At 31.7% G+C, this 112,078-nt stretch overlaps 12 protein-coding genes and 3 pseudogenes across 28 annotated transcripts in view; 9 read left to right on the forward strand and 6 right to left on the reverse strand.

The window, feature by feature from the left end:
- LOC111283113 (very-long-chain 3-oxoacyl-CoA reductase 1-like) overlaps positions 1 to 1,402 on the forward strand; it is a 3,148-nt gene extending 1,746 nt beyond the window's left edge. Inside the window, exons 2-3 of the mRNA XM_022871527.2 lie at positions 634 to 703; positions 898 to 1,402. Coding sequence (XP_022727262.2) covers positions 634 to 703; positions 898 to 1,203 — 376 coding nt within the window. The 3' untranslated portion in view covers positions 1,204 to 1,402. The remainder of the gene's footprint in view (positions 1 to 633; positions 704 to 897) is intronic.
- Positions 1,403 to 3,182: 1,780 nt separating this feature from the next.
- Positions 3,183 to 6,491, forward strand: LOC111282817 (very-long-chain 3-oxoacyl-CoA reductase 1-like). The gene is made up of 3 exons (XM_022871074.2): positions 3,183 to 4,331; positions 4,419 to 4,488; positions 6,008 to 6,491. Exons 1-3 carry the CDS (start codon positions 3,694 to 3,696, stop codon positions 6,260 to 6,262), a joined length of 963 nt encoding a protein of 320 aa, XP_022726809.2. The 5' UTR covers positions 3,183 to 3,693; the 3' UTR covers positions 6,263 to 6,491.
- A 494-nt stretch (positions 6,492 to 6,985) lies between these two features.
- On the forward strand, positions 6,986 to 13,079 carry LOC111282656 (uncharacterized; annotated as a pseudogene). Its single transcript, XR_016342129.1, has 6 exons — positions 6,986 to 7,263; positions 7,940 to 8,007; positions 8,097 to 9,456; positions 9,589 to 11,267; positions 11,772 to 11,822; positions 12,682 to 13,079. The product of XR_016342129.1 is annotated as an uncharacterized LOC111282656 (transcript).
- A 1,516-nt stretch (positions 13,080 to 14,595) lies between these two features.
- On the reverse strand, positions 14,596 to 15,736 carry LOC111282356 (uncharacterized). Its single transcript, XM_022870402.2, has one exon. It carries the CDS (start codon positions 15,544 to 15,546, stop codon positions 14,788 to 14,790), a length of 759 nt encoding a protein of 252 aa, XP_022726137.1. The 5' UTR covers positions 15,547 to 15,736; the 3' UTR covers positions 14,596 to 14,787.
- Positions 15,737 to 21,590: 5,854 nt separating this feature from the next.
- On the reverse strand, positions 21,591 to 22,401 carry LOC111282754 (photosystem II reaction center proteins PsbY, chloroplastic-like). The gene has a single exon (XM_022870990.2). The coding sequence runs from the start codon at positions 22,276 to 22,278 to the stop codon at positions 21,673 to 21,675; it is 606 nt and encodes a 201-aa protein (XP_022726725.2). The 5' UTR covers positions 22,279 to 22,401; the 3' UTR covers positions 21,591 to 21,672.
- A 2,206-nt stretch (positions 22,402 to 24,607) lies between these two features.
- Positions 24,608 to 30,543, forward strand: LOC111281519 (uncharacterized; annotated as a pseudogene).
- Positions 30,544 to 34,751: 4,208 nt separating this feature from the next.
- LOC111282715 (ultraviolet-B receptor UVR8-like) lies at positions 34,752 to 39,605 on the forward strand. 3 transcript variants are annotated; one of them, XM_022870937.2, is made up of 7 exons: positions 34,752 to 34,889; positions 36,386 to 36,425; positions 36,552 to 36,832; positions 36,932 to 37,281; positions 37,366 to 37,767; positions 38,186 to 38,570; positions 39,102 to 39,605. In XM_022870937.2, exons 3-7 carry the CDS (start codon positions 36,608 to 36,610, stop codon positions 39,342 to 39,344), a joined length of 1,605 nt encoding a protein of 534 aa, XP_022726672.2. In that variant the 5' UTR covers positions 34,752 to 34,889; positions 36,386 to 36,425; positions 36,552 to 36,607; the 3' UTR covers positions 39,345 to 39,605. The 3 variants fall into 3 exon arrangements, with proteins under 3 accessions (XP_022726672.2, XP_022726668.2, XP_022726665.2); XM_022870933.2 differs by lacking the exon at positions 34,752 to 34,889 and adding an exon at positions 34,957 to 35,549; XM_022870930.2 differs by lacking the exon at positions 34,752 to 34,889 and adding an exon at positions 35,954 to 36,275.
- Positions 39,606 to 40,759: 1,154 nt separating this feature from the next.
- LOC111282866 (T-complex protein 1 subunit epsilon-like) lies at positions 40,760 to 45,554 on the reverse strand. 2 transcript variants are annotated; one of them, XM_022871146.2, is made up of 9 exons: positions 45,229 to 45,554; positions 44,562 to 44,880; positions 43,270 to 43,618; positions 42,960 to 43,092; positions 42,798 to 42,850; positions 42,400 to 42,502; positions 41,560 to 41,726; positions 41,358 to 41,471; positions 40,760 to 41,258 (listed from the first exon to the last, which is right to left on the reverse strand). In XM_022871146.2, the coding sequence occupies exons 1-9, from the start codon at positions 45,425 to 45,427 to the stop codon at positions 41,088 to 41,090; spliced, it is 1,608 nt and encodes a 535-aa protein (XP_022726881.2). In that variant the 5' UTR covers positions 45,428 to 45,554; the 3' UTR covers positions 40,760 to 41,087. The 2 variants fall into 2 exon arrangements, with proteins under 2 accessions (XP_022726881.2, XP_022726882.1); XM_022871147.2 differs by lacking the exon at positions 45,229 to 45,554 and adding an exon at positions 45,014 to 45,031.
- Positions 45,555 to 46,397: 843 nt separating this feature from the next.
- Positions 46,398 to 47,227, forward strand: LOC111283120 (uncharacterized). Its single transcript, XM_022871534.2, has one exon. The coding sequence runs from the start codon at positions 46,519 to 46,521 to the stop codon at positions 46,861 to 46,863; it is 345 nt and encodes a 114-aa protein (XP_022727269.1). The 5' UTR covers positions 46,398 to 46,518; the 3' UTR covers positions 46,864 to 47,227.
- A 2,779-nt stretch (positions 47,228 to 50,006) lies between these two features.
- LOC111282089 (uncharacterized) lies at positions 50,007 to 53,351 on the reverse strand. Of its 4 annotated transcripts, none has more exons than XM_022870032.2 (2): positions 53,260 to 53,351; positions 50,007 to 52,448 (listed from the first exon to the last, which is right to left on the reverse strand). In XM_022870032.2, exon 2 carries the CDS (start codon positions 52,441 to 52,443, stop codon positions 50,482 to 50,484), a length of 1,962 nt encoding a protein of 653 aa, XP_022725767.2. In that variant the 5' UTR covers positions 52,444 to 52,448; positions 53,260 to 53,351; the 3' UTR covers positions 50,007 to 50,481. The 4 variants fall into 4 exon arrangements, with proteins under 4 accessions (XP_022725767.2, XP_022725765.2, XP_022725766.2 ...); XM_022870030.2 differs by having other exon boundaries at positions 50,007 to 52,452; XM_022870031.2 differs by lacking the exon at positions 53,260 to 53,351 and adding an exon at positions 53,092 to 53,228 and having other exon boundaries at positions 50,007 to 52,452.
- A 1,326-nt stretch (positions 53,352 to 54,677) lies between these two features.
- On the reverse strand, positions 54,678 to 60,116 carry LOC111282565 (actin-related protein 3-like). Its single transcript, XM_022870697.2, has 9 exons — positions 59,627 to 60,116; positions 59,024 to 59,483; positions 58,051 to 58,197; positions 57,784 to 57,876; positions 57,510 to 57,629; positions 56,602 to 56,712; positions 55,900 to 56,025; positions 55,710 to 55,808; positions 54,678 to 55,492 (listed from the first exon to the last, which is right to left on the reverse strand). The coding sequence occupies exons 1-9, from the start codon at positions 59,671 to 59,673 to the stop codon at positions 55,412 to 55,414; spliced, it is 1,284 nt and encodes a 427-aa protein (XP_022726432.1). The 5' UTR covers positions 59,674 to 60,116; the 3' UTR covers positions 54,678 to 55,411.
- A 6,971-nt stretch (positions 60,117 to 67,087) lies between these two features.
- Positions 67,088 to 75,338, forward strand: LOC111282898 (oxysterol-binding protein-related protein 1D-like). Of its 3 annotated transcripts, none has more exons than XR_016342130.1 (9): positions 67,088 to 67,533; positions 67,942 to 68,461; positions 69,409 to 69,765; positions 70,348 to 70,432; positions 70,724 to 71,190; positions 73,080 to 73,235; positions 73,425 to 74,111; positions 74,185 to 74,529; positions 74,868 to 75,338. XR_016342130.1 is itself a non-coding variant. In XM_089760730.1 (9 exons), exons 1-9 carry the CDS (start codon positions 67,466 to 67,468, stop codon positions 75,042 to 75,044), a joined length of 2,484 nt encoding a protein of 827 aa, XP_089616856.1. In that variant the 5' UTR covers positions 67,104 to 67,465; the 3' UTR covers positions 75,045 to 75,338. The 3 variants fall into 3 exon arrangements, 2 of the variants coding, with proteins under 2 accessions (XP_089616856.1, XP_089616857.1); XM_089760730.1 differs by having other exon boundaries at positions 67,104 to 67,533; positions 73,425 to 73,733; XM_089760731.1 differs by lacking the exon at positions 67,088 to 67,533 and adding an exon at positions 67,588 to 67,702 and having other exon boundaries at positions 73,425 to 73,733.
- A 93-nt stretch (positions 75,339 to 75,431) lies between these two features.
- LOC111281520 (uncharacterized) lies at positions 75,432 to 80,174 on the reverse strand (annotated as a pseudogene). The gene is made up of 19 exons (XR_016341991.1): positions 80,076 to 80,174; positions 79,774 to 79,950; positions 79,543 to 79,666; positions 79,321 to 79,458; positions 78,864 to 79,013; positions 78,728 to 78,781; positions 78,360 to 78,455; positions 78,219 to 78,296; positions 78,029 to 78,103; positions 77,898 to 77,952; positions 77,527 to 77,625; positions 76,860 to 77,413; positions 76,565 to 76,663; positions 76,394 to 76,500; positions 76,283 to 76,289; positions 76,197 to 76,199; positions 75,815 to 75,925; positions 75,617 to 75,668; positions 75,432 to 75,529 (listed from the first exon to the last, which is right to left on the reverse strand). The product of XR_016341991.1 is annotated as an uncharacterized LOC111281520 (transcript).
- A 268-nt stretch (positions 80,175 to 80,442) lies between these two features.
- LOC111282800 (D-cysteine desulfhydrase 2, mitochondrial-like) lies at positions 80,443 to 85,512 on the forward strand. Of its 7 annotated transcripts, none has more exons than XM_089760735.1 (8): positions 80,443 to 80,583; positions 81,488 to 81,811; positions 82,441 to 82,483; positions 82,600 to 82,947; positions 83,499 to 83,628; positions 83,767 to 83,943; positions 84,277 to 84,359; positions 84,670 to 84,806. In XM_089760735.1, exons 1-7 carry the CDS (start codon positions 80,512 to 80,514, stop codon positions 84,338 to 84,340), a joined length of 1,158 nt encoding a protein of 385 aa, XP_089616861.1. In that variant the 5' UTR covers positions 80,443 to 80,511; the 3' UTR covers positions 84,341 to 84,359; positions 84,670 to 84,806. The 7 variants fall into 7 exon arrangements, with proteins under 7 accessions (XP_089616861.1, XP_022726790.2, XP_022726792.2 ...); XM_089760736.1 differs by having other exon boundaries at positions 80,448 to 80,583; positions 81,439 to 81,811; positions 84,670 to 85,512; XM_022871055.2 differs by lacking the exon at positions 84,277 to 84,359 and having other exon boundaries at positions 84,670 to 85,512.
- Positions 85,513 to 94,236: 8,724 nt separating this feature from the next.
- On the forward strand, positions 94,237 to 97,641 carry LOC111282409 (protein terminal ear1 homolog). Its single transcript, XM_022870479.2, has 5 exons — positions 94,237 to 95,464; positions 95,719 to 96,418; positions 96,518 to 96,637; positions 96,778 to 96,919; positions 97,030 to 97,641. Exons 1-5 carry the CDS (start codon positions 94,747 to 94,749, stop codon positions 97,414 to 97,416), a joined length of 2,067 nt encoding a protein of 688 aa, XP_022726214.1. The 5' UTR covers positions 94,237 to 94,746; the 3' UTR covers positions 97,417 to 97,641.
- The last annotated feature ends 14,437 nt before the right edge of the window (positions 97,642 to 112,078 follow it).

Here is a 112,078-nt window from a genome sequence, read left to right on the forward strand (position 1 = left end):
AGAGAGAATAATTTTATACTTGAGAGATTGAATGTAAAAGTGTTTTGAAATGAACGATTATAGAAGTATTTATAAGCTTTAAAAGATGTTTGAAACACCTCTTCATGAACATATATGACTTGAATAAAGAATCATCACTTTTGGAATAAAACATATCCCACAGACATATTCTTTGAATTCCAGATAGGGAAGCATTATTCTTCGACACTAATGCATACTACATGAATTCTAAACTTTGAAATCTTATAAAAACACTTAAAACACTTCAGAAAAGATACTTTATTTGGTAATATGTACAATAGTCATGACTCAAGAGAAAGCTTAGCTAAACTCTAAAATAGTAACATCCCCTCAAAACAGGCCTCTATTTAAGCTTGCACATCTTTTGGGAACAACAATGAAATTTGTAGGATTACTATGTTATTATGTAAGAAGAACAATAAAAGGAGCCGTTGATTTGCAAAATTTGTCAATTCAAGGTAATATGACATCTGTGTGCAGGAAAAAATTTAGTCTTTTTTAATACTAACTCTCTTTATGGCATGTCAAAATCACCAGAGGACCTGGTTTCATCCCTTTGCTCAGTACTTTGATATGAAATTTCCCTACAATAACTAATTCAACATATCACAGATACCTTGCAATGTGGTCAAGAAGCATCAACTTGGAATACAAGAAAAACGGAATCGATATTCAGTGTCAGGTAATTTGATGAGGTTTCGAAATAGACCTGCATTGCTTCTACAAGGAATTATGCAATCTATTTTTCCAGTGATATTGGTTCAGTCTTATATTGTTGTTGATGCCACTGCAGATTTTGCAGTCAAGATTGTATTCCCCTTTACTATTTTTTCTTTGATCATTATTATTTTGTATGTTGGCTTTTGAGCAAGTCAGATTCCATTGTTTGTGGCCACAAAGATGTCAAGGTTAAAGAGAGCTTCCTTATTCATCCCATCACCAGAAATGTATAGCAAAGCAAGCTTACGATGGATTGGTTATGAGCATCTGTGTGTACCTTATTGGCCACATTCTGTGCAGTGTTCCATAATGAATACATTACCAGATGCCTTGAAGGATCAATGGCTTTTCAATTACTTTCTTGGGATGCGGAAGAGAGCGCTGTTAAAAGACTCAGAAATTCAGAGCAAACATGATCCAGAATACCACAAATCCTTGAGTTGGCTCTCTGACTGCATGTAGGTGTATCATGTCAAAAAAAGAAATTCCCTGTATTTGCAAGTAGGGTTAAAAGAAATTGATAATAAGCACTTAGATGGTCAAATCTTGCTGCAATAACTTAAAAATAGGAACTGCGTGTTCAAAATTCAGTTGTAATGTTTTTCGTTTTTTGGTTTAGTTGCCGAGGAGATTTTATGAGGATATAGGGGCATTGATTTTGAATTAGGATCTCCTCTCCTTTGAATTCAAAAAAAAAATCGATTTTAATCAAAATAATCAATCAAATGATTTAATTTGATTAATTGATCAATTATTGAATTAATATCAATTGATTATAAAAAATAATTTTAAACAAAATTTTGTTTTTGGTTAATTTAGTTCAAAAATCGAATTAATCAAATTTTAATTGAAATGTAATAAAACTTATATATTAAACTAAAGGTATATAAAATTGCTCAATTTCAGTTATTAAAATTTTTAATTTAATATTATGGTATTTGAATTTTTTTAATAATTTTATTTAATTTGTTTTAAAAGTAAAATATTAAGAATTTAAAATATAATTTAATTTAATATATTTTATTATTTAATTAATTAAAAAAATTAATCTAATTAATTTCGATTAATTAATTTTTAAAATTAAAAAAATTTATTTAATTAATAAAAATAATATAATATAATTTGATTAATTTAATTTTAAATAATTTAATTTAAAATTAATTAAACAAATCAAATAAACACCTCCACCTGAATCTTTATTGAATGTAAAATAACTAGGCTGGTGCTCGACAATTCAATAATGGAAATTGCTTATTTCCCTTTACCAAAATTCCATTTGATCTGGTTTTGGAGCTTTGATTTTTTTTTTTTGTATTTAAAGTATTTAAAATTTGATTTTTCATTATTAAAATTAAAAAATCGAACGATCGGCAGGTAAGCCTACAATTATAAGCAATAGCATTGGCAGTCTCATTAGTCCTTTTGGCGACGAACATTGAATGCTACATTGAATGCTCCGATACCTCGACGTACGTCAACTACAGTTGGGTGGCTGGCTGTTAAACTAACTATTGTCCTTTTCAACCTAAAGGCGTCATCAATTCTATTGATGATTTTCCTTCCACGATACATATTTTAGATTTTATTTTTATGATCTTTTTAATGAATAAAAAAGACAATTCGAATCCAAGATAAGATAAAATTTTTATATATTTTATTAAAATTTACTAAAATTATAAAATTTTATTTGTATTATATTAAAATAAAAATTAAATTATTAATATTTATTATTAGTATCATATAATATTAATAAAACTATTACTTTAATTGCGTGATGATTTATGATGGTTGTGGATTGTGCAGTGCTGGGCATTGAAAGGATGGTTCGAGGTGGGGTTGTGGAGAGTGGCCGTACCGGTGGTTCGACTATGGCCCCTCCATCCCTCGTCCTCATGATTTTTGCTCAACTTAATATATATATATATATATATTTATTTATTGGGATCCACGGGGATATTTGACAGCAAGTGATGATAGAAGAGAAGAGGAGGATGCAGGGTATAGGGTGGTTCAGCAGGAGTAAGGTGGCTGTAGGAGGTTGGCAGTGTGTAGAGTGGCTACTGATATATATTTATTATTGAATCAACTTAAATATTATATATAATCTTTTTTAATTTTAAAAAAAAGAGTTTAAATACGTCATTAAAGGTGAAATATGTAGACTATCATTTGATAAAATAAATTTAATTTTATCAACAAATAATTTATTTAATTAATAAAAATATTATTTTTAACGTAAAAATTTTTGATGATTACTTATTAAAATTATTTTAAATACATAATTTTTAATCACTTATTTTAAATTTTTATATCTGTAATATATTTTATCTTAATTTAATAAATTAAATAATTTATGTCTCTTGATTTTTTTAAGAAAACAAATCCAATTCCACAACAATTAATTGAGTATATTTTAATACTAGAGAATGTTATAATAAAACAAAAAAAAAAGGCTAAACAAATAGTAACAAGGTTTAAGAAATGAATAGGAAAACAGAAGAAATAAAATAGAAGTAAAGGAAAGAACAGCCAAAACCGGACAGAGTAAGATCTCCCACGTTTCAGTTATGTCTGTCATCATCAGTAGTTAATGAAGGCTGTTTTCAGCTTAACAACAATCTTCCTTTTTCCTTCTCAAAAATCAATCCTTACCTTTCTTTTCTAATTTCCTTTATTTAATTCCAGTGCCCCCCCCCCCCCCCCCCCCAACCTGGGTCTGTTTCTGCCCACCTTTTTTTTTTTTTTTTTTTTTTCTGTAGTCCTTAGCTTCTTTAATTTCCACATCTGTTTCTTGATTTTCACAGTCAAAGCCATACGGCCCATACCCAACTACGAACAGGTTTGCTAAAGATTTTCCTTTTTGATCACTCTATTTATATCCCCTTAGGTCTCTTTCTTTTTTGTCATATTCACCTTTCACAAAAGTTTCAAACTTTTTCCTCTGCATAATCCATGGCAACCTGTTTCTTCGATACTCTCAAGACTCAACAGCCCTGGATTCTTTTTCTTTTCACGTTGGGTTCTTTGTCACTCTTGAGATCTTCATTGGTTTTTCTTAAATGGGTCTGGGTCAATTTCCTTAGACCTGGTAAGAATCTCAAGAAATATGGCTCCTGGGGTCTTGTAACAGGACCAACTGACGGTATCGGTAAAGGTTTTGCCGTTCAGTTAGCTAGGAAAGGGCTTAATCTTGTCTTGGTTGGTCGTAATCCTGATAAACTCAAAGATGTTGCTGATTCAATCTTGGCTAAGCATGGGAAGATTCAGATCAAGACAGTTGTTGTGGACTTCACTGGTGATCTTGATGAAGGTATGAAGAAGATAAAAGAAGCTATTGAAGGATTGGATGTGGGGGTTTTGATTAATAATGTTGGGATTTCATATCCTTATGCAAGGTTTTTCCACGAGGTTGATGATGAGCTGTTGAGGAACTTGATTAAGGTTAACATTGAAGGTACAACTAAGGTTACTCAGGCTGTTTTGCCTGGGATGGTGAAAAGAAAGAAAGGTGCAATTGTGAATATTGGCTCTGGTGCTGCTATTGTAATCCCCTCTGATCCACTTTATGCTGTTTATGCTGCTACTAAGGCGTAAGTGTTTGCCTTTTGCTAAGTTAATTGGAGTTTGATTTATTGTTTTAGCAACTAAAGGTGATCTTTTTGGGGATTTTTTTTCAGGTATATTGATCAATTCTCAAGGTGCCTTTATGTTGAATACAAGAATAGTGGAATTGATGTCCAGTGTCAGGTACTGTTTGCTATACTTTAGTGTTTGATTCATGTGGTTATAACTTGGAAGTCTCGGAGTTATAAATCTAGAGTTTAAGGCTTTCTGCATGAGACTTGAATGTTTTAAGCGCTTCACCTCAGCTTTAGTCGATAGTGAAGGTAAATGGTGAGACTCTAGATAAGTATTTTTATTATTTCAAATTGTGATTACTTGAGGGATATCTTCCTCATTTTGTCATTTGTTAGAAACATCTGGCCATTAGTAATCTATGATTCAATATTGAATATCTTTGGCTCTTTCATCTCAAATTACCACCGTATAAAAATTACAGGTAGATCTTTACTCAAACAACTTGATTTGCTAATATATAGTCTTAGGACTCTTGTTCTGTGACAGATTTTTATAATGAATGTAAGCCATGCAATCTTTTTGTCTTGATTAGAACAGATATGTATCTCGTATTCTTCTTGCAAAAGGCATTTTATTTTATCTAGTTGACCAAAAACGTCCACAAGTTTGATTTGCTTCTTGAACTTACTATTGCCAATATATGATGTTATTTAGGAAACCGGGGATATTATATTGTTCATATTAGCTAATTTCTTCGGGGAGTAGAAAACGTTTACTGTTTTGGACCCTATAATTATTTCGATCACTTTTACTCTCTTTTGTATTGTGTGTTAGTTTTATGCAATTGTGCTTGCACTACAAGATGGTTCCATATGTGAGACAATTATATAGTTTTTGAAAATTCTATTATTTGCTTTTGTGTTATGAGTTTAATCAGTGTTATCGACACCAAGCAAATTGCTAAGTCTCTATATATTGAATAAGATGGCTGATATGGCAATGTTTTTATGTTTTTTTTTTTTTTTTGTATGGTGAAAGCACTCAAACATGCATGCAATGTTGTCATCAATAGATCATCAATTCTCACATCAGATTTTAAGATACTTTTTCACCCCCCAACTCATTATACCTTTCAGAGCTTACTACTTCTTTTTGATATTAAATTCTTTTGATCAGTGGTTCTTAATCTCCCTTTCCTTTTATCTACCCAAATTTCTTTGATTTCCTCCTCTCCCCCTCATACTTTTAGATGAGTCAAATGATTTCTATGGTAATATGGATGTGCTGAGGATGAAAAGCAAGAGTAGGACCTGCCACCAAAACTGAATGCATTTGTGATGATGGTGATTTTGTTATCATATGAACCAGCTGAGCAAATATTAACAAAATTACTTTCAGTGTTGACATCTAAGGTTACTTTGTGTTCCATTGGAAAAATAAAGGGGACGGTCAATGTTCAATATTGGTACAATTAATAGAGAAAAGTTGAACTTTTAGGAATTTAAGTATTTTGGAAGGTTGACAAAAGCTGTAGCTCAAAAAATTTTGTATCTTTATCACCAATACTCTTGGGTGACTTAATTTTCTCAAACATCAAGAGCTGCTAGACTTTGAGTTGACGACCCTTTTTTTTTTTCCTTTTTGGGTGATGACATTCTCTGATCAGTCAAGGGGTTTCTTGATGCAGGTTCCATTATACGTAGCAACAAAAATGGCATCAATCAAAAGATCCTCTTTCTTTGTTCCTTCAACAGATGGTTATGCTCGAGCAGCAATGCGGTGGATAGGCTATGAACCTCGTTGCACACCCTACTGGCCCCATTCCATCCTCTGGGGCTTGGCTTATTCACTGCCGGAGAGTGCGGTTGATGCATGGCGTTTTGGCTTTTGTCTTGGCATCCGAAGGAGGGGGCAACTCAAAGATTCTAGGAAGAAGGAATAGGAAAACACTATGTTGAGTCTGTTCTAGTTTCTGTTCTTGGAATTGAGAGTTGTCTAGGATGAGTATTTGGCAGGCGCTTTTTCTGTTTTTTCCCATGTCTATTTTTAAAATTTAATTATTACTCACTTGATAAATTTGTTTTTAAGCATGGCATTGTGACCATTCCATTATGTGTGGATGCTTTGGAAGGATAAATATGAAAGTGGAGACATCTGAACCACTTCTTGCATTTTGCTTTCCTTCATATAATTCCCTTGCAAAAAAATTTTGGCCCTGATTTCCTCTACGTCTTTATCTTTAGTTTCAACCCATTACCCACGTTGTAAGATCTCAATGTCAGCATCACAAGTGGAAAATCTCTTGGCTATCTATCTATATATATATATATGTGTGTGTGTGTGTGTAAATTATGATATGAGCAAAATAAATATCTGAGTAGTTATCTAATAACTCCATCTATGTGATATCACACTGTCAGTCCCAAGCTGGGAAGCTGGTTTATCTTGATAGTCAACATAGAACATAATCAAACCATGAGGAGTAGGTGTGCCAATACGATGGAAGAGTCATAGAAGTTAGAACAAGAAATTGGAATCCTAACCCAATTTCCAATTTAAATGGGTCGGATTTAAGAAGCCCAAATTCAAATGGAAAACAGGCCTATTGCCACCGTCGCTTTCATTCATCTGGTATATAATGACGTGAACTTCTATTTAAGACGACAAGACAGGCTTCACCATTCTCCTATTCTCGTATGCCGTCATAAAAGCAAAAGAGGATTGTTCCTCTTCTACACAAACAGAACGACTACTTCGTCTTCTTGTTAAACTCGAAACCCTTTTTGAGTTCTGGGTCGCTGCCTTAAACGGAAATGGAAAAACCGAATTCTACCTCCGGTTCCGGTGTTTCCAATGTCTACAATACTGTTTTCATTGATACCAGCCTCGAGACCCACCTGGCCATGATCGTCTCGGACTCCGACACTGTTTCTGATCTGAAAAGTCAGTTACTTTCTCCTTTTTTCCCTCTCAATTTTGATATATTGTCTTTTGGTTACCAACTGTCTAAGGAAATTTTATTGCTTTGCTTTTTGAAGCTAATAATGTATTTCCTTTAAATTTTCAAAGGTTTTTTTTTTTTTGTATGAATGTTATACGAAATCAGTTGCATGCTGAGCAACATTATGCGTGTGACTTTGTGGGCTTTTTATCAATGATTTATTCAATGCCAATTCAGAGGTTTCTATTTTTTAGTCCACACACTATTTTCATCCATTTGAGACCTCAAAGATCACAACTTGACTAACAAATTATGGAAAATTCCCCTGGAATGGACCTAAAATTGGGTTACAAAAATAGCTAGAGTTGTTTAAATGGATGAAAAATTGCGTTGGTGTCACCAGGAGGTCCCTTGAATGTTTGAACGGGAAGTAAAGTATCAATGTTATGATATGTCAAATGGATGGGTGTTACAGATGATTTTGCTTTGTCCTTTTTTTTTTTTCACCAACACAAGGTGTTATTGTGGATGGAGGATCTTTTCCGACACAAATCCTCGAACCAAAGTTCTTTCTCTCAAACTTTTAGTGACTGATATATCAACTTCAGTTTTAAGATCAACTGGTTGTATTTAAAGTTCTGTTTTAGCTAGTGATAACTTTGTGCTGCTGATGTGCAGAAAAGATACTTTATGAACACCCATTGTGCTTTCCTAACATTGGGGAGATAAATATTAATGCCTTAAAGGTATGATGCTGTACTTGCACTTCTTGGTTGCTAGGATGTTTACTGTTGATTAAAATATTACATTGAAATGGCTATGTAAACTTGAACAGGTAAAGCGCAAAGGATATCTTTATCACCTTTCAGATTCCATGTTTGTAAAAAGTGCTTTTGTTGGAGTGAGCAAAAGTTGGTTTCTATCTGTTGATGCCTCAAGTGCAGAAGAGCACAGAGAAAATCATAATTCCCACAAACCTGATACTGGCAACGATGTAGCCTGTTTCGGTATCACAACTAATAATTCTTCAGCTGATGTGGTTGATCTTCTACCTGGTGGTACATCCAAAAGATTGTCCAACATCAATGATGCATCATTGCCTCAAGATGGAGGCAACCGACATGCAAAACAAAATTCTGCATCTCAACAGCTTGGTTTTTGTAATTCCGGCAAAGAAAATTCAGAAGATTTGCATATGGAAGTTGACCATAAGGCTGATAGTAATTCTAAGGTTTTGTTCCCTGCTACCAATGAGGAGCGAAGGCCAAAGGTACAGTTGAAAGATGTTGGAGATGACAAAATATGGGAAGATCTACCAGCTGCTATAGCTGCATCTGTTTTAAAGGAAAAGCACAAAACTAAGAATAGAAACAAAGATGCCATCCGTGATCATGATGTGAAAGAAAATGGTGCTTTAGTTGCTGAATCTGGTAACAATGCATTGAATTCAGGCAATGTACTGAAAGAAAATTCATTTCGGAATGGACTAAGTGTGGTTTTGAATGATATGAATTTGGGAAACCAAATTCATGTTGATGAAACCTGCAGTAGTTTGTCTTCTGATAGAAATAAGAGATCAGCTACTAGAGAAAGGATGGTTGATGAGGGAACAAAAATTCCAGGAGAACATTCTGAATGTGAAACTAATAAACATAAAGATGTTTCTCTCAGGGAGAAGGAATATAAGTCAACAGAAAATTCCCCGCAATCTGGGCCTCTATCAAAGAAAAAGCGCAAAGCTGAGAAGAAAGATGGTAATGAAAATTCTTTAATAGAAAATGGTGTTTTGATTTCTGACTTCCTTAAACAACGCTCTGGACCCGATACTACAACCTCTAAGTCCACTTCAGGTACAAAACTGGAAGGTGCAAGGGCTATCTTAGACCATTTAAATACTGAATCTGTAAAACAAAACCATGTGTTGACTGCCAATGCAAGTGGTGGGAGGAAGAAAAGGAAAAGGCAAAAATCAAATTCTAGTCAAGTAGGTAGTGAAATCTCTTCTGCAAAAGATGTTTGTGTGGACACTTTTCAGGCCATAGAAGCAATTAATCACAAAGATTTGGGCAGTGTAGCTGATCCAGAATTTGTTCTTGGAAAAATTTCTATGGGTGGAGCAATTTCTGAACCTTGTCCAACCTCTTCAACGGAAATGCAAGAAGTTAGCAAAACAAATAGAATGCCCCTCAGAAGGGGTAAGTTTCCATTTTTATGCAGTTATTTACATTTTTTCCCTTTCACTTCAACCTTAGTTTTTGTCTCCTCCATGATTAGTAGAATTGAGGCGAGAAGTTAACTTTTTCTAATATTTATACTGACTTTTGTAGGTGATGATGATATGGCTGATGCTAATGATGGAAACATGGAAAGCCAAAATGAAGCACCTGAAACAGATGTTGTATCATTAGTAAAGAAAATAGATTCAATTGATCAGAATGCCAGCAATGTGGACAGCCATCCTAGACTTGTGTCCCAAGGGGGAATTAATCTCCAGAATGGCATTGGAGTTTCAGGCCATGAAAATCAGAGTGGTACATTGGAAGATAAAATTGTGGAATTTAAGAAGTCTTCCAAGAAAATAAAGAAGTCTAAAAAGACGAAGGATCCGGTTGGAAGGACAGAAGCAGTGGAAGCAGTTGATGATAGAGGTCCTGCAAGTGATATATCTCCTGCAGAGTGTCCTACCTCTGTGAATGGTGACCATTTGAGTGATAATGCTGAGCAAAATGGCACAACTGATGGAAAAGAGGAATCAAAAATGAAAAATTCGAACTGTTTGCCTTCGGTTAGAGTTATGACAGCTGATGATGTGATTCGAGATGTGCTGGAGCCCTTGCAGCAAAGCAACAATGGTCCTGAAAATGCAGAAAATATGGACAAGAAATCAAGGAAGAAAACTAAGAAGAAAAGTTCTACTGTGGTGGGACCCCCGGAATTGCAAGGAAGAGATGATGTTGGTCACCGGGATCCAACAGTCCTGGCTGATGATGTGAGTGAGGTGAGTGCATCATCTAAATCTGCAAAGAAGACTGTGAAGGTGAATGCAAGTTCAGCAGTGTAACTGAATGAATCAGATTTGGGATATAAGGATAATACAGGGGTTGGAATTAGCCCTGTCCACGCACAGCTTGCCTCATCCCAAAATACACTTAAATCCAATCATGATGGAAAGCCAATTCAAGATGTCATCGATGTAGATCACCCTAAAAGCGTCTGTGTAAATAATGCTAATTACAGCTTAGAAGTTCCTGGTGAAAGTGAAAGTGTCAAAAGCCAACAACAGCATGAAGTTGTTGATTCTGGTGAGACACTCATTGATAAGGTGACTGAGAAAAAAGCAGTGGAAACCGAGGTGAAAGGAAAAAAGAAGAAGCCTGAAGTACAGTCAGGTGGATCCAGACCTGATTTACCATCTTCAGAGATGTTAAATGGGAATCAACATAAGCAAGCAAAACCTCAAGCTGCCAAATCTAGCTCCATTCAACCTCAAAGATCATCATCGAAGATTGAATCACTTAACTCCAATGTTCAATCAAGTAGACCAATTTCGACCATTTCTGAAAGTGTGGCAAGAGAACCTCTGCAATCTAATAAATCTGACAAAATCAATTCCATTCCTAAAGATGCTCAAAGGCCCATTGGCATCAATTCTTCAAGGGCGCATATCAATTTAGAGAAAAACATTGCTCGTTCTGTATCAAGCTCTGCCTTGGAAAGATAAAAAAACACCATTAATCTAAATAAAGTTAATCAGCATCGATCTCATCTGGATATTGCAAAAGCTACTGGAAGTAATCGTGGGAAAGTTGTGAACAGCTTGGCAAATAAGAAGAGTTTACTGGCTACAGCAGGTACAATATTTAAGCACAGTGATAAGGAGAGCTCTGATGATGAAGATGGAGCAGACAACTCAGATGCCAACACCAAAAACTCCATCAGATAGTTTATCATCATCTGACTATTCAGACGATGGTCAGGTGAACAATAGTTCATCACCAAATGGTAATTCATTTTTTTTATCACTGATTTATTAGATCTGAACAAAGTCGATTATATCATGACTGTTAGTTTGCAGAATGCATTTTATTTCATTGTGCCTTGACAATTTTTCAATAAAATGAACAAGTGTGTCAAATTTTATCTTTTTCTTTCAGAATTCTACTATCTCTTGCTTTTCATTTTTGTTGTATTCATGCCCTTTATGAGTAGTCACCTACTTCCAATCCTTCCCCATCCACCAAACCCCTCTCAATGCCCCTGATTCTTTGAATCATTTTATTCATGTTAATTTGTTTTTTCTTTTTCTAAATATTTGTGTAACCAGCATTGTTTGTATGCATTATATACAGGTTATTTTTCCTCTTTCCACATGTAGTTTTCATATATAACCAAAATTTAAGATACAACATAATTAGCATTATTCTTGTACTTTTGTTGCATCATTTTTATTAATTTCAAATCATGATCCAGGTTACATAGATTATAGTTTCTTATGTTTATTTTGAATTTTTTATAACTTAGAACGGGAAGAAGCTGGTGGAAGAAACAGACAAAAACCCAGGTAAGTTGGATGAACAATGATAAACACTTTCCTTTGTTTTAAGATATAGATCTTGCATATTTGTATTTTACTGCTATTGTTAGTAAATTATATGTATGGTTTACAAACTCCTTGCTAGGTTTGAAGCTATATATGATACACTTTGATGTTAATCAATTTACAGATCAATAGTTTTTCTCATGCAACTTAAACTTGCTAAGTGAAGTTTGGCCTTATGGTGAAAGCTAGTTTGTTATATCATCCTTTTCTCCTCAAAATTGAGCTTGATAATGAAAATTATTGATGCGTGCTTGTTCTCTTTGCATTTTACATTGGTTTCGAATTCTTGTGGTAGCTAGGGCAAAGATCTTCTGCAATGCATATCCACATATGAAAATGCAGGAAAGAATTCTTCAAATTTGTTTTGGCAGCATTTCAGTTCTTTGTTCATGTGATGACACTGACAAAAATTGAAGTTAAGAAAATTCCTTTTTGATCCAATAATTTCCCTATGTAATGTCATTCATGCCTTTTTTTCACCTAAAGTCTTCCAAATGCCATGGTTGAGCCTAGAATTTATTCGAAGTTCTTATTTCAACCTCAAAAACAGTCTAGCACTTTATCATAGTAGAAGAATGGAAAAAGGGAATATGGTAGTCCCACATTTAGAAAAGCTTTAGGCCCAGTGGTGGATGCAAATGCAGTCCATTCTTAAATGAATTTTCCTTGAGCAATAAGTGGACACCCCCAGATTAAAGTAAAAAAAAAAAAAAACCTTGGATCCATCACTCTCTAGGCCTAGGTTTTATTTCAAACTTCACCATGCATTCTGAATCCGATATTCTTTTCTCATCTTTAATCGCTTCTTTTACTTGAACAGATCTTCTAGCCCAAAGAGCATGTCCTTGCATGCAATCCTTCGGAATTCAAGCAGTTACAAGAAGGCCAAACTAACAGCTTCTCAAGACCTTGATAGCCAGCCTGATGAATTTGTTCCAGATAGTCAGGCAACATAGTCAAATGTTTTTTCTCCTTGTTTATATTTTTCATCAGTTATGGGGGGATTTTTGTTCTCACTTCACCACGAAGTAGGGGTCATTCTTGATCTCTTTCCGATATCATTATCAAGTACTGTTGCCATTCCCCATCAACATGTTTTGTAGTTTTATATTACCATACATTATTGGCATGCAAAGTTTCTTTTTTGTACGACAGTAGAAGCTTCCTGTTTCATTTGAACTAAAGTGTGTTGATGAATTTACTACTTTCCTTCCTGTCTACCCCTACCTATCCTTGTTCCTGTTAAAGGCATTTAGGCAGTAACTACTGAGGTTCATTCTCTACTGGTTGAAATACAAAGGACAGAATTTTTAGTTTGAAGTTGGAACTGCAACAGTTGAAAGGACAAAGTTGGCGAGCCTAGGCTATGAATATTTTGATTAAATTTGATCACAAAATTAATATAAATGTAAAACAAATAAAATTAGATTAAAAATCTCAATCCCATTGAAATTATTTTAATTGTAGTTTAGTTCAAAACATTTTGTTATCAATTTATGAGTTGATTCTTTCTTTCCACAAATACAACAAAAATCATGGGACCAAAATTAACACTTGATTCTCTCTTGTTCGGTCTCTCTTGTTCGGAGAACAAAGTGAGCCGCACATAGCATCTCCTCCTTCAATTAATAAAAGAATAATCATGAATAGTACAGTAGGGAATGATAAAATAAAATGAAAATAATTGTAGTGTTTTTCTTTTGTCTGCTAAAGTCGTAGCCACTTTCATTCTAATTCTACCTCTCTGTCTGGCTTCTTTTTTTATTATTATTTTTATTTTTTTGAGATAGACGTTGAGGTATTCCTTGATTCGCTTGCTTTGCGTTAATTTTACTTAATAATAATAAAAATTATAAAGATTTTTATGAGTTGGTAATATCATTCTTAAGGACCCCACTGGGATATGCATCCCAGTCACAGGCCAGCTGCTAATTGTTCCTTTTTTTTTTTCTTTTTCTTCTCCTCCATCAGTGGTAAATCTTCCCACATTTTAATTGACCAAATTCAAGTGTTATTTGGAGTCTATCGCACCAAGTCTTTTGTTTCTGAGAGGTTTTTTCCTTAATTGCATCATGGGATGCATGTGAGTAGAACACTAATGATTTTGGGGGCAAAAATCTCGTTACTCCTTCAATTTTTAATTGAGAGAAAAATGATTCGATGGATGACTTTTGGAGTTTGACTCTTTTAATTTGAAATTGAAAATGGAAAACATTTTTCCAATTACAACAATGACACATAATAAATTTTACCATTATCCTTTATATTTGCATCAAAATATATATATTATTATTATCATTAAATTTAATTCAATTATTATATATTTTATTTTATTATTATAATAATTAATTTCTTCGATACTATTATTTTTAATTTAATCAAAATCAATTTCGCTATCTAAGTCGGCCCTCAATGAGCAAAAATGACAATTTGGATTTGCTTTTTACAATAGTGGTCGGCGGTCTTTGATGGATGCATCTAACCAATATTCATACTCTTGCCTTCTCGTGCTTCACAGTCGTAGATACCCTTCACGACTTTTAATAATCGAACTTCTGCTTTTACTACATATGGGAAGTGCAAGAACGGTGTGAGTTATCTTAATTTAGAAAATTTTTTTTTAAAAATTAATTAATAGTTTAAAAATAAAATAAAAATATTATATATATATATATATAGGTTTAAAACTAAAATAATTTAATATATTAAATTGCAAAGATTTAATCAAAATAAATAAAAGAAGAAGATGAATTAATCTCATTGGATGAACTTCGGCTATCAAAAAATTTTTCAAAGAAACCAATTACATGCAGAGCCCACTTGACATGATCGATGGACGGCTGCCAATAATAATAATCCAAAAATTAAGCAGCAAATTTATGTATTATAAACGTGATAAACGTCAATGATAGGGAGAACAAAAAAATTAGGACCGTTGGATCATATTCTTCTTGCGAAAAACAACTTCGGTGTCCAATCCGAACCCGTCAACTTTGCGGACACGAACCAGCTGGGATCTCTGGAACAACTTAACCAACGGTTTAACGCTGTACAAATCGTTGGCCGAGTACTTGTCAGTCCGTTTCGAAAACGCCAAGTGTAAAACGCAGACCCCGTCGGGCTTCAGGGTTCGCTCGATTTCGGCAACGAATTTCTCCGGATAGAGCGCGTGGTCGAACACGTTGGAGAACTCGAAATCGAAAGTCTCGTTATCGAATGGTTGGTTATGGAAGTCACCTTTTAAGACGAGAGGTGGGCAAGGAACGAGGTCGATGCCGATGGAGTCGGACACGCCGACGCGTTTGAGAGCCTCCACCTCTTGGCCGACGCGGGCACCGATGCAGAGAGATTTTGAGGAGTTGGTGAGCAGGTTTTGAAGCTTCAGTTCCTGAAAAAATCTGGAGAAGACTTGGATTTTACGGTCCCAGTCACGGGTAGTCCATATTTTCCTTAGTTTTGGGTTGAGGGTTTTGTTGAGTTGGCGTTGGATGTAGGAGTCGTAGGAGGTGTAGCCAGGTCGGATTTTGAGATCTTCGGAGGAAGAAGAAGGATGGTTGGTGGTGGTGAGAAGGGTTGCGAAGCGGCGAGGCTGGAGAGAAAAGAAGAGGAATAGGAGGAGGAGAGAGAGGGAGAGAGAGAAGAGAAAGTGTTTTATTATAGGAGGTTTAGTTTTAGCGGTTTTCATGGCTGCATGAACCCCCCCAAAAAAAAGGTTTACACAAATTTGACATTCGTTATAAAAACTTCAAAAAAAAAGAGGCCTGTACTTTGTTTTCGGTGATGCCAGCCTCAATCTTGAGAGAGAAAGACAGGGGATGGACCAATGAAGGCAAAATGGATTAAAAGGAAGGATGAAGGAGAAAAACTAAAACAAGGGCAAATTTTGGAGAAAGAAATGATTTCCCTGGTGGACAATGAGGAGACGACACGTGACTGGCAGTAGGCATACACAGTCAAAGTGGCGGCCTTTTTACGGGATATAACCTATAATTATTCTAATATAATTATTTTATCATAATTTAAAATAATAAAATATTTATTAAAATTTTATATGAAATTTATATTTATAAATTATGGACATTTATATATTTTCATTATAATTAAATAATTATAAGATTATAATAAAAAGAAATTTTTATTTTTGTAACATTGTTTTTCTTTTATATAAGCAAATTTTTTATTTTATTTTTAGAATGCTTCCAAAAAAGATGGATGCTTCCAAAATTTTAATTATAATGATTTATTACTAAAATTAATTAAACTTAAAAAAGTTTGACTAAAAAAAAAAAAAACTCGAATACTAATTATGAGACACAAAGATTACTATATAAAATAATTGGGGCAGGAATTTTTTTTCTAAAAAGTAATATGGCTAATATTTATTTATTTTTTTAATAATATGATCATAATATTTTTTTGAATTTTGTGTAATCTAATCTTTTATTTGAACAATCTAACGTAATTTTTTTTACATCAATTTGATGTATTCAAAATCAAAAATATTTTTTTATTTTACTGTTTGGGTTTAAATTTATTAAGAGAATGTTAAAATGTAATTTTTTATAAATTTGTTAGACCTAATATTTTAAATTGATTTGAAAAAGAAATATATTAAATAAATTAAAAAACCTTATGATTCTAAATCAAAAATTAAAAAATAATATCAACGTCTAAGTGATAAAAAATTTAATTTTTTATATAAAATTTTAATTTTAAATCTTATAAATAAAAAAATAAATATAAAAAAATTTATCTTTTTATGGGATTCAAATCAATTTAATTTCAAAATAATTGGAACTTAAATAATTATTATATATTAAAAAATCTAAAAAAAAAAAGGAATTAAATTAAGCAGTCTTGAGAAATAGTCAAAAGCTGCTTCTATATTTTATTATTTTACATGAAAAAAAGTGGCTTGTTGGGGACCGTAGGGAAGATCGGGTTCATGTAGCATAAGCTGGATAAAACGTGCCCCAGACTGGCGGGGTTCACAATTCATTATTCCTGTTTCCACGCATATATTCTCATCCTTTTCTTTACACCCAAGCAATACAACTTGATGCAATTTGGACTATTACGGCTACGGGACCCATTTATGCAATTTGACATTGATTATCCGCTGAAATTGCACGCCAATATTTAAATCAATAATTAGTATGTGCATCGTTTTTATTTTTATTTGATAAGTTAAGAGCCACCAAACAAGTTAATTTCTAATTTTACTATTCATTAATGTTTCTTTTATATTTATATATAATATATGTTATTCTAATTAAAAGAACAATTATTTGCTGCTAATTTGGTAATTATTTTCCTTCTTTATAAGTTAGTTATAACTTGAAAATCAATGTCAACCTCTCATTCCATTCTCAAGATTTGAATTTAAACCTTCAAATAATTAAAATCTCATTAAAAACATAAAGGATATATATTATGTTTAATTAATGAATTTTAAAATATTATTCATCACTAGATTATAACTCTTACGATGCATGAAATAATTTTATTTATTTAATATGAATATATATAAATTAGTTCATTTTCAAAATTATATTTAATTTTTTAAAACTCATAATGTATACAAAATTTATATATATTGACTTGTCATTAAAAAATAATTTTTTTGAAAACAACAAAAAAATTATGTTTTTTCTTTGGATATTTTTGTTTACAATAATATTTATACATTTGTAAAATTATATCAAATATAAATAAATTATCTTTTTTTTTTAAATAAAAATATGTATTATTGAATGATAAATTAAATAATAAAAAAAATATTAACACACTTTCACTTTAGTAATCTTAACTAAATTATTATACAAAATATGAAAAATGTTAGAAAATATGTGAAAAAAGAAAATATAAATTGAAAAAATTATTTTTCATAAGAATAAAATTGTAATAATAATAAAATATATATTTAAAAATTTTATAAACAAAAAAAATTGCAATAGTAATAAAATATACATTAAAAAAGTTACTAAAAAAATTGATATATAACATGTTATATTTGTAGTTTTAAATTTGTAGAAGAATTTTTTAGTGGTAATTAGAATTAAATAGATAATTTTTAAAATTTAAAATGGATATCATAACGTATAGATCCATAGACGTGTCGTTAGACATGGATTAGAGAAGTCACTACCAATTTTTTTTGTTTAAGTGTGATTGGTCACCTAATTGAATCTATCATATTTAAAGAGAAGTCTCAAGATCGATTTAGGTATCTTTAAATAATTCTAATATACGAAATCAGAATTTAGATTCGAGAGTACGGTTATGTGTAAGAAAGATTATAGCATCCCCACAATACTTATATAAAGGATAATACCAGTTTGATTTTAGATTATCTAAGCCTTGATTATATTTATGATTTGTCAGATAATTTAATATTAAAAATGTATCTTAAAATTATCTCAATAATTTGGTAACAATTTAAGATAATTTTCTCACCTCATTAATATTTATAAAGATTAGTGTCCTTTTTGAAAAGGCTCTGTTATCGGATTTATTAAATGATTTCATTCTAAAAAAATTAATAAAGTCTTTAAATAGTTTGGTAGGACTTAATTTGGGAAGCAATCATCCAATAGTTTAGAAAATGAAACTTATTTTTTAATTTTTTTATTTTTTGAAAAGAACAGATTTATGAAATTTTTCAATAGTTTGTTGGATTCTATTTGAAAAGATTTTTATTTGAAAAGATTTTTTTATTTTTTATTGAAAAGTTTTTTTTTATAAATATATATTTTTTTGAAAAGATTTTTTTATCCAATTTTTTCTGTTTTTTCTAAAAGAAAATATTTTTTATTATTTATTATTGAATAAAAAATATATAAATCAGTAAAATTATAAAACTAAAAAAAATAATAAGAAAAAAAATAAAATAAAATGAAATATGAAAATAATATGAAAAAAAAAAAGGAAACCTTGCGATTCAAATCAAGTTGAAGCGAGTCAGCGTGCGGATCCTAAGTCGCCCAAAATGATGCCATGTAGAGGCAATATATAAGTAAGATTCGACACCTTTATGCTCAAAAGCCTCTTCTCCTTTATCTTTCTAGTCAATTTCTCTTTGTCTTCTCTCTAAAATCCAACCAAGAACACCATCGAAAAGTGAGTAACCTGTCCGTTTCTAAAAAAGTCACCAAAAAGTTAATGTGAAATTGGAAAATCCGTTGGTTTCTGAAAAAGCCACCAGAATCTAACTAGAAAATTGAACATTGCCAGAAAATTTTACTGAAAAATTCAATTATTATTTTCAAACCAAAAAAATCCAAAAAAAAATCCAAAATAACCAAAAAAAGTCCAAAAAATCCTCAAACCTTCCGAGAAAGCTTTCAAATCTCTCTTGAAACCTTATGAAACCTTAAAGTTAACTCTAGAAACCTAAATTCAAGCCCGAAACCATAAATTATACCCCAAATCCCAATACTAAAATTTTAGAAATTTCTATTGCCAAAATTTTTTTAGATTGTTTTCTCTAAAAATTTTTGTTTGTGTTCATCCTTTGTAGAGCTAGTTCAATTTATTGGCAGCTCTAAAAACAATTTTAAGAAACAAACAAAATTAATCTCGGGCTTAAATCCTGTGATTGAATTTTGTTCAGTGTGATTTTAGGTCATAAGATTTCAGCAATACAATTTTGCATTAAAACTTGGATTATGATTCTGATTTCGATTTTCCTTTACTCACGTGCAAATTTGAGCAAAAAAAAAGTAGAAAAGAAAAATGGCAATAAAAAATAAAAGCAATAATAATAATAATAATAATATAGTATAATACTATATAATAATACAAGTAAAACAATCCAATTGACTCCGAGTCATAGTCCAATTGATTTTAGATCATAGTCCGATTTATCTTGGATACATATGAGTGTTTACAATGGATATAATAAGTGATAAAAGATAATATTAATTTTTTTTTGCATTTATTTGAAATATAAATATAATACATAGAGTTCAAATTAATATAATCATTTTGATAATTTTATTATTTAAAGATTTAAGATGAAAATTTTTAAAATTTTTAAAATCTTACATAAAATTGCTTAAATTTTTAATATCTTACATAAATTTTTTTAAAAAATAATTTTTAAATCAAAATTTTTAAATCAAGATTAAAAACATTATTTAAGGATTTGGATAAACTTAATCTTTATAATTTTTAAACATGTTTGAAAGACTTTGATAATTAAATAATTTTTTAAATAAGGGTATTTGGTAAACAATTAAAATTATTTATTAAAAAATAAAGTCCATATTTTATATTTTTAATTTTAAAATATATATCTCTAAATTGATTTTATTTTTAATTATAATTTGAATAATTTTGATATTTGAATAAATTTAAAATTATTTAATTTGTAATTAAAAAAAACTATCTTATTCTTTTAAGAAACTATTCGATTTGTCATTTAAGAGAATTATCCATATAAACGTCTATGTAACAAACTTATTTATATATGTTATTATATAATATATATTAGATTATTTATTTAATGTAATAAATAAACAGAAATTAATTTATTTATGAGCTATTTCTCGAATATCCTTTTCTCAATTATAGAATAAAAAAAAAGCTGATTAAGTTGTATGGTTAAATGTTTCTTTTGTTTATTTGGATTAACTTAATGTTAAATTAAGTAGAAGATTTTAAACTTTTTCTTAGGAAAGACATTCCCACCAAAGTAGGAAGTAGTATTTTATATGACTTCGTGCCTGTAATATTACAGTTCCATGTTCTCAATGTTATCAGACAAAACTAATCAAAGGGGTGGATCTCAATACTAATAATTAATTTAATTAAGTATTTCCTAATTTCCTATGTAATTTTTTTTTGATCGCACAATCCCTATGTAATTAAGTACTCCATATCCATATAACTTCGGCGTGCAACTTTTTCTAGTCAAGGTTCAAGTGAGAACTTTCCTTTCTCTTCCAAGATTGTTTATTTAAGGTTTTTTTTTTTTTTTCAAGTGTTAAATTTTAAATTTTAATCATTAAAATTAAATTTTTATTTGATAAAAAATGAAATGGGATTTTTATATTTTTTATTTTTTAATCATTAAAATTAAATTATATTTTTTATTTTGGAATTTTTATACTTTCAATTTATGAAATTACAAATCAAATAAAAATTTTAACATTAAATAAATAAATTTAATAAAAAATAAAAGAGAAAAAATACAAATATTTAATGATAAAAACAAAAATTTGAATTTACAAAAATTTATGTAAATTTTTAATGAATTAAATTAAATATTATAATAAATATAAAATTTCTGTACATTTGCGCGAATAACAAACTAGTGAATATATATTGCTCTATCCCCAATCCCGGTCATTATGTAAGAATTAAGATAAGCAGTGATACAAATCACTGCAATTAATTTTTAATCTTCCACCAAAAATAAAAAAATGATATTATAAAAATGGCTAGGCAGCATCATATCCTTCACTTTGTCTTAGTGGTAGTGCAGTTTACTATTTAATTTGAAAAATTAACAGCATCTGCAACTCTCTCATCTCAGATACATTTTCTTTTAACAGCTTGTGACCATGCAGCTTTCTTTTGAACCGGGGATTGAGGGTTCTTAGCCATTCTCATGACACTTCTTCAAGCATTAATAGCATATTTAAAACTTTTTTTAATACATTAACTTACAATTGAGGAACCCCATTCTTTCACTTTGAATTACACTTCATGCCAGGGAAAAGAAAATTTGTTTTAAGAGAAAGTTTCATTGATATAAGGTGCAGTTACAGGTAATTTACATGCCATCACACACAACAAAATCCATATCTCACTGAGACCTCATCCTGTTGAGCTGGTTCAAAGCCGGTTGCAGAATGTTGTAGGCCACCCAAAGAAGAGCTGGAGCTACAACGAAAAGAAGAAGGGTACCTCTGTTGTCACTAGATGCAGCATCAGCAATCATGGCAATTTCACTTGCTGATGCTTCTGGAGTTGACATGAATCCTGATGCGGCCAATCCTCCAAGTCCTAGTCCAATGATCACCCCCTTGGTGCTTCTCATCCGGTCCAGCTGATTAAGTGCTGGCCGGAGGATGTTAAAAAGCACCCAAGCGATGGCTGGGATTATGGGAAGCAATAGAGCTAGCCCACGGTTATCTCCTTCGGCTATTTCAGCAATCTGTTCTGCAGCATAGGCAGGATCGCATGAGCTCAAGGTTGAAAAAATAGCTCCAGCAATGGCAGTGCCGGCTAGTGAAGAAGCGAGGTTTGAGTTGTCAGATGGTTTAGAGATGGTGAGGCCTTTGGGGAGGTTGTGCATGGAGAGAAGGGAGATGGGTTTTGCGGTTGGCTTTGTTGGGTTGATCATCTTGCTTGAGCTAATGCTCAGGCATTTTGCATTGAGCATGGCCATTGTAGCTACGCTTGCTGCCATTTGATGTTTGGGTTCAGTTGGCTTCGGCTGAGGATTAGGCTTTTGGCATATAGATCTGATGTCAAGCGAATCAAATGAGGTCCAATAGAATTATGCTCTCTGGATTCTTCTCTATCCAGAGAGTGTGATTGGTGAGATATGGACCTTACGTTTCCTTATCGCCTCCCTCCTATCACTTTACTTCTTAATGTCAATATGTGAACTGATTTAGACCCTAAACATAGTATTAAAATCACAAAGGTTTAAGACATTTATCCAACTTAGAATTAATTTGAGAAGTTATTTATCAGTTCAATGTTTCAAATAACACATTTTAAATTATTATTTGGATAAATTATTAAAAAAAATTTAAACTTTATCATTTTATTTAGATAAATTTATGTATTTTTATTGTATCTAAATAAATTTTTATTTTTTTATTTGCATCCAAGTATATCTTTTTTTCACAACAAATTTTAATTTATGTGAAGGATTTACTTAGGAATAAATTAATGGATAAACTTTTTTATATAATTAAAATTTATAGATTTATTTAAATATAAAATAAAAATTAAGAATTTATTTAAATATAAAATAAAAATTAAGAATTTATTTAAATATAACAAAAATATAAAAATTTATCTAAACAAAATAATAAAATTGAACAATTTATTTTTTTAACCTTACTATTTTTTTCAATTGAACCAACAATATTGTTGTGTTGACCACCAAGTAAGCAACTATTTTAACTGGTTTCACATTTATCTGACACCAAACAAATCAATTGGCCACTTCAACACACGTAAAATATAGTAAAAGGTCGATCAAGCAGGTAAGACATTCTGTCCATTCCTTCTAGCTTGCCTACTCTGTCTCTCTCTCTCCCCATTTTTGTCTTCCTCCTTTCTAACACTTTCTTGACTTAAGCGTTACAGTGCACCCTAAAAAAATTACTATTTTCAGTGTTTCCTGACCATTCCTTTCATGATAGATCATACAAACATTCCACGTCAACCGTCCTATTCAGCCTCCGACGGATCCCCTAGTCACCAGACATGAAAATGCATCCAACTACTTAACTAGCTAAATCTATCAACCATCGTTGAGGGAGTTAGCTGAACAGTGAGTTGAAAGGTGAGGTGGAAGGATATTGGACTTGTAACAAGAAAAATACGATTAAAAAGTGTTGAAATTGAGCTTTTAAGATACGTTTTAACGTTAAAGTCAATCAAATGTAAAAAATTAGACTTAAAACCAAAAAAAATAAGTTGGAAACAATAATGAAGAAAGTGTAAGAGGTTAGGTTTAAAATAATATTTCTGAATCTCATTTTATTTTTTATATAAGACATATAGTGATGACAAGACGTAAGTAAATGATAATTAATGAAAATTTTATGTGAAATTAAAAGAAATTTGATGTGAATTGAGAATGAACAATGTTTAATAATTTGAAATAAATTAAATTATCGTGAGATGATTTGCTGATAAAATTTTAACGAAGATATTTGAACAAACTGTCTCTATAAAAAAAAGAAATCGAAATAGTCAAGCAAGACAAAGAGCCTAAATGTCGATCTTCCTTAAAAATGTGCTGAATTGACGTGGAAGTTGATCGCCTTAACTAAACAATTAGGCCTAACACACGTAAATAAGCAAATACAGAACGGCCTAATTATCTGGTGAAAACCTTTTATAGGGCTAGCAATTATCAATAGTTTTAGTCCAATGGCTCATATACCCAGTGAAGCCTAAAATCTAGCTTAATCTGTAGAAGCCCAAGCTCCAAGGCTGAAGTCTGAAGATCAATCCCATCTTGGGTTTCTCTGTCTTCCTCCGGGTTCCACGCTTTGTCAACCGCCAGCAGCTCAGAGTTCATGGGAACTGGAAAAGTCTTGTAATAAGTTTGACATCCTACCATTTATTATAGGGACACAATCTGACAAGCTGCTTCTCATGGCTAGCTCATGCCTATTGCTATTAGAAGTAACATTTAAAATGAACCAGAATTCTATATTTGGACATGTTCATCTTCCAAAACTTGACTACACAGCATCACAGCACATCCCACCTTCTCCTAACTTGATATGAAAGCCTTTTTTTACACATCATAAAATTCCTCAATTTTTTATATCAGTAATATTTTGTGAAACTTAAATTGGTTTGCAACAAACATGTGCTATATGTGATATTTTTCAACACCTATGTTGAGCCATATTTTCAAAAAATATATATATAATTATAACTTATAATACGATTAAAATTGAAATTAATTTATTTATACTATTATTCTTAAGATATTATACTACTAAACAAAACAATTCTTAAGATATTTTGGATTATACTGATAAACCACTACTACTAAACAAAACAATGACTGGCTTTCAGGAATAACCAGTTCCAAGGAAACTATTTTCAAGGTAACTAAAAAATGTTTTCTTTCTTTTTTCCCTATTTCTTTTTAAAGTTATGGTAATGAATTACTGTTGTTTGGATTGAATCCATTCAGGTTTTAAAAGATGGGTTATTGGCTTTGCATGTTCTGTACGCTTATGGTTTTGCTAGTATACTACTGACTGTGCTTGTCAAGGCTACTACATTTCCTTGGACTAGGAAACAGCTATGTTATTTGTGATAAAACCAGACAATACAATAGACCCAAATTAGGAATAGAGGTGTTAATCCTCCAATCAATATTTGTTTATTTATTTTTTCGATTATGTATTTTTTTTATTTTAAACTAATTTATTTCATAGGAAAATAAGTGGTTTGTGTTTAGTGAATGTATTCTCACAAATTTGTTTTTGCGCATAGGTAGAATCTGCAATGGCTATGCGTTCATTACAGCCTCAAATAAAGGTTATTCAGCAGTGGTATGTGGGAGATCAGGTGAAATTTTGCATTTTGTTTAAACAGGAAGGGCTCATGGCTCTATTATTTTTTGGTTAATTTGCCTAATGAATCTGATGCATAGTTCTGGTAGTTTGGCATGATAAGTTAAATGGATGCTCATTGCTTTGACGGTAAAAGAAAGAAAGAAGGAAAAAAAAGAGGATATCATTGAATGTTTACAGCTTTGGATTGTTTGATGTATTTTTTTTTTTCCTTATATTTGAAGCCATTTTAATCTTTGAGCTGCTTTTCTTCTATACTTGCGGGAGAGAATTCAACTTGAAATTGCTAGATTATATAAACTAGCTGGGATAAACCCATTGGCAGGTGTTCATTATACATGTCTGCATAACAATGCCTTTAATTTCAGTAACTTATTAGATCCCGCATTAACCTCTTTTCTAAAACTTTTGCATTCCACATACTTTTATTTTTAAGTTTATTTTCAGCATTTCTTTCAGTGGTACTTTTCCATTTCCATTATGTTCTATCTCTATTGTAGGGCTTTAAGAAAGTTTTGGACTTTGTGGATGTATATGTGTGTGTATGTGGCAGAAATTCAGATCATTGAATATAGAACTTAATAATAGTAAATGGATTACTACTATCTTTTGTTTTGATGCCCTTTTGGCTTTTGTTGATGAGGCATGTCAAAAACAATTCTACTTTATACAAACAAGAAAGACATGGCATGAGATTTATCTTTGCATCTGTTTGCTTGTAAAGTTTATGTCATCTTCCTGCGTTACAGCACCTTTTATACTTCATCTTTGTTGGAGATTAATTCCATCTGCTTTTCTTTGTTTTCTCTCTACAGGATGCCTACCTACTCTTGCCACAATTCCAGTGTGGATTGGGCTTTATGGAGCTTTGTCAAAATGTTTAGATGAGGTAGTATGCTATTTGTGTTGGTTTGCCACTTTTAACCTTCTCTTGCCTTCATCTATCTCTCATGTCTAATTGTGTGTTTGCATCTTTCGCTAATGAACTCCTCACAGAAGGGTTCTTTTTGGATACTCTCCCTCGCTGGTCCAACTACAATTGCTGCTTGACAGAACAGCAGTGATATCTCTTGGCTTTTCCTATTTGTAGTAAATGCCTTAATTTGTAGATATTATTGCAGTTATACATATATATATATATATTTTTTATGTTAAATTTAATGGTTCAAAATCTCTTGACTAATTGTGAAAATTTTATCTGAAAGTGCTAACATTTATTCTGATTCTTGGTGGTGTGGTTGTTTTCTTAGGATGGACACCCACCCCTTGGATGGTCAGATACATTGGCATATCTTGTGTTGCCTGTTTTGCTGGTTGTCTCACAGTACATCTCTCTCCAGATCATGCAATCAGCACAGGTTTGTCATTCCATCATTAACAAGAATGCTTGTATGTCAGTTCTTTTAACAATGACGGAACTTAATACTAAAATCCCCAATTCAAGATTATTTCTTTTGTTAAAATAGAATTTATTAAAATTGTGAACGATAGTTATTTTTAAGGTCCCTTCGCTTTGTTTCTATATGTCATACTTAAAAAAGGTGTTGACTAGAGTATGAGAAACATGATAATTAGCAGAGTCGCATTGCTTTCCTAGTTTTTCATATTTAAGTTAAACTGACTTGGATCTGATTTTAAGAAGAATGAGATCTTAAATCTAAATTTATAATCTCTTCCATAACAATGTGTAGCCATTTTTCTTATCTTTATGACTTTTTTCATGTAAATTGTATTAGTGAAAATTTTTTTCACCTTTTTCTTATTGATGATTCTGATTTTTTTTCTAATCGTAATGGTGCTTGAATTACTGTTTCATCATTGGGAGAGTTGCAAGTAATATTTGTTTAACTGCTAATTGTTGCTTACTTTTCATCTACCTTTTAAGATGACTTGGGAAGCTTTCAGCTCCATGATGTATAAACTACTTAAATTGAGGCTAGAACTGATTTACTTTTATCTAACTTTTTTTTTCTCAGGGCAATGATCCAAACATGAAGAGCTCTCAAGCCCTGACTAAGTTCCTCCCTGTTATGATTGGTTATTTTGATCTTTCAGTTCCTTCTGGTCTAAGTCTATACTGGTAAGCAGCTGCAAAGCCTTCCTTTTTAAAGTATTATAAGATACACAACTTTATGTTGCATTGCTTTTTGTAATCCTTACTTATCAAAACCTTTGCCTATGTCTCTAACCTTAATTATGTATTTGCAGGTTCACAAATAACATATTAAGTACTGCACAACAAGCACAGCTTCAAAAGTTAGGGGGTGCAAAGAATCTGGCGAAGCAACTTAATGATGATATCATCAAGGAAGAGCTCTTCAGAAGCCTCTCCCTGAATTGAATGCCACAAGAAAGGAGGTCAAACAAGAAGAAAAGTTGACACCAGAGGGGTAGCAACCTGGTGAAAGGTACTGTTAAATTTGGTGACTTTGGAATGGACATTTTTTAAGTACAGTTGCTTATAGATCTTATGTTTTATATCTTCCAGGTTTAAACAGCTAAAGGAGCAAGAGGCCAGAAGAAGACGGCAAAGAGAAGAAGAAAGGAGGAAAGCTCAAGAGGCAGCAGCCAAAGCTGATAGATTAACAAATGAGGGACATGATATAGACAGTAGCATCATTGATAAGGAAAATGGTGCTGGAACTGGCTTAAGCACTAAAAAGAATGAGAAATATCAATCTATGGCAGGCAAAGGTTCCTCCAATGTAGGAGTTGTGAATGGTGACCCCTCTACTCAGGACTTGTAGGAAGATCAAAGGAAAGCTTTCTCGTTTAGCAAGAACAGTGAATTTTGGAACATATAGAGAAGGTATGACTGTTAGTTGGCTCGGAAACATTCTTGAATCTTGTTTGCTATTTCCCTCTTCATAGAAAGAAAATTACAGAAAATCCTTGGCTGCTGAAGGGCAAGGCAGTCACAAAATTTTGTTTCGTATGTTACAGAGAATCCTTAGAATTAAGTCATTCAGAAAAAAAAAAATGCAGTTGAAGTTTACTAATTGGGCAATTTAATGTTTAGTTTCCACCTGCATGTGACTTGTAGCCTGCAATCACTTTATGTTCAATCAACCTGGATCATTATTTTACAGCATTTGTGGATTCATCCTTCAATAGTGTCTTCTTTTGGGATCTTTTATATCCAGACCAGAATTCACAACTGCATATGCCTCCTCACGCTAATAGCTTTTATTGTCTTTGTTTCATTGTTTCCCATCCTCACACCCTTGCTTTATTAATAAAACTTCAAAGGATTGAACACAGGATTCGCATATACACGCATCTTCTAGCACAAATCTTGAGTGGAAGAGCTTGATGTTAGAAAAGTCTTCTTTTTGTTTTGTTTAGTTTTTTTTTTGTCAATCATTTTTCGTTTTTATCAAAGATTTTTATCAATTTTCTATATATTTCAATATGTATCTTAGGAAACGGTTGAAGTATACACTAAATATTCCGAAGCACACAGGAAGCTAGGAGAGAGTGAGAAAAAAGAGCAACATGGTAATGATGAAGTCAGTATCTCAAGTCAACCAAGAGTGACAGGACCAGTTGATTTGCCTGGTAATTTGGATACAGGGAGCAGAATGATACTCCTAGCTCCATCGAAAGTCGTTGCAGCTCATCAACCATCATGAATATGTTCAAAATCGAGTGTGTAACGCTTGATGGTATTTCTCTAGATGGAGGGTATGTTTCCCTTTGGTGATATCTGGTTTATAGCTGGCGCATTTGCAGAAACAGCTCTACATGCAAAATACAGGGCAATATAAGAATTTGTTGGTTTCAGTTTCTGATATGAAGTGGGATTCTTCGATCTGATGAGAGGCGTCAAGAATAGGTACTTGCTCAGATTTGCAAATCTGATCCGACCCAATTCAAGGATATTATTATAAATAAATATATTTTTATTTAATTTTAATTTTAAAACATGTTTAAAATATTAATATAAAAATATTATTTAATATTTTAGTATGTAATAAAAATAATTTAAATAGACCGATCTTGAACCAAACTTAAATTTTTAATATGTCAATTCGGTCAACTCATTCATGAACACTTATGAATCCAACATACATAAAAAATTATTCTGAAAGGGATTTATTTCCTTCATTCATCTCTCCTTGAGGCTCCAAAAGGTCGATCATCCTCATGGGCATGGAGTAGTTTATATGAAGGGATTGATGTCTTAAGGAAGGGAACCCGCTGGAATGTGTGTAATAGATGAGAGACATTTTAATTTGGCAAGATAAATGGGTTCCGACTTTTCGATCTTTCCAATTCTCTTTGACCAAACCTTTGGAGAATGGTCTTACACTGGTCCATCACTTGATTGATCCGGCTAGGAAGGCATGGAGTTTATTGAAAGTGTTTCAGTGAGGAAGAGGTCAAAGCAATCAAGATTATTCCCTTAGGCCACCTTAATGGGAGTAATTCTCTGGTTTGGCACTTCTCAAAGGATGGGAGTCAGTCTGTCAAATCCGGTTTTAAGTTTCTCGAAAACAATTCCTCCTTTAGCGGCACTAGAAGCTCGAGTGAATGGGAACAACTTGATCATAGGTTTTGTATGGAGAGCGTGCCATAATACCTTAGCCACGAGGGAGAATTTGATACAAAGGAAGATTCCTGTGTCCAATGTCTGATGTAGGTGTGATAAAGAGATTGAATCCCTTGAGCATATTCTTTTCTTTTGCTCGTTTGCAGAAGCTGTCTGGGGTACCTCATCTTTCAATTATAGGCCGAAAAAGGAAGGTTTTGTAGGTTTCCATAAATGGTGGAATGATGTGGTTTGACACCTCCCTGAGGTTGACTCCTTTTATGCATAAGGGCCGTTAGCGTGCTTATGCTAGCATATTTGGAAAGCGAGGAATGATTTTCTCTTCTAGGGCTTTTTGGGCGATCCGGTTGTTTCCTGGCAAGTTGCATTACGAGGTTTTCATAAGTATTACGAGGAGCATGCTGGTTCTACTCGTTTGCCTATCATCACAACGATTCTTTCTCAATGGCAAAAAACCCTACCCGTGGATCAAGGTCAATTGTGATGCCTTATTTGATCCCTTCTTAAAAAGGTAGGTATTGCCGCGATTGCCAAAGATGATAATGGCTGTGTTATTGATGGAACCAACGCACTGGTAAATGCAGAATTTGCACTGGTGACTGAAGCCTTAGTTCTAAGGTTAGGTTGCATTCTTATTGATAAAGGGGGATGGAGAAATGTCATTCTGGAATCTGACAATGAAGAGTTTATCCGACGTTTGAACTCTGGTTTGAAGCAAGGAAGCTGGGAAACGATGGCAATTGAAGAGGAGATAAGGGTACTCAAAGCAGGTTGGCAGTCTTCATGCTCTGCCATGTTCGTAGGGAAGCTAATTGTGCAGTTGACTGCGTTGCTAGGATGACTCGACAGAGGAGATGTCCTGTTAACTTGGTTTTTTACTTGCCGTCTATCTTGGATTTGTTTTCATTGTAATGTTTTAACCAGTGTGTTGTGGTTATCCAAGAACAAAAAAAAAAAGAAAAGCCTTTGAACACGTGCCCTTGTCAAATTTGACACTCCGGCCTTTGAGGGCTTTCTGCGCTCTTGGCTGAAGGCCTAAGTAGCCGAAAAAGTCTTCGATTCTACGTATATGGGCAATAAGATTTGCATAATGTAAGATTGGACGTTATAATGGTAAAATTGAAATTAAAGATGAAAATATATATTTAGATGTAAATATAATAATTATCCTCATTACTTAACTTTTTTCCTTTTTATTTTTTAGTTAAAATTATAAAATAATTTTATTAATTTAATTTAATAAATAAAAGTTATTATTATATAATAAACTAGTAAATAAATCAATTTTAATTATTTATTGGCAAAATTATTATTTAACTTAAAAATAATTTAATAAAATTTCAATTATTTATTAATTCTATAAGTATTAAATAATTTAAAATTTTATTATATAAAATTTTTAATCAACTTCTTTAATGTCATTTTTTTCATAATAATTTATCTTATTATTTATCATTATATTTACATTCAAACATATATCTCATTATTAATTTTATTTTTATCATTACAATAATTAATCTCATATTTATTATTATTTTTAATGTTATAAAAATAAAATTTATCATCCTTCCTAATAAATCCTAAAAAAATTATAAATAATTACTTGGCATGAAATTATCCAAATGCATTCCACAATCTATTTATTAGTCCTGAAAAGAAGCTGGATTCCTTCAGACATAAAATCCAAGCCAGCCCATAATCAACCAATGCTGCATAGGATACCGTTCCGGAGACAAGACTTTAAGACTATAAAGAAGCTCAGAAAATCAAAAGAAATTTGAGTGCCTTGGCGTATACGATGAGAACTTAGTTAAACCTCTTTTTAATTTCATGGAAGTTACAGGCTTGACAAGAAAAGTCTTAGATTCAATTATCTTGCGGTTTGGTAATGGTCCCCCTATTCACTTGCAGGGTTTATTAAAACACTGTCACAATTGCAAACTTTTTATACGTAATTCGTGTAGAAAAAAAAAAGAAAAAAGCATGGTAACTTGTCAGTCACACTAGACTTATTTAATATTGAAGTTGACAATGTCTTGTAAGAAATTGGGAAAGTCTCCAATTCCTCATGTCCCCAATAATTTGATAAGGAACCGTCATTAAATCTCACACATTGGGTTTCTTCAGCATGCAGCAGCATCTCCGTGATGTGTTTAAGTGTTCAACAACGATGGGAGATCCCGGTTTCAAGTTTGCAGGACAAATAGTCAAATGGCAAAATCCTTTTCTTCACTTAATGGATTGCCTTCTTTGACTCTTTCTTTCTTTCTTTCTTTTTTTTTTAATAATTTACAATCTTATGGACATTTAAATAATTAATATCAATAAAATCATTGCTTGTAATGCTGCAATAAATGGGTGCTTTGTCCACAATTATTTGACAGGGCAGGCAACACTCATCAAACATATAACTATTCCAAAGATTCCATAGCTTAAACCTAACAATTTCGTCATCGAGCACATATAAGGTTGGCATCGGATCGAATTCGAGGTGGATTTTGTTAGCTTCGAACTCGATCTTACCGAAATTTTTTTTATTTTTTTATACTCAAATCTGATATCGACTTGATACTATATAAATCGTATTCAATCTGATTCGACCTAAAATTAATAAAATATTATTTTTTAAATATAAAATATTTAAAAATATTATTATATAAATATATATAAATAATTAATTAAAAAATAATTTTTTATATAATATCAAGTCGGATCAGGTCAGGTTTGCTTAAAACTCGAACCTGACCCGACCCCGATTGTTTCATAACCTTACTCGACCCGACCCAAAACTAAAATTTAAAAAAAAAAAAACCGATCTCATAAGATCGAATTGGATCGAAATTTATCGAGAACGAATTAAATTACCGACCCTAAATACAGATGCTACTCATGAGGTATTCCTCAACCTTCTTTTCTGCTTGATGCAACTTAATTTGCAAAACTTTATTAAAAACCTCAACAAGAAACAAAGATCATAATGCATTGATATTGGTAAGCTTACTTTCAAGTACTTAATAAGTTTTTATAATATATATATATATAAATAAAAACTGTCGATATATTTATTAATTTTATCAACAAAAATAATATATAAAAAAAATTTTTCATTCAAAATCTTTTGATTTTTAATATTTGTAGGTGCTCATGAACATCCTACGGCCACTTGGATCTGTCTCTATTGTTGGATTCCACCACTTTTTAAAAATAATTGTACTATATAAATTAATTCGATTAAATTTAAACCCGTATTAATAATTTATTAAGCTCCTTTACATGTTGCATGAACATGTACGTTCCGAAATAAAGATGCAAGCTTTTCCAGAAGAGGACAATGTTCCAGTATATTTCTTATTTTTATTAAGTTTTTAAAAATCTTGCAAATAATGGAAGATGAAGCTGCTTATACAATATTTGTTTTGCTAAATTAAAAATTAATAACAAATAAATTTAATCATTCTATTTTAGAAATATAAATCAATCAAATATAAATAAATTTTGTTATATTCGTAATATATTTATTTAATTAATAAATTTTAAAATATTATTTATAATTTTTTATTAAATAATAAACGAATATAAAGTAATAAAAATTAAACTTATTTACGAATTATTCAACGAAATTTTTGTTCATTTACTCTTATATTGCTTTCGTAAGGGTAAAAGAGTTTGTATAATATTTAATATAATACCATTTCAAGGAAGCTAAAGTGGGAAAGGGAAGGTAAGAAGAAAATGATTTACCTTTTCTGCCTAGTAAAATTTTGGCAGTTACCAAGGTTATAACAAGTCTTTGTTACGTGCAAAAATTTACTGCATGCATTACTCGCATGTAAGTCATTTTCTTTGTCTTTGCCTGAAAGTTGTAGCATCATGAAAACTTTTGTTTCCTGCTTTAAACAAATGACATCTAATGAATCGTGCATTAGAAATAGAATTTATATGTTATCTATAACTTCTATGTCAGAATCGTGCATGATGGATCAAAGTTTTCGTTTCAAACAGTGTTTGATGCGATCGTTACTCAAAAAATTATGATAATTTATGTATAATGATTAAATTATTGTATTTAGTAATCACTTAATTTTACGTGATAACGAATCTGAATTATTAAAAATGATTCGATTATTACTTTGGAGGATGATCTAAATTCCATTTAAAGAGGTAAGAAACTTTTATCGTTAAAGTTAAATAATATATAAAATTAACAATAATTAATATTATTAATTTAATATGTGAATTAAAATTTTATTTGTTAAAAAATTAATTGTAATTATTTTATATTATAATGTTTATATTTTTTCATTAATATTAATTGTAACAAATTCAGAAACATTTTGTGTAATTTTTTAAAATTTATTTAAAATATAATCTTTTTTATTTTAATATATTAGTTTTATTTTCTAATTCAAAATTTTTTTACATAATTTATACTACAAATCTAGTTTACTATAAATAAACATGTTTTAATTTAATAATTTAATAATATTTATTATGAAGTAAATAAAATAATATTAATATTTTATATACAAATTATTATCTTTAAATAACATTAAATTCATTAATTTTTGTAGTTATTATAATGTGTATCTATTTTGATACTTTCAAATAAAATAATATTTGATTTTTAATAATATCAAATATAGTGATATTTAATTACTAAAAATTAATTATTTTAATCAAATAAAGTGATTTCAAATCACGAATAATAAAATCACCTTAATAATTAGATTATTTCGATAATTAAATTATTATAATAATCTTAAAAATGATATTAACAGTTAGACTTGACGATTTGAAAGATAATTCGGTGATACAATACAATATGAATAAAGAATACGAAAATAACATTATTTGTAATTTTAAAAAAATTATAAATAAATTTAATAAAATTAAAAAATTATATTTTATATTTTTATATTGACATGAATTATAATACGTAATTTTTGTATAAAATATAATACGAATATAATATTTTATAAGATATAATGACGAGAATTATTAAGTGCACTAAACGCTACTTTAAAAACCAAACTTGAAATCCTAAGATATTGAAGATCAAACCCAAAGTCTAGACTCAATGCATGCCACCAATAATGAGCTTGATGTGAAGACTTAGTGTTCTACCAGAAAATGAATAATGAGTGGAGACCTCGGAATTGGCTTCAGCGTGTTTTTTTCGATGATCAAGTCAGTAGCTATTTATCAATAAACTTTATTGGATAAACAAACTTGGTATTCCGATTGGAACCATAGATTTGTGAATGTGATAGAAGAATTCATGAATAATTTTATCACTAGTAGTTTGATTCATTTAGATCTTTAATTCATGATAACTCCTTTACTCTTTTGTCATCTTTAAGAGAAAAAGAAAAAAATTACCCACCTAAGATTTCGTTGAACCAGAGGTTGTGGTAAGTCAGTTACCATAGTTTAGAGGAAGTAGACGAGTAAATTTGTCTCGGAAAGCATAAATTTTTATGGGGGTGTAATGTAGTGAGAAAGACACCTCATCGCTTTAAAAAAATGTATAGATATTGAGAAGAAGAGAAACTCTTACCTCTAACACACCAATAAAGCTCGAAATCCCTCAAAAAAATAATAAATAAATAAATTCTCTACTTTTCTATTTGATTTTTCCTTCTTTAAAATCCCAATTACAATCCATTTTTCTAGTCCCTTTAGATGAAACAGAGAGAGCAGAGACTGTGTCTGATTAGATATACACCCACTTCCTTGTTCTTCCAATTTTGATCTAAATTTTGCGGTTTTCTTATTTTTGGGTTGTAATTCTCTTCAATTATTGACAGATGCAGATGGGTTTTGAGGAATCTTGGGTGTTTCTGATATGTAATTTTCATCTCTTTGTTGCTCTGACTTGATCTGTAATGACCATATTATAGAATTACTATAAGGAAAAAAAAAGTTGTTAAACATGTAATTCTGCTCTGTTCTTTGGATTCTCTTTTTTCTGCTTCTGATGGTTACGTGATCGAGTGTACTTTGTCAATTCTGATTATCTGATGGTTTTGATGACCTGGGTTTCTCAAAAAATGGATTATTGTGAAGAAAAATGCTTTTGTTTTTTATATCCCCTGTTTTTAGAACGGTTTGTGTTGATTTTGCTTGCCTGGTTAATTTTTGATCAGGTCAGTGATCGACATAACATTTTTTAGTAAGTTTACGTGAACAGGAGTGTCTCCTCCTTATTTGGGGAATTCTTTTCTTTCCGGGTTTTCTTTTGACTGTGGAATATCCTTTTCATGGAGAACTAGTATTCTTCTCTTCAAAGTTTTCTTCTTTCGGTGCTTCCTCTTTAAATTTCGTGGTTTAAACTTTCTGTTTTCTTTTTTTCCATATCTACGAGCTTTTCTTCCATTGTTTTTGTGGTTTTGGTGTCTCTGTGCTTGGCCATTTTTGCTCTCCGGTCTCAATTTGGATCATCCAACCTGTTCTTTTTTTTTTTGGTTTTGGCCAATCATTGGATGATCCGACTTTGCAAACTTATTTGGTTTTGATCATCTGAGCCTCTCCTATTGGATAACATTGCTCACTTGGTTTAAAATATAACCTTTGGTTTGTGATTTGTGAAATTATCACATAGTTTGTGGTTTAAAATATTTTCTTTTCTCTTGTTGTGATATAAGGAGTTTTCTGAGAATCCTTTTTTCCTTTTCTAATTGTAGGTTTGAGACTTGAAGTTTGCTGATCAATCCATTATTTAAGGTAGATATTTTTGGCACTTGTAGATTGAACTAATAAGTCAACAAAGTTTTAGTATTTAGGAGATAATTTGGATCATTGGAGGGTTTTTTTTAGTGATTATTGTACCCAATGTTTCCTAATTGTCAGCAATTTAGATCATCTCATTTGCCAAGTTTGGGCACTGCAAAACTTGGGCAGTGCCCATGGATGCCACAGCAAGCGGAAACCCTACTATACAATACCATAACATAACCGATCAACCAATTACTGCTATTGTTGCTGCTCCTGTACCCACATTTCAGCGACAAGTACGTCATTGCTTTGGGGACTCCACTCCTGGAGAATTCCCCTTAGCTGCCAATCCTTCCATTGTTCTTCATGTCCTCACCGCGTGTAATTTGGACCCTCAAGATCTTGCAAAACTAGAGGCGAGTTGATTTTTTCTTAACTTTTTTGAGCATGAGGCTCCTTTCAAATGTTAGAATTGATAATACTGGCTGATTTGATTATGTAAACATGTGTTCCAGGCAACATGCTCCTTCTTTAGGCAGCCGGCAAACTTTGCCCCTGATTATGAATTGTCCATATCGGAGCTTGCTGCTCTTGACATGTGCAGGAAAAGAGCTATATTTAAGCCAATGACTGATGAAGAACGTCAAAGTTTGAAGCAAAGATGTGGGGGATCGTGGAAATTGGTCCTGAGGTTTCTGCTGGCTGGGGAAGCATGTTGCAGGAGGGAGAAATCACAGGCAATTGCAGGGCCTGGTCACAGCATTGCTATAACTTCAACAGGAGTAGCTTACTCTTTTGGCTCTAATAGCTCTGGACAGTTAGGTCATGGCACTACTGAAGAAGAATGGCGGCCTCGGCAAATAAGGTTGCCAATATTTTTACCACTGTGTACGCCTGATGGTTTAAAAATGTAAATGCAAAGAGTTAACGGAACTCCATTATGTTGTAGATTTTTGCAAGGCATTCGAATTATCCAAGGTGCTGCTGGGGCTGGCAGGACAATGCTAATTAGTGATGCTGGGAGAGTTTATGCCTTTGGAAAGGATTCCTTTGGCGAAGCTGAATATGGGGTTCAAGGAACCAAACTAGTTACAACTCCACAGCCTGTTGAGTCTTTGAAAGACATATTTGTGGTGCAAGCTGCAATTGGAAACTTCTTCACAGCTGTATTATCCAGAGAGGGCAGAGTTTACACATTCTCTTGGGGCAAAGGTAGCAAGCTTGGACACCAGACTGATCCAAATGATGTGGAGCCCCAGCCTCTGTTGGGGGCACTGGAGAACATACCAGTGGTGCAAATTGCAGCTGGATACTGCTACCTTCTTTGCCTGGCTTGTCAACCAAGTGGCATGTTAGTTCATCTGAATACCTTTTGAAAAGGCTCCATAAATTTATTTTTAACCTGGCATGCAAACTGTTCGTACCATAATCCAAAAACCATTTTAACATCAGAGGGCAATGAATTAAATTACCTATGTCAAAAAATTCTTGATCTAGCAGAAGCATACTTCGGTTTCCTTACCTTTTTCTGGAAAAACTATCATATCTGAATTAGCTCTGAGAAAGGTTAGGATGACTTATCATCATAAATCTTTGAAATAATGAATGACAGCCCCGAATTATGAAATTACAATAGTATTGGACTTCTCTGGAACCTCGAAGTCCTTCCATCTTGTTGTTCCATATCTAGCCATATGTCATTATTTGATTATTTGAATGTGTTATAGGAATAATAACTTTGTGCTGTGCCTTTCTTTTGGAATATTTAGGTCAGTTTACTCTGTCGGGTGTGGCTTGGGTGGAAAGCTTGGACATGGCTCAAGAACTGATGAAAAGTACCCTCGATTAATTGAACAATTTCAACTTTTGAACCTTCAGCCAATGGTGGTTGCTGCCGGTGCTTGGCATGCCGCTGTTGTGGGTCGGGATGGAAGGGTTTGCACATGGGGTTGGGGACGTTATGGGTGCTTAGGTCATGGAAATGAAGAGTGTGAATCAGTTCCTAAGGTGGTAGAAGCATTATGCAAGGTCAAAGCAGTTCATGTCGCTACAGGGGACTATACAACCTTTGTGGTATCTGATGATGGTGATGTTTACTCTTTTGGTTGTGGGGAATCTGCTAGCCTAGGACATAATACTGGTGCTGAAGGACAGGTTTGAACTTCCCTTCCCTTTTAACTTTCTCTAGTGATTAATTTTGCTCTTATTTGGTTTTAGGGAAGATTGTCCATAATTTCCTGAATTATCAAATAAAGGTTTGCAGGATGCTTGACCTCAGATTAAGCCTCGAACCTTATGTTTTACACTATTTCACTATTTTCTAATAGTGATATGCACATAGGATGAATCCTGAAACAATTTTTGAAATGAAAAGGTTATCAACTATTTAAGTTAGTTTCAAAATTGCAACATTTGTTTGAGAGGTTACCTTTAAGAAAGTTCTAGATTTCAAAAGAAGTGATGCAGTGAAACCACAGCATCTGATGTGCATTCATCAATTAGGCTGTTGTCCTGAAGAACTGGCATTGCCTTTCTCCTGCACAGACTAGTTTTAATTGGACATTGATATTACAATGTGTCCTTGAACATGAGAAAGGAAGGGGTATATGAATTCATTGAGTGGCCAAAAGGAAAACAATTCATCCAGTAACTATCATTATTTTTTCTTTATTGCTTGTCTGGCAGGGAAACAGGCATGCTAATGTGTTGAGCCCCGAACTGGTAATGTCATTGAAGCAAGTGAATGAACGGGTGGTACAGATCAGCCTTACAAACTCAATATACTGGAATGCCCATACATTTGCACTCACCAAGTCAGGGAAGCTTTACGCATTTGGTGCAGGAGATAAAGGTCAGCTAGGCGTAGAGCTAGTTAACAACCAGACAGAAAGGGTAAACCCTGAGCGGGTTGATATTGATCTCAATTAGTAATTCAATGGGTTTCCCCTCCAGTCTCTTATACCATGTCCTCCTTTAGCTTATCAAGTCACATCACACATTGCATTTAGTGTTTAGGTTTACATGTTTACTTTTGTAAATAGAAACAAACAAAAGAATTGTGAAGATTTAAGTTAGGTAGCAAAGGGTCTAAGCAAATGCTACTGAGGTCGATTTCCTAAGAAAATGGTTAGCACATAGGCTTTAAGTTGTTGATAGTTTCCATTTATTACATATTTATGTTGAATTGCATTCTTAAATTCACTGATACTCAACTGATAGAAAATCGATGATTACAAAATGAAAATCATGTGGTTTTGGGTGAAGGGAATATGAAACTGAAAGGCGAGCAACTAGATTTGTACCAATGGACTTGCCCAAATACAAAAGTAATGCACCGGACAAAAGGCCCAACTAAAAACACAGAGCTGAAAAAGGGAATGGGAAGGAAAATTCCCAATCTTAGTACAAAATACTAAGATCATATTTGGCATATTAAATAATGAATATGATAAGATGATAATTATATTATATTATGTTTAATTTGTATTTAAATAAAGGGATAAGATTTTAAAATAGATTAATCATTCTCTTGGTATAAGATGATTTAATTTTTAAAAGTGAAAAAAAATTATATTTAATTTGTTGGATTAAATTTACATGTTTTATTATACTTTTAAAAATTATATCAATAATTTAAATTATATAAATTTTTAAAAAAAATAATTTTAATTAATAAATAAATTATTTTATCATAATTTTTATACGTATCAAAAATAAAATAAGGTAATATTATTTAATTTAATCTTATTTAAGATATTAATTTATCTTATCATAATTTTATGTATCAAACGCATCTTAAAATCTTTATTTTAAGCTTAGGGTTTAATGATTCAATATAAAATATAAAAGTTATTTAAGTTTAGAGTTTAAAGATTTTGACTATAATATGAAAATTATCATATTATAATTCATATCAATACATTAAATATGAAATATAATTTATAATTTTATTTTCGTTAAAATTTTAAAATCCTTACTTTAAAGTTAAAAAATTTTGTATAAAATATAATAATTATTATATTTTAATTTGTTAATATATCAAACCTAAAATATAATTTTTATTTTTAACTCATTTCTATATGAATACATCAATAAAACATATTTTTTATTTTTGTTAAAATTTTAAATCATGCCTGTTGTTAGATCATATTTTTATTTTTATTAAAATTTAAACTCGTGTCATAATATCGATCATTATCGAATCGTACTTGAAATTATCAAATATACATAAAAAATAATATAGCTTCAACTTTATTACTAGTGTCGTGATTTACGCATTATTTATTGAAAGTTATGCTCACAATAAACATTAATAACATATATTCTTTAATCCCAATAAGATATAAACAAAACCTAGCGAGATGATATATTAAAGCAAACAAAATTGTGAATGCCGATCACGCAAAATTACACATTTAACCACCAGTTCAGCATTTTTACATCCATGGGAAATACTACCAAAGAATCCGTAGGTGACCCAAAAGTAACTAGACAAAGACGTAAGAAAAACACATCAACAAGTGTGATCATTCTACTAATCAATCAAGGGAGTGGGAGTTTAAAAATTATAAGCAAAACGAGTGTCTCTCAAGTGAACTCACGGTTCCAAAGCGAACCATACAAAACCATCAAAATAAGGCTACCTCCGGGTGAAAAAGTTCAATTTCTACCTCAGTAATCAGATGGGGAAATGACATCATCAATTTTCAAAATCATCTTAACAACTTGTGTTGCCAGCAAGATCTGCTGCTGCTTCCCTATCAGTGTCTCAAATACGTTTTGCTCGCGCATATCGTTAGTCCCAACGTCATTGCAGTCTATTCCAAAGTAAGGATTATTATCCTGCATATTGGATATAAAAATAAATTATCAATAATAACTCCAGGCTGGTGAGATTACACCAAGATCAAAATGTTCATCATACTAATTACTAGTAATTACCTTAATTTGCTGAGATTTCACTGCAGATAGCGTTTCAATGGGTTGAAGCCCACTATTCTCAGCCAGGGCCATAGGGACAGAATCTAAAGCATCAGCAAATGCCCGGATTGCATACTGCAGATAAAAGAAAATTGATACAATATAATTACTCTAACATAAAGGAATACCATAATATTTAGATGATTAGATGTGCTTCTTTTACCTGCTCAACTCCTGGATATTTATCTGCAGCAGCCTCTACAGCAATTGAGCAAGAAATCTCAGCTGAGCCACCACCATAGACAATAGAATTGTTGCGAATGAGATTCCTGGCCACACACAATGCATCATGGATGCTGCGCTTTGTCTCCTCTATCACCATCTTGTTTCCTAACGCATCATCAAACACAAAGGAAACCTTCTATGAGATTTATATGCCTAATCCTCTCAATTCATCTTAGTGCATTACACTTTGGAATATTCTACCTTCTGTTACTGTTAGCTCTCTACAATATCATACAGTGTAAGAGCAAAACCTTGCCTAGCTGTGTGTTATAATAAAATATATAAACGGCCAACCAGTTCTGCATTGACTGGGAATAAAGGTGTCCAAACATCTAAAATCAAGACTGCAACAGATTGCACTCTAAGATAATGGAAGCAAGAAATGATTTGGTATGTGTCAAAGTGTCTTGTAAGTTTTATCCTAATATTCTCTTCAACCATGTCATTTTCCTATTTATTTATTGAATTTTAAGTTTGCCGGTAAAAACAGCTCTGCTCCAAAACTATCTCCAAGAAGATACCAATAAGCCTCTACCACTTGGACTAGGCGGTATATTTTATAACCAACAATTTAGGAACAGGAAATTAAAAACACCATCAATTCACATAGTGGACCAAGTAAGCCAAGATACAAAATCAAATCACAATTACATGCCCTCGTATTCTCAATATGTACCACCTGATGACTGAATAAAGATGCCTCCTTATTATCAATTGAACATAATGCAATAAACCACAACTCAATTGCAACCAAATAGAACAAGGGGAAAGAATCTACCTCCACGAATAAATATGGTTACAGCCCTTGAATTTGCACAGTGCTCAATGTACAACATTTTATCTTTTGTGGTGCCAAAAGACTTCTCTCTGACCAAACCAGCCTAAAAGAATCAAACGAAAAACCAAATAAGTGTTTCCTGTAAGATACAGATGCAATGCCAGGGGATTAATCTGAGATATTAAATGTAAAAAATTCATCAAACATGCATTGCTAGTTTAAATGAGCAATGCTTTAGTGCTTGCTTAAACTAAAAGTCATCAAATATAGAATCATCTCACCTGAGCTTCACCAGTTGTCCTCTATCTAATGCATAAAAAATTTCCAACAGAGGAATTTATCTAGCACTTATTTCTAAGCAATGCAATGTAGACAATAAAGAATGGAGCAAAATATACCCTTCCCAGCTTTTCAGGGGTCAGCTCCTGAAACCTTGGCACAATCCTTCCACCTATGAAGATAAATATAATTAGATTGCCGATAACATTGCACACTATATATCAGCAGCTAAATAGCTATCTATCATGAATTTGGCTAGCATGTCTTCAATGAAAATAAACCTGTAGCTATTGCTATGAGCTCCAACTCCACACCACCAACCCATCTGACAGCAGGCAAGTTATGGTGCATTAATAAATGATTTGCCTCATCATCAAAACCCCATTGACAAATAACCAAGGTGGCACCAACATCCTGCAACATCGTTACTATCAGACAAGTTGTCTACCCCAAAATTGCAAACATGACTGCAACAATAGTCCACCCCATACCCCTCTCTCCCCAAAGAGAATAATCCAAAGCAAGACAGAATGTAATAGATCAACTGAAAATTGAAAAAGAAATTCCTCCGAACTCCAATCTGCAGCATACCTTGCACTTCTGAACCATGTCATCAAAATATTTTTGTTCTTGCAGACGCAAAGTCTGAAACTTTTCCACAGTATCAATCTCTACCTTATGCTTGGTCTTTGGCTTAGGTGGCTCAAATGGGCAAGTTAATATGGCAATTTTTGCATCTTCAATTTGCTTTGGCATCTGCGGATGACTCATGTCCTTGTCAACAGTGATACCATATATTAGCTCAGTATCTTCCAATTTTCCCCCAACTTTCCCCTCAACCTTAATCAGATCTAAATTGACATCTTTCCTCTCTAGATCAGCAACAGAAAGAACTGCTTTAACAGAAATCTCAGCAAAAAGGCGCTTGCATCGGTTCACACTGCAAAAAAATGAAAAATGGTTACAACTTCATAAGACACAAAATATACAACATACATCAGTTTAGCATTGCATTCACAAATTTATCACTCTCAAATTTTGCCTTGAATCCCAATATCAGGAGTCTCACTTCTCAATACTAACAAGTTAATGAATTGCTACTGATGGCAAGAGCTATTTGAATTGAGCCAGGTGCCACTAATTCAGATGGTTCAACACTCCACCACAAACACCCTAATCACAGCTAAAACAGCCATGGCTATTTCTATTTTGCAAACATCACAACAAGTCAACATCAAGATTTAATATGAGGACCACTCAAAAAAATTTAAGGGGAAGCTGTACCGAAAAGGATTACCAATCAAGATTAACCAATATCCTTGCAAGATAGGGAGTTGAACTAACTTTTAGACCCAGTGTTCTTGCCAAACAAGATGACACTACCACCGGCCATCTATTTAATAGACACAATGAGCTAAAGTGAGGCTTAATGGCACCTTGAACTGATCAAAGCATCATCTTTAGGAGAACCTTTAATTGCAGACTACTATACGAGAAGAAAAATATAAAACCAATTAATTGTATTTAACGTCATACTGAGAGCAACACAAAGCAACCATGTCTTGTAACCTAATGTGGCAAATTCTAGCGGTAGAGATAGGACATCACAATTAGCAAACAAGTAGGATAGATGACAGATACATATGAATTCACCTTCACAAAAAAAAGCACTATCTTGGAACAAATTAGACATAATTTTCCTTATAGCAAAGCAAAATGCAAGAAAAAATTTAGCCATGACAACATATGAAGGTAGTATAATGCATGTTATAGTTACAACATGAATGTTCCTAGTAATGAATTGTTGTGATCTGAACATCGATGAGGGCAAAAGAAATTGTAAAGTCAAGCAATATAACAGGAAAAAGAGCTAGGAAACTTACATTTTCGAGGACAAAGTGGTCATGCAAGTTTGAACCAAAGGCTCTATATTTGTTGGCCCGAAATCAAACGTCCGAGCTATACGCTCCAAATGCTCAACAGCTATTCTAGAAGCCATTTCATAACCCTCTGCAATCCGGATGGGATGAATCCCACGTTCCAATAGCCACTCAGCCTGCTCTAGAAGTGCTCCAGCCATGACAACAACACCAGTCGTCCCATCACCAATTTCATAATCCTGACTTCGGGACAGTTCAACCATCAATTTGGCAATTTGATTGTCAACATCCATCTGCTCCAATATTGTCGCCCCATCATTTGCTGACAACATCCAAAAAAACACGTCAGGAAACTTTGAACACGATCTAGTGTATAATCCCACTAACAAATCAAAGTACAGAAATATAAATTTCAAGAAGCTTTTTCCTGAAACATTAAGTCAGAAAAATTTTACCTAAACCAAAGTTTCCAGTTGAAAAACTAGTAAGTTTGACAGAGTAACCATAAATCCTGAAATTAACAATAAAACCTACATTTATCTTCACAAATATCTTACTCTAACTAACTTCTCATTTCGAAACTCCAAGTCAAACATATCCTTAACCAGGAACTTAAAGATCAAGCAAAAAATTAGAAAAAAAAAAAAAAAAGAGGTGTAAATGAGTTAACTGATGGTGACATCGCCGTCGGGGCTTTGGAGAATCTTATCCATGCCCTTGGGTCCAAGTGAGGTTCGGAGGATCCGCGCAACCGCTTTGCCAGCGGAAATGTTGGCCTTTTGGGCTTCGATCCCTCTCAGCCTCGTTTTCTGCTCTTGCTCTTTTATTATAATGAATGGCCTACCGAACTCGTCGAAAGCCAATGCCATTTTCTCCGAGTTTTACTGTTTCGTCGCCGATCTACTCCTCTTCTCCTCTCTTCTCTTCTCTTCTTCTTTAGTTTTTCATTCCCTTTGAAGAGTTACAAGAAGAGTGTGGAAGGTTTTGGAGCGAACTGTTAGTTCGCTTTCCGTTTTCACTTTGTTTTCAAAGCCCAAAGAGCTGTTTTTTTTTTTTTGGGTAACTTCACACCGTTTCCTCCGCCTGATTTTTGGGCCTACTACCTTTAGGCCCCTTTGTCACTGAAAAAGTCTTCATGGCCCATTAAGATTTGACCTAACTAAGAGTTTTTTTTTTGCAATTCCCCCCCCCCTAAAATATTATAATAATGTGCAATCAAACCAAGTTCACTAATTAATTAATTAATTGATTATATATATAATCATAAAGTTGTTAGAAATAATTTAAATTAACTAAATTATAGGCACATAAATAAACTCTATGTTAAATATGACAAAATACTTATGAGATACGTGTGAAATTATTGTTTATTAATTTTAATATTTGATTTAATAATTTTACTTGATGAATCTATATAGTATTTTTTTTTTAATTTATAGAATTAGGGTCATTTGGAAGTTTAATTGGAGGTTTAGTAATAAAACACAGCTTTTGATGTGGTAAAAATTTTATCATTAAATTAAAATCTCCTTAATTTCATATTTTATACTAAAAAAAAAACTTAAAATCCATAAGCACAAGACTTAGGACCCCTTCCAAGTTTTGGATAAACTAACTGGACCATGAAAGGAAAGCATAGCATTAGCCAAATTTATGATCTCCCCATGATTTCACGGGAATGAAGAAACAACGTCCTTTCCTCTACTGCATGAATGTGCATGGTTTTCCGGAGTCCCCGCAAAAGTGTTGAACCCGTGCATTACGCTGAAGCCATTTCCCATTCTTCTCCAAATTTAAACGCTATATAAATGTGTACCCCCTCCCTCCTCTGTTGTGCAGTGTGTCTCTATTGTTAATCAAACCTTAGAGGACAGCTGCATTTCTCGATCACCATCTTTTTTAATTATTTCTTCTTCTTCTCTTTCGTAACATCGCGAAGAAACCCTACGGAACGAAGAAAATGGCACGCCAAATCGTTGTTCTTGCTTTGGTCTTAATTGCCCTTGTCGGGTTGGTTTCCGCAGACAATGCTGCGTCTGCCAACGCTACTCCTAAGAGCACCAGTACTACTGCATCCTCCCCGAACAGCCATGATGATGATGTCATCGGCAACACTGATGAAGCAGGTGCACCATCGAATAGCACTGGTGGTGATGATGGTGCTGCTGTTGAAGGCCCTGTTGGCAGCGAGGCTACAGCTAACAGTGCTGCAGGGACTGGTCAGGCTCCTAGCAGTGGTGCAACCACCCTTGGAGTCTCTGCTGTAGCTGGAGCTGCAGCCGTTGCTGGCTACTTTGTTTTCTAAATTAGTTTCGCGTCATGCTGCAGCTTTTCTAGTTTTGGTCTACGAAAAGCTGTCTTATAAATTATATTTGTTTGTTTACATTTGAGGCTTGCTAAGGCCTGGTTGAATTTGTTTATGAATAAAGAAATGGGAGGGGCTGAGAAACCATAGGCATTCTGTTTCAATCATTCCAGAATCGACACAAGCAAAGACCCCTTTGTAGATTGCATCAACATGGTATGCAAACAATAGCAAGAGAAATGCTTTTAGAAATACTGTGGATAGTGCAATCTACTTGTGATTTTCTTGTATCCAAATATAACGCACATCAAAATTTGTAATACTAATTATCGAATTATAAATCTCAATAAAAAATTTAAAATTTAACTCTATTGATTCATACTACTTTTGGAAAGGACATTCAACAAGTTTGAATTCAACTCCGGACATTTCCAACCCTTTTATCTCTTAGCTATGATCCCTTTGTACCAAAAGAAAAAATCTCGATGATGATGATATATGTATATATTTGATGAATTGGACAATCTAGATAATGAAATCCTTGTCTATTCTCCATGCAATCTAAATTTAATGAGAGCTAGTTATGGTTGAAATTCAAACATCATGTAGAACAAAAGAAGGGAGCAGAAACTTAAATCAAAATCACCAAGGACAGGGTGGAGCAGCACAGTAGTCTTCAACAAGTACAAAAGAACCAATTACAAGGATTTACACCCTCCTTATCTTCTAAAAGACAGATTTTTATCTCAAAATCATATACAATTAAAAGCCCAATTTCCCATGACAATAACACCAAATGCATTAACTTACAAGAATAGAAATCATGCATACAATAGTGACTAAATAATATAAACAAATACATGAATAAACACATGAAGAGACCACATTCTGAAGTTGCCAACAGACAATGAATTGAAACCTTTTACAGCCTTCCTTACTAGACCATTGCCACCAATCATCATGAGTAATGGCGCTTAACTGGCTAAAAGCACCTTAAGAATGAGTTGTTGCTCCTCAATACAAATGGTATAAACATGGATAAAAGCCACTAGATCTACTACACATTGTATGCTACATCGGCTTTCTTAAAAAGGGAAAAGACCGAAAAAATGATCTATACAAGAGATAATCATTACAATAATACCTTAAAAAGGCCTTCCCAAGCTTAACTCCAACATAAATATGAGTAAAACATCATCAGCCACGACCACGATACAGAACCCAAATCAACCCGAAACCCTCTGCCCAGCACATACAGAATGCAGCAGTAAACCATAAATTGTGACTTCTAAGCTTAAGTATATGAACAAAAAACTCCAGAACCCTTCACAATTTGATGAAAATAAAATGCTTAAACAGAAACTGGGGAGTACATATGTTACATTGACAGTTACAATTGGATCAGCAACCCCATGTTACAATTTGCATCTAGCTCATCTATGCCTATTCTAAGACAAAGTTAACATATCAATTACAAGTGTATATAGTATGAACAAGTGTTGGCCTCAATCTCTGTACAAAACTCCTATAAAGCTAATTAAAAAGCCAAAAATGGTCATATAAACAATGAAAGAGGCCATTACAAGTTTTGGACTGAATAAACAGATTCAACTTTACAAGACAAAAAGAAATGGTTTACAGGAAGACTGTAATGTAAGTGGTGGTTGTATCCTGAAACATATCACCAACATACAGTTCATGAATTCAGTTGGATTTACTTTCTTTCCAGAGGTTACAGTTTCTTAGCAGTGCTCAAAAAAAGATTTTTTTTGCACACTTGAAAGGCCAAATCAAATATCAGAGGAAGCCAATGAAGCCAGCCATTCTAACACATCTTCCTCAACAAAGAGTTGCCCATTCCACTCCCTGGATGTGATGATAAAAAGAAACCCCTATGTCAATAGACATTGCAGAGGAAAGAAGAAAAAGGAAAAAGCAAGAGACACCACCCCACTATCTACCCAAATCACCCATTGACAGTATGTTAGAAGAACATCACATAATATTTTATTAGTAAATAAAGCCCAATGATACTAGTAGTCCTATAGCTAAGACACTCGTCTCTATGAGACAACCAATTGGGCTAGATGATGAGCACATAGGCATATTCAGGCTCACATTGAATAAGAGTATGTAGAACCTCTTTAGCAATTGGGCACTAAAACTGGAAATTAAAGCATTCTACATAAAATGTTGTTTTAAAACCAATTCTGTTTCAGAGGATAACTTCAAGGTTTCAACTGTCATACAGTTCAAAACTTCAGAACACTTTGTCAGTGATGCCACTAGGAGAAAGATTATGAAACAAAAGAATGACAAAAAAAGGAAAAGATTGAGAAGAAAAAAAGGGTTAGCACCATCAGAGGAGAAAGAAAGAAAAAGGTATTCTAGGCAACTCTCCATTCTATTAGTGCTTTAACACAATGTCTTTTCAGTTGAACATTCACAAACATCCACGAGACAAGATTGCAACCTTTATCACAGACCAGCTAACTCTCTGTTAAAACCTAAGAAAGAGAACCTAGAAGCCTGGAAGCAAGCCATAGAGCAAGGCAAATAATACTGGCTCCTTACAACTGGCACAATACCATTATTTAGAAAACAAAAGGCACATTTGAATTGTAGGATTAACAAAAAAAAAAAAAAAAGATAGTAGATGGAGGTAAAGTCAACCGAATGACTCAGGTATAGGAAAGAAGTAACACTCTCTAACATATAGCACAACCTATCAAAAGTCAAGTTTCAAACATTTGAAAGAGGTAAAGGAAAAATCATACAATGATTTTGATAATGTATGACATGTATCATGATATTCAGCTAAATGCATTAAAATATAAAAGTGATCCTCAATTGAAAAGCAAGTGGTGTATGCATATAGAAAAAGAAGAAGTAAAAAACAAAGCAAGGAAGAAAGCAGCCAGAGAACATCATAATACAAGATTGAAGCAGCAAGATAAGAGTGAGAAAAAAAAAGAGATGATTTTCATTCTCACACCATCCTATTCATCATCTAGCAATGTCTAAAGGTTCAAGCCAAGCAAACTTCCTGACCTTCAAACCTGCCCATTTCTAACCCCCATAAAAAGATGTACGAAAAGATAACAAGCTATAAAGATTTCTTATCAACCAAGATCACAAACATATAACAACAAGATTTCTAATGTATAAATCCCAACAATCATATGAACAAGAAGATTTTCTAAGTATCATGATCACATGCCAAGAAAGCATTCCCCTGAATATAGAGTTTGGCAGATAATTATAAAACCAATGTTGATATTCAGCTTGTAGGATGTTAGGATTCCAACCCCACAAAGAATATCCACATTGAATAAAATACTATGTTTTCCAAGTTCCAACAAACAAATATTAAGTGTTTCATCTAATATTTGTTCTTTAGAATGCAGTAAGAAAGGAAAAGGGAGTCTATTCTTTCCCACCACCCATATAAGTAGCACTTACTTCTTCCCTTAAGAAGCCACACTCTGCACATGGACCAAGGATCATCATAGAGAATGCTGAAATGATTATGGCAACCAAGGGGAGAGAAACTGAGAGTGAAAACTTAATTAAAGGTTTCATAAGAAACAGTAAAGAAGAATGCAACAGCATATTTTGTCACTCTGATGGTAAGCGTCTCTTCTTCCCATAATCCACATCCCTCGATCGAGACCTGCGCTCTTCTTCTGGCATTGCATGGGACCTGGTCCGAGATCTTGAAGAAGATTGTCCTCTATCCCAGTCATCATCATAATCCAAGTCACGTTCTCGATGTCGATGCTCTCTGTAGCTGTCTTTCTCTTCCCTATAACGGTGTTCCCTATGCTCCCTCTCAGACCTGTCCCAATCCCGTTCCTTCTCATCACGATGCCTCCTATCAGAGTTGCCAGACCACTCACGATCAGAAACCCGCTCTTTTTCCCGAGAGGCACCGCTCGATCTTCCTTTTTCATGATTCGCATCCCCGTACCCATACTCTGAAGCACCATCTTCACCACCATAACTAGACTCTCTAGTCCTATGACCATGTTCATCTCCTCCCCACCCACCCATGCTTGTGTCAGTCCACAGTCCCGTGTGAGGTCCATCCATTCCAGATGAGCCCATCATTCCCATCCCATTAGGTGCCATTCCACGGGCAAAGAAAGCAGGATTGACATGAGGAGCTACACCAGCAAGTCCCATTGTATTAACAGCTGGAAATGAAGGAAGCATGCCAGGAAAACCAGGTCCTGGAAAACCTCCATAACCACCTCCTCGACCCATATATGTTGGATCAAACCCAACACCCATCATGCCCTGTGGATGCATCATTCCACCAGCAGGACCACCAAATGCAGGACCTGCTGGTCCTTGTCCATAGGCCCCTGCACCATTAGCACCATTTCCAACTCCAGGAGAACTCCCAACCATGTTCTTTACACCTATAGCTCCCCTTCCTCTTATTGGTCCTCCACCCCCAGCTCGGTTGACTACTCCTTGACCACCCCTTCCCCAGCCACTCCTTCCATAGTTCCTTCCTCCATCCCCACTTTGGTAATTCATATTACCACCTCTCCCAAAACCATCATTTGGCCTCCTTCCTTGAGGCTGTGCTTGTGGCTGGCCCTGGTTTTTGTTCATATGAGAAGCTCCCATCTGCTTCAATGTCTGTGGTGAAGCAAAAGTCACAACACAAGCTCGCCCATTGAAGATACAACCATTCATTCCCTCATTGCATGCAGCCGCAGATGCTGAATCATAGAACTCAACTTGACAATACCCTTTTGATTTACCACTAGCTCTCTCATCAAAGAACTTAATCTCCTTCACCCTTCCATATTGAGATAAAACGGTCTCAAGCTCAGCATCAGTTGTCCACCAATGTAACTCTCCAACAAACAGCGTGGTTGGACCATTCTCCATAGATGGCCGAACCTGATTTTCATTCATCACAGGATGATTGACATTCATACCCGTTAGATTAGGTGCAACCTGTGAAGCACCTTGAGGACCACCAGTACCTGAATTTAGAGATTGAGCAGGGTCGTTGGCAATCTTTTGAGGCACACCAGAAGGATCAACCCCAACCTTCTGGGATGATGAAGTTAATACTTGAAAACCCATATTTTTAACTTGGGTATCAACAGTCACGTCCATAACACTGCCCCTTTGTGAATTAGTAGACCCGGATGGATAACTCCCGGATCCTCTCTCTGGTCTGTTAACAGCTGGTTGTCCCTCCTGCTCAGGAAATCGGCCACTAACATTGGGGTACTTCCCATGAACTGAAATTCCGGGGATGTTTGGCCCTTGTGAACCCCCAGCTTCACCTCTTGATTCAGGAGCCTCATTTTTATGAGCTTGAAGTCCAGTACTGCCCATGCCACCCGGTTGCGGTGGAGCTTCAGATTGTTGCAACTGAAGAAAACCTTCCCCAACATTAACATCATTATAGAGATCATCATATTCATCATCCTCCCCAATTATCTCTTCATCTGCAAGAGCAGGTATGGCTCCACTACCTTGATACTGTGTCTTTTGTGCCCCTCCATACTCCTCATCTCCGAAATCTATTTGTTCTTCAGCCATTGCATCCATATTTCCTGACTAATACATGCCTAAAGTCAAAAAGATATTCCTAACTCCAATCTTATAAAACAAAGGCGCCACGAAGAAAAATGTAACTGTAAATCTATATAAATTATGTCGAGAATGCAAGCAATCCAGTAAAAATGAAATGAAATGGAAAAATATCCAACTCAAAGTAAGGATCATTTTAGTAGCATATTTACACTAACCATAGATCTTAAGCACATCAAAAACAAGGAAATCAAAGTAATTAAACTCATAGCAAAAGAAAAACAGCACAGAGATGCAAATAGAGAGAGATCTAGCAGCCAGAGATCAAAACAAAGAATTAAAATTCCCATAATAAACATGACATAAGAGGCAACAGTACGTAAACTTTACCCACATATTTTATCAAAATATACAGCTACAAGCCCCACCTACTTCATCAAATCATAGAAACCAAAGAAGCAGCAGGAGGTAAATCAAAAACACCCAACTTGATAAATCCAGAAAAAAAACCCAAACACCCAAGTCGTAGAATATCATAAAACAGATAAATTTCAATTACCCAGTTCTCAAAATCAAAGGAACCAACCATGATAGAACACCAAAAAGGGAAACAATTATATATAAAACAAAATCAGTAAAGGGAAATGAAAAATTAAGAAGACCAACCAGTAGCAGTCAACTATGAAGCATTGCAGCAAAAGAGAAACAAAGAAATCCAGAGTTTATAAATATAGTAGAGGAAAGCAAGATTCTCTAATAAGGAATGAAAAATCAGAATATGAGAGCTTTAGATTTATTAATATTATTATAATTTAAATGTTTTATTTATCTTACTATTTGCTTTTCTTCTGCTTTGGCCTCGGCTCTGTAGCTCGCCCTGGGTCAGACAGACAAGAAAGATGAGTTTACCTTTTCCTCTATCTCCCAAACTTTTTTATTACTACTCGTAGTGTCCTTATTTATTAGTACCTCTTTTTTTATTTCTTGTTTAATTAAAGTGTATTTTTTATACGTGCAATAGTACAGTAATTTCAACCTGCATTTGCTAGGAGCAATGCTCCTATGTTAAAAGATCCAAAATAAGGTCAAAGTTCATGAGCCAGTAAGAAAGGTACGCTCAAATAAATGTTATTTGTGTACATCAGGTAATTCGAAACACCTTTGTATATAAAAATTATAAAAGTAAAAGACTAAAAGGAAAGATTAATCTTATTCTTGTTGTTAGTTTTCTTTTTTACTTTTGTCACCTCCTTTTTTTTTTTTTGTATAATTATTGATTTAAATATTGGAGTATATCCCAAAATCTTAATTTGATGCTCTTTTCATTATTCTTTTTTTTTTTGACAAATTAAATGATTTTTTTTTTCAAAATTTAGTAGGGAACTTATCCAACTAAAGTTAGTTTTTATCTGTTTCTTTTTGTTTTGGAAATATTTGCATCACTTGTTGGTCATTTTAACTAAAATTTTCCTGTTATAGAGGAAGTAGACTAGGAAGCTTTTTTTTTTTTTTTTAATTTGTATTTCTATTTGTGACCAACTTTAAAATATTCTTCACCTTTAACATCTTAATGGATATTTTTTTACTATTAGATTTCAGTTTCTAAGCACATGGTTTTCACACCAAAAAAAGAATGTTACATTTTTTTTATGTTTATTTTTAAAATAAAAAAATTTATCTTTAACTTCTTAATTTAATGATTAAAAAAATTTTAAAAAGATATAAGATTCGATCCCAACTTTCTCTCCCTCTCTTTAAAGTAGGACTCTATCCCTTGAAAAAAAAAAAAAGTAAAGATTAAAGATACATTCTTTATTTAATTTATTTAATCATTATAAACAAAGAAAGTAGGCAATACTTGGTATCATTACGGTGTACAAAGAAGTCATATGAGAATTGATAGTTGACTTCATGACACTCTAATCGCTGCATTGATAGAGGAACCGGTGAAATCAAAAGAAAAGGGGGCTAAAACCAACACTTTTTTTCCCTTTGACCTCGAGTGATTGACATGATGCGGCCAAGCTGCTGAAATTTCACTTGGCCAAACCGTCATGCCACCTTTCACCCCTTGATGCTCCGAAAGAGAAACAAGAAAACAAAGTACATTGAAGAGATCGAAAATACTAGAATAAAACAAGCTTTCCTGTCAACATAATCATACTGCAGGCTACAATCCCATGTCTAGCAATATAAGCAAAGCAAGCAGCACTGTCATATACTACTCAGTACTCAAATGTTACTCTCCCATAGGCCTAGCAAAATGTCAGTAACTTCGATAATTAATATCCGAACAATAAAGAAAGAATAAATCCCAATAAAAAAAAAAAATCATGATTTTGGAAAATGTACCAATTACAACCAACCCATATCTGAAAATTTGCTAACTTTTGATCAATTTTACAGAAAAGATTAATACCAACTACAAAATGTCATATAAACAAAATTTCTAACTCAAAATTAGTACTCCAATCTTGCTTTCTAACAGAAAATGTACTGGTGGAACAGAGGTACAGAATCATCACCGGATTTGCTGTGCTCCCACCAAAACTTAACCAACCACCCTACTCTGACCACCCCAAGATGAGAAAAAAACTTACGTAAAATCCCTATCACATCGTAAGTAACCTGCACACTGAAAATGTAATTCAGCTAAGAAGATTTGTTTCAACTTTTTGATTCTCCATCTGATCCATAAGTGTCGGCAGGGCCTGCTGGCAAATTTAACTGCATTCCATAGGCTGCTCTGAGGACACTTAAATTCTAATTAAAGAATGAATGGAATAACTTTCCTTTTTTAAACCATTGCAATTGAGACTGGCTACCATGTTTTACACCACCTCTTACAACCAATACACATGAGCACCAAGTAAAAAAGAAGCGAAGTAAATTGATGTGCACGATGGAAGTGGAAATAGCAAGTCACCCGCTTGAGCATCATCAGAGAATGCCTTTTCAATAATCAGCTCAAAAATCGATATGTGCCTCAATACATCCCCTTAAAAACAGGATTTGTGCGGCAAATGCTTGCCCCATATTCCTCATATTCTGCTTTTGTATGACATGCCTGCACATGGAGGATGTCATAAGACTTGCTAAATCCAAATTTCAGTGATTAAGATTAAGATAGATGCACAAGGCAACAGTAATGGCAAAAGCATCATACAATTGACATATCAACCAAAGCAAGAGTAGTGGCCAACAATAGATGCCAAATTCAATGCCAATCAGCGGCCTGTGTAGAAACAATAGTGGAAGATGAGTTTAGAAGTGGAGAATCATACCGCAAAAAATTCAGGTGTTGATGCAAGTACAGAACCTCCAAACCAAACTGCAAATCTTTGGATAGGATGACTGACTACATTAACTTCCACAGGTTGTGCCTGGAAGGTGAATCCCCAGCACAAGATTAGCACTTAGCTATTGTAAAATGTTGATGGAATGAAAACACAAGTTAAGCACTAAAATCCTTACTTTTACTTCTCCACCAAGCCGAGCATCAGATGCAAGAACTCGGGCATCCACAATCTTTTTCAGATCCCGCTGCAACCTTCTGTGGAAGTCTTTGAACATAGTTGATCCACCAGATAACACTATATTCTGAAAAGAGTTAAAACAGTGAGTAAAGAGTGTAAAAAATTCTTATATCGAAACATGTGAACATTTCTTTTTTCTCTTCTAAATTCATTCAATGGTCTATGTATTTAACTGCAAGCTTCGTTTGCATTTTGGTCATTATCAAGAATGTAACCAGCAATCAACAAAGCCAAATACCAATATCTTGCAACTAGGTTAAGAATCTATTTTTTGTGGTAAAATAATAGGAATAAAACAGCTATGACTTTAAATATTATAGATTAGTACCAGACTAGGTTTGAGAAAACAAATTTATTCAACTCATAATACAAAAGAAGAGGAATTGCTGCAAGAGTTCAAAGTAAAATAACCCAAATTTCCAAGAACTTCATCCTTGAAAAATTAAATTAAAAACCAACAGTTGATTTAAGAACCCATCAAGAAGCAAAGTGCATGACTACCAGTTCAATCCTTAATCATCACATCTCAACCTTCAAATATAACACTTTCTTGTTGTTTCATTTAGACTTATCTTTGTTAGGAACCAAATTTTGCAATCTGCTTTTTTTTTCTTTTCTTTTGAGCCTATGCATACTTCACCTTATACAAAGCTCTTCTAGTATCAATTGGTGCTGACTGAATGCACTTATCGATCACAGCTGGTAAAGGAGTTGCAAAATCACTGCTATAGATCTCAGGACTAAAGAAAACCTGTCAAACCAACCATTACAAAAACATAAGCAACAACCAATATTCAGAAAGCAATTTATAAGCAGCAAAGTTAACCAATGTTTCATTTCCTGAAAAACAAAGAGTACCATCAACTACCTAGTTACATCACCAAAGTAGGAAAATGCCAAAGCATGCCATTAAGAACCATAAACGGCATTGAGAAATCCAGAACAACTTACATAACCATCATCATATGCTACAATTACATTTCTATTGACGCAAGTTAACATTCATTATTCAAGAAAATATAATTTGTTGTAGTTGGTCTACACCAACATGTTGTTGGCAAGATCATGGTTAGGGCATAGTCTATATTCTTTCACATTAAAGGGAGATTTTTAGGATAAGAGGGTAAGAGAAAGGACAGGAGGAATGCGGAATGTGTTTTTTGATAAATAAAGAGTCTGCATTATTGGTAGCTGCAAGGCAACCAAGACTCTAGAGAGAACATAGATTGATTATAGAAAATAAGGAAAAGGATGATCAAAACATCTTAGTAATTAGATCCTGATGAACCAGAAAACAATCACTTGCATGCTATGAGATCAATATATACATTAATATAAGGGAAATTTTCATAAGACAAGAGACTAGCCATTTGATAGAGTTAGTTAATCAGAGGTCCTTAAATTTCTCTATAAAAAAACATGTTAGTCTAGCACTTATCATCCAAGGCTAACCCCAACCCACAAAAAGTTACTAAGTATGGAGTAATGCCAACAGTTGCAGAAATCATAAGCTTACGGAACAAGTTTGCAGGAAAAAAGAGGACAAACCTCAGGGCCTAAAAATCGTTCATAACCAATATCACAGGAGTATGGCGCCCCTGTCTTTGGTCTAACACCTCTCCATTGTTTGATGAACTTTTCAGGTTCTTTGTCATGCTTGTTGAACTCCTGAGAGAGTTACAAATAATAGTTATTATCAAATTACCATTGGAATATCAGCAAGTGTGAACTTCATTACAGTATCTCATGCTGGATAAGAATCATGAGGTGAATACTCATGTCAAAATATTTCCAAAATCACAATCCAATGAATCAGAATAACCTTGACAATATCAGAACAAGTATAGCAGTACATCTCCTTTATTTTCCGAGCAGCTTCAAATGAGTCTTCAGGTGGAATTTTCTCTCCTCTTTCCTGCAAATAATGGTGTTAAAAAGGCAAGAGTTCATGATTACTAAGTACTAATTATTTTACAATCTCCATATTCACAAGTCTAAGATACATACACACACACGTAATAAGAAAACTAGAAGATTCAGTATTTAAAGTCCAGTGTTATTGGGTAGAGAGTCAAGAAAAGAAAAATACCCTCATGAGCTGCTGTATGAAGAGAGTAACATCTTTTCCAGCTATTGGTATTGACTTAATACTGCTACCAATAACATAACCATCTGCCATTGGTACAACATGCGTAGCCCCATCTCCAACATCCACTACCACCCCTGTCATCTCACACTAAGGAAAACTGTATGTCAATCTAGATGGAAGTGATCAATATTAAGGATGATTAGCAAGATAAACAATGCACATAATGTAGCGTATAAGGCTAATATAAGATAGACCAATTCTTCAAACTCTACAACGATGAAGTATTCAACATACCCCATGCCCATGTGATTAGCAACATACCACAGCTATGCCTTGATCACAATTCTCTCTGATAATTAAAGATAAAAAGAATAAACAAATTTTAACACATCAAAACAGAATATGGCAGGCAGCATCTTCCTTAACATGTAATTGAATACAAAAGTGGAAATATGTGAGTAAGTTGACAAAGACTTTTAAGATCATAACAGCCTCCTCCAAGCTTAGTGTATTTTAAATGTAAAGACTGGATAAAATGATATAAATCAGTAAGTATTCATTACAAAACACCACTGATTATAAATTTACTCCAACAGGGTCTATTCATAACACATTATCAGATTCAATGACACCATTGAGCTCTATTCAATATAGAACTTGAGACATCAGATTAATAAAAGGTAGTTCAGCCTTTTTTTCCCCAGACAGTGATAACGTAATACTTAATATTACAATAACTTGTCAATCACTAAATGGGCTTTAAATCAACTAGTTATTTGACTGCTGAATATGTAACCATCCTAGAACCAACACCAGCACTCAAATTGAATGTTAAAAGGTTTAGTTTATTATAAATAATAACAATCATGGAGAATCAAGGACCCAAACGGATTCATCTAATATACTATAAATAACTAACCAAGCGATAAAATACCAGAGAACAATAGAATACTTTTGAAAATTAATCACCAACCTTAGAGGTAGTGTACCCAGCTGCTAAAGCAAGCACAGAATTGACAGCAATATAAAGCCCTGGAACATTAAACGTCTCAAACATAATTTCACCCATATATTCTCGATTCTCAGGAGCAGTAAGTGGACTCTCAGTCAACAAAAAGTAATGATCCTCAGGATCACACCGTAAATAATTGAATATACATTGCTGCCAATACCGTTCCATAGCATCCCAGTTATCCACTTGACCATGCCTAATGGGATAAGTAAGGTTATAAGTATTACTCGATCGCGATCTCGCGAGCGCTTCATCTCCAATGAAAAAATCAAGATCTGCCATTACCCCAGCTGAATATTGAGTTAACCAATTTGATTTTGAAGAAGTTCTGGATTGATTTAGAAACGATTCGTTAACTGCCACTAATGTTGGTTCAATAAAACAAGGCTCTACATTACCCGCAAATCCCATCTTAGTATACCTGCAAAAAATAAAAGGACCAATTTAAAAAAAAAAAAAAAAAAGGGTCTGAAATGAAATATAAGTGGGGAATTTCATCAGACAGATTGTGACCAATCGATTTTCAGTTACATTCAGTTAGAGATAAGACAAGATGAACCGTACCCGGAGCCATTGTCGATGACGATAGCAGGGCGAGAAGTGGGGTCCATCGGCAAGAAAAAGGGAAGCTAGTAAGTTGATTTTGATTGTCGTGACGATAGCAGTGACGGTGGACCTGCGAGCGAGATCCAAGAGAGAATTGAGGGCAAGGGGTCATGGTCATGAAGCGCGCTTGAATAAGCGCAAATAAGGAGAAGCGAACTCCCCCGATGGTATTGACTCGTTACCAACAATAAACTTGGATCCCAACCGACAGCAACGACGTTTCAACGGTATTAGCTTCTTGAAACAATTGCTGTCGTCGGCGATATCCAAACTCAATAATCCCATTTCAAAACCCCATTTCATAAAAATATTCTCATCATCAGTTTATCATCAAAAACTTCTTTTTTTTTTTTGCCCAGAATTTTATTATCAAAATCAAATTCCCTTTTTTTCGCTCTCTTGATTGATACTTTTCTTAGCAATCAAACCATACACAGAAAGACAATGCAGCAACCTTCCTTTGCTTGATTTTTTATTGGAGAAATTTGGGATTTTGGGACCCACGGATTGTTGTTGGCAAAAAAAAGAGAAGGGGTGGGGCCGTAGTGGGGGTAATAATTGGGTGTCATGGTTGTACGGAGAACGACAAATTTTTTAAAAGGGGCGAGGAATCGATGGTTCTGAGATCAACAAGTGACGTCATTTAGAAATGAGTTTTCGAGATGAGTGGTGGTGATGTGTAGACTTTTGGTTTCCATCGTAGGACTGAGTGCGCCTGGTGATGCTGTGCCGTGCATGCTTTTTGTAATGGATGGACCATGTGATTTTTTCGATTTAACAATGTCAGTCTTCGCTGTTTCAGTGCATGATTTGGCTTCATCTTTTTTATGGAAATTTTTATCTTTGAACCAATATCGGACTGACACGTGCCCATTTTAGTGATCCATAAACATTTTGTTATAAATTGTTTAAAGGGTCATCTTTCCGTTTGAATTTTATTTTTATCACTTTCTATAAAATGGAAAAAAAATTAATTAAATAAAATTTTTTAGATGAAAATTTTACAGATTTTTAATAATGATTTAATTAAAATTTTAATAAAAATTGATAAATTGATAAAATTCAATGAGGAGATTAATAATATGGAAAAAATATTAAATTTAATTTTATAATTTTAATTTAATTAGTATTTATTTAATGGTAAAAAATGATAAAATTTTTATTAAAAATGATTTCTAAAAAATATATTACATTTTTTTTATTTTACATATTTAAATCTATGTAATGAATTTTAATTTTTTATTTTAATTTTTTTAAGAGAAATTATCAAATTTATTGACACTGGAGTTTCTAAATTTTACACACAAAATTAAAAGAATGATACATACTAAGGTTATTAATGTCGTATTGGATAATATTTCAGTTTTCTTTATGTCGTATATACTGATACTAGTAGTTTAGGTATATTATTTTAGATATTTCGATTTAGTATAAATATATTAATAAATATATATATATGAATTTGTATATTATAATATTATTAATAATTTACAAAATAAATATGCAATGTTTTCAAAAATCAAATAAATAAGTTTAAAAGTATATAAATAATATCATAAATTTTTTATGAGATTTTTAAATACTTAATCTGATAATATAAATTTTAAATAAGTATTTTTTATATAAATATTAAAATAAAAATAAAGAGATGAAAAAATCAACATTAGCTTCACGATTATTAAACTTTAGAAAATGAGTATAACTACTTTCTTGAAAGATATTAAAATACTTATAAACTTTAATTTGAAAAAATAAAGTATAAAAAAAATAAGTTACAATAAAAAAAAAAACTCAACTTTTAAAGATTATTTTATCAATTAATTTTATTTTTATTGGGTTAAAAATAGTTAAATAACAAAAAAAATAAAATTACAAAATATGTCTCACATTTACATATTGACTAAAATAAACTAATTTATCGAAATTCATCAAAACCAGCCGAAACCAATGAAAACAATCAATATTACTTAATATCAAATTCGATATAACAAAAATACTTTTAGGTTTATCATATTTTAATATAACTAGAGCGTACCAACCAATACAATCAATACTAAAATGAATTAATAATTATGATACATACCCTTTAAGATATATTTAAAAAATAAAAAATAATTAAAAATAGAAATGAGGTATGTGTTAATCTCTTAAAACCACTTATGAAATTAAAAAATTTATACTGATAGTATATCAAAAATTAACTTTTTATTTAATCATTTTTAGTATAAATTCCGCACATTCACCTAAGTTAGGCATTCCCTTATAAAATATACATAGATTTTTTTTAATGATTTATTGTAAACATTTAATTTTGTCTGAATCGAGTCAAGTTAATTTTTGATATACTATCAGTATGAATCGAGTCAAGTTAATTTATATTGATAGTATATAAAAAATATTTTTAGCTTTATATTTTTCACTTGATGTTTTACCCCTTGCTGACTCCAAACATGAATTCATCAAACCCTCAAAATGCAACAAGCTTTTTTGCCCCAGAAAGAATGCTCCAAAAAACCAGTCTTTAGACCAAGTTTAAGGTTCCATTTTTGTTTCAATAAGGATTGAAAATTTCAAAGAGAAAAAAAAAATTTTTGGAACAAAGACACTCACTAAAAATTATCACAAAATAGCCCCATTATCCCTAGGCCTTCCTAGATACCTCTTTTACCTAGCAAGGCCTCATTACCCCTCATTACCACTAAGCCACCATCATTGATCTTTATCAACCATAACCAACCCTAGCCTAGAATCTCAATCATTCCCATCATCCACAATTCCCATCACCAAAAGCTTCACTCATAATATGTCAAACCACCCTCTATCAATACCCACCATTGAATCACATACTAAAACCATAAGCCCTAGGCCTCTTTCGATGGCCATTACCACTAAAGCCTTTTTGCCAACCAAGAAAACCATCTTTATCACAGCCCTACAACCCTTTACCTCCATGATCGAACACTCGAGATCATTAGACTTCACTATCATTTTCTCATATAGCCAAAACCAAAATAGCTTTATTGAAATACCAACTAACTTAGAAAAAAACTCAAATTCAACAGTAAAAAGCAATCATCACCCTAAAGAGTCGAAACTCATACTATTTCCTTAATCAACTACCATTTAAACCAGCCATACCACTAACAAAAATTCTTTTTTTATTTTTTTGAAATCGAAAGTCGTATTGAAAAAAAATTTATTTTTTTTCCTAAAACAAGACCTAAAAAGCATCATAAATTAGCTACAATCCTCATTGAAAAAGGAACCTTGATCAAGCAAATAGCAAGCAAAAGCTATAAAAAAAAAATCAAACCAAAAACAAACAACACAAAGTCTGAGATTTGTTGGGTTTGTTTTAGGAGATTTTAGGGCTAGGTTCATGAAAGAGAGGAAAAAAAAAGAAGGGAAATTAGAGCTCACAGTTGGCAGTGGTGAGCTTATGATGACGACGTTGTAAGAGAGATTGGCAGATAGCTTCAACAGTGCCATTGTTCACGACAAAGGAATGACGGAGTGAGAAAAGCTTATGCGGCATCGGAGGAGTTAAAGGTGGTTGGTAGCGACGACAATGACGGCTGGGTTTTTGTATTGAAGAATTTAGAGAAAGTTTGCTTCTTTTTTTTTTTCAAAGAAATGTTGGAATGAACCAAAAAAAAAAACACAGTTTTTATAGTGAAAAATATATAACAAAAAAGAATAAGAAATGAGTTGATTGGTTTAGACTTGACTCGATTATTACATCCGTAACTCATCTAACTTGGACCTGTAGCCCACGACCCGTTCTAGTAGCCCAACCAACTTGGATCTTTTTAGGTTGTTGAACTCTATTTGCTTGGGTTTAGTGAGCACATGACCTTGGTCTTCAACATAAAATTTTGTTTGGGTAATTTTTATATACTTTTAGACTTATCAATGAAATATTTTTGTATTATTAATGTTAATAGTATATTCATAACATATGTATGCTTTGAAATAATTAATAATACTCATGAAAATAAATATTTATTATTATTATTTTTTTGGTAAAGATTTCTATTATTAAATACTTGAATAAAAAGCGTGAAATTTTGATAATGCGATTTTAAAAAGTCCGAATAGTGATTCTAAGAATTTTTTAAGTGAAAAAAGTCTTCTAAAAATTATCAAAGTACTGGAATATTTAGAAATTTTTTTCAAAACAAAATTTCTTATTTATTTATTTATTTTCCTTAATTGGAATAATTATCTTAAAATAAATAAAAATGTAAAATATTTATAATATATATTGTGAAAATATAAATTTATTCATGAATAATTATATTATTATATAGCTTTTAGGGTGAAATATTAATAATTCTAAAATATTAAATGGAGATTTTTCTGATGATGAGATCTTAGAAAAGTTCGAGTAATAATTCTTTAAGAATATTTAAATGAAAAAATTTATTTACAATGCTGTCAATGTATTAGAGTATTTAAAATAATTTTTGATAAATAGAATGAGAAATGAATTTTTAAAAATTATTATTTAGATTAAATTATAGACATCATATTTTACTATATGCATGGTACATATAAATATTAAAGATAAATATAAACTGCTGATGATGTGATTATTAAGAAGTCTTATGATTTTTAAAAAATCCCTAGATAAGAAAGTTTTTCTTAATATTGTCAGAGTATTAGAATATTTTTAGGGATTGTTCAATATACAAGGTTCTTATTTATTTTTCAAGTAAACAATTAAAAAAATAAAATATATTTTTTTATTATAATTAAAAAAATTAATTTAAAATACCAACGATAAAATCACTTTTATCAAGATTAGAGGATAAAATATGGTTAAGTGGTACCATTTTTAAAAACGGGCACTGTAAGAATGTTAATTTTTTCTTACACGTAATTATACTCCAAACTCAAACTATTTTCGCAAATCCAAAAATTATTTTTTTAAAAAATTTTAATTAATTTTAAGATTTTATTAAAAAGATAAATTTTAATATGTGACCAATCATACCTAATAAAAAATTTGATAATAATTTTATGTATTTTAAATTCGTCTAACGATCTCAAAATTATTACTATATTTATGGCTATTTCTAAAATGTCAACATCATTGGTTTTCTTTTTTTTCTTTCTAACACTAACATTATGTATTTATAACCATGATTAAGATGATGGCTGGATGATTGGATTATCCAAAGAATAAGTGGCAAAATTATGTTACATTATTACTATCTTGTTTTTTCCTATGTGTTTATTTCAGTGGTAAAACTAAAATAATGTTTTTTTTTTTTTTAATATTAAAAGCACTGTCTTTCTTTAACAAATCATTTGTTTTAACGTGATCGTGAATACACAGGCCCCTTTTGTCTAGAAGCTTGAATTGAGTTTGTTTATTGGAGGTATGATTTATGTCGAAGCAAAAAAAAAAAATTATTTTAGAATATACGTTGATTCAAGTGATACAAAAAATTATTTATTTTTTATTTAATTTCAAATTAGCTTAAAAATTATAAAAATTAGTTTTTTTTTTTATAAAATTTATTAAATTTAATATAAATAATTTTTTTATCAATTCAAACAAATAATATTGTCCAAAATCTAAAATGTTCTTATCACTTAAAAAACAAAAGAGCATCCAAAGCTAGTATGATAAAGATAGCTTAACCCGCAACAATCATGCACTTTTTCAACTAAAAAAAGAAAAGAAATCATTCATGCTTATTAGTTCAAAAATAACAAATTTAAGTTATGTTTGGTATATAAAATTATGATAAAATAAAATAAAGTGATATAATAAATAAAATTAGATTTAATAATATTATCTTATATTCTGTTTGATGGGTGCGAAAATTAAGATAGAATAATTTATTTATTAGTCAAAATTATTTTTTTTAATTTATATAATTTAAATTATTAATATAATTTTTAAGGGTATAATAAAATATGTAAGTTTAATATCATAGATTAAAAATAATTATATCCACTTTAGAAGGATTGAATCATTTTATACCAAAAAAACAATAATTTTTCTTATAATTCTATTCATTTGAATTAGATACAAATAAAATAAAATATAAAATAATTATTATATTATCCTATCTATCATCTTATATATTAAATATAACCTTAATTTCATGAAAATTCTGATCAAAGTAGTGAATTTAAAGGATTTCAATCTTTTGTTTATGAATCTATTTTAAGAAAAATTATTTATATATGGGTCGTAAAAATTTTAAACTATACAAATCATATTAAACTAATTAAGTATATTTATAAAAATTATTTAATTATTATAAAGATAATCATTTAAATTTAAAAAATTTAGCATCTAAAGTATTAATATTCATAATTAATCAAATATGTAGTTTTCAAGTATCTGCCATTTTCATAGGGTGTTGTAGTAGTATTGTTTGACCTTTGAGAGTCATATCTAAACACATCTAAAATTTTCTCTAATAAATTCAGAAGAATAATGGTTGTAATGCAATTCCATTTTCTCTAATTATTATTAAAAGAGTTAGTTTAATATTTGTAATTTGTTTATTTTATTTTTATCATGCGTACAAATCTTATTACATGACATATATAAAATTTATTGTTATTTTATTTTAAAAAATAAATTTATATTTTTTATTAAAAATCACACATGACATTAGATTATTGTCATGCATCATGTGGATGCTATGTGTATAAATCATAAACAATTTCTTAATGACATGACATGATGATGTGTTACACACATGTCGCATGTCATAATTTCATTAATTGGTATCATATTGAAAAAAATGTATATAATACATGAGCTATTAATGACATTATTATTTTTTTTGTTTAAAATTTAAGATTGATAATCGATAAATATTTATTAATTGAAGTGCATTGTTTATGAAAAAAATTCCTATTTCATGGCTGACATTTCATGTTATGGCTCTTTGTAAATTTATGTTGTATAAAAGCTAATACAGGAGTAAATTGAAATTTATGAAAATTCCAAGCAGAGCTTTATAGATTAGTAAGTCAGGTAAGTTGGGAAGTCAATTCTAACATCGACATATAGAGTAACTTAGCCATAGTCCACGGACGAAATTTTCCCTTGAGATGCTGCCTTCTTGAAAGCGATCCAGTGTGAGAGTCGCAGAGCTTTTGGAATACAAAGGCATAGCCATGGGCTAACGATGTTAATAAAGCGGTTTGTTTCACTCGTAGAAATTACAACTATAATAATTTTATTATTATTTTTTATCTCATAAAAATTAATTTCACTATTTATCTAAATAAAATTTAATAAAATTTACTATAACAAAGATTAAAAAAAATTCATAATTTTTTTTATTAAATAAAGTTTACTGAAATTAATATATATTCAATCAATAATACAATAAATTTAATTGTATTATATTAAAAATACGATGAAAATCAAACACAAATTAAATAAAAAAAATCTCTAACTCCAAAACCAATACACTCATAAAAGGACTCAAAAAAAAAAAAAAACTTTTTAAAATTTCAGATTCAGCTCGGTAAAGAGGCAGACCAAATCATCATTTTTCTTAAAATGGGAAAAACAGCGGGGTTTGGTCACTGCTGCTTATTACGGGCATCAAAATCCCATCCTTCACTAACACGATATCATGACCCGGTTTCAAAGCACCACAACACCCCTCATCACGGTTAATAAATGCAAAAAATAGGGACAAAAGCGTCATTATGAGGACGAACGGGGCCATTACCCAAACGGACAAACACTTCACCTGTTCCCCACACACCATCCCTGATCCGCCCTCCTTCAATCACAAAAAATGCGCACGGTAGATGTCTCCTCCCCATAATCATTGTCACCCCATAAAACACCCCAATTATAAAAAACACAAAAAAAAAAGGTAATCCCATGCATTTATATTGATATTTTGATTTTAATTTTAAATTTAAATTTTAATGGCGTTTAGCTTAACCTACGCATCGAGGCCTCACTGGCTTCTGTACTGTAATCACTGACCACTGCCTTAAATGGATCTGTGTGCGCACTGCACCTCCTCTTTATAACTTCTCGTAACTGCCCATTTTTCCTTTCCCTCTCTCTTTAATCTCCGTATCTATGTCATTTCAAAACGTTTCGTATCGAGCTCCGATCGGGTCTGGTATTCATTCGGATCCGACTCGACTCTTCCCCAATCGGAGCTCCAACTCCTGCTCTGCTGCTGCTTCTCTATGTCTCTGACATTTATCTGAATCTGATCGGATGTTGTTTTGCTGAATGTAATATTTGTTTGTTATTTTTTCTTTAGCAGAAAAGAGATGAATCCTCTGTGCTGCATTGCTCCGGTATCCATTGATCGTGACCGGGCGAACCCGGTTGTTGCCAAATCGGGTCCTCAATGCCAGCTAAGCATCGAAACTTCCGTCAGAACCGTTAACTACTCTTCCAAACCGAGTTTCTCCTCTCAAGTCTCCTCCATCAACGCCGATACCGACAAATCCTCGCCGTCGGTAACGAATCACGCCTCGGCGGCATTATCCGACGAGCCATTCATCGGAGAAGTTACCACCGTCCATGGAGTCGCCGGGATTCTGTACAAATGGGTGAATTATGGCAAAGGATGGAGGTCGCGGTGGTTCCTGTTGGAAGACGGAGTTCTCTCGTATTATAAGGTTCACGGACCTGATAAGATTTTGATGAGTCCGGCGAGGGAGAGCGTACCAGTAATCGGCGAGGACTCGGTCCGATACATGAGAAAAGCTAACTGGAGTAGCAATCGGGTTAACTCGGCGGCAGCGCAGTGCAAGCCGTTCGGTGAAATTCATTTGAAGGTTGTTATGCTTCCTTCCTTAGTAATCCTTACTTTTATTACTCAGTTCAGTCCCGCGTTTTGTGTTCTTTCTGTTGCCGTGGCAAAAGGGCCGGTTCTTTTGGTATTTTAAAAGGAAAAGAAAATATACGGACGATAAACCCTTTTTTTACTTATTAAATCATAAAATGTGTGGTTATTGATTCTTGGATTGCGTGCATAGAAAATTTATATTGAAATTCTTTAGTATTATTTTCTTCCATAGTACTTTCCTTATATGGATCCACTTGCGAGGACCCATCGAAGCTGGGAGAGTCCGTAGAAAGGTTGGAGGATTAATGAGAATAGAGAAGGTTCTTTTGGGTTCATTCTAAAAAAATTTTCTGTGCTGCATGCTTTGATGGATGGAAGCACTTGTTTCTGTGAAAGTCTGTTTCTATGGTTTCTAATAGTAAGATTACTAACATGTGGAGAAAGTCTATATGGTAGACTAACCTCGTACGTGTTTCTTTTGTCCTTTGTCGTGGCAATAAAACATCCAAATTCAATTTCGGACATTCCCTTGGAGTTGCATCACTCTGAATGAACACTTTGGAAAAAGCCCCAATAAGAATGTACACTCCCATCATTTCAAATGAGAATCAGACTCTGGAAACTAGCCTACTTTACTGAAGCATAATACTCCTATACAAGTTCAAAGCTCTCTCTTTTTCTTTTTTTAATTAAAAAAATTAAGATGCCCATCTCGAAGCTAAAACATACTTTGAAAAAAAAATGAATAGAAAAAGTACATTTCAAGAGAAGGAAAGGCAATGCCGTGATTCATATCACTGGTTCAATAATGAGTACATGTCTGGCTACCCTCCATTGCTATGTTGATGTCCTAGAAAATTACTTTCGAACAACAATTTTATGTTATTCTATTTTTTGGGGAAAGATGACTGAAACAGTTTGGAAACTAATACACAGGTTTCTTCAATTCGTGCAAGCAAGTCAGATGATAAAAGGCTTACTATATTCACAGGTACAAAGACTCTTCATTTGTGTTGTTTGTCAAAAGAGGACAGAACTGCATGGATTGAGGCATTGCTGGCTGCTAAAGATCGTTTGCCTAGAGTGCTGTCAAATAATGATTTTCAACCTTCTGAGGATGTTGTCATCTCAACTGATAAGCTAAGGTCACGGTTATTACAGGAGGGCATTGGCGAGTCAGTCATTAAAGACTGCGAGTCTATAATGCATTTAGAACTTTCTGAGATGCAAAATAAGTTCAAGACTCTTCAACGTAAACATATTATGTTACTGGACACTTTGCGGCAATTAGAGGTAAATGCCATTTGCCATTGTGGAATAGTATGATTTAATAATCAAATATATGGAAGAAAGAAGATAGCATGGACCTCTATTCTTTAAACTTTCTTCCACTACACCCTTGTAGTTTGATTCTTGTTGATGGATATTATCCAGTATTCTACCAATCTTACAGATCACAACGATGGTGTTTGACCTGAGAATAAGATATTTGACAGAGCAATACAAGAGTCACCTGACTTTTTTTTGGACACATATGCTAGTATGTTATTAACTTACTTTGCATGAATAAATTATTAGACGTTTTACTCACCAGCGTTCTAAATTACCCTGTCCTTCTGTTCTAGTTTGCTCATTGAAGTTCTCATAGGTTTGTAAAGTAACAAAAAATCTCCCTTAATTTTAAATGTTGATATATGTGATTATTACTCAAATATCCAGAGCCATTTTCCCTTTTTCTCCATTGACATTTTATATTCAGATTTGTTTACTTGTCTTAAAATATTACATTAATCTTTTCTTGAATAGGAAGAAAGTCAAAATGATGAAAGCTTTTGCTTTTGAGGTTGGAAATGTACCTTTCTAACTTGTTTGCAGACGGAGAAAATAGAGCTGGAAACCACTGTAGTAGATGAAACAAAGGAACGTGAGTCATATTGTGGACAAGGAAGACGGTTTAGTGGTTAGTTTTGCTTTTAATTGAAATAAACAATTTCTAAGTATTAATCTTGCTCCCCCCTCTTACTCCCCCTTTATTCCTGAACTAATACTGTCTGTAAATCGATTAACTATTGCAGAAGTATTTGTGGGTAAATTATTATTGCGTGCTTGACTGCAAGAAAATTTAGCTACATTACTTTAAAAAAGAGGCATCTTACAGTTAGGAAAAAGTTTCTTGACAAGATTCTTTGCATTACTTGGTGTTCTAGAGATTTTGAAGTTTAACAACTCTCTTCCCTTCCTTATGTTGCAGATTTCTACTCTGTCATGTCAGAAGGCAGTGCAACTGATTCTGATGCATATAATGAAAGTCAGGACGGTGTAGATGTTGAAACAGATGAAGATGATGGAATATATTTTGATACAAATGACTTTTTGTCTTCAGAAGCTCTAAGAAGTGGTTCCTATCGGTATAGGGAAACTGGAAATGACTGTATGTATGATAAAGATGCTTTCTTTTCTGATCATTTGTGTGGGCCAGAAAAGGAAATCAGGATCATTCAATATCCTTATGTCAAAAGGAGGGATAACCTGCCAGAACCAAAGGAGAAAGAGAAGCCTGTTGGATTGTGGTCTATTATCAAGGACAATATTGGAAAGGATTTATCTGGGGTCTGTCTTCCTGTGTATTTTAATGAGCCACTCTCTTCACTGCAGAAATGCTTCGAGGATTTGGAGTATTCATACTTGGTTGATCGAGCCTTGGAATGGGGAAAGCAGGTCAGGTCCTCAGCTCTGCTTTCTTTTGTGGCAAAGAAGTTTTAAAGCATGATCTGCTAGTATCATTTTAATCCAAGTAGATTTTTTTCCGGCCTTACGTAGATTAGCTTATTAGAAGTTGCCTGTACACTTTCTAGGCTTTTAGCTTTTTTGAAGCTGGTCTCCTTTATCATTAGCATTTATTTAGCAAATTTTGATGGTTATCATGTATCATTGACTCGTGAACTGTTTGGTTCTCATCTAACCCAAATAAGGAAAAAGAAAGAACAAGAAAACAATGGGGAAAGAGAAAGAAAGAAATAATGTAAAGATCCTTTTTCCTATCAGTTATCTCTTATGCAACAAGATTTTTGTATGTGCACTATCATTTACTTTTTAACTATTTTGCTCTTGGTTGGATTTGTCAGGAAACTTGCTGTGTACATAATCCTGAGAATGAATTTAGAAGCTTGATTTTCTTGTCCTTGGTTGCTGCTGTGAAATATTTTAAGATTTGAATGCTTTCGTTGCTGTTTAGGAGGGGCAACCTTCCGCTTTCCATGAGCTATTGTTTTATTAGTATGTGCTATTTACACAAAGCTGCACTACTGCAACCACTCTTGCTCTGCAATTAACATTAGTCCCACCTATTTCTGTTGGGGCTTGAGCTTTTTGCCTATTACCTGCTTTCAGAACTTTTGCCACAGACAATAATATAGATGCTACCCTTTCTTCAAACCTTTTCTGTGGGTTAGAGTAGACTGATCAAACATTGGGAAAACACAAGATGTTTAGAATCCTTCTCAAGCTCCAATAAGCGTTAAATGCGTTATAGTCTATGAGATCTGGTTAATCATATTTGTTAAATGTGGTTGGCCTTCGTAAAGCCATCAGGTTGAAGAATGACCCTGAATTTGCTTTTGGTTGCTAGATCTGAAAGAGCGGTCACTGAATTATAAACTTTGTGTACTCTCTCCAAGGCTTTTAGCACTGGAATCTTGAATAAATATAAAGATACGAGTATGGATCCACTTACACTAGTGTAAGTCTTATACTTTTTGTGACCATTAGATCAAAATTAAATCCATGACTAATTTGGAGCAAAATAATATTTTTAATCTTAGTCATTTTGATCTGAGGATGGAAAAAAGTGTAAGACTTACACTAGTGTAAGAATATCCCTCCCCTAAAGATATTATTTACGAGACTAAAGATGTAAATGGATCTGAGCAAATCAATTCTCCATAGTCAAAAAATATCCTGTTGTTTTCATGCATATACTTGATTTATACTTTTTCTAAAATCAGGTAGGAATAATCTGAACCTTTTAGGGGAGATGAACCACAACAGAAAGGTTTGCCTGATCTAACATTGCTCCACCTTTTTTCTCGAATGCCTTTCTGCATGTCTTGCACTGACATTGCTTTCTGATATTTTCTACTGTATGTGGTCTTTTGCTTGATTAGTTGGATAGAATGCCTTACTGAAGAGAGGTTTTGCGCTAGGGAGACTACATGACCTAGCGTCTTTAGCATTTTATTAATATATGGTAACTGAATGCTATGTAATATCTATGGAATATCCGGAAAAGACTCTGATGCATTTCTTTCCAAGATGTTTCATTCTTTCATACTTTAAAATTTTAGCTGTAGAATCCTAATTCAATTCTTGGTTATTATATGTCCTGGTTTATTAGACAGTAAAGAGGAAGATTCTGACATTTGGCGTTCTGTGACTGTTTCTAACTTGTCCAGAAATAAAGTCTTGTTTATTTTCTTTGGTGCTACATGTCGAAAGGTTGCCATGGTGTTTAAGTTTCCTTAGGTTCTAGGCACAAGGAATTTATTGCAGCTTTTTAATGACTTTATTTACATCATAATTAATTGCCAGTGATTGTTAACATGGTGCAGGAAAATGACTTGATGAGAATTCTAAATGTTGCGGCTTTTGCTGTATCTGGCTATGCATCGACAGAAGGTCGGCAGTGCAAACCCTTCAACCCTCTTCTGGGGGAGACCTATGAGGCTGACTATCCAGATAAAGGACTTCATTTTTTCTCTGAAAAGGTATACTATTCTTCTCACCTAAGCCTACTACTGTGTTGGATTAGCTGGTTTTTGGCTGAATTAATGAAAAATCCCTGATGGAATGATAAACAAACTGCCTTTCTGTTAGCTCATTTTGCTGAAATAGGCCAGGGTGTAGTCATATGACATTCGATCTAACAATTGGTTTGACAAGCTGCTTGCATTCAGGTGAGTCACCACCCAACGATTGTTGCTTGTCACTGTGACGGTAGAGGATGGAAATTCTGGGCAGACTCCAATCTCAAAGGCAAATTTTGGGGGCGATCCATTCAACTTGATCCTGTTGGCGTGCTAACCTTGCAGTTTGAGGATGGAGAGACTTTTCAGTGGAGCAAAGTTACCACTTCCATATATAATATTATTCTTGGTAAAATTTATTGTGATCACTATGGCACCATGCGCATCGGAGGCAGTGGCAGTTACTCTTGCAAGCTCAATTTCAAGGAGCAGTCTATCATAGACCGAAATCCCCACCAGGTCATACACCTTAATGAATTGGCAAAACAAGTTTCATCAAGTATTTTCCATATTTTGCCTTAGTTTCCATATATAGGTGGATAAGTTCATGTTCGATTTGCTGTGTTAGCAGAAATGTCCACTCTTACAAATACCTCTAACTTGGAAGCAGTTCTAAACAATAATTCAGATTTTGTTTCACGTTGTCTTACGTATTTGCTTCTATCCCTGAAATATTAGAAAATTTGAGTTTAAAAGGTTTCAGTTGGCCAAAAACATGCAGAATTTTCGTAAAATGACACTCAAAGAAATTTTGGTGCTCCTTGTTATGCCAAATTTGCTCACAGGTGTTTGAAAACCTTGTTGACATCAATCAAAATGACAAACTGAAGTCTTAAGGTGATTATTCACTGTTCTGATCAACCATAATTAGAAGAAAGAATAAATTGATGGTTTCTCTCGATAATTTCAGGTTCATGGATTTGTGCAAGACAACAGGACAGGAGAGAAGGTGGCCATGTTGGTTGGGAAATGGGATGAAGCAATGTATTATGTGCTGGGAGATCCTACTGTGAAGCCAAAAGGGTATGATTCAATGACTGACGCTAAGTTGCTGTGGGAGAGACACAAATCTGTTACTAAGACAAGATACAATCTTACCCCTTTTGCAATATCCTTAAATGAATTGACTCCTGGTTTATTGGAGAAATTGCCTCCAACGGACACAAGACTGAGGCCGGACCAGAGACACTTAGAGAATGGAGAATATGAAATGGCAAATGCAGAGAAGCTGAGGTTGGAACAGTTACAGAGACAGGTATGTACTCCTATGGTGTTTATTTATGAGTTCAACGAGTAACGGCCATAGGTTCTGAGACTTACATTGGTACTTGAGAAATATAGTAGCAAACTTTGGCAAAGAGTGTTTGTTTGTTCAGCTAGCTTAAACTATATTGATTATCGTTTTTGTCTTTGTTTTATTTTTGTAAATTACAAATAAATTAGAATGATCCTGAGACCTTGGTAATCTGATTAAGGATCCAAACTAACTCCATTCGACTCTCTGGCGTAATATATTATCATTATGCTCTGCTCATTAAGAAATTAAGAGCTTTAATTAGATTCTCATCATTTATTTATTTTACTGTAATTCAGGCTAGGAAATTACAAGAGAGAGGATGGCAGCCAAGATGGTTTCGGAAGGATGAAGATGGTTGTTATCGATATGTTGGAGGATACTGGGAAGCAAGAGAAAAAAGGAATTGGGATGGAATCCCTGATATATTTGGCCAGAGTAGTGATTCACCCTCGTTTTTGGTTGACGAAGAGTAAGCTGTCTTTTGGCTCTGCTTTCTCGGCTTATTTTTGCTATTATTTATTTATTGTCTATGATGATGATGACGATTATGCCAAGACTCGGGAAAATAGATGTAGCTTAAGTTATAAATGAGCTTATTTGGGGTGCAACTGCTGTGTTAAATTCTATTATGTTCTGTAGCTAGGCAGCTGTTTTCAGTTGCGCTTCCTCTGGGCAGTAATCCATGAAAACACCAAGGAGATCTGCTTATGTTTTTTTTTCCCTCTATTCTTATCAAAGGGATAGGAACCACCTATCTTTGAGTTCGATATCTAATTGGTTGAGATTGAGCAGATTCTGTTTCTGGCTACAATTGAGAAAGGTAAACAATATGTGAGCTGGATTGATTCCCAGAACCGTGCTTAAAACTTGAATGATTGATCCAAAAAAGATTTTGGGAGATCCATGGAATTTGCTGGACCATTGCATTTAGTATCAGCCCTTAATTGCAATATAAGCACTGCCAACAATAGTAGTACACAACTTATGACAATTAACAAAAAAATGCATGATTACGATAGTAAGTTTTAAAATTGCAACACGTTACATTTTGAAGGGAAGAAAATAAAAGTGGGATTTCTTTTCCTCTTCTTTTTCTCCTGTTCACGCCATAATAACATTATGGTCGTATGGTGAAAAGAGAAAAACACCGACGATCAGCTTTGAACTCGAGCAGTGTTTTCCATGGAAATACTATGCCGTGTGTTCATTATTTCTAAGCTTTCTTCCCGCCGAAACAGTTTGCCAGAACGTTGCCTCTTCTTTTCTCTTGTCGAGATCTTTGAGCCTTTGCCTTCTTTGCAGCAAAAGGCATATACTTCTTCTGTTCTTTCTGACGGTTGCTTAAACCGGCCGTCTACACCGCAGAAATGAAAGAAACATGATAAACAACAGTAAATTAAATTAGATATGATAACTTAAATATGATATACAGACACAAAAAACAATAAAAAACAAAATGAAAGCAACACAATTTAAAAGTTTAATGCGTCGACATAAATTTGACACAATAATTTCTTATAAAATATATATACACAAATTGTCATGTCAAAGGTCTAAATTAAATGAAGGATCCAACTGAACTAGGATTAAAATGGGCAAGTTTTTATAAGGGAAATTTTAAATACTATCTATAGAGAAGGAAAACATAACAAGATACAAACATCTTAATAGAAGGTGCTGTATCATGTTAAGACATCTAAATGGACCAAACATTCAAACTAAAATTCAAGCAGAGAATCATGAAAAGCTAAAAGTGGTTACTATATTGAATTGCTAAAGTCCTGGAAAACTGGGTCATAAATTGAAAAGGCAACAAAAATACCCTTTTCTGTTTAAAGCAGTTTGAGCCTGGTACTGCCCTCTGTCTTCCCTTCATGCTTTTGCTGATGCCGGTCTTTCCTCCTTGCTAAGCCTGAGACGAACATGGGCCTATGGAGCACAAATGAAAACTCTAGGAAAAGAGTATTTGCCCGTAAATACAGAGAAGACATACTTCAAGGGTTGCAGGATCTACTTGTTTAAAACTTAGTTGATCAGAACTTGGAATTTTAAACCCTTGTTGAGCCAATGCAGTTTTTGCTTCCTTCTTAGCCTGATAACATAATGAAGAAAGCCCAAAATATAAATGATTTTACTATGTCCAAACTAGTGCAACAGAGTATAAATCTTTTGATAGAAAGTGTTAACAAAGTATATTAAACAATTATGAATTAACTTCTAGACCTGAACAAGGTCACACCTTTGCATCAACTTGAGCTTATACATATGTTAGAAAAAATTTAACATACCTTTAGTTCCTTGATCCTTTGTAAATGCTCATCAGAAAGAATAACATCCGTTGAGTCTGTCGAAGCATGGCTCAATTTTGCTTCTGCCAACCTCTTTAAAGCTCGAAGACTTGTATCAGCAGCAATAAGTTGACCATCAAAATCAGACAATTTTCTCTTTTTTGCTTTTGACTTTTGATCTTCATTTCCATCATCTACAGCACTGTCACCTGGTCTAGAAGAACCACACTCTTCTTCACAGTCATTATCCTCTTCAGCTTCCACCTCATCTGTCTCAACCTAGTCCTCCGCATTGTCATCATCAATATTGCTCTCATCTTCATCAATACTTTCATTCTCATCATCTTCTTCATCCACTATATCCTTATCCTCACTTCCACCATCTGCAGTGTACTGGCATTTTTCATCCTCAGTGTGATTAATTTCATCTTCATGTTCCAATAATTCAATGCCAGGAACATTGCTAAGGACATTGACTTCTCCGTATACCTTTGGTCTTGCCTTGGCGTCCACTGGATGTCCACGGTCCTTAACGAGCAGTGAAGGGCAAATCTGACAATAAAACAAGCAGAGAAATATGCAGTAAAGGTACACGAAGAAACAAAGAAAATAGAAGGGAAGCAGGCATGTGCACAGAAAAAAAGTATGGAAAGACAATGGTATATGTCTCTAAACAAATTAATGAGTGAGCAAGCTGCAGCAGAAACAGCCTTCTTATGTGATTTTTTATACAATGTGAGATCTTGCAGCTAATCTTCACTCATAAACAAGTAGCAAGAAAGAAATGATTGTTTTAACAGATTCTAAGCAATACAATACGCATAAGTGACTGCAGTAATGAAATAAAATTAGTAAATTATAGCAAATAATTCACTTTAAAAGAAGCACCTCAAATATGTCAGACAAATATTAAAGGAATTCCTTTAAGGGGTGAATTTTAGGTGTTTTGTGTCTGTGTATTGTTGGGGTGGAGTGGCTGGGGGAGGGATTATGTTTGTATCAGCCAGTGGATTCAAAATCAAACGACATAGATAGTTACCAATGGCATGTGCAAACATATTTCCCTTACCACGTTCAGTCCAACAGCAATGGCCTAGAACATCGAGCAAAATTTTAATCAATCAGTAAAAAAATGATAAATAAAGATGCTTTTAAGTCATAAGCAGTACCTCTGGACGTCATCGATCATGTACAAATTGATTTACTATTTGTTTGAATAATGGCTCAACTGCAACAGGAGGAACCTGCTTAAACAAGATTAAATTGGTGGCAGGAAATAAGAGAAAGCTAAAGACTGAAGAGAATAAAAAAGCCAATAGTTGGAAAGAAATATTCAAACAATCAAATGGAATATCATACCATATCATGACAGGCCTGAACTGCTGCTGCAAGTAAGTGATATCTTTTTGATGAGGTTGCAGAGTAGAATATATTTGGCTCCTATTAACCAGGGTAATCATAATTTATTTAAAATGGAAAACTTAAATAAAAATGCCATACCTGAACATATCTCTGAAGAAAAGGGTAGCAATTTGATAATATCAGGCGGTGAATCCCAACTGTTCTAGCAATCACTTTCGACAGTATCATTTTAACCTGAAGATAAAGAACGAGACTCGGAATAAGTAAGGCAATTTGATGTAAGAGTTAATCAATGTGTCAAAGCAAACTAAATATAAACCTAACCTAAAAATTTTATAACAAGCAGTTTGATATTTAATGTTACGGAATTGGCAAAGAAATATAAAAACTAAACAGTCAGGTAGGACAGAGAAAATGAAAATAGTATGACTGCTACAGAAGGCTGAATCTGTCACACAAGGCAGAGTAAATTCTGCCAAATTAGAAACATCAGGAAAAGCTTTCACCTCAAATCGTTCATTGCTGGTATGAAGGCGAGAAAATAGCTTTTCTACAAATCCCTGGGCAAAACAGAAATTTAAGCTTTCTCAAATACGATATCACAGTAAATGCAACTAATAAAATGTGTGAAGAAGGCAAAACATGTGCATCTATTATATGGTAAAGAGGTGAATAATAACTACAAGTGCTCCTTTCTAATGACAGCCTTTGCTGTCTTTTCTTGATCCGAATAGCACACTGTAGTTTTGCTTTCTTTTTCTTCTTGCTAGCAGCTGTACCCTTATGGTGTGCCTGAAAATTTAAACAGCCAACCATACATCTAATAATTTAACAAAAAACTGAAAGCAACTACTGTTCCTTAAAGAAAAAAAAACGAGACACAAACTGCTGGGCATTGAAATTCCATACAGCAGCCATATTTATGATTTTTTTTCAATTACCTAAAACTTATTTATATCATCCTAAATCCAAAAAAGCTAAGATTATTTTAAGCATACCACCCCTGGTAGAATCAAGCAAACTTCACCTAGCTGGCAATAATAACATACAAGAGTGGTTCAAAGAAAAAACAGAAAATGAATCACAGGATGCAAATGACCTTGTAGACGATATCTTTGCTGATGACAACTTGAGATTTTTGACTCATGTCATCTTCACTACTTGAAGCATCAGTATCTCATCATCATTTTCAATCTTCCCACAATCAAGGAGAAACAAAAGCGCGACAATCATTATTCTGCAAAATTTGAATACAAAAATTGTACTCGCTTGAACTCAACAGCAAAACAACAGATATCAACCATACAAAAATCACACATACCTCGATGATGAATGAAAACTGCCATACAAATTGCATTTGCTGTTCTGTCATCAAACCATACCTTTCTTCAATTAAGTTCACGTAAGGTAATAAGAGAGCTTTTTGCTCTTGCTTCATCTTCTTGCTATAAGACACAGAAATATATATATATATATATATATATATATATATTAAAAAAGCCCAACATTTTAAAACAAGAAAACACCAATTCAAATGGCATCATTTAAAAACCTGCAATAATGCAAACAAGATATTCTGGAGGGCGCGATTCTTAGTCTCGTTCTTATGATTCTTATTCATTCTTCTAATACTGTGAACAACATGAGAAAACGCTAATTTCTTCAAATTCCTATCTCCTAGTATCTGCAATTCCAAGAACAATGATAGAGTGTCTTTTATATCAATAATCTGCCAAAAACCAAAATGTCCAGACTTCAAGTTATATTCGAAGCAGCCAAGAATAATGCCCCAAAAAGTCTTCACCTTTTAAAATTAACAACGACTAAAACTAAGTTACTCATTTTCCATGTTACCTTCCGATTAACGAGGAGAATGAGGGCTTGGCTGACATGGTACCTAAGCCCCGAGGGAAAAGTCCTCGCTGATGATTTGAGAAACGCAGCTAGAAGCCTTCCGCGTCAGTTTTCATTTGGACTGAAGAGATGGGAGGCTCAGCTTCTCGGAGCTCCGACCAATGTGGACAGAGGCTCCGGCGACACTCCGGCCAGTAAAGCCATCGCTTGAAGTTGATTATTCCATTTCTGTTTCAAGGGTTTTGGGATTGAACGGTAAACCCCAAAATATTTTGTACAGACGGCACACTGGGACACGTGGCATTCAAATAAACTTTTTGTGTACGACACTTTTTTTTTTTTTTTTAATTTTAGAGGGTAAAAAATAATAATACGAGACAACAAACAGAAGCGTCCTCGCCGGGTCTCAGCTGTTTGAGGGAGCTGCCCGCCTGAAATGAAACTTCGTTGTGTACCCACTAAAACTGCCTTCACAGCTATCAACAAACATGGGTTCCATTCAGCTCGGGTTCTGTTCTTAATATCTGCTTGAGATTTTATATCTCTTTGTCAAAATATTTGTTAAACTTTCTATTGAATCGGTTTGGGTCAGCCGGTTGGCTGTAGTGTTTTTGTTTTTTCCTGGTAAATTTGATGCTCTACGGTTGCTGTTGAGTTCTGTCGTTGTTGGGATTTGTAAGTAATGTGTTAGTAATGTAGTTTGCATTCACTTTGACAGGAAGGAAAAGAGTTAGAATAATGAAAATTTCTAAACAACTTATGACATGTTGATACATCTAACAGTTTGTAAACAATTTGGAATGGATTAGTTTCCTTCACAGGCTATGGTTTTCATTGATGTCCTTAATCTGGCGGATATGTTACCTTCAACTTCATCAGTGTAAATAATGTCATTGTCAGTGTTGTTCCCTAAAATTGTTAAATGCTGTCATCTGTTAATTAGAGTTAGAGAAATATAGGTATGAAGATTTGGTGAAAGTTAGCGGCGGTTTATGAGAATTGAAGAGGAATATAGTGATATGTAATGCAAGTTTTGCAATGGTATGGTTTTAGAACTTGGATTGTCTTCCTACAACTATGCTTTGATGTTTGCCCTTTATATGTCATTGCAACTTGGTATCACACCAACCATGGTTGAAGTAGTCAATAAGTTATTGCTATGCATCCATTAAAGTTTTTATTCCTATTGTACGCCTCTCCAACAAAAGTAAAAATTCCTTCCTTGCTCTCTCCTTCCATTGTCCTTTGGTTGTCTGTGTTTCTGGCTGCCATTGATGCTATGCTAGTGTAGCCATTTAAGATAAGGAAGCATAATGCACACTTCTATGGCTTATTGATACTATCTTCCATGTTATTATTGTAGTTCTCTGGGATTCAGACTAAAAGTTGATCGGTGTTTTCCCCAACACCAGGCACTTCCCAACATCGAACTAAATGGTGAAGAGTTCATGTCAAAATTGCTTGACAGAAAGTGGACATTGCTCCGTCCTGATACTGAAGTTCATCAAATTACGGTTTCTTCGACACAAGGGCAAAACAGAGGGGGGTCATTTAGTAATGTTTCTTTCTTAAACAATAAGCAGCCTTACCTTGGCAACAAGATGTTTGAGGACAATCAAGGCCTGTCATTCTATATCGTGAGGGATGATTTATTGCATCCCTTTATCAATGGCAATAAAGCAAGAAAACTGGATGGACTGCTTCCTCTAATTGAAGATCATGGTGTGACTGATGTGGTAAGATTGTGTTCCTTTCACATGTAAGATGGCAAGTGGATTTAGATTTACCTGTCTGTTATATGGATATGCACTATCTACCTGGCTCCACATGTTAGTTTTTCTCTTAACTCACTTCTATAAACTCCCTTGTATCTCTGTGCACAACTGGTGGGACAAATGGCAGGTTTGTTACCATTCTATTATGTTAGACAGTATATGCTTATTGGATGCTGACTAATGTTCATTTAAGGGCTCACTAGCCTAATGGGTTCCCTAAAATTTTATGAAAGTACAATTTTAGGGAACAAATAGAGAAATAGATTGTACTTTCAAAAAATCTTAGGGAACAGATACTTGTGGTCAACATTTTGTGCTGGGTGCTGGCTTTGTTAGCTGGTGGGTAAAAGCTATTATGGTTTTAAGAGAAGATGATTTCATTTGGTAGTTTGCATTACTAGGATAAGAAATATCCTACTGCACATACAACCTCAAGAGTCTAGACGTATTTAACTGTGCTGTCTCTCCTATATGCTCCTATCCTCCCACCCTTCCCCCTTTTTCTTTCAAGTGAATTATTATCAACCAATACCCTTTTCTTTCTTGCAAAATCTGGAGACCTGTTAATTTCTTATTGCGAACTTTTCTAGGTTACATGTGGTGGTTGTCAAAGTGCACATGCAGCAGCTGTTGGTAGGTATTTTTTGTTGCAGTTATAAGAGTAAATTTCTCTCAAATTTGCTTTAACAGAATTCTAGTAAGTGTTGGTGATAACTTTGCTTCATATCGGTCATTTGTGTGTTTTCCAGCTGTTTCTTGTGCAGAGAGAGGACTGAAGTCACACTTGCTTCTACGAGGAGAGAAGCCAGAAATTCTGACTGGCTATAATTTGATTTCAACAATATATGGAAATGTAACATATGTTCCGAGATCTTTTTATGCCCATAGGGAAAAAATGCTACAGACACATGCTAGTATAGTTGCAGGCAATAGTGGCAATGTTGTATATTGTAATGATATTATTGATGCATCTATGACGACCCAGACATTTGAGTGTTCAAATTTTGTGCAAATGGATGCTCCTAGAGGCACCAAGAGCCACTCAAATAAGGTTGTTATAGTCAATGAAGGTGCAGGAGATGCCATTGCATTGCTAGGTAAAAGAAAAATGTAGATTCTGTATTTGCATTAATCATTATTTAATATTTTTCTCAAATATATCCATGTTCTCTTCTACCGTTCAATGTTGCCCAGTCATCACAGAAACAGGTTTTAAAACTATCTAGACAATGTTATTCTTGCATTAATATTAAATTGCTTATCTTCAAGGATATTGTTTTGGTAATATTCATAAATAATTGATCATAGATAATTCTGATCTAGAGCTTTGTGCAGGTGAAAATGGATTGCCTTATTCTTCACATTGTTCTGGTTGATAATGATAACTCATGACTGATGGCCTCGAGAATATGAGTCTTTAAACTTTTAACTGTCTCCTTAGTCTCACTGCTTTCAGGTTATGATTTCTATGAAAGGACATAGTGTTTAAAAAATGTAGGGTTTTTTTCTACCACCCCTCCCCATTTATTCCCTTAGTGATGCACTTGAGGTTGTAAATTTTTAATCCCTTTGTATGCCTCTAATTTATCAATTTCAGGTTTTAAGTTGTTATTTGTTGATTTTCAGTGAATTGTTTTCTTTCATATAGGTCTGCTTCGTCTGGTCGACTACTTATCCCAGGACCATTTACTTGGAAGAAAGAGGGCTTTCAACTTTGTTGTGGATTCCGGTACTGGGACAACTGCTGTTGGTTTAGGTCTTGGTGCCCTGTGTCTAGGGTGTGTGCTGTTTTCTCATATATCATTCTGGTTAAGACTAAAATTCTCAAATAATTATGTTACCATCTTATGGAATGAATTTTTAAATTGAAGCACAGTATGGCAGCAATAGTCACTGCTGCTGTTGCCTTTTCCCAGGCTTCCGTGGAAGATTACTGCAGTAATGTTGGCTGACAAAATTGATGCATACAGAAAGCAAGAGAGATGCTTAATTTCTGAATTCAAGAGGCAATTTTGTTTTCCTCTTGATAGTCACGAACTAAATGGATCACATGATGGAATTGTACACTGGGTGGACCGTTGCCATCCGAGAAAGTAAATTACTTCTCCTTCTGTTTTATTTTTTATTGCTTATAGTTTAACTTCTGCATGAGCTAGTTTCTAACCTCCTTTGATATATGAGGGACATCACCTATGATAGACAACTTTTACTGAGAATATTAATATATATAATATTACAATTCGGGACCTGTAAATATGTGGTAAGGAAAGATGAGTATGTTTTCATGTGTTTACAAAGAAATCTGAGATCCAGGAGGGTATCGACTGACAAAAAATAGGCTTGAACAAGGCTTTCTAATTAAGTGTTGAGAGCCCTAGGTTTTCATTTATTCCTTCTTTATGATTTAAAATTTGGTGGTGCTGCAGAGTCATGAAGACCCTTGAAGAAGGCAAAATTTTTTGGCCATTAAATACAATTTATTGTATTTGATTTAGATTTAAGGGTGTAGGTATGTATTTTCTTCTGGATCATTTTACTTGGATGAATGAAGGGAGAAGCAATGAAACCTAAGTCTTAACACACATCTTTAAGAGGCAAAGAATTAAACCTACAAATTGCCAAGTTCAATCAATTCGCACCAGTGATTGAAGTGATGCAGGAGCACCTATGAAACAATCTAATGCTATAAAAAATCATGAACTTAATAAAAGAAATGTTCAACGATAAGTATCTGTATCATTGTTTATTCTCGAAAGGGTAGCTTTTTTTTTCCCAGCTGAATCTGTTTGGATTTCGTTTTTGCACTTTCTTTCTAATAGATTTGGCAACATTTTGGAAGGGGAAATAGACGCTTGCCAGCAAATTGCACAGCAAACTGGTATTCTAGTGGATCCTGTCTATACTTTAGCTGCTTGGGAAATGGCAACACAAATTACCAGTGCACATGAAGATGCCAATGTGGTGATGCTTCACACTGGTGGTACACTTGGCATGTTTGGATTAGCACAGAGGTACAAATCATACTTTGGTATGTTAAACAATACGATAAAGAGTTAATTTTGTGTCTGATTAACTCCAGCTCTATTTTGTCCACAAGAGCTTCATGTTAATCTTGGTGTGGATGCAGAGTAAGAGAAACGGGTTAAGAGGGAAAAGGAAAGGTTCCTATTATGGGAGGTTTAACCTAATTTTAGCGTATTCGTCTTGTTTACACTATGGTATATTTTGAGTTGGAAAGTAAGTGTATAAAATTGGTATCTTTCTAATTTTAGAATGCTGAGGATGTTAGATATGTCCTTCCATAATTAGTATGTCGAATGGTAAGCAGTTACTATATCTATTAGTTTTGTTTTTACATCTATGCTTAAGAGTTAAGGTAGCAAAGCCCTCTGCTGAAATGATCAAATGCCGAAGCTTTTGAAAGACTTCTGCTGAAGGTGACGGCGGTAGACAGTCTGGTGTTCAAATTGGAATCATAGCTGTGTGTGTAGTTTCAGAAAACTGACATATGTAGTATGGCGTGGGTGACCATTAACTTTGCACATGATCATCTTAAATTTTGTGTTTGAATGACAGGAGTTTAATGCTGTGGGAGCCTCAAAATTGTAGAGTGAAAACTTCATTTTCTTTCATACTCTAGTTGAAGCTTTGAATTCACTGAAGCAGGAACCTGCTTACGAACCTGCTTACCACTCTCATCTCATCCATGCTGCATTAACTAGTTTTATTTTTTATGAAAGGGTGGATTTGTCATGGTTCAGTTCCGATCAAAATGGCCATAGCTTTTCATGAAAATAGCCTGCAGTGGAAGCATATGTTAGGAAAGTAAGCTAAGGGATTATTGGAGAGCCCATATGTTGAAATTTCTGATAGGAAAGGACATAAAGCTATTCCCTTTTTCATTAATAAGCAACATTCTTTCTATCCCCAGGGCACCACCACCACCCTCACTCCCTCTGCATCTGAAATATCTGGTAACGGAGGTTGATATGAAGAAAAAATTTGTTTTAGGCAATGAAATATTGGAGAGTGGAGGAATGAGGGAAATCCAATTAGGCCAGATTCCATTAAATCGAAATACGAGTTTCTGAATCCATATTTCGTGCATATTCTCACTCATTGTGCTCCGATATGGTCATAAACTTTTTATTTTGCAATCTGCTCTCTGTGTTCGAGACTGTAAACTTGGGAAGAAGAGAAGCCAAATTTAATAATCTAAAGTTGAGCTGCTTTATTATTGCTATGTTTTTATTTCATCTCATCATTTTATAATCCAACAATATTCTTGATCTTTGCACTTTGTACCCCATTATGTATAATTGAACCTTGCTCTTTGTACCATTAAAATTAAGCCATACCTTAAAATCTAGAATCCAAAGCCAAAATAAAAATATTATGCTGTTTTTGATCTAATGTAATGTTTGGATAAATATTAATAAAAGAAAAGAAAAAAAATGTTTGGATAAATATTAATAAAAGAAAAGAAAGAAAAGGAAATGATAAATATTAATAAAGGAAAAAGAAAGAAAAAGAAATGAAAGTTTTTTTTTTTTTAAAAAAGCATATATATATATATATATATGTATACCAATAATTAAAATTAATAAAAAAAAGAAAGTAAAAGAATTTTAATAATCATTGTTTGGATAAAAAATAAAAAAAAATAAATGATTCATTATAATAATTTTTTTTAATTATAACATTTCATTACTTGTGATTTTAGAATACTCTTAAATGATAATATGTTTACTATCTTATCTGGTTTTAAAATTATTATTGTATCAATGATTTTTAATTAAGTAAAATAAAAAGATATTTTACAAATATGCATTAATAGATTTTTTTGGTTATTGTCAAAATTTTAGTATACTATCACTTTGACGATATATTCATACAAAGCTATTAAATATAAAAAATATAATCACATAAAAATATTATAACGAATTATATATCTTTTTTGCATCAAATAAAAAGTAATAATATATTACCATATAGTTGTTTAATATAAATTTATTTTACCAAAAAGATATGACTCTGAAAAAATTACAAAAAAATTATAATATAATTTAGGTTTTTTTATTAAATTTTTAGTATTAATAAAAAGATTAATATAATAATTTTTTATAAAAATAAATTTTTTTTCAACTTTTAATGTTTTTTATCAAATTGAGATATTAAGAAAGTGAGAATTATAAAAAAAAAAAAAAAACAAAAGTTATCGAGTTTTTATATATATATTTTTTTAAATTAAAAATTTATTCAAATAATTTTTTTTTATTTCCATTCCTTTTCTTTATTTTTCCTTTTCTTTCCTTTTTTTTTTTTTTTTTGTCCCTCAATCCATTCATTATGTAAGGGTTCAGCAACTACATACCGACTCGCCACGGTGACAAACACGATATAATAGGACATAATTTACATCCCGTTTCTACGGTTGCCCAATAAACTTTTTGCACCTGTTTAAAGGCTTAGGGTCCATTTGGATTTCATTCCAATTGTTACGGGAAATAACATCAAATGTAGCAGTGAAATCCAAACGAAGTAGGATAATGGCACAATTGATCACGTTGAGCCACTGTCCATCCTTGCTCCAGTTGTTTCATTAGACTGGGGCTTTTAACCTTTTTTTTTTCTTTGTTATCCTTAAATTTTAATTATAAAAATAATAAATAAATAAATAAGTAAAATATAGTAATATATAATAAATAAATAAATTTTAATTATTTGTTATCAAAACTATTATTTGATGTAAAATAATTTAATAATTTATAAATTATTTATTAATTTATAAATCTTATATAATTTAAAATTTTTATTATATATACATTTTAATTTAATATCTTTAATAATAATTTTTCTTCTTACTACAATTCATTTAACTATTTCCGTTAAATTTGTATCCCAACTTATGTCTTCCTCATTAATTCCACTACAGTCATCAATTTTACCGTAATAAATCTCCTTGTCTATTCAAATGGATTCTTCGTCAACACATAACACCATCAAATCCAACGCTTTAATTTTATTTGAGTAAAATATATAATTGATCATTTAATTATAAGCTAAAATATTAAAAAAGTACTTGAACTTTAACACTTTATTAAAATAAAATTTTATATTTTTATTGCATTTAAATAAATTTTTATACTTTAATTTATATTTATTTTAAATTAATTATTATAATTTTTTTCTACTTCTCTTTAATCCAGTAAATATTGACTCTTTATATAAGCAAAAATTTTACTAAAAAATTTGTTTTGAGAAATTTATTTTAAATTAATTATTATAATTTTTTTCTATTTCTCTTTAATCATGTAAAATTTGACTCTTTACATAAGTAAAAATTTTACTAAGACATTTGTGATTGTGAGAAATTGATGTCTTACATGAATTATGTTAAAAACTTATTTAAATATAAATTAAAGGTTAATGGTTTATTTAAATATAAATTAAAGGTTAATAGATTATTTGGATGTAATAAAAATATAAAGATCTATTTAAATAAAGTAATAAAGTTTAAAGGCTTTTTTATTATTTTAATTTTAATTATAATTATATTTTGAAAATGATCATTTAACTATTAAAATTTTTTTATTTTAGTCTTTAAAATTTGATTAAGTGTCCAAATAATTTTTAATAACGCCTTGTTATGACATTTATTATATCAACTATTAATTGTTACATGGCATACTCAAAATTTACAATAACATGTTAATAATGCCTCTTAATGTATCAGATGACATGATAATATTATATGATACTCAAGTCATATAGTACTTTCATATCAACACGTTGTTAGAAACAATAAGTTAGTTGTTAAAAAATATTTACTTTAATTTTAATAATTTGAGGTACATATTTTTTAGTATGGGATCCTTCGATATTTGATAACTATTTTTTATCCTAATTCATTTGAAGTCAACCTGAGTCAGATTTTATAAGAAGAATAAGTTCTTTCAATTTTATTTTTTTTGTTTACAAGACTCCTAACAGAAATTTTATTTAAGAAAAATTGAATTTTTTATTATTCGAAACAGACGTTAATTTTAAAAGAATATTTTAAAAATATAAATAGCGACCAATAGTATATTTTAATTTTAATTTTTTTACTATTTACATCTGAAAGCTCTTTATCTTTGTATCTTACTCTGAAGTAGCTAAAAACCCAGTTCTAAACTCTTCATTTCTCATTTGTAACAATTAAAAGCCAAGATCTTTCTCTATCATTGCAAAACAGAAAAACTTCCTCTATCACAATTCACAACTAAAATGCCAGATATTACAACTCCCATAAACCAAATATGTTCTGTCTATGGCAAATTTCTTAAGAACCCATCAATCATGCATCGTGATTTGTTATTTGTTGCTTGACTGATAAAACTCAGCCTTTCAACAAAAGAAAAAGAAATGATTTAACGGTGTTATGTGCAGTCTAAGCCTTTATACAGGTGTCAAAAGTTTATTAGGGAGCCTTAGGAACAGCATGTAAGGAAGAGGATGGAAGTTCTGCCCCGGCATAACAAGCTTCTTATTGCACACACGCACGCCAAGGTTTTAGTTGGGGGGCAAAGGCAAGGACTCCATTGCCGATGCCATTGATAACAACAATTTGCAGCATTATTTAGCAAAAGCACTAGCACTCTTGCAGCAAACAGCAATGTAGCATGGTGGGTTTTAAGCCCTTTTGAGGCCACCCACATTAAGAACTAGAAGATGGAGTTATGTAGGCAAGAACAAGATTCCTGGTAACATGGTGGGGAGCAGATGAGGATGGTCCTATGGTCCCCTTGTCTACGCTGAAATATATTCCCTTCACATTCACTTCCATTTCCTATGTACATACACATAAACAGGCCAGGCCAATAGGCAATCCTATTCCTACGTACGACTTAAACCTTAGCCAATCGAACTCTAGTTCCACATGCACTTCATTTCCAGCCTTTCTTTGTATGAGAGAGCGCCCAATTTTACCCACAAAGTTGCCGTAATTGGTAAAGTGAAAATTTTATTTCTTTGTCAATCAAAATTCTATCATTATAAAAAATATTTTGAGATTTAAGAGCTCCCAAAGAAGGAAAGATTGAAAATACCTTTGTATTATAAAAAAAATTTATATCCACTTTTATTTTCTTTTGAGTCTTTTAAACTTTGAACTCACATTAACTCAAATATGAAAATCAAGAATTTCTTGGCTTACATATTTTCTTCTTTTGTATGAGATTTTTTGTGACATCTTGCAGATAGAATGTCTGGGCAGCAAAAGAAAGAAACATCCCTTTCACTTGCTTTTTATGCCCTTAAAAAGGGCCCTTTTACTCCCCATTTACATACAACACCTAGTGGCCCATGAATCGTGTAGCAACAATGGGAAACATACCCCATTTCAAAGCTTCTAAGCTACCTCATTAATTATTAAATCAACTTGCCATCTACTTGAATGAACGGTTAGATTAAATTAGTTCCACTAAAATTGAAAACAATAATAACCATAAGATTAGTTAGTATAAGTTATTGAGATTAAATGTTATAGTGATATGATTAAAATTAGTGTTGTGAATATATCTTTTGTTACATGCATAATAGTGCTGCCACTGAAATGGATATGATAATATTATCCAATAAAAATAATTAATTATCATAATTAAAAAAATTTATAGTTTCAATTTTACTCGAAGTTAATCTACTATCTAAGGTAGTGCTATCAATTATCCTATGATCCAACCATTGAATCATTCTCTTTCTAGTTAGAAAAAAAAAATGGTTCCATCACACCAAATGTGAGATGGAATCTAAATGCAACCTTAAACGATGTAACAAGCTAACGTATTTGTTGATGGCTTTTGGGTGTCGGCAGGAAGGAAGGAGATTTGGAAATCGTATAGAAGATATCTTGTAACAGAAAACCACGATTAATGGGCACCAAAGGTGGTGCACTGGGACATGCATCAACGTTTAAATGAATTCAGGATATAGGATTAAGGTGAGGAAAAAGGTCAATTGTAAAAGTATTTACAAAGCTTAAAAAGGAAGGATTGTTAATTCATATAGTATATGAGCCTTATTTTTATTTTATATACGAGAAGAAGAATGGTGATATAATTAAAAAAAAAAATAATCGTTGAAAAATTCATGTAAAGTTTAAGAAAAAATCACGTAAATGTGAGTTGTATTTAATGATATCAAATAAATATAGACTGTTTTTAATAATATCAAACAAATTGAAAGCTAGTTGGTTTAATATGAAGTAATGCTTCGATGGAAGTTAATAGAAGTAGTTGAGTGAATACCTCTTTAACGGGGATGAGCTCGTTTTATGACAAAAAGTTTAGATGCCAATTATTTTTTATGATGACGTGATAAGCGAACATGTATTAACTGTATAATCATGAGAATTGACCTTGTTAATTGAGTAAATAAATACAATAATTTTATTACTATTATATTTGTTATGCATTTATATAATTAACATATCATTAAAATTTTTTATATTAAAATTAGAGGATATTCGAATCCAATTATTAATAAATAAAAATATAAATTAATGTGAAATTTTGATTTCTATATGAAGGTGAAAAAAATTATAATGGTAAATATTTTCTTTAATATTAGACAAATGTAAAAGTTTAATATTGATCATGAATATATTCCAAAAAAAAAAAAAACAAAAATAAAACATCAATGATGGATGATTTTGGAGCAACATTCAAACAAAAGCAAATACATGGAAAGGGGTGAAAAATCCATATCAAAGAAATAGGGTTTTGAAAATGATACGTTGTTGAAGAGAACAAAGATATTGTTGAAGTGACAAAGAGAGGACGTGGAAGGGGGGACAAGAGCGTGCAAAGAAACCAAAGACAAAATTAAAATACACAAGGATTAAGGTTGCCATCGGAAATCCTCATGTTCGAGTATGGAACCCAACACCCCTTAGATTTTTTTTTTTTTTAATTACTTAGCACGTGTGCTGGCAAAGATCTGAGCAACGGCTTGTGAATTTACTACCATAGTTTAATTTCTTCAACGGTTCTAAATTTTTTTTATATCAATTAGTTTAAAGCATTTAAAATTTTATTTTTAAAATAATTTTTACAAAAATTAAAATTTTCTGAACTAAATTTTCATAAAATTCATGGATTTTATTTTTTAATTAAATATGGAGAGAAAATTTATTTATTTATTTACATATCAAGCAAATATGGTAAAAAATTTTTTGAAAAAAAGTCTATATTTTTAGGATTAGTCTAATATTATTGTTGTGGTTAAAAAAATTTAGATAAAAAAAGTATGTTTAAAAATTATGGTAAAAAATATAATTAGAAATTTTGAACTTTAATATTATTATAAAAAATATTATGAGTAATTAAAATATTTAAAAATATGTATCTAATAAAATACTAAAAAAAATAAAAATAATATAATAATTTTTATCTTAAAATAATTTTTTTGGATGTTTTGATTTGATTTATAACTTATGTTTTAAATTAAAATTTTTTTTTATTTAATATTAAAATTAAATAAAACAATTTTTAACTTAAAAGTTATTTTTAGCAATCAATTTGATTGTTGCAGAGATTTGATTGAAATGTTGATATTCTGAAAGCTTTGATTTGCATTGAGTGTTGGATCTGTTTTCTGATCCATGCCGTCATTTCAATTTATCAGGTGCAACTTTTTCTTTAAAGACCACTTTCATCAATCACCAAATGGAATGGTAATTGCATCAGTCAATGCCTATATCTAATCTACGCATTAATTTTAAGACCGACCTGGGCTTGAAATGAAACTATTTTTCAATTTTAGATTGAATTAAATTTAAATTTTAGTATTATAATTTTTTATTTTTAAATTATAATATTTTATATAAAAAATAATTATAATATTATCTTTTAATTTAATATTATTTTTATTAATTAAAAAAATAATTCCCTAATTTTATATAATTAAAATATCACGCAAACCAATATCTTTAGGCTTTTTACTCTGTTTCCATTAACTCATAATCATCATGAAGCCAATTACTAAAATTAATTAATATTCATTTTTTTTATAAAAATATTTTGAATTCAAATTTTATTAGTGATTATTTAATGAAATTATTTTAAATATATAATTTATAATTATTTATTTTAAATTATATATATTTTATTATGATAAAATCAAATAATTTATTTATTTTAATTTTAAAAAAAATTTATTATTTGGAATTTTTTAAATGAAAAATCAAACTCACATAGATTATAATTAAATGAGACTTGGAGTTTTTTTTTTTTTTTTTTTCTTAGAAAACGAATTAAGGTGATGGAGTGTCCCACTTCATTTGAATGTTTTCTTGTCACATTCTCTCTTTTGTTCATTCATGTATTTTACCCTTCAATGAATTCGTATATATTTGGTAATTACACGCAGAGACTTCACTCAAACTTTCCCAAAAAATTTAATGGAATGATTAAAACTGATGATTCCACTTTCCAACTTCCATGTTACCATACTAGCTCAACTCTTAAAAAAAAAAAAAAATCAATTTAACAGTAATTTTTTTAAAAATCAATTCGATTCGAATTAAATTTTATCAATTCAATTAATTAATTTTTAAAATTTAATTTTTTAATTTTTTATATATTATTTTAATAAAATATTTAATATATTTAAATAAATTTATATATAAAATAATTATTTTTATTTTATAAAAATTCAACAAATATATAAAAATTAATAAATATGTATAATTTAATTCAATTACATATTTTTTCTATTTTAATTTAAAATTCAAACTTAATATATATTTAATATCTGATAATTATTTAAATTAAATAAAAAAATTCAAACCAAATCAAATATTATAATTTTAAATTAATTTTTTATTTTTTTAATTTTTTCTTACCATTAATTTTTACTTTATATATACACACACATACTGTTACTAAGCGAAGAGTTAACTGTAAGTTACAAGCATGAATTTATTATTTATATTGAGTTATTTTAAAAAAAATAAAATTATTAAAATAAATTATAAAATCCAATTATTCTTTCGTATGTGTATATATATAAAATATAAAAATAATATGATTTAAAATTTAAATATAAATTATATAAATTTAAAAAATAAAAAAAATATTTTATATTTAATACATTAATATAAAATATAACATAATAAAATTTATATTTTATACATATTTAATATAAAATAAATTTTATATAAATATAAAAATTACCAAATTTATGCATTAACGTATATTTTAAATATATAAAAATATAGCAGTGGTAAACAAAAATGAAAGTTCGGGGAATTGTAGCAATGGGATTAGAACAAAAGGTCCGTCGAGAAGTCGGACAAAAGAATTAATAAGGGTGCATAAATAAAGCAGAAGAGTAGTCAAAACACCAGACATGAAAAAGTAGCATGCACCAGGGCAATTATTACTCAACCCCCTCCGGTTTTTGGCAATTCACACACATTCGTCTCTATCGCCACGTGAACGGCCCATATTCTTCATCACCCCAAATCACAAGGACGAAAGATCAGGGAAAAACTCAGAAAAGGGTCTACACTGTAAGTACATCTTTTCCATGAGACATTTTTGGCAACCTTTGTACTGGAAAGGAAGTATAGCGAAAAGGGCAGGAAAGGAAAGGAAAGGAAAAACCATAACCTTCCCATTCTCTCCTTTTAGTTTTACACAGCCACTTTGAACTTTGAAGACTGGAGACTTCGGAGATGGAAAACAGCAAAAGAATAAAAACAAAGAAAATGTTTTCTCGGGTTTTTAACTTCCCAAACTGAACTCAGAAAACAGCTATAGACAAATTCTCAGGTATTTTTATTATCAAAGCCGAAGAAAAGATTTTTTTTTTTTTTTGAGTTTTGAGTACTGGTTTTCAGCCCTGAAACAGCCATGGGGGAATCCTGTCCGGTCCAGTTCCCTGGAAATCTAGACCCATCAGCACAAGAATTTTGGCCGGCCAAAAACACCGTTTGCCAACCGCAAATTCCTCTCTTCGGACCACTTCAATTTTACTACCCCTATGCTGCACCGCCAACGGTTCCGTTTTTCGATGGCGGCGTATCAGAGTTCCATACTGCCGTAGCTGTACCTGCTTCGGCACCAACGGCGTACGTTACAACTTCCATGTTGGTTGTACCGCAGCCGCCACTGACGCTTTCGACGACGGCGGCGACGAGGGCTTTAGTGTTGACGTTTGTTCCATGCGATGTGAGCGAGTCTAAGGTGAGGAAAGAACTAGAAGTGTTTGGGGAAGTACGTGGGGTCCAGATGGAAAGGATCCGAGAAGGAATCGTGACCGTTCATTTCTACGATCTGAGACATGCGGAGAGAGCGTTGAAGGAAATACGAGAGCAACACATGCAACAAACCAGGGTTCGCAACCAGTATGTTGCAGCTGCTACCGGGTGTGAACCAGGACAGCTCAACGCGTGTTCTCGGCTGCCGACTCCTGCGCGTGGACTCATAGCGGGGAGAGCTGTTTGGGCCCACTTTATTATTCCGGCAAGTAATGCTCTTCCTGACGGGAATAATCAAGGAACTGTTGTGGTTTTCAATTTGGACACCGGCGTTTCGCCTTCTAAACTTAAAGACATTTTCCAAGTTTATGGTAAGTATTTGCTTTCTCATATTTTTTTTTCCTGTCTGAAAAAGAGAGGTAAAAAGGGCGTAGGATGTCTTGTTTTCTTTGGTATTTTGTCGTTCAATCTGATGGGTCTCTATCTGTCTTTTGTTTTTCCTCTTGCAATTGTTAGTGCCTTTCACTACAAAAAAAGAGAAACAGCTTTTTTCATATTTATGGATATGGTTTCATTTACTCCTTTCTTTATTATTATTTTTTTTTTTTGGTAATTTTGTTGTAAGGCCCCGTGAAAGAACTGAGAGAAACACCATTGAAGAAACACCAGAAGTTTGTGGAGTTTTATGATGTAAGAGATGCGGCTAAGGCTTTAAGAGAAATGAATGGAAAAGAAATTAATGGGAAGCAAGTTGTAATTGAATTTAGTCGACCTGGAGGATATAGCAAGAGGTTCTTCAATGCTAACAATGTTAACGCATTCACAGCTTGCACTGATAATATTTCATTGACCAATAAATATAATCTCCAAACAAGAAGTGCGGAGGTCCCATCTTCTCCTCCCCTGCCGCTGCCTCCACCACAGTCTTTGGCTTGCAAATTCTCTGGTAGATGTTCTCCGAACATCCTTCCTTGTTCTTTTCTTGCTCGAAGCCAATCACCGACGAAGAAAGTGTGTAGTTCTAGTAAGGGAAACCCTAATGGGAATAGCAATAGCAAGAGTTCGGTCGCTGAAACATCAGTGGTTGGAGAGAAGGTTGGTGGTGGAGGTCCAAAGAAGACTGCGAAGAAGAACGAAAACAACCAATCGACGGTGAATAGTAGCAATGGGAGTAAGCAGCAGCTGTGTAAGGGTAGGCCATGGAAAGTTAGACAAGCAAAGAAGTTTGATACTCGATTCCTGATAAGTGAAGATGCCATGGATGAATCTAATTGTAAAGATTCTAGGACCACTGTCATGATCAAGAACATACCCAACAAGTATAGGTTAGTCTGTTTACTAACTACCACTTGAATAGAAAAATGAAATGATTGCAATTTTGGTGTCTTGTTGAGTACGTGGCGTTTGAATTTGGCATGTTGCAGTCAGAAATTGTTGTTGAACATGCTGGATGATCACTGTATTCACTGCAACGAGCAAATTGCTGCTGGGGATGATCAGCTTTTATCTTCTTATGATTTTGTCTACCTTCCCATTGATTTTAAGTAATTTTCTTTTCCGTTCCATTCCTTTTTCTCAATTTGTATATTCGGAATTCATAGTTGTAGTATTAAGAAAATTTAAAATTGAAGATTATTCTATGATTCACTAACACATTTGCATTGAATTGTTATTAAAAAAACAGCAACAAGTGTAATGTTGGATATGGATTTGTGAACATGACATCTCCACAGGCAACATGGAGACTTTACAAGGCCTTTCATCATCAACATTGGGAAGTTTTCAACTCCAGGAAAATCTGTGAAGTCACTTATGCCAGAGTTCAGGTTTTCTAATTTTTTTTCCCTCTGGCTACATTTTTTTTTACCATGAGCTTTTATGTATCATACGGGTCTGATTTTATCGCAATATATATTTGTTAACCGATTAAACATAGGGGTTGGAAGCGTTGAAAGAGCATTTTAGAAACTCGAAATTCCCATGCGAAATGGATCATTATCTTCCTGTAGTGTTTTCGCCGCCTCGAGACGGGCAACAACTGACTGAGCCACTTGCTGTAGTTGGTCAAAAGCAGCAGTTCATCATAAGTGGTCCCTCAGCCAAAGCCACTGAAGAAGAAGATGATGATCATAGTGTTTATGATGGTTGCAATGCAAATCTGTTTGACGATGGTGGTGTTGCAAATTCGGCTCAAGAAAATAATGCCAACGATACCAATCATTTAAACTACTGTGATTCTGATGGTACCGTTGACCACCAAGAAGAAGCCCTCAGAAAAGGCAGCTGTCAAAGGCCAAACGGTGGCAGTGTTGGCCATGATTAAATAAAGGGCGGAAAGAATAGTTGCTGATGTGGCCTGAACAATATTTTAACCCCAACGCTGAAGCAATATCTCTTTCTGATTTTTACTGCCACTAGTCTACTACTGCTTCTACATGTACACTGTGATGAAGTGATGAAGTGATGAAGTGATGAAGTGCTGAATGAATACATTATAATCTTTGTTTACTGCAACCTAAGTCAGTGTCCATTAACGGCTGTTTTTGTTCTTAGAAGTGTCTGCACCATCCAGTGTGAGGTGAGCAAAAATCAAATACGAGTGAATTCAAATCAAATCGAGTGACGATTAAATCGATTTGATTTTTTTGATTTTAATTATAATTAATTTTTAAATCGGTTAAATTAATTAATTCGATTGATTTTTAATTTTTAAAATTGAAAATCGCATAAAGTTGATAATATTGAATTAATTGATATTTTAATAATTAAAAATAAAAAAAATTAAGATAAATATTTTTATTTATCTTTTTTATAAAATATTGTTAAAATTATTAAATTTTTAGTAATTTAATTTATATGATATTAGAATTTAAATTTTATTGAATTAAATTTGTGATTAAATAATTATTTAAAAAAATAATAAAAAAATTGATTATTTAATTAAATTAATTGAATTAAATATCAATTTAATTATGATTAATTATTTAATAATATTTGATCGATTAAATTATTTATTAAATAAAAATTAATTAAATTAATTATTAATTTTTTAAATCAAATCGGTTGAATTAATTATTTATCCACTTTTTTTAATTAAGGTTTTGTTTATCACCGAGCCTTTCTTATTGTATCTCTGTCTCAAACCATCTAAATTATTTATTAAATAAAAATTAATTAAATAGATTATTAATTTTTTTAAATCAAATCGATTGTTATTTACTCACCCTACTTAATTGAGTTCTTGTTTAGCACCGAGCCTTTCCTACTGTATCTCTGCCCCAAACCATCGCCAGCTCAAGGCGTATTTTCTGTCCTCTCTTTTGTTTCTCTTTCTGGTCAGCTTCATTTACTCTCTTATTGATGGATGGAAGCGTCTCTCTGCATAGATGGTACAACTACGTCTTTAATTGTTTTTTGATGAGGAACATTGAAGATACAGACCAATGGATAAAGAGAATGGTTCTTGTGGATAGACAGATGGCTGTACATGACTGATCCGTGCTGTTGCTATAGATCCGACAATTTTAGATTGTAACATGAAAATGATAAAAAAATTTATATACGTATTTTAAGAAAATATGTTTGAATCGATATAAATTGACATGATATAATTTATGTAATTTTAAAATTGATATTAAAATGTGTTTTATATTGATATAAATTGTGTTGTTTATATTTGATTTATTTAAATATGTAATATGAAATAAATAATATATTTAATTTAATTTATTATATGAATATATGGTTAATATATTTTTATATTTATTTTAATTTAATATAAATATTAAAAATTATTTTAATTTTTAATTTTTTAATTATGATATTTAATTAATTATTTAATTTTATATAAAAATTATTTTAAATATTTAATTATGATATTTATTCAATAATTATTATAAAATTATTTTTTATATTAATAATATAAATATTAATATTAATTTTATATATTATTATTTTATTTTTAATTTCTAATAATCTATCATTTTAAATTTGATACTAAAAATTAAAACAATCACGTAATATAAATTAAAATTTAAATAAAAAATATTAAATACATAGTAAATGAGTATTGAAATTTTTATTTTTTTAATATGTAAATATTTTTTTATATTATTAATATATCAAATTTATTAAGCTGTAAATGATGAATAGTTTATAATTAATTATTATTTTAATCATGTTTTTTTGTATATTTATGTTGATTGTTTTTATTCGTGTATATCTGTATTAATCGTATTTATTCGTATATATTCGTATTATTCATGTTTATTTATATTATATTTAAAAAAATTAATTATATATGTATTAATCGTATCATATCATATATTATACGTATATTAAATATGTTATGTTTGTGTTTAAAATTTAAATACGTTTTATAATTTATATTTATATTTTAATAATTTATATCATTACTCATATCAAATATGATATAAAATATAATAAAAAATACGAATTACGAGGTTAATAATACCTTTGCACTTTGTTTGCCTTTTATTTTTCTATTGTAGCCTGTCGCACCACACCCCTCTATTTTCAGCATTTTAGGCTTAATTCTGTATGCTATGTGATACTTTCAATTTCATCTAAAACTAATTTTAACTTAAATTTCTCTATTACTCTTTCCATTCTAAAAAATTAACGGTTTAGGTTGCGAAAAGAAATTTCATTATAATCAAGAATGAAGATAACATAAAACATTGTAACATCTACAAAAAAAATAAAAATATTATTGATTAATGGGGGAAATCATGTTGTATTTGAACCACAATTATGTTTTCTCAATATTACTCCGAAATGGAGCTTCGGTCTATAGTATTATATTCTTTTGTATCTTCTTTCGCTGCATCTCTTTTAATGAAAAATTAAAATTTAAAAAAATTTATAAAGATCGATGGTGTTTAGCCCTTAATTACTCTTAATTTTTTTGTTTAATTTCCTCTATTTTGAATGAATCTGTACAGGGTTTTGTAGTTTTCTTCGGGATATTTATATATATATATATGTATATATATGTTAGTAGTTAGAATGTGTGCATCTTAAATTGGATAGAAAATTTTAATTATTAATGAATAAAATTAATTTTTATATTAATTTTATTTATATTTTAAATAATTATGTTTGAACAGAAATAATTATTATATGACAAATGGTCATAATTATTTTAATATAAATAAATTATTATTTATAAAAATTATGATTATACAAAAGTTAATGATTATATAAAATATTATAATAATTTGAATCGAAGTTTATATCTGTTCATTCATTATAAATAAATCTTTTAGTATAAACATTTTCACTACTTCTACTTAAAGAGTTTTGAGGCTTTATTGTATTTTAAAAACATAATTACCTTTAAAAAATTATTCTTCACACCTTAAAGCTAAAATTTTTTATATTATTTCTATTCTTTTATTTATTTATTCTAATAATTTAAAGATAATTATGAAATTTAGATTTTGTATGAAGAATATACGAGGAAAAGAAATTGACAAAGTTGACAAAATCAACTTTTGAAACAAACACGGAAATTTTCAATTATCCAAATAGTTTCTTAGTGAAATAACATATAAGATAAGTTTCTTATTATTATTTTTCTAGTTTTTATATTCTACTAAAAGAATTGATGATTAATAATTCATAAAAAGACATTGAGTCTCATTAAATTTTGCTTTTTTTATTGACTATTCTTTTAAATTTTTTTTATTTTAAATTAAATTATTTAATTTATGATTCATAATTTTATGGTATGTTATATGTGAATTTTCTTGATCATAGCATTGAATGGTCATGAGCATAAAATAGAGATAGAGTACTTGCTAGCTTTGGTTATGAATTTTTTTATAGCCTTATTATATTTTGTCAATCATTGGACTTTATTGTATCTTCGAGCTTTATCGTCAATAACTTTTTTGCATACCAATTAATCAAGTGATGGGGGTGAATAAAACTTTAAGGAAAGTGGCACCTTTACATGCCTTGAAGCCTTTCTTCAATTTCTCGTGATTTTTCTAAACCCCAAGTTCTAACGATCTTAAGGTTTTATTTTCACATTTTTATGAGAAATTTTGATTAAAGGCTATTGATAGAAGCAAATAATAAAATTATGATTTATCACTGAAATTTAATCAACATGAGAGGTGTGGCTTGAATATGCATGGGAATGAATTTTTTTATCAACTTAAGCCTCATATTATTCAACTTTGTTTGCAAGCCAAGGAAAGAAATGTTTATTGCTACATATATCAAGTATGTAATTTATGATTCTATATCACTGGGAAAAGAAATTAGAAATTTAACAAAAAAAAGGAAAAGTCTCAACAATTAACACAAAACAATAATTTTATATCCATAGTTGGACAATACAGTGGCTTTTAAAATTGAGTTGTGTGAATCACAAAGAAATAGTTTAATGTGCAACTTAATTTGTGTTTGATAGCCAAAACAAGTAAGAAAAATAAACTCAAGAATTTGGAATATAAATGTTCCTACAACTATGATTGATGAAATTGGCTTACAAAAGGTAGGAGATTAAAGAGATACTTGTTTCAAAAAAAAATATCAAACTATTATAACTATGCAGTTTATAAAGGTTTGAGTTTTAAAATATTATTCCCGTTGATGACAACATTTTTAAATTGTTTGAATTTATAATGTAATAAATTAGTGCAAGTTTATTATATGCAATGAATATATAATTTCATGAAGAATTGTGCCTGGTGGTAATGTAAAATACATTAAATATGTATATCTATGGCATCTTTATATTTTGTAAATTTTTTGTTAATATCACTGACTCAAATTTGGCCAATAACTTGGGCTAATTAGATGATTGATTAAAAGAAAAAGCATGTCATTAAAAATATCAAAGCATTTGTTGATTAATGATATTTCAAAAAAATGCTCATCAATGTCTAATTAGCCATGTTTATAAATAAAAAAAGAACAGGCAAATTCAATGTTCCAAAGGCACCGATACATACATGTGTTTAATTCCATTTTGTGATGACATGGAAAACATTAGTACAGTTTGCCATATATTACAAAATGAGATAACTTCAAATGCCAAATCTATATGATTTGTAGGTATGATGTGGATTATTATGGTTGACCTAAAATAACCATAAGCGAAAATTGATGCTATAATTTTGATCACATTGTGGTAATTTTTTGTTATGTATATGGTCTAATTCATGGATTGTACAAATAATTTATCATCTATGGTTTTATTAAAAGTTTTGAAATATAATGAAAAATTTAAAATATATTTACTTTGAAAGCTATAAGTGATTCAAAGATCTGTGAATATGAAAAGCAAATAGAGCTATAGAAAATACATTACAATCGTGAATTAATGATCCATATATATATATATATATGAGTATGTATATAAAACTATGGATTCTATTTGGAGACCAATGATTTTTCCTTTTTTTAAGGCATTTCATTTTGCCTTGAAATAAGAAATTATATTGATATCAGGTATCAAAAAAACATATTAACTAAACTAAATGAGTAAATAAAAATGGATAAATAAATAGTGGGTTCCATCGTTTCTATAGTTACTTCTTAAACAATAAGGTCCCCTCTATACATTGGAGCTTATTCCTTCATTTAATATTTAATTGGTAACTTATATTGTAGACACCAAATTTGTTCGGATCTCGGTTTAAATTTTTGAGCTTTATCGAACTCATGGGCCAAGGCTCGATTTTTTCTTTGGGCCTGAGCCCATTGTTGTTGTTTTATTTTTTCTATTATTCATTAGATATTAATATTAATTTATTAATTAGACATTAAAAAGACAAAAAAAAAAAAAAAACAAAATAGAAAGTAAGGGGGTTGGTGCTAGTGGATGCTAAGCACGATACCACTCCACCCCTGTCCAGTCCCCTCACCAGAGCCGTACGACCACCGTTACAGCCACCTTTACAGCCTGCCCTGCCAAACCCATGCCCTAATTATCTTGAAACCCAGACACCCATCTTTTTAAAAGCACCTAGCTTTCTTCTCTTTCAGTTTTCGAACAGACCCAACAAACCCTAATTTTCACACCCAAAAAAACCCAACCCTTCACCCTCATCTAGCACTCAGATAGCTAGAGCTCAAACCATGACCAACACACACACACACATTCTACCCACTAGAAACTTTACTAACCTAGCCAAAACCTAACATACCTATTGAAGCCCTGGCATGGATATGCAGCCAGAATCAAACACCAGTCCCAACCTTTCATGAGCTCCTGCACATACCATCAGTGCTCGTACCCTTACTTAGAACCAAGCCCCAGCTTGACCCCAACCAATCACCACCCATATATATCCCCGTTTGCCAACACAACCACCCAAAAAAATATATATCCAAAAATAAAAAATAAAAAAAACAAACCACAAGCAAAATAAAAGAAACAAAAAAAAATACAGTTCTCATTGAGGGAGGAACCCAGCGCCACACAACACCCTGCAAAAGAATAGAGTCGATTCGGTTAAAAAAGGAAAAAAAAAGAAGAAAAAAGAACAATGGTGGTGACGGCTTCTTTTGGGCATTTGGTGACATTGGAAAGAGAGAGGAAAGAGAGGAGAATGACATACTAAAATATTAGAAAGATCCAATGACGGAAGAGAAAGTTTTGGTGATTTGAAAGTTTCGACTTTAGGTTAAGAGCTGGTATTTTTTAGGTATTTTACTGAAAAATCAAGCTTGGATCTGTCAATAGTGAGTGGAGGAAAAGTTTGGAGCAAATTTTAGGCTGAAAAAGAGATCGATCGATGACGGTGCCGGAGATAGAGCAGTAACAGTCGTGGCGACTCTCCCGCTGAAAACTGGGTAATTGGGAGAGTTTTTTGTTTTTTTGAAGAGGAATAGTTTTTTTTTTTTTAAGAAAGGTTTGAAATGAAATAGAAAAAAAATTGATATTTATAGTAAAAAAATAAAAATCATAAAAATAAAATGATGCTGTTTTGGACCAAGAGGGATCTGCTCAACTCGACCTAATTACTCGTTTAAGCTAATCTTTAACTGGTCCAAAAGAAGCACCGGTGAATCAATTTGAATTGGTCTGAACCGTTGAACTGCTGAGCCGACTAGATCGACTTGTTGACCAGATCGTTGACCGATTTAGTTCAAGTACAAAAATTATTTTTTGAATTTTTTTATATATATTATTTTTGTTATTTTAAATTTTACTATTAATGTTTATGCATGATAAGATGTTTAAATGTGTTAGAATAAATTTTGTTGTTTTTATAATAGTAATAATAAAAATGATAACAAATAAAAATAAACAATGAATTCAAACTTTTGAATAATAAATAAATAAAAGAGAATAATAACAAAAAATGCTAAAAAAAATAAAAAAATATTAAGAATAAAATAATAATTTTTTTATTTTCCTTATCTAGATGTTGCAAAGAATAAAAATCTCAAACCCTAAAATATAATTCCGTATAGATGTTAGAGAATTATAAAAAAAAAAAAATTTAGAAAGTATAAACAAAAGATAATAATAGCCAGAAAATAATAATCTAAAAAGAATGATAATAAGAATAAAGTAATAATTTTTTTTTCTTTCCCTGCTTAGATGTTGGAGAGAGTAAAAATATTTTTTTAAAAATAGTTCCACTTAGATATCGGAGAATTATAAAAAAAATTTAAAAAAGATAATAAATAATAAAACAATAATAAAATTGATAATAATAATAAAAATAAAAAATTAACAATAATAACAATTTTTCATAAAAAAAAACTATATGAAAAACTTTAATTAATTTTTGAAAATTATAAAAACTGAACTTGCTTCGAAAATTCGCCTAAATGTTAGAAACTTTTAAAAATGTTCACGTTTTTTTTAAACCCTACAATCCAAACTTTAAATTTCAAAACCATAAAATTGAAACCTTGAATTTCTAAACCCAAACTCTTGAAACCCTAAAATCAAAACCTTAAAATCACAAATCCTAAAACTAAACCCTAAACTCTCCAAACCTTAAAAATCAAAACCCTTAAACCCTAAATCCTTTAACCCTTAAAACTAAACCCTAAACCTTCCAAACCCTAAAAATCAAAACCCCTAAACCTAAACCCTAAAATCAAAACCCTAAATCCTTCAAACCTAAAATCAAAGCCCCAAACAAAGCCCCTAACCTTTAAACCTCGAAATTGAAACCCTAAATACCCCAAACCCTAAAATTGAAACCTTAAACCTCAAACCCTAAAATTAAAACCTCAAACCTCGAACCTTAAAGTCAAAACCCTAAATCTTCCAAACCCTAAAATCAAAACCTTAAACATCCAAACTCTAAAATCAAGACCCTGAAATCAAAACCCCAAACTTTCAAATCCCAAACCCTAAAACTAGAACCCCAAACCTCGAACCCCAAAATCAAAACCCAAAAATCAAAATCCCAAACCTTAAAATCCAAAATTCTAAAAATCCTAAATTTGGTACGCAATCTCGAATTATCACTCGAAAGTCACCAAATCTTAAAACCTCGACCTAAACCTATACTCAAAATCATTTCAAAATTCTAAAAATATGTGTGAAAATCTCAGGTAAAATAATTTGTTCCCGAATGTCACATAGATGATGGGATATTTAGGAAACTTTATTCCATTAAGTTTTTCATACAAATCCTTAATTTGCATTAATAATGGGATTAATTAATAATAAAAATATACTAATAAAATGAGATCTTAAATATAAACAGCTGCACTTAAGCTCTGCCTAGCTATGAGAGAGTCAGGGTGGTCTCATTATACTTAAGAACCCAACTTTAAAATTGCATTTCATCACTATACATAACCTTCATTAGCATATACACGTTATCATGTTATTGTTGGCAATCGTTTGCATTTCTCTGTCTTTAATTTTTATTTATTACTTGATAAATATATGTTTCATAAAAAGGGCAATACGTATTTTAAAATTGTGACATTATAAAATAAAATAAAAATAACATTATGAAGGAAACAATTCTTGGTACTCTACCTAAATGTTGGAAAGTCTCTAATAATTATCTTTCACTAAGAGTGTTATTTTCATTTTAAGGAGTATTGTGTCAAATCTTAAGTGAAAAAAGTTATTTTAAATTCTGCCAAATGTTGAAGAATTTTAAGATAATTCTTTAACTTAAAGATTTCCACAATGTCCCTAAATAAATAGTTTTAATGAAAATTTATTTTTTTTTAAAATAAAGGGAATTAGCATTAAATTTCAAAACAAAACCATTTCATTTAACATAAAAAATAGCGTATGATTAATTGGTACCAATTTATGGGCGTTATAGGGGTGCTAATCCTTCCTTATACATAACCGATTCCTGAGCTCGAAATCTATTTTCGTAGATCAAAATTTATCTTTTGATAAACTTTAAACTCGTTTTTATAATTTATTTAAAAGATAAACTTTTAGGTGACCAATCACACTCTGAAAAAAGATTGGTGGTGACTCTTTTTTTTATTTTAAAATTTTGTACGTCTGACAGTCCCAAAATTGTTATGACATGTACAGTTCACATTCTTCGACTCTACTTATAAATTTTTCCAATAATAGATCTTTCATAGCTACATAAAAAAATATTCACAAAAATGTTTGAAAAAAAAAAGGATATTGGGTCGTGTTGAAAGCTTTTTCATTATCGAGATCTATTTTTATGGGCAATTCAAAAAGTTTTTTCTGACAAATAATTTTTTTAAAATCTAAATTGGTTTAACTCGAATAAGATACAAATGTTTTCTTTTTTGAATATCTTTTTTTTTTTTTTTCATTTCTAGGATGAGGATTCTTATTTTTCCCATCGCCCTATTTGGCATCTTATTGTTATAATATTTGTTATTTTTATAATATTTAATTTATAATAATAAATAATTAAATAATAAAAATTTGTATATTTATACTATAGCTATAGTAGAGCATATATATATATATATAACCTTTAATTGTGTTGCTGAAACTAATCCATTAAGTTTAAATTTTGTAACTTTATGAATCATTATTTCTCTGAATTACTATATGTCTTTTACCTTTCTTTCAACCTAATTGAGAAAACTCCCATTCTAATTTAATGGATATACAAATAATGTATCAATTTAAAATGATCTAGAAAAATCCTATGTTTGTATAAAAAGATGAATCAAGACATATTTTTCTCAATGTATCGATATTAAATGCCTACAAAAAAAGAAAAATCATGGGTGGGATGGCTATTTTAGCGAGACGGTTATAGTAGCAAAAGCCATTGGAAATTTTATTTATACATTGGAAGAATCCATTTTGTTGTTAATAGACTAGAAAAGAATAATTGAAAAAAGAATTAGTTATTCATCAAAATTTCTTTTATTCAATGACCAAAATGAAAGGGGGATATATAGCTTGGAGACGTCATCATTTATTTACATCAAGTGTTTAGGGACTTAAGAATAAAACAAGAGACGGGGAGACTTAATCGTCTTCTGAAAAGAGATGCAACTATGTTGAAGAGATAATTATCTCACTTTCAAACATATCTAGGCGAGATTAAATATATAATGAGATTGCATGATATTATAATTATCGTTGATCAACAAGAAGAATATATAGCTTTTTGAGAATGTATCATTTTAGAAATTCCAACAATTTGTTTAATTGATACAAATTGTTTCGATTCTAACAAATGATGACGCTATAGCTTTAATTCGAATAATTCTTAACAAATTAGTAGTCGCAATTTGTGAGGGTTGTTCTAGTTATATACGAAATCCTTGATTAATAATAAAACAAATAAATTATTTTTTGGAAATACATAGATATATGGAATCGATTACTATATCCTGAATCTAACAAAAGAGATAAAAAAATGTGAATATTGTGTGATTAGTTTAGTCGATGTTAAAAATCTAGAATTTGAGTAGCTTTATTACGCCATACATCTTTCTTGATATATCCAGATAATAGGTAAAAGTATAAACTAAAACATTCTAAAGCTACAAAGATAGTTATTAAATCATTAACACCGCATAAAAACATTCCTCATAGAATAGTTATTAATACGAATAACAGAAACTCTATTATAGCCATTTCTATACATTCAATGTACTTTATGGATAGAGGAATACATAGAGTTGAACATAGTAAAATAAAAAATTGAAAAATTTCATTGAAATTGTTCATTCAAAAATTTCTTGAAAAGTTAATCATAGGTTTTTCTCTCTATTAGTACAATAAGGTTGTTATGCTCATTACTAAACTTGTTGAAAAGAAAAAATATAACCAAAGTGTATCTTTCTGATTAGAGGTTGAGTAGATTAATAAAAGAAGAACTACGCAAAAATTTGAAAACATTCTAAGAAAATAAAACTTTCATCAAAGAGAAACAAATGAAAGGCTAATAGATAAAGGCATATTTTTGCATGGCCCAATCAATAGTTCAAGTCACACACTCCTATAATCCATTTTCTTTTCGAAAAATTCCCTTTAACCATTCATGTCATATTAAATAAATAATAGAATATTGTGGAGTTGAAAGGAAATATCCAAATACATATATGATTTTTTTTTTCAACAGTCCATATTTGTAGTAATGAAAAACTATTGTTCCTCCCCTGAGTAATAAGATAAATGATTGGGGCTTGTATTTATTAAACATATGCAGATGTAGCATTTTTATTTATATATTTCTTTCCTCTTTTATTTTTATTCCATTATAACTTTTTAATGGAGACAACACATGACCTGTTATATGAAAAATTCTATTTTTTCTTTAATTTAAATCTTTCAATGAAAATTTGAAACAGGATAATTTTTTGCTAATTCCCTATGGACATCATCTCTAAATAAATAAACCACCTCATTAGATAACTAAAGCTGTGTAACAACTTATGTTCAGAGGTTTACATAGATTCATAATTATTGTTATATTATTATAATATAATTTATAATTGAAATTAAGAAATTTTTTATTGAATTGAGAAAAAATCAATATTGATGAGTTATGTATCCATTTTGATTTTCTTATACCATTAGAGAAAGACAAGTGAAGAAGAATCATCCATAAATTTGTAGTCAGTAGTTACTAGTTAATGGTTCCAATTTTTTGTCCTACATTTTGACTTTTGTAACTGAGAATCCACAATTTTCTTTTTCAATAGAAAAGAAAAAATAAAGGAAAAGTTGTTGTTTTTAGATATTATGTCTTGAAAAATTATAACTAATTGAAGGTATGGATCCAATCTAAAAATAAAAAATGGATACTCTCATTTTTTTTGTTTGTAGCCTTTTGGCAACATAGCCGAGTGGTAAGGCAGGGGACTGCAAATTCTTTATTCCCCACTTATGAAATCTTTTATAATAGCAAAAGGAATGCTATTTGATCCATTTAAGTGATGAAAATTGTTTTGTTCGTGGTAACAAAAATTGTTAATAATGTCTATGATGAAATAGATTCATATAAGTGTTTATGAATTGACATTAAAAGTTAAAAAAAAAAAAATTATAGAAGCATGATTATGTTTGAAATCTGCTTATTGATGTAAATTTTTATATTGAGTTAAAATATAAAAGTTTTGATACTTTTATGAAAAAGAAATGTTAAGATATTTGTTAGTTAAGTATTTATGAATTGACATAAAAAGTCTTAAAAGAAAACTATAGAAGTATGATTATGTTTGAAATCTGCTTATTGATGTAAACTTTATATTGAGTTAAAATATAAAAGTTTTGATACTTTTATGAAAAAGAAATGTTAAGATATTTGTTAGTTATCTTTTACTAATGGAGGATTTAGATGCCTCTTATTTAAAAAAAAAAAACCATTGAATAGTGAAAAGATAAATTAAATGACGATTTGATTAAGTAAATATGATATCTTGATAATTGAATGAGACATTTTTTAATAAAAGATGCATAGTTGCATATGGTGGGGATGATAAGAATCAAAAGAAATAAAATTTGCCATTATAATGTTATAAGATTTTGGTATAATTTTATGAAAAAATTATACAAGCTAATAAGTTTAGTACACTTACTAAAGTAAAATCATAAAAAGGTCTTTAAAAATCTTAAAATGATTTGGTTTATTCATTGAGTTTATCCAATTGTACTAGAAGTATAATTGTATTAAAGATATATAAAAGTATGGAAATAGAATGGTTGAAATTTATGAGTATATAGTTATGGCTACAACCAAAACTAATTATTTCTTAAAATGACAAGAATGAGGCAACAATATCTAGAGCAAATAAATGATATGCAAAATGAAAATTTTGGATATATTAGCTTAAAATGATTCAATCTCAAGCGGAGGTAATTACAATAAAGGAAAATTAAATTTCAAAATATTTTGTTAATAGTATTATAAGTAGAATGGATTTAAATCCTTACTATTAGACACCAATAATGGAAACCCAACTTTAAATTAATAACCTCTAATTACAAAGTTTAATAGGTAAAAACAAGTCATTGTTATGTGTTTGTTAAGTACTAATAAAATCCATTTAAATTTTAAAAACTAGTGTGATCCATTACGTGGGGAGGATGGGTTTCTATACTTTTAATGGAGTTTTAAATGTCTAAAACAATGGAGACATAATGAAAACTCTACTTATATAAATATAGAAGTTATGCTACTTCAACAAGAAAAATTGGGATCTCTCTTATAAATGTTTATGAATAGGATAAGCACATGATCATAATAGTGCTAAAATGGTTATAAACCTTTGACAAAAAAATAAATAAGTATTATATGTGTTATATCTTTAATTTTAACACTAAAAATTGAGGTTTAATCTATGGATACCATCAACTTCATTTGAATTTTAAGATATATATGCTAATTGAAAATTTAAATCGAGATATACTTTTTTGTATTTATAAAATTTATTTGTATGGAAGGTTAAAGATTAAACACTAACATTTCAAACTAGTGGGAGATTGTTGATAGTTTAGAATGTGGTGCATCCCACATTGGATAGAAAATTTTAATTATTGATGAATAAAATTAATTTTTGTATTGATTTTATTCATATTTTAAATAATTATGTTTAAACAGAAGCAATTATTATATAACAAATGGTTATAATTGTTTGAAAATAACTAGATTATTATTCATAAAGGTCATGATTATATAAAAGGTCATAATTATTTGAATAGAAATTTATGTTTGTTTATTCATTATAAATAAATCTTTTAATATAATCATTTTTACTACTTCTGCTTAGAGAGTTTTAAAACTTTATTGTATTCTAAAAGCATAATTGTCTTTAAGAAAGTGTTCTTCACGTGTTAAAGAAAACATTCTTTTCTATTATTTTTATTATTTTATTTATTTTTTCTAACAATATATATATATATATATATTATATTACAATATACATAGACACCTGATAAGATTTATCGTATAGACATTTATGGGGACACAATTTGTTTAGATGACATGTAGGATAATTTTTTTTTAAAGAAAATAGTTTCTTTTAATTACAAATTGGATAATCTTGAATTTATTCAAATATATCAAAATTATTCAAATTATAATTATAAATCAAATTAATCTAATTTTAAAATTAAAAATTTAAAATATGGATTTTGTCTAAATAATTTTAATTTTTTACCAGATAACTTTATTTTATAAATTATTTGATTATAAAAATCTTTCAACATGTTTTAAAATTATAAAAATTAAATTTATCTAAATCTTGCAAAAATTCACTAAATTCTTTTATCTTAATTTATATAAAATAATTTTTTTTTAAATTTATGTAAAATATTAAAAATTCAAATAGTCTTTTCATATTAAATCTCTAAATAATAAAACCTATATCCATCTCAACTCTAACATCAATTTTATATTTAAAAAAAGGCAAGAAATTTGATTTAATTTTTTTATCACCAATTATATGCTTTTAATTTTTTTAAATATCAATTTGAAAATTATCTATTCAATTCTAAATGTCATCCAAGAGTTATTCTACAAATTAAAAATTATAAATGTAATGTGTTATATCATTTT

Source organism: Durio zibethinus, chromosome 5, assembly GCF_047325235.1.
Source record: "Durio zibethinus cultivar Kanyao isolate XHJ-2024 chromosome 5, ASM4732523v1, whole genome shotgun sequence".
Taxonomy (NCBI): Eukaryota; Viridiplantae; Streptophyta; class Magnoliopsida; order Malvales; family Malvaceae; genus Durio; species Durio zibethinus.

What these genes read in the sequence shown, in the direction of transcription:
- LOC111282817 (XM_022871074.2), top strand. Translation starts at nt 3,694, where the DNA reads ATGGCAACCTGTTTCTTCGATACTCTCAAGACTCAACAGCCCTGGATT. An exon ending in GTTTATGCTGCTACTAAGGC is followed by an intron (nt 4,332 to 4,418) that starts GTAAGTGTTTGC and finishes ATTTTTTTTCAG; the next exon opens with GTATATTGATCAATTCTCAA. An exon ending in GAATTGATGTCCAGTGTCAG is followed by an intron (nt 4,489 to 6,007) that starts GTACTGTTTGCT and finishes TTCTTGATGCAG; the next exon opens with GTTCCATTATACGTAGCAAC.
- LOC111282356 (XM_022870402.2), bottom strand. Translation starts at nt 15,546, where the DNA reads ATGAAAACCGCTAAAACTAAACCTCCTATAATAAAACACTTTCTCTTC.
- LOC111282754 (XM_022870990.2), bottom strand. Translation starts at nt 22,278, where the DNA reads ATGGCAGCAAGCGTAGCTACAATGGCCATGCTCAATGCAAAATGCCTG.
- LOC111282715 (XM_022870937.2), top strand. Translation starts at nt 36,608, where the DNA reads ATGGATGCCACAGCAAGCGGAAACCCTACTATACAATACCATAACATA. An exon ending in TGGCGGCCTCGGCAAATAAG is followed by an intron (nt 37,282 to 37,365) that starts GTTGCCAATATT and finishes ATTATGTTGTAG; the next exon opens with ATTTTTGCAAGGCATTCGAA. An exon ending in GCTTGTCAACCAAGTGGCAT is followed by an intron (nt 37,768 to 38,185) that starts GTTAGTTCATCT and finishes TGGAATATTTAG; the next exon opens with GTCAGTTTACTCTGTCGGGT.
- LOC111282866 (XM_022871146.2), bottom strand. Translation starts at nt 45,427, where the DNA reads ATGGCATTGGCTTTCGACGAGTTCGGTAGGCCATTCATTATAATAAAA. An exon ending in GCTCATAGCAATAGCTACAG is followed by an intron (nt 42,851 to 42,959) that starts GTTTATTTTCAT and finishes TTATCTTCATAG; the next exon opens with GTGGAAGGATTGTGCCAAGG. An exon ending in TGAAATCTCAGCAAATTAAG is followed by an intron (nt 41,259 to 41,357) that starts GTAATTACTAGT and finishes TCCAATATGCAG; the next exon opens with GATAATAATCCTTACTTTGG.
- LOC111283120 (XM_022871534.2), top strand. Translation starts at nt 46,519, where the DNA reads ATGGCACGCCAAATCGTTGTTCTTGCTTTGGTCTTAATTGCCCTTGTC.
- LOC111282089 (XM_022870032.2), bottom strand. Translation starts at nt 52,443, where the DNA reads ATGGATGCAATGGCTGAAGAACAAATAGATTTCGGAGATGAGGAGTAT.
- LOC111282565 (XM_022870697.2), bottom strand. Translation starts at nt 59,673, where the DNA reads ATGGACCCCACTTCTCGCCCTGCTATCGTCATCGACAATGGCTCCGG. An exon ending in CTGGGTACACTACCTCTAAG is followed by an intron (nt 58,198 to 59,023) that starts GTTGGTGATTAA and finishes AGTTTTCCTTAG; the next exon opens with TGTGAGATGACAGGGGTGGT. An exon ending in CTTGTTCTGATATTGTCAAG is followed by an intron (nt 57,630 to 57,783) that starts GTTATTCTGATT and finishes TAACTCTCTCAG; the next exon opens with GAGTTCAACAAGCATGACAA.
- LOC111282898 (XM_089760730.1), top strand. Translation starts at nt 67,466, where the DNA reads ATGTCTCCTCCCCATAATCATTGTCACCCCATAAAACACCCCAATTAT. An exon ending in TCGGTGAAATTCATTTGAAG is followed by an intron (nt 68,462 to 69,408) that starts GTTGTTATGCTT and finishes ACTAATACACAG; the next exon opens with GTTTCTTCAATTCGTGCAAG. An exon ending in CCTTGGAATGGGGAAAGCAG is followed by an intron (nt 71,191 to 73,079) that starts GTCAGGTCCTCA and finishes AACATGGTGCAG; the next exon opens with GAAAATGACTTGATGAGAAT.
- LOC111282800 (XM_022871055.2), top strand. Translation starts at nt 80,512, where the DNA reads ATGAAACTTCGTTGTGTACCCACTAAAACTGCCTTCACAGCTATCAAC. An exon ending in AGATGCCATTGCATTGCTAG is followed by an intron (nt 82,948 to 83,498) that starts GTAAAAGAAAAA and finishes TCTTTCATATAG; the next exon opens with GTCTGCTTCGTCTGGTCGAC. An exon ending in GACCGTTGCCATCCGAGAAA is followed by an intron (nt 83,944 to 84,669) that starts GTAAATTACTTC and finishes TCTTTCTAATAG; the next exon opens with ATTTGGCAACATTTTGGAAG.
- LOC111282409 (XM_022870479.2), top strand. Translation starts at nt 94,747, where the DNA reads ATGGGGGAATCCTGTCCGGTCCAGTTCCCTGGAAATCTAGACCCATCA. An exon ending in TACCTTCCCATTGATTTTAA is followed by an intron (nt 96,638 to 96,777) that starts GTAATTTTCTTT and finishes TTAAAAAAACAG; the next exon opens with CAACAAGTGTAATGTTGGAT. An exon ending in TCACTTATGCCAGAGTTCAG is followed by an intron (nt 96,920 to 97,029) that starts GTTTTCTAATTT and finishes GATTAAACATAG; the next exon opens with GGGTTGGAAGCGTTGAAAGA.